Source organism: Podarcis muralis, chromosome 7 (genome assembly GCF_964188315.1).
Source record: "Podarcis muralis chromosome 7, rPodMur119.hap1.1, whole genome shotgun sequence".
Taxonomy (NCBI): domain Eukaryota; kingdom Metazoa; phylum Chordata; class Lepidosauria; order Squamata; family Lacertidae; genus Podarcis; species Podarcis muralis.
In genome coordinates, this window is record NC_135661.1 from 20,903,549 (window position 1) to 21,046,889 (window position 143,341).

At 47.9% G+C, this 143,341-nt stretch overlaps 2 protein-coding genes and 1 non-coding gene across 5 annotated transcripts; all 3 read left to right on the plus strand.

Annotated features, from left to right (window-relative positions):
• The first annotated feature begins 17,325 nt into the window (after positions 1-17,325).
• UBE2J2 (ubiquitin conjugating enzyme E2 J2) lies at positions 17,326-32,878 on the plus strand. Its single transcript, XM_077931357.1, has 7 exons — positions 17,326-17,502; positions 23,210-23,340; positions 24,301-24,341; positions 25,448-25,550; positions 27,336-27,474; positions 27,630-27,710; positions 29,373-32,878. Exons 2-7 carry the CDS (start codon positions 23,210-23,212, stop codon positions 29,658-29,660), a joined length of 783 nt encoding a protein of 260 aa, XP_077787483.1. The 5' UTR covers positions 17,326-17,502; the 3' UTR covers positions 29,661-32,878.
• A 563-nt stretch (positions 32,879-33,441) lies between these two features.
• Positions 33,442-84,550, plus strand: C1QTNF12 (C1q and TNF related 12). 3 transcript variants are annotated; one of them, XM_077931356.1, is made up of 8 exons: positions 33,442-33,721; positions 63,741-63,860; positions 66,540-66,651; positions 68,101-68,282; positions 72,802-72,910; positions 73,212-73,302; positions 79,297-79,375; positions 80,972-84,550. In XM_077931356.1, exons 1-8 carry the CDS (start codon positions 33,647-33,649, stop codon positions 81,068-81,070), a joined length of 867 nt encoding a protein of 288 aa, XP_077787482.1. In that variant the 5' UTR covers positions 33,442-33,646; the 3' UTR covers positions 81,071-84,550. The 3 variants fall into 3 exon arrangements, with proteins under 3 accessions (XP_077787482.1, XP_028596661.2, XP_028596660.2); XM_028740827.2 differs by lacking the exon at positions 33,442-33,721 and adding an exon at positions 46,927-48,145; XM_028740828.2 differs by lacking the exons at positions 33,442-33,721; positions 63,741-63,860 and adding an exon at positions 46,923-48,145.
• Positions 79,886-79,960, plus strand: TRNAA-UGC (transfer RNA alanine (anticodon UGC)). The gene has a single exon. It is a non-coding gene; the product is annotated as a tRNA-Ala (tRNA).
• Positions 84,551-143,341: the final 58,791 nt, after the last annotated feature.

The following is a 143,341-nucleotide window of genomic DNA, read 5'->3' on the forward strand; positions in this document are numbered from 1 at the left end:
AGAGTCTGGCAAGACTGGCCCATACGGGCAGGGGTACCTTTACCTTTACCTTTAACAAAGAAGAAAGCAGTATTTTATTTTAATTAAACCTTATAGGTTTCTGGAGGTTCAAGAGCCTCAAGCTTTTCATGAGAAGACATAAGAACATAAGAAATCCCTTGCTGGATCCGGCCATTACCCATCTAGGCCAGCATCCTGTTCTCACAGTGGCCACAAACCAGATACCTGTGGGAAGCACACAAGCAGGATTCAAGCACAAGGACGCTACATCCCAGGGGTCAGCAAACCTTTTCAGCAGGGGACTGGTTCACTGTCCCTCAGACCTTGTGGGGGGGGGCAGACTATATTTTGAAAAAATAATAATGAACGAATTCCTATGCCCCACAAATAACCCAGAGACGCATTTTAAATAAAAGAACACATTCCACTCATGTAAAAACACGTTGATTCCCAGACCATCCGTGGGCCGGATTTCGAAGGCAATTGGGCCGGATCCAGCCCCCGGGCCTTAGTTTGCCTACCCATGTTATATCGTTTAATGATATTTTTATGGGAATATAAGGGAAGTTCTTTAATCTCAGTCACTGAGAGGTCATATTTGCCCATCAGTTGGGCAGCATGATGTACCCAGTTTTTAAGGGGTAATCCATTTGAGAGCTCAATCAGGCATTGTTTTGGTAGCCTAGTGTTGTCCATCTGTTGAACTCTAAACCAGTAACAGAGAATTCTTTTATCTATTTGGCTCTCTATGCTCAACATGCAAATTTCCAACCTGACCATGGAGATTGCACGTCTTTGGGTAACCATGCTATATCCCCTCTTGGAATTTCCGACAACTGGATTTCAGATGGTTCCTTTCTTCAGGAAAGGAAACATTTCAGATAGTTCAGGATGGTGTGTGCGTGTGTTTTATGTGTGCCAAATTACCACAAGACTTCTGCCTATCAAGCCTTGGTTCTCTGCTCTCATAAACATCTTTATTTCCTCATTGGCCAAAGAAGGTATTCTCCCCTGTGTGGGAATGGAAAAAGAGGTGGGCAGAAAGTTCAGGCTCAAAAAGGGGGAAATCAGAAATGACTCATGACAGGCAGTCAATTGGATGATGGCTTTGACCCAGATAAATAGCCGGGAACCTAAAAACTGATGCTCTTTGGAAGAGTTTGAAGATTTGAGCAGCAGCAGCAGCAGCCTCAAACATCAACATTTGTGGACAAAGGGCCCCCAAGGGGAAACACGTGGCCGAAATCTAGAGCGGTCTTCCATGCCTTGCGGCAACTTTCTGCCTTCCAGTAACAGCACAATTCCAAAGGCCGTCTCAGGTGCTGTCTTGCACCTTTCAGGTACTGCATTGCCCAACTGAGCCACCTCGCCTTTTCCTCCTTCTGCAACTGTCCTTGGAGAACCTTGGAGAGAGCCGGCCCCGGATGATGAAACGGCAGGTTCTCTAATGCACGCACATGAAAAAGCGGCAGCCAGGGATTGCGCAAGCGCACGAGACTGGAAGTGACACATGGCCTCTGCATCTCAAGTTGGCAGAGAACACAGGCAAGGCAGCAGGGAATTGTTCTGCCCTGGCAGCTGGCCAGATCGCTTGGATTGGTGAATCCCAGCAGTATAGTAAGGCATGAGCTGAAAGTGGTGTCAAAATGGCCCATTGGGAGGAAAATATTCTCCTTGTTTACTCTAGCATGGAGGCAAGGCCCAGAGGACACTGCTGCCAGAAGTCAAACTCATTGGTCCATCTAGGTCAGTATTTACCCCCACCCCCTCGGTGCATTCTCAAAATCTGTTCAAGAGATTGTTAGGGGACCCCTCCAGAGCAAATTTTGGGGGTGCACAGGGAGAGGGGAGTAAGGAGACGTCTGCTTGCTCTGTGCTGGAAGCAACCTGGTGCACGTAACAGAAACGAATGAAATAAAATGGAACTTTCAGCAAAATGATGTGCTATTTTCTTCTGTTTCTTTCCTCTTTGTCAGATGGCTGTTGCGGTTGCTCGAGAGTAACCAGGCAGGACTCCAAACCTGTGTTTTACACATAGCTGTCAACTTACAGATTTGAAAATAAGGGACCAGCAGCCAAAATAAGGGACCTGCATCCTCACCTGTTCCAGGCACTCCACTCTTTCTGTCCTCCTGCAGTCTGGTCAAACTCATGCTGGTAGCTTCGAGAACACTGTCCAACCAACTTTGTAACCAGAGGTTCAACTGAATAGAATCTGAATCACATGCACCACAAGGCCTATGCAGCCACAACTTAAGATGGCTCCCTGGCCTGGCTTTGCACTGCAAAGTTTGCAGCAGCACGTGCAACAAAATGGCGTCCAGCATTCAAAACCCCCCTCAGCTTGCATTAACTAGCCACACACGAGGCATGCAAGCTCCACTCCCCAGTTGTTCTTAGACTTCTTATTGGGTGAGCAACACAGCCAAGCAACACAGTTGGAGCCTCCCTCCTCCCTGGCCAGCAGGGAGGGTGGGAGAGGAGCTGTTTGCTTTGAAATTTAAGGGACATCATTTAAGGGACATCCATCAATAAGGAACAGCAGTGGAACATGGCGCTGGAATAAGGAACTGTCCCTTCAAATAAGGGACACTTGACAGCTATGGTTTTACAGGTTTTATTTTGGTGCAAACTATTTACAGTGAAGAGCTCCAAAGCTCATGTCTGGCTCAATCGCGAGCAGAATCCAGGAGTGGTCCTTTTTTGGACCTCCCCCAGCATAAGATTTTCGTTACCCCCAACCTTCTCCTTCCCTCTTTGCACCTTAGGCTACTGCGCAGGATGGGCGATGGCAAGGGCATGTTTCCTTCCTGTCCAGCTTGCCCAGGAGCGGTGTTAAGGTTCCCACCAGCATCCTCTGGTCCTTGCACCTCTTCCCCTCCAGAGGTGGGGCTTTCCTCCTCCCTGGAAGAGGAACTGCTTCACAAGATTTTCAGAGGCTCCCTGTAACACAACTGCCCTTCTACTCCTTGCCTCTGAGCCGATGGCAGTTCCATGACACTCCTGTTTACACTTGAGGTGGCAGACAGTTTTGTCTACCTGGGTTCCATCATAACCAACAGCCTCTCCATCAATGCTGAGCTGTGAGAGCATATTGGCAAGGCAGCTAGGGCAATGGCTCATCTCTCCAAAAGCTGAAGAGAATACCAAAACCAAGACGAAGGTCTACCAGGCTCACGTGCTTTGTTGCAAGTGAGTCATGGGCAACTTCCAACCATCAGGAGCGATGCTGCAACACCTTCCACACACACTGTGTCACGAAGATTTTTGGTATCACATGGCAGGGCAGAATTTCAAACCAAGGTGTGCTCTCCTAGGCCCACATTCCCAGCGTGGTCACACTTCTGTCTCAGCAATGTCTACGTTGGCTTTGTCATGTCCAATGGAAGATGGCAGGGTCCCCAAAGACATGCTCTACAGTGTTGTAAACAAAAAAATTGCCCTTTTCCCTTATGGGGTATCTAAGAGCCCATATAGAGTCCATACATAGGTTCCCTATTGGTAAGAGTAAATAACAGAGGCCAACCAGAGAATACTGAGAAGCAAAGCAGCTAGTAAGCTTGATCTTTATTGAACTGTTGCAACAGGGTGCTCCCCTCACCCGCAGGAGAGAGGAGGGACCCAGAAAAATGGCCGCAAGGCCTTATAAAGACTTTTGAAATTGCCACCCTGTAGATCAAGACCACCCCCAGAAACATCATACATACATCACAGAAGGGGTGTAACCTAAGACCACCCCTCAGATACATCATACCTACATCACAAAAAAGGCGGTCTTAAAACAGAAATGTGAATGTTGTTTTTCTCCTGTCCTTGTTTATCTCCTGTCTGGAAGGTTACTTGATTGGATTGCCTGCGGAGCCTGGCCAGTCTTTTATAGTGATAAATACTTAGTTCCTGGGCCATGTCACAGGCTCACACCCTATTCAAACACAGACATACCCTCTTCTTCTTTTTTCTTTTTTATGCCTCCTTTCTTGGTCTTTCTCTCTTTGATTTGTTAAGAAAGAGATAAAAGTGTAATATGGAAACTTCACTAAGTTAAAAGTGATGTGTAATTTTGCTATTTATATATTGTTAAAATTGGTTAATTGTAATGAATTGATGTAGCAATTACTGTGGTTTTTTCCTTTGTTATTGTTGAACTCTAAATAAAGTATTATTGTTTAAAAGAGAGAGAGAGAGGCACATAAAACCAATTCTTCTGAAAGCATTCAAGAAGTGCCCTCTTCCCCTTCCCCACCACTGCCACCCTGTCATCCTTGCTTGCGGGCAATGGATGGGTGGGGTTGAGTTTTGGCACTCAGCACATAGCCAGCGAAGGAGGAGAATGCCAGCAATGACACTCAGAATGAGGCACCCGGAAGGTCGGCAGGATGGCAAAGCCTTTCCTGAATGTCTCCACTGACTTCACGAGGAAGATAAATAAGCTTGATCAAGTCAAGAGGTTGAGTGCAGGATGTGCAAGATTTGCCTTTGTTTGTTTTGGCTCTTGGATACTTGCTCTGCAACCTGCTTGTGGGCTTCCCAGAGGCATCTCCTTGGCCACTGCTGAGTTTGGACTATACGGGCCTTTGGTCCGACCCCACAGGGCAATTGCTATGTTCCCATGAGAACTGTTCGCCAACCACGCCTGGAAGGCCATTCTTGAGGTTCCACATCCCTGACACGTAGTATTGTGGAAGGAATGCGGATGGTACTATATCTTCCTATATGCATAGAAATGGAAGGCAGTCATCAAGCAGTCCCCATTGGAGGATTAGTAGTGTCTCATCACAAACCAGGATTTGCATGAGGTCAAAGCACAGCTCCCATTGGAGGATACGTAGGGTCGCATCAGAATCTTGGATTTGCATGAAAAAATGGCGTTCGGAAAGTGAAAAGCGAGCTTAGCAGTTGCATGGGGTGGGAAGGGAGTGGTGTGGGGTGCTGGTGAGCAGAGCAAACAGGAGCCCAGACCCTAGTGTGTGTGTGTATTTGTGTAGTACTTAGAATCATAGAAACATAAAGTTGGAAGGGACCCCAAGCGTCATCCAGTCCAACATGCTGCAATGCAAGAACCTCAACTAAATCATACATGACAGGTGCTCATTCAACCTCTGCTTTGAAACCTCAAAGGAAGGAGAGTCCGCCAGCTCTTGTGAGAGTCTGTCCCACTGTTGAAGAGCTCTTACTGTCAGAAAGTTCTTCCTGATGGGAATCTCCTTTCTTTCAACTCGAAGCCATGGGTTCGAGTCCTACCCTCCAAAGCAGATGGAAAGGAGCTTATTCTCTCTTCCATGTGACAGCCCTTGAGATACAATGGTACCTTGGGTTAAGTACTTAATTCATTCCGGAGGTCCGTACTTAACCTGAAACTGTTCTTAACCTGAAGCACCACTTTAGCTAATGGGGCCTCCTGCTGCTGCCGCACCGCCGGAGCACGATTTCTGTCCTCATCCTGAAGCAAAGTTCTTAACCTGAAGCACTATTTCTGGGTTAGCGGAGTCTGTAACCTGAAGCGTATGTAACCTGAAGCATATGTAACCCGAGGTACCACTGTATTTGAAGATGGCTATCATATCTCCTCAGCCTCCTCTTTAACATACCCAATTCCCTCAACCGTTTCTGATATGGTGGAGTTTCCAAACCCTCAATCATCTTGGTCACCCTCCTCTGCACATGTTCCAGCTTGTTAATATCCTCCTTAAATTGCAGTGCTCAGAACTGAACACAGTACTCCAAGGCAGAATGAAGTGGTACTCTTACTTCTTCACACAACACACAAACTATGGACCAGTTGCATAGGAGGCAGTGACAGCCACCAACGAAAAGATGGCTACTAGCCATAATGACTACGCCCAGGGGTTGGAGGCATTAAATGCTTCTGAATACCTGTTGCTGGAAACCAAGGGAGTGAGAAGAGTGCTCTTGTGTTTGAGTCCCGCTCACAGGTTTCCCACGGTCACCTGGTTGGCCTGAGAACAGGATGCTGGAGGTGGTAGACCTTTTGACCTGATGCAGCAGCCAGGCTGTTATTTCATTCCCATGCATAATCCAAATCTATGCAAACTATTAGTGAGAGCTGTAGTTAAGCCATCTATTAGCAATCCCCACACTCATCCTTGTAATTCCAAACACTGTTATCACCTGCGTGTTTATATCTCCCGGAGACAACTATCTTCAAAAGTGGCAGGATGGTTAGAACATACGACATCAAATGGAACATCCCCTGAAGGCTCTGCAAGGTGATCTATATCACTGAGGGCAAAAAACCAAAACAAAAACCAGCCCCAGGGATGTCGCATCGAATATGTAGGTAAAACAACAACCAACCTACGCACACATTTTAGAAACCATAAATCTGCAATCTTGATTGAAGGAGTGGAGCAACCAGTTGCTGGACGTTCCAGTTCTCAGAACCACAGCCTGTCAGTAATTGCTAAAGAGATGCTCAGAGATTCATCAATGTTTGCAAAGAGGGAGAACTGCTGGATGGACGCACTGGAGACATTTGCACCACATGGCCTCAAGGAGAGCATCTGGAGAATACCAACAGCATTGCTTATCTTCAGTGAATGATGATGATGATGATGATGATGATATATTATTTATACCCCGCCCATCTGGCTGGGTTTCCCCTGCCACTCTGGGCGGCTCCCAACAGAATATTAAAAACACGATTAAACATCAAACATTAAAAACTTCCCTAAACACTGGGCTGCCTTCAGATGTCTTCTAAAAGTCAGATACAGTGGTACCTCGCAAGACGAATGCCTCGCAAGACAAAAAACTTGCTAGACAAAAGGGTTTTTTGTTTTTTGAGCTGCTTCGCAAGACGATTTTCCCTATGGGCTTGCTTCGCAAGACGGAAACGTCTTGCAAGTTTGTTTCCTTTTTCTTAACACCGTTAATACAGTTGCGACTTGACTTCGAGGAGCAACTCATAGAACGCGGTGTAGTAGCCTTTTTTGAGGTTTTTAAAGACTTTGGTGGTTTTTGAAGCTTTTCCAAAACTTTCCCAACACCGTGCTTCGCAAGACGAAAAAAATCGCAAGACGACAAAACTCGCGGAACGAATTAATTTCGTCTTGCGAGGCACTGTACAGTGGTACCTCGGGTTACAGACGCTTCAGGTTACATACGCTTCAGGTTACAGACTCTGCTAACCCAGAAATAGTACCTCAGGTTAAGAACTTTGCTTCAGGATGAGAACAGAAATCGTGTTCCAGCGGCGCATTGGCAGCAGGAGGCCCCATTAGCTAAAGTGGTGCTTCAGGTTAAGAACAGTTTCAGGTTAAGAACGGACCTCCGGAACGAATTAAGTACGTAACCAGAGGTACCACTGTAGTTGTTTATTTCCTTGACATCTGAAGGGAGGGCATTGCACAGGGCAGGCGCCACTACCGAAAAGGCCCTCTGCCAGGTTCCCTGTAACCTCACTTCTCGCAGTGAGGGAACCGCCAGAAGGCCCTCAGCGCTAGACCTCAGTGTCCGGGTAGAACAATGGGGTGGAGATGCCCCTTCAGCTCTTGTGAGTGGTCCATTCTCAATGCTTTTTACAGGCAATCCTTGTTTTGCAAAGGGGTTACGTTCCGGACCACCATGTGCATCGGCCTGGCCCATGGGATGTGTTCTGCCCCGGCCCCGTTCTGCCCTTTTAGTGATATTTTAGTGACGTTTTCAGGCCACTTCCAAGTTCGGCGCCTTGCGCATGTGTGCGATTGCACACCAATAGGGCACGGGTGAATTGGGAGCTGCCTGTAACTGCCGCCTTGGTAACAGCATAGTTTCTGAAATATACTCGGAGTTGAGAGTGGATTTCATGCTCTTTATTCAGCTCATAGTGGTGAGGAGGAATGGAAGTTCCCCCAGAATGTCTGCTTTATATACATTATTTACACAATGGGCCCCACGTGATTGGCTAATTCCGGGATTCTCCTGTAGGCCAATCAGGTTATGGATTCACTTCCACCTGGAGCTGGATTGGGTGGCTCCTGTGGACCAATCAGACTGCTGCATTCTGAATTCTATTGTTCTAGGACCAATCAGACTGCTGCGTTTTGGTTCCTATTCAGCTCAGTACCTAACAGTTTCCGTTTTGTCAGAGCACTTCACGGCGCTGAAAGCCAAAATGCTGATGCCAAAAGCCACATAAATCATAGAACTGTAGAGTCGGAAAGGATCCCAAGGGTCATCGTGTCCGACCCCCTGCTGCAATGCAGGAATCACAGCTAAAGAATCCCTGAAAGACAGCCATCCAAACTCTGTTTAGAAACCTCCAATGATGGAGAGTCCATCACCGTCCCAGGTCATCCGCTCCACTGTTGAGGGGCTCTTACCGCCAAGAAGTTCTTCCCAATGTTCACTCTGAATTTCCTTTATTGCAATTTGAACCGCCTGTCCTCTGGAACTGCAGTATACAAGCTTGCTCCATCTTCCATGTGACAGTCCTTCAGATCCAGGAAAATGGCGATCGTGCATGATGCTTTAAAAACTATCTATGAAAAACAATTCAGCAAGGATGTTGTTGTTGTTTAGTCGTTTAGTCGTGTCCAACTCTTCGTGACCCCATGGGCCAGAGCACGCCAGGCACTCCTGTCTTCCACTGCCTCCCGCAGTTTGGTCAAACTCATGCTGGTAGCTTCGAGAACACTATCCAACCATCTCGTCCTCTGTCGTCCCCTTCTCCTTGTGCCCTCCATCTTTCCCAACATCAGGGTCTTTTCCAGGGAGTCTTCTCTTCTCATGAGGTGGCCAAAGTATTAGAGCCTCAGCTTCAGGATCTGTCCTTCCAGTGAGCACTCAGGGCTGATTTCCTTCAGAATGGATAGGTTTGATCTTCTTGCAGTCCATGGGACTCTCAAGAGTCTCCTCCAGCACAATAATTCAAAAGCATCAGTTCTTCAGTGATTAGCCTTCTTTATGGTCCAGCTCTCACTTCCATACATCACTACTGGGAAAACCATAGCTTTTACTATGTGGACCTTTGTTGGCAAGGTGATGTCTCTGCTTTTTAAGATGCTGTCTAGGTTTGACATTGCTTTTCTTCCAAGAAGCAGGCGTCTTTTAATTTCGTGGCTGCTGTCACCATCTGCAGTGATCATGGAGCCCAAGAAAGTAAAATCTCTCACTGCCTCCATTTCTTCCCCTTCTATTTGCCAGGAGGCGATGGGACCAGGGGCCATGATCCTAGTTTTTTTGATGTTGAGCTTCAGACCATATTTTGCGCTCTCCTCTTTCACCCTCAATAAAAGGTCCTGGGTTACCTAGCTGTGCCAGGGATGATGGGAGTTGGAGTCTAACAATATCTGGATGACACCACTTTGGTTTTCCCCTGCTGTAGGCTGAGAATTCTTAGGAAGCTTACATGGCTCCAGAGACTCGCCGTTGATCAAAAGGGTGAAGACATGCGAAAGGGAAAGTGGGGCTTCTAGCATTACCCTGGAAAGCTGATTCAAAAAAGCTGGAAAGCCATTTATTGCAAAATCAAAGATCTGAGATTATGAAACTGTATATTGAAACTCTACACTTTCAAGGGTTCCTCGCCCCTTTTCCTTCTCCCTTTTTCTTACTTCGCTTTTGTGCCCTGCCTTATTTTAAAGACTCGGGGAGTACAGCTCCCTTGCTAGCTAGGACTGATGGCTGCTCTAGACCTAAGTGCACACCACACTTAAAAAACACATGGCCCCCGCAAAGATTCCCAGGAACTAGGGTTTGTGAAGTGCACTGGGAATTGTAGCTCTCTAATTACAGCCCCCAGGATTCTTTGGAGGGAGGAATCATGTGTTTAAAATGTATTGTGTGTACATCTCCAAAACATCAGGAGGCCACCAAAGAGGCAAATGGTTGCACTAAACCATGGTTTAGCATCACATCCAAATACAGGCAGGCAGTTAAACTGTGGTTGGGAGCATGTGTCCCTCTGGACATTGCTGAACTACAACTCCCATCAGCCCCAGCCAGCCTGACCAATGGCCAGGGAAGGTGGGATTTGTAGTTCTGCAAGTTCTGGAGAGCCACAGCTTAGCAAATATACTGCAAGCCACTTTGAAAACTTTGGTTAGTAGACAGGGTATCCATATTCTTAAATTTATTGGTTGCTAATTCACCGAGGTGCCTCAAAGCGACTTAACAATATGTAAGCAAACACGTGTACTAAAACAGATATAAAAGGAAAAAACAAACAAATAAAAACCAAAAAGACAATCTTATTTTTAAAAGGCAGAAAATTATGCGTGGGAGAAGTGCAAAGAACTGTATGCTAGTCAACACTGCAGGCAGAAAAAGTGTTAGGATAAGTTCATATTAATGGCTGTAGAATTTTTAGGAGGATTTAGAGAGAGAGAGAAAAACAAACACACATTGGTGCAGACCTGAATTTAAGGTTAGGAAAATGAGAAATAGAGGGAAGCGAAATCGACAGACCCTTCCATCCCTATCTGGATGTAACTTCTATTTGTTGACAAAAGGATGTTTCAACTCCAGCTTTCCAATGGTGAGAATAGGGACTTCTGCTCTTGTAACCTATCTGGGGTACCTCCAGGTGACCAGAAAATGTCCCCATTTGCTTGAGCAAAGGCTTACGCAGTAGTTAGACTGTGCCTGGTCTTTGCTGAGCATCCGTTCTGATTTCTTTACAGGGTGGATATGTAACAGTGAGCATTCAACTTGCATTCATCCTGATTTGCTTGCGGGGCCGTTACGCCTTAATCGTATCTTCATCCCACACTTCTCATTATGTCTCCCCAACACTTTCCCAGCAGCAAAAAGTCAAGGCTTTTAGTATTTGTTTCGTAAAATCTGGATTGGTTGTACGTAGGCGAATTAGCGCTTTAATCCCCTTTAATTGGGCAACCAAAATTTCCGGGATGGGCCCGAATCCTTCCTGAAAAATGGCGAAATTCTGGAGACACTCCCGTTCTCAATCTTGACTGGCAGATCGTTCCTGCAGTATGTCAGGGAGCGGCCGTAGCTCAGTGGTTAGAGCACCTGCCTTGCACACAAAAGGTCGCAGGGTCAATCCCTGGCATCTCCAGGTAAGGCTGCCCGAAACCCTGGGGACCTGCTGCCAGTCCGTGTAGACAATACTTAGCTAGATGGACCTAGGGGCTGACTCGGTATCAAACAGCTTCTTGTGCCAACAAATGTTTTCCAGCTCCTGTCATCGCCCCTGACCATTGGCCAGGCCCTTATTACCACAGTTTTAAAACTACTGCAATTCAAGGCCCAATTCAAGGTGCTCACATTGTTGTTTAACACCCTACATGACTTAGGCTCCAAATATCTGAGCGACTTCCTCTTTCCTGACAGGCGCTCTGGGTGTTAAGAACAGAAGAGGGGGCCCTCTTGTTGTTCTACCTCTCTCAGAAATCTGGGTGCTGGTTGCTAAGTTGTGGGTGAACATATCAGACGACACAGTGATTCTTCAAACAGCTCTTGTTCATTCACAGGCTAGAACAGAACTGAACTGAAGGGTTCAGCCAGCCTGCTTATATAGAGCTCCACTACAATGCAACAGTAACAACTTTCTGTAACTATCCAATCACCGAACGTCACTTTCAATTCCTTATTTGCATATGTGGACCTGAGTAAAAACTATCTACAGTATCCCCCTGCTGGCCCAGGGTGAGAACTTCAGTACATAACACTGGTGGTCTAGAAGAGGGCCTTCTCTGCGCCAGCCCCTACGTCGTGGAATTCCTTCCCTGTCTGGCATCTTCTCTGTACAGCTTTCAGCCAATGCTAAAGACAACCTCTTTACCCTGGCTTTTGACACCTGAGAGGTGTGTCTTCAGGGCCCACCCGGTTTTTAATTGTTGGAGCTTGCTCTGGGAGTTGCTGGTGAAGGGCAGGAAATAAATTTAATGATAATAATGCTGGCTGGGGATGATGGGAGTAGGAGTCTAACAACCTCTGCAGGGCCTCATATTGGCCATTTCTAAAAGAAGGCACCCCCCCTCAAACGCTCCCAAAGGGGAAATGGGCAGCCTGTATTATATCACGCACGGATATTAGGGTTGCCATATTTCAAAAAGTAAAAACCAAGACACCTTGAAAGTTTTTGTTGAGCTTTTTTTTAAAGGAAGGCCCCAAAATCCTTGAGCCTTTTAAAGGAAAACTCGAAAATTGTTCAGCTTTTTAAAGAGAAACCCCCAAGCTGCTGAGCTAATTTTTAAAGCCCTCCCAACAATATCAGAGCAGCCTCAGCATATTTGGTAGCTTCAGGCATTTTTCTGCATCTTACTGTCTTGGGGGGTACGGGATATTAGGGGAGGGGACGCACTGTGCTCCTTCTGGGATAGTTGTCTGTCTTTGGTCCCCATCCTGCAGTCAGCTCTCACCTGTGGCTCCCACAAGTTGTCAGCATGCAACAGTGGCCACATCCTGGGAATGGCTTCAGCTGGTCAGCTAAACCAAGTGAAGGTAGCTGGTGACTTTGGGATTCCCCTTGCATGAGAAGACAGGCTCTGGCGGACTGAGCCGGCGAGACCAATAGTGGGTCCAATGGTCAAGAAGGTGGTTTCTGTACGTGCTGTAGAGGGAAGTGAGGGGCAGATGGAGCTCATCAACCTGGGAAGGTAGCCCATCTAGGAGAAGGAAAACTCTCATCCTAAAGCTCTGCTGCCTTGCAGGATATCTTTGGGAGAAGAACCCCTACACAAATCTGGAAGATGGTTGGATGGTGCCTTATATGCCTCCTTCTGGCAACTCCTGGAGCCCAGCTGGTGCCAAATGTATTGCTCTGCTTTCCTTTGGACCACATCAGTGAGGTTGAGAGGGTGGTCTTGTCATCTGGGCAGCCCAGGACCTCCACACACATTGCCCAGGCTTGCACCCTGGGAAGGTCACTTTGGTGCTGCTGATACAGTGGTTTGACTTCACCCCTGGAGGCACACTCCATTGTCTCTCGAGACAGACGAATGCCAACGATTCTCCTTGGGAAGGAAATTGCCTTTCTTCTCCCAAGGGAGCAGCACTGAAATTGAATCATTAACCCCCACCCCCATTTTGACCTTGTTCCATACAAGCAAACAAAGCAAAAGGTATCCATTCACTTGGATGGAATGAAGAAGAATAGGCCCACAATGGGACAGTTGGGAGACTGTGTCCACACCTACACACTTTTAAAAAGCAAACAAACCAATAAAGCTGGAGCACCTGTACTTAGCCACCCATTCACTTGGATGGAATGAGAACTTGGAAGCAACGAGAAGGAAGGAGCTTGCAATGGGGAACCTGGGACATGGTTTCCACACATGCACTCTTTTTTAAAAAGAGAAAAACACAACACTAGAGCCCCTGGATATCAGCCACCCATTCACATGGATGGAATTAGCACATGGATGGAATGAGAAGAAAAGGGCTTGCAACTGGACACTTGGAGGGCTGTGGCCCCTCATACATTTAAAACAACTTAGGGATGCCCTCTGGACTACAGACGCCCTAGGCAAGAGGCTTGTACTGCCTGAGTTTGTCTGGCTTCGTATTATTATTATTATTATTATTATTATTATTATTATTATTATTATTATTATTATTATTCAACCTTTATTATGGTCCAGAGACCCAACAAATCGTTACCAAGCAATACACAATTCACACAGCCTACCTCCAGGTTAAACAAGCATTTTGTTCAGAATATAGGGATCATTGGTTCTTGCAACCACCGATAAAAACTTTGCCACTGCTAATGTTCTAGCGTTTGTCCTGTCTTCCAATAAAAACCTGACATAGTGAGCCTCTGATTTTCCCGGGAAAGGTACCAGCAAGGGTAATATCAGTTCAGCCCTTGCTTGCTCATATTTTGCACAGTGCAACAAAATATGTTTTATGGAATATATGTTTTATTATTATTATTATTTCTCTGAAATATGAAAAAATGCTCACTTACCTTCAACTCTGATTCCTTCCTGAGATTCCAGAAAGCCCTCCACACACAGAAGAGTTTCCTGCAGAAGAAAATGTCAAAATCCCAGCTTCTTCTCTGCTTTGGCGAATTGCATCCATCCCGAGACACATACCAACCGCACGACTTGGATCCTTTCTTCGGGATGAGGAGCGAATGCCGTTCCTGTAATGTACTGTGATTTATTTGCATGCGGGAGAAAACAAGTCAGCAGAGGTGTTGAAACCATTTTTTTGCAAGACGGGTTTGCCTAATAACACACTGTCATTATTGGTGAGATTAAAATACCAGGTTGGTGACTGGGACCAGAGGAGCAGAGCTGGATAGACAAAGGGCTGAGTGGAGAAAGAAGCTGCCCTGGGTAGGAAGCTGGCAGCATGATGGACGCCAGGACGTGACGGCGGGTGACTGCCCTGCTGATCTGGTCCAGCAGTCGGAAGGATGCCACAAGCTTCACCGACTTGGGTGGATTTAAAAGAGGACCAGTCAAATTGATGGAGGATGCGACTCAGTGGCCACTGTGAGAACTGGATGCTGGACTAGATGGGCCCTTGGCTTAATCCAGCAGGGTTCTTTTGACACCTGTATTGCAGGAGGTTGGGCTAGAAGACCCTTGGTGTCTCTTCCAACTCTATGGTATTATCTGTAAAGGTAAAGGGACTCCTGACCATTTGGTCCAGTTGTGGCCGACTCTGGGGTTGTGGCGCTCATCTTGCTTTATTGGCCGAGGGAGCCGGCGTACAGCTTCCAGGTCATGTGGCCAGCATGACTAAGCCGCTTCTGGCGAACCAGAGCAGTGCACGGAAACGCCGTTTACCTTCCCGCCGGAGCGGTACCTATTTATCTACTTGCACTTTGACGTGCTTTTGAACTGCTAGGTTGGCAGGAGCTGGGACGGAGCAATGGGAGCTCACCCTGTTGCGGGGATTCGAACCGCTGACCTTCTGATCAGCAAGCCCTAGGCTCTGTGGTTTAACCCACAGTGCCACCCGCATCCTGGTATTATCTGTAGTTGAAACAAAAACACACACAGAGAGAAGAGAACCAAGCGCTATAAACTGACTGAAGAGTCCAGGGCAGTTGCAACGCTTCGGTGTTTGTAAAACCGGGTGTATATTTTATATACAGTACCGTCAACGTTGCAAGAATAGTAATCCAGTTTCTCTTTCTCTCTCCGGAACAAAAAAATGATAAAACTCCTTAATTATATGTTATGATTTAGACAGGGCTTTTAATCCTCAATTTCATCTTCCTAATTGCTTGCCATTTGGGAGTTCCTTTCATCTCACAGAAACCTAACAAAGCACCTTTTAAAATTGTCTGTGGTCATTTTTTCTTAGCCCTCTTCTATAAGTATTGTTATAGGCCACCCAAATCTCTGCTGAGGGTTGCAAGATTCCAGAGGTCTTGGCACTTAACCATGGTTTGTGTTTCCTTTGGAAAAACGAGGCATGGCAGAGACTGTAGTGTCTTTAAGATATATGGTTTTATTTACACACATCTACACCCGTGACTGGGACACGGGTGGCGCTGTGGGTTAAACTACAGAGCCTAGGACTTGCCAATCAGAAGGTCGGTGGTTCGAATCCCCGCAACGGGGTAAGCTCCTGTTGCTCGGTCCCTGCTCCTGCCAACCTAGCAGTTCAAATGCACTTCAAAGTGCAAGTACAGTGGTACCTCGGGTTAAGTACTTAATTCGTTTCCAGAGGTCCGTTCTTAACCTGAAACTTTTCTTAACCTGAAGCACCACTTTAGCTAATGGTGCCTCCCGCTTCTGCCTCGCCGCACAATTTCTGTTCTCATCCTGAAGCAAAGTTCTTAACCTGAAGCACTATTTCTGGGTTAGCGGAGTCTGTAACCTGAAGCGTATGCAACTTGAAGTGTATGTAACCTGAGGTACCACTGTATAGCCCTTTTGCAAAGTAGGCGCTATCTAAACATGCTCAGGGGATGCTCAGATCCATTTGCCACACTGTTCACCAAAGACTGTTTACCAAAGACCTGAGAAACCAAGGTAAATTATGTATTTAAGAAGTCACACTTACACATAACATGATTCACTGTACTCTTTTCGGCGCCTGCTAAAAACATTTTTCTTTAGGCAACTCTATCCAGCCATGTGGAATGTTGGAATGTGTTTTAATTTGCTTTTCAGCTGATCGTTGGTTTTAATTATTTCTAAAGGTTTGAATTCTTGGGCTTGTTTTTAAATGAGAATTTCATTGTTTTATTCTTTTTGCAAACTGCTTTGCATTTTTTTTTGTTATTTTTAGAATAATGTGGTTTGTAAAACAAAAAGAAATTTAAAAAAAGAATGCACCCTTCTTTATTCTTGTTATTGGGTGAATACCTTTACAGATGCTCGTTTCTATAGCATTTGATTTTTACACAGTCAACAAGTTGTTTGGTGTTTTTAAATATTTTGTAAGTCACTTTGAGATCCTTTTAAAGAAAAAAATGTAATGAATAAATGTTGTTGTTGTAGTAGTAGTAATCGTTGCTTTGTTTGCTTTTGAGAGGCTAGAAAGCGCATCGCTCTCCCCTTGGCAGCAGTCAAGGTGAGCAGCCACCAAGGACCAAAGCGGGCAGAAGCTCTATCGCGCAGGCGCACATCAAGCCACGTAGCCGCGCTCGACCCATTCGATATGGAACGAGGAGGATGTCTTGCCAATGACCATAGACTTAATATCGTGTAGAGTGACAATGCCTTTGCACGCATATGTATCTTGTGAACCGCCCTGTGATCTTCGGATGAAGGGTGGTATAAAAATAATGAAATGAAATGAAATAGCAGGCTATGCTTACTGATTATGCTGCAGATGACTTACTTTCGCTACAGCTCCCAGGATTATTTGGGGAAAGCCATTACTCTTTTTTAAAAAATGTAAATCGCTGCGTGATCCTCGGATGAATTTAACAAGTAAGTAATAATAAAAAATAAATAAGTGGCATAAGAGTGCTTTAAATGTACGGTTTGGTCATGTTGGTACGATCAGATTACCATATTGATTTTTTAAAAAAAGAATCTATTGTTTTTATCGTTGTGAGCCTCTTTTCCCCTTTGCTTCTGTTGCTAGAAAAAACACCATACAAATCTCAAATCAAATGGAGAATCCTAAATTTAAAAAAAGGATGTAAGGAGTCGTAGGTCACTCTACACTTTACTATCTCTATTGCCCATAGGCCTTCTGTAAACTCTCTTGGCAAACCCACTCCTATACAATCTTGCGAGGGGTTACAATGGTGATGACATCGGTTCCGTTCTGCACAGGAAGTGACGTAAAGAAAAAACCCACACCTTTCTCTATGGTACATTTCCCTTCCAAATCCCCCGTATCCAGCCGCGGCCCAGAGCGTCGTTTCCGGGATGTGCTCCTCTCCTTTTCATCCTCCGCAGGAACCGGAAGTGGGTGGGGGGAAAACGGGAAGCCGTTCTTTACTCGGCGCCTGCCTTGGGCAGCCATCTTGGAGGGTCGCGGCGGCGGCGGGAAGAGCGCTTGAGGGACCCAGCGAGACGCCCAGACTGAGAGGCCGACTCCGGCTCCGGCTCCCCTCCTTCCCCCTTTCCCCCGCCCCGAGGCCGCGCAGGGGGGCCCTGAGCCCAGCAGGGAGAGGTGAGTGGAGGAAAGGAGGAGTGGAGGGAGGAGGAAAGAAGGAGCCAGGCAGGCCGAGGAAGGAAGAGCGGGTTTGTGGGGGGAGAATGTTATTTTGTTATTATGGGGTGCAGCTTCTGGCCTGGGAAGCCGAATGGCCGTGTCCGAACAAAAGGCCCGCATCCCTCCTAGGCCGGCGCTTATGGGGAGCCTCCGAACCCCCTCTCCCTTTGGGGTGACTCCGTTGGAAACCACTGTCGCCTGCACTGGCTGGCAGCAGCTCTCCAAGGGTTCGGAGGACCTTACCTGGAGACGCCGCCGGGGATTGAACCTAGGGCTTTCGGAGCGCGGGGCAGGAGCTCGGCCCCCGAGATAGGGATACGGGAAGCTCTGTTTACACCGAGTCCGACCCTTGGCCCATGTAGCTCAGTATTGCCTGCACTGACTGGCAGCAGTATACCGGTCAGGGGTCTGTGGGGAGCCCACAACCTCACTCTTCTACAGGGCTTGGGGACAAGGTGCGCTGCAGTTAAGTTTCTGTTTATATTACAGATTGTCGCCGGCGTTTGTCCTTCTCAGAGTAGGTCCATAAAAACCAATGGACACCAATGACCAGAGATTCATTGATTTCGACGCGTCTTAAGTAGAACTTAGTTGGTTGCTGTAACCCATTGGGCTATGTATATAACTTAGGTTTACTTGGAGTAGGTCCATTTGGTTAACCAACCCATGTTTATCAAGCCTATTAATTTCAGTGAGTCTGCTCAGAGCAGGACCAACACTGAATACTACCTGTTGCATTTTTTGATTCTGGGCTTGGACTTTTAAAATGTGCTCGCTAACTCCTAATCTTTGGTAATACTTTTAAAAACTTTTAAACACTTGTATTGTTAGCTGTATGTTAAGCTTGCTGCTCTGTGAGGAGATTTGCTTAAAAAGTGGGTTAAAACCTAATAAACAAACAGGGCATGTTTGCAACAGCCCTCCCCTGTGGAATGAGCTCTAGAAGCTACGGCTTCTGTCCAGTGTTAATCCTAGTTGGAGTTGACCCATTGAAATTAATGGGCATGCCAAACTGAGGTCCATTGATTTTAATGGGCCTGCTCTTGGATACAACTCAATGTTTAGAGATCTTCTATCTCTGTACACAGATGTTCTGCTCTGTTCCTGTGTATCATGGCCAAGAAGAGACACCAAAAGTTCTGCCCGGCTCAGTTTTCTGTTTCTGGCAGTGTTCAGCTAGATGCCCCTGGATAGCCAATAAGCAAGGCATGAGAGCAATGTTTTCTTTATGTTGTTTACTCCTCAGGAACTGGTAATTGAGAGCTTCTGTAGACTGCTTCTGGTTCCTTGAGAGCCGTTGCTACTCAGAGTACTTGTTGTTGTTGTTTAGTCGTTTAATTGTGTCCGACTCTTCGTGACCCCATGGACCAGAGCACGCCAGGCACCTCTGTCTTCCATTGCCTCCCGCAGTTTGGTCAAACTCATGCTGGTAACCTCGAAAACACTATCCAACCATCTCGTCCTCTGTCACCCCCTTCTCCTTGTGCCCTCCATCTTTCCCAGCATCAGTGTCTTCTCCAGGGAGTCTTCTCTTCTCATGAGGTGGCCAAAGTACTGGAGCCTCAGCTTCACGATCTGTCCTTCCAGTGAGCACTCAGGGCTGATTTCCTTAAGAATGGATGCGTTTGATCTTCTTGCAGTCCATGGGACTCTCAAGAGTCTTCTCCAGCACCATAATTCAAAAGCATCAATTCTTCGGCGATCAGCCTTCTTTATGGTCCAGCTCTCACTTCCATACATCACTACTGGGAAAACCATGGCTTTAACTATACGGACCTTTGTTGGCAAGGTGACGTCTCTATTTCTCAAGATGCTGTCTAGGCCTGTCATTGCCCTTCTCCCAAGAAGAAGGCGTCTTTTAATTTCGTGGCTGCTGTCACAATCTGCAGTGATCCTCAGAGTACTTACCCTAGGCCATTGTGCCATTTAGCTAAGGCAGCTTTCTCTGACTAAATGGAAGGGCCATGCAGAGCTCAGTAGTAGAGCTAATGAGTTACATACAGAAGATCCCCTGTTCAGCCTCTAGAGCCTTCAAGTAGTTCTGGCAAAGGCCTTATTTGGAACCCTGAGGAGCTACTGCCAGTGTAGACTGTACTGAGCTAGACAGATCAGTGAGCTGATCTGGCATAACGTAGCTTCCTATGTTTTTGGGGGGTTCTGTATAGCAATCATGATTGGTAGCCATTGACAAATCTAGGTGATTTTGTCTATCGTTTAAAAAACCCCATCAAAACTACTGTATCTCTCTACACCTCCACTTCCATCAGAACTTTTGTATTACTTCTTCAGAAGATCTAATTTCCATCCAGTCCAGCACCCAATTTCTCACAGTGGCCAACCAGCTGCCTCTGAGAATCAGCATCCGAAGCCCTTTTCTCCATGTTGTTCACCACAGACAGCTGTTCAGATGTATTCTTCTGCCTCTGACCCTGGAGGTGACATATAGTAACCACAGCTAGTTGCCATTGAAAGCCTTATCCTCCTGAATTTGTCTCATCCCCTTTTAAAGCAATCCAAGCCAGTGGTTGTTGCCACATCTTGCAGCAGTGAGTCCCATAAGTTAAACATGCGACTGGGTGCACTTCTCAGTGTATGATGCATTAATGTTACATTTTTCAGTTGAGAATTGGGCACGGTGTAGGTCATCCAGCTTTAAAGAGCTGGTAACCTGCAGCTCTGGTCGTGTAGTGAGATGTACCACTCTCTCGCAGCTACTTCGATAGATACCTAGCCAATTTCCAGTGAGATCTCACCGAAATCTTGCAATAGCTTGTCATAAATTGGCGTCGGTGCCAGCGGTGCTTCTGTGCCGGTGGCAGAGGTGGCATGGCGAGCAGTCTGGGGGCGGTGCAGCAGAGCAGGGTGGCACTTCCCATTTGACCTCAAGCGGTGAAATGGGACATGCCGTCCCTGAGGTAAACTGCCTCTGACCATGGAGGTTCTGGCCTCGGCTCTCATGGATGATTGCTGGTGTTTGGCACTAGTTCCAAACAAATTTATTAGATCCTTTCATAATAACATCCTTGGTGCATCTGACCAGCCTGTCTAGTCATCACATTCCAGAGTGGCCATTCAAATGACTGAATCTTAAAAGAGGCAGCCTTCTGTGTTGTTTGTCACTCTGCCACTTGGTCTCACTTCCTTTGCACCTGAAGTTTTTAATCCCAGCAAATCAGCTGCCCGACTCGATCAAACCAAAGGCCCATAAAGTCCAGCAGCCTGTACAGCCCACATGACTCTGGGATGCACGCACAGCAAGATACGAAGGCCAAAATGTTCTCTCACTCCTTGACCCCAATGTGTGGTCTTCAGAGGTGCACTGCCGTTGAACAAAGAGCTGTCCTGCCAAATGTCTGGGATCTTTGGCACGGATGAAGGTTAAGAGGTTGCCTTTGAAGAGTTTCTGGATGTGGAAGGGCAGCCATCAATTGGAATAGCTGACTCTTAGGCCATGTACATGCCATATGTTAAAGCATGCCCCCTGGAAAAATCCTGGGAACTGTAGTTTAAGGGTGATAGGAATTGCAGCTGTGTGATGGGTTAAACTACGATTCCCAAGTTCCTTTTTTGTGGTGATGGGGAGAAATGGCAGGTATGCAGCCTTATTAACAACAGTTAAGTTGTCTAGTAACTGCTAGCCAGTTTAGGGTTTTTTGTTTTCAGTTTATTATGGACCCACACGGACAGGTAAACAGTAACAAAAATTCAGTAATACAGTGGTACCTCAGGTTACATATGCTTCAGGTTACAGACTCTGCTAACCCAGAAATAGTGCTTCAGGTTAAGAACGTTGCTTCAGGATGAGAACAGACATTGTTCTTCGGCGGTGCAGCGGCAGCAGGAGGCCCCATTAGCTAAAGTGGTGCTTCAAGTTAAGAACAGTTTCAGGTTAAAAACGGACCCCCGGAACGAATTAAGTACTTAACCCGAGGTACCACTGTATATCCAACTAAATGCAGGGCGTATAAAGCCTAAACATATTAAATAATAACACCCAATTTGGAACCATGAAATCCATATTCATCTAGACGGCATGGTGGGGGGAGGTACCTGTAAATCTGAAACTAAACTATTTGAAATAAAATCCCACCATATTGAGCAGAAGTGATCTTTCTGTCCCTTTGGGACCCATAACATATGTGTGTGTTTGTCTGCAGTAACTAGGTTCCAGAGATTTTTACACCATAAGGATATACTCAGATTTTAAAACGATTTCCACTGTTGTTCTATACAGATGCTGCTGCCCACATCCATGCCAGAATTTCCTTTTGGCTGCATCTTTTCATCATGCCTGTCTGTGCGTTTAGTAAGGGAATAACTGAGGAGAAATTTGAATGTACGTTTTAATAATCTTTAATCTCCTGATAAATTTAATTCCAGAATAAAGCAGGTTTTGACTCTGCTCTACAGAGACGTTTCTCCTCCCCACCCCCCAAACTTTGGTCGGTGGTTTCTCACAAAGTTCAGAAAGCTTATTGTGCTCCCATTCACCCCTCCTTTTCCTAAAAAAATAGTCCTTGAACTTCTGTGGGACAAGCCAGGCTGTTCCTAAACCCCCCCCCCCCACCTTCCTCGTGCTGCTGGATCAAGCAGTCAAAGCCCTGAGAGTTTTCTTAGAATATATTGTTTGAGTGTGGTGTGCTTAAAGGGAACTTTTATCAGTTTGACCTTCGATAACCAATATTGCACAAGAAAACGTTGAGCTTCTTCTCCCCATCCCTCCACTCCTTTCTCTGAGTCCAGAAGCTGCTCCCCTACCCAGAGTATAAAGTGAAGGCAAATGAACAGAAAAAATGAGAAAACAACTTAAGAAACTTCCTGCATTTGGAAAGTCTAACTACTGCCCAGCTGCCAATCTCTTCTTCTTGGGCAAAGTTCTTTAGTGGGTTTACATGGACCAGATTGAGGTGCTACTGCAGGAAAATGATTTTCTACATCCATTTCAATTGGGGTTTAGGCCTGGTTTTGACACAGAAACTGCTCTGGTCACCCTGTATGTATGGTGACCTTTGTTGAGAGACAGACAGGGGAAATGTGTCCTTGTTAATCCTTTGAGGGCTTTTGCAAAGGCTCTTGTAGGCAGCTGGGACTTGTTAGTGAAGGTTGATGTTCTGCAGGTGCCAGAAAGGTGGGCAAAATTGAGGGACACCAGTCAAAGTTCTGATTAGCTTGGCACTGCCCTTCCGCTTTCTGCTCTCCTGCAGTTGCAGGGTTCCGGACCATTAGATTGGCAGCTGTTGCTCCTGGTTTGGCAGTGGGTAATAGAAGCATTGCATGTGGTAGAAAGCCTTCTTGCTGGCGCTGTTGATCTTCTTGCCATTGGCTGCTGTCTGCCCTGGCAACACAAACAAACTTGGGTGTGTGTATATATAAGTTTGGTGAGACAGGAACTGTGTTGTCCTTCCTGGTCTCGACATTGGCACCAGCTCTACTACTGCAGTTTGAAGAACTTGCGCTTGAGCGTTGCCTTTTCCTCCTCCCTCCCCCCCATTTTCCTCGTGTGCTGTGTCTTTTTACATTGTGAGTCCTGAGAGCAGGGAAACTGTCTTTAGTAATGATTTTTGTAAGCTGCTCTGAAAGCCTCTTTGGCTGAAAGGGAAGTTTAAAATGTTGGAAATAAATAAATAAGTGTATTTTCCCTCTCCCCCCCCCTCTTTATCGGCAGATGAGCAGCAATAGTAATAAGCGAGCACCCACGACAGCTACCCAGAGACTCAAACAGGACTACCTGCGAATTAAAAAAGACCCAGTGCCTTATATATGTGCTGAACCTCTACCGTCAAATATCCTTGAATGGTAAGGAACGGGAGCCAACTGGGCAGGGGTCACAGCCTTTTGGGTTGTCATCAATGTTGGTCCTACGTGGAGTAGACCCATTGAAATGGATGGGCCCAGATAACTTGGGTAGACTCTGCGTAGGATTTCATTGGATACGGCCCTCTTCTTTATTTATGGTGAAAGCGTGCTTGATGGAATCATCCGACAAACACAGAAGCCTATTGACCTTTAAGGAGACATTCCATGTATATCTACAGGCAATGACCGTCTTGCACAGGGATTGTATTCCTGACCCCCACACATGGCAGTGGAGCGCATGCAACCCTGCTCCACCCCCTATTCTGGCCATTTCCAGGGTTGCACACATGCATAGTTGCATGTCAGTTGGGCGCACCTAAAACAGTTGTTGCCTGCACTCAGAACTTACTTACTGCATTTATATCTCACCTTTCTTCCACATTTCTCAGTGTGGCACAACTGGTCTTCCCCATTAATCCCCACAACAACCTGTAGGGTAGGTGCTGCTATGAGGCAGTCACTGGCTGAAGGTCACTTCCTGGCCAAGTGGGGGTTTGAAGCCTGGTCTCCCAGGCCTCAACCTAGCACTCTTGACCACTAAACCACACTGGTGTGGTGTGTGTGTAAATGCACATAACATGATGAGAGGTGTCACCCGGAGAAAACTAATCGCAAGCCTAGGATCTGTTCTCTTTATCAAATGAATCATTGCCAACATTGCTCTGTGATGCCCCAAATGTAACTGAAATCGCATCCACTTGTAAGTGTTTCTGGACATGCGATGATTCTTCTACCTCACATCATGAAACCATACAGCGTTCCTGCAGGGCTTCCTATAGCAAACCTGCTTTTTGAAGTGGGGATGTAATACGTAACTTACTTCTTTCCCTTTCTCTCTCCCACTTCCCTATCCCCCTTCCTTGGAAACTGTGCAATAAAAGCTCTCCCTTTCTCCCTTAGGCACTATGTTGTACGGGGACCGGAGTTGACGCCGTACGAAGGTAAATCGCAGCTACCGTTTGAAGCGCCAGATAAAAATAAAGCTAGACTATGAAGTAAACAAGCCTTCCTCAAAATGCTCTAACAACACCAACAATATGTGCTTTAGATCTGTGTTGTTGCTGGTGGTACTTGGTGACTTCCCCCTTCTATATCTAAACCACTTAAAGTGGTACCTCGGGTTACATACGCTTCAGGTTACATACTCTTCAGGTTACAGACTCCGCTAACCCAGAAATAGTAGCTCAGGTTAAGAACTTTGCTTCAGGATGAGAACAGAAATAGTTCTCCGGTGGTGTGGCGGCAGCAGGAGGCCCCATTAGCTAAAGTGGTGCTTCAGGTTAAGAACAGTTTCAGGTTAAGAACGGACCTCTGGAACGAATTAAGTACTTAACCCGAGGTACCACTGTATATAAATGGTTTAGATATAGAATGGTTTAGATATAGAATGGGGAAGTCACCAAGTACCACCAGCAATGACAGATCTAAAGCACATATTGTTGGTGTTGTCAGAGCATTTTGAGGAAGGCTTGTTTACTTCAACCCCCCCCCCCCCCCCAGCCTCCCAGAGTGGCTTACAAATACCAGTAAGACATTCCCTGTCCTCTGACCCGCAGTCCTAAAAAATACGACACGAAAGGACAAGAGAGGGGTAAAGCAAACGTGGGCACCCGTCCTTAGTTCTTGCAGTGAGCTAACTTGGCTGGAATGGAAAGATTTGGGGAGGAAGAGGCCAAAGGTGCTCGTCTTTTCATCAGAGCTGGTAGGGAGCCCGATCCCTCCCTTTTCCTACAGACGCTTCTTACTACCCTGGCTAGATAAGTTTTTTAGAGGCTCCCACAGCCCATAAAGCTGTATCTCTCTTTTTGGTGGCCTCAGGCCTGCTTCGTATTTGACGTGACCAGTTTGATTGCCGTTGACAGCCATTTGTAGTTTTTTTTGTGGGGTGGGTGTATGTGGTAGCAGTGGTTTTAAATAGGATGTGTGTGTTTGAATTGCCATCGGGTGTTCAGTGCATCTGCCAGGCTGATTTTGAGCAAACCTGAACCTCCCCACCTTCGCTGCTAATTGAATAAGGGTTGTTTTTATTTCCTTTCCGACACTTTAGGTGGCTATTATCACGGGAAACTGATCTTCCCCAGAGAATTTCCTTTCAAACCTCCTAGTATTTATATGATAACACCGAATGGAAGATTTAAATGCAATACAAGGTAAGTAGCTGCCTTTAATGTCTGCCCATCCCTACTGTTAGAGCCAATGACTTCAAAGCCGAGCAGTGCCTTCTAGAAAACTGGATTCTAAAATCCAATGCTGGGTGAGGGGTGGGAGGGGGCAAAGTCAGCCCTCAATACTGTTCCCCCCACCTCACCTCACTCTGATATGTTGGATCTAAGCTGGTCCACAGATCTCTTTGCCAAGGGGTTCCCCTCCCCCTTTTGTCTCATCAGCACAGGAAGCTAGCTTTTGCAGAGACAGCCTCTAGGCCTATCTGCACCTAGACATTGTCTGCTCTGGCTGACCAAACTCCTCTAGTCTAGGCGATTCTCAGCTTTGTTAACCTGGGATCCATTTATGTGGCAAATGAGCCCTCCTGCGTAGAAAGCACATGCTCTGCTGTTAAACAAGATGCAAGGAATATTTTTCAGCCCAAGGGCCTTAGTATATTTAATTTAATTTAATTTCCTTCCTTCCACTCTTTAAGTTCCCAGAGTGTGGGTTGCAAACAATTTTAAATATGACTTTAAGAACAGTTTAAAGCAAATCACAAGCATCTCAGGTGTCAGAGGCCAGGCTGAAGCTTTGCATCTTCAAGAATTATATGCAATCTAAATGGAACCACAGCCAGGAAGCTGGCTACTACATTTTAGCCCAGTTGGAGCTTCAGCACCATCTTCAAGGGCAGCCCCACATAGAGCACATTGCAGTAATCCAGTTGGGGGGGGGCGAGTTATAGCTTTCCCTTCTAGGCAACTTCTGGGTGTGAGTGTGTGCATTTGCCAATGATGGGCAGGGCCAGAGGCAAGAGTAGATTGAAACAGATAAGATGGCAATGGGACCACATGTGAGCTCTCTTTTCTAGTACATTTTAAGCTGTCTCAATGAGACAAAGTAACCTTTATCAAGTCCTTCTAAAACCGACTGGGAGCGGCCAGCTTCCACACTCTCAAGCCCGTTTTAAGACTCTTCACCTCCTAGAAAGCTCACGCTGTATAAAGAGCTTGGGAATTTGCTCAACCCTGTGGGAAGATTTTGGCTTAATATACAGCAGAGGCCAGCAAACTTGTTTCTTTGGAGTGATAAACAAAGCATTTATAAAGAACTCGTCAGCGCTAGCTGACGTTATTGGTGCTCAAGGACACCATCATAAACAGGGAAAAGGAGAGAGAGAGAGAGATAAAGATGCAAGAGAATGGATAGAATTTTCTCTCACGTGTAGGGAGGTCTTTGCCAAATCTGGAATAAGTGTAAATAGATATTTTGTTAATATCCTAATCCAACCTTGAAAGTACTTTTTGGAGGATCTGCTGTATTTGAAAGAGGCAAAATAGCCAGTGAATTGATAGCGCTGCACTGGGGTGCTGATGACTGAGCTACAGTTTCACGCTTGCTTCCTAATCAGGACTGTTCTTATTGTCTCAGATACCTATCTTGAGGTATATATACCTTGTTGTCTCATTACCAATATACATACCTTGTGCCATACATTTAAACCATGTCCCGCCCCCAATAATCCTGGGAACTGTAGTTTACTGCTACAATTCCCAGCAACTTTAACAACCTATAGTTCACATGATTCTTTGGTTGTGGGGACGCAGAACATGATTTCTTTCTCTTATGGGGTTTTTGAATGGGGTTTTTGTGGTGGGAGGGAGGCGGTTTGGTAAAAATGTAGTCCTGATGCTCTTTGGTATATATTATTATTATTATTATTATTATTATTATTATTATTATTAGTGGAGTTTTATCTAATTTTGTACTGACCTTTTCCCTTGCAGGTTATGTCTTTCAATTACCGACTTCCACCCAGACACGTGGAACCCAGCGTGGTCGGTCTCGACTATCTTAACAGGCCTTCTTAGTTTTATGGTTGAAAAAGGTCCCACTCTGGGCAGTATAGAAACGTCAGAGTTCACAGTAAGTAACCTCCCAGGGCAGGATCTGCTAGCTGCCTATGAAAAATAAATAACTGAATGCTGCAGAGGTCCTCCAAGGTTCAGTTGTTTCATTTGCAAAAATGCAGGCTCCAAACTGATGCCCACCTTTTCTTTTTGTTCCCCGTCTCTCAACAGAAAAGGCAGCTTGCGTCGCAGAGTTTAGCATTTAACGTCAAAGACAAAGTCTTCTGTGAATTATTCCCTGACGTGGTGGAGGTAAGCTCGAACATTTGGAAACTGGTATTAGCAAAACGGGATCAATGTGCACGGTGCAATAGTCACGGTTGGCTGTGGGTTACCTCTAGTATCACAGGAACACAGGAAGTTGCCTTATACCAAGTCAGACCCATTCAGCTCAGTATTGTCTATACTGGGATTTTAGGCTGGAGTCTATCCCCCCCCCCCCAGCCCTACCTGGAAATGCCATTGGGGATTGAACCCGGGACCTTCTGTATGCATTGCAGATGCTCTGCCACTGAGCTCCTGGTTCATCTTAGTTTGGCGTGTCTGCACTGACTGACCTGTTGCCCAAGGTGCCATTCAGTGTCAGACAAGCTAAATTGACCAATGCATCTAAACCAGTATAAGACGGCCTTTCTGGGCAACCTTGATGGCATCAATTTTATTGCACGTAGAGGCGGGGAGGAGGGACCTAGGAAGCTGCCTTACACTGGCTCAGTACCTGCGTCCATCTAGCCCGGTATAGTCTACACTGACTGGCGCCTTGTACGCCTCCTTCCGGTAACTCAGGACCACCGTACTTCTTTCCATATGAACCTACCTGGACCCTGAGATCATCTTCTTAGGCCCTTCTCCTGGTGCCTCCTCCTCGAGAGAACGGGCCTTCTCTGCAGTAGCTCACCATCTGTGGAATGCTCCCCCCAGGGAAGTTCTCCTGGCACCTTCATTGTACACGCTTAGGTGCCAGGCAAAAACTTTCCTTTTTAACCTGGCCTTTGGTTGATCTGATTTACATCCTATGCCCTTTTTAAAAAAAAGTTTTTGGGTTTTTTTTGAGGGGGGCTGGCTCTTGGGTTTTTGTTTTTAATTATTTTGTGGTTTTATGTCTTGATTTTATTTTGTGAACAATCCTACACCAGTGTGGTGGTGTAGTGGTTAAGAGCGGTAGTCTCGTAATCTGGGGAACCGGGTTCGCGTCTCCGCTCCTCCACATGCAGCTGCTGGGTGACCTTGGGCTAGTCACACTTCTCTGAAGTCTCTCAGCCCCACTCACCTCACAGAGTGTTTGTTGTGGGGGAGGAAGGGAAAGGAGAATGTTAGCCGCTTTGAGACTCCTTAAAGGGACTCTTCTTCTTCTTCCTGAGACCCCCAAGTATAGGACAGTATATAAATTCAATTAACAATAACAACAACAACAATTCCTGCAGCCAAGCTGGTGCCAGATGTATTTGCTCTGCTTTCCTTTGAACTGCATCAGTGAGGCCAAGAGGCGGGTCTTGTCGTCTGGGCAGCCCAGGACCTCCATACAATGCATACTGCCCAGGCTTGAACCCTGAGGAGGTTACTGCAGCGCTGCTAACACAGCAGTTTGACTTCACCCCAGAGGCGCACTCCATTGTCTCTCGAGACAGACTGGTGCCAACATTACAGATGTTGTTTGCTACAGTTTACAGGGCTAATGTGGTTCTTTTGTTTTTATGTAAGTTGTTACACTAAATATTAACGTATAATACGGTCCCTCCCTCTCCCCCGCCCCCGGTGATATTATGTACCTGCACATGTTTCTCTTTAACGCAAGTTGCTTGTAGACCTTTGGGCGGCAAGTGTCTGGTATCTGCAATAAACAAATCGGTTTGTCAGCGCCAGCCCAGACGTTGCCCCTCGCTGATCTCCCTTCCCTGTTTTTCCCTGTACCAGGAAATCAAGCAGAAACAAAAGGCGCGAGAAGATCTCCACAGCCGGCCCCTGACCCTCCCGCTCCCGGACGTCGTCCCCGACGGGGAAGCCCACCACGTCCAGAACGGGCTGCCCCTCCTCAACGGTCACATCCCATTGGCCGCTGCCAACAACCACCCCGGCCTGCAGCAGGCCAATCGGAACCATGGACTCCTGGGCGGAGCTTTGGCGAACTTGTTTGTTATAGTCGGCTTTGCGGCCTTCGCCTACACGGTGAAGTACGTCCTGAGGAGCATAGCGCAGGAGTGAAGGCGCTGTTTTTCCTCCCTCCAACCCATCCACCTACACCCCTCCCGGTTCCAAGACCAAAATTAGTGGTAGCGGCAGGAAAACAAAACAAAAGCGTATGGGACTCCCTAGGTATCTTATTCCCGACTCTGGGATAAATACCGCGATGTACAGGTAAAAACAAAAGTTTGGCTCATGGGTTTAGTTTTGGGGATGGGGGAAGGGGGGAAAACAACTCACCTTTAAAAATTTGTAGCAAATGCAACTTGGGGCAGAGGAGGAGAAGAAATGAGTCGTGTCTCGGGACAGGTGAGGTAGGATTCCTGTTTTTAAAAAATAGACTAGCTAGCCAAGAGGAAAAATGGTTTCTGCCTACCTCTTCCTCCCTCCCCGCAAAATGGCATTGTTGTGTTGTTTTTACTTACCTCAGAATCAGTTCTGGAATCCTTCAGCTCTTTTTCAGTATTCACTTGGATTTGCACATTTTGGAGACACCAGGGGGTTCCCCATGTCACGCCAGGGTGGGAAGGGGAAGGCTGCATAACCCTCCAAATCTGCCAGTTGACCTCTGCATTCTCTCCTTCCACCTTTTGGTCTTTTTTGACTCATTAGACTGCCAGTCACACCTTAAGAACTTCCTGTCGTGTGAAGTGGTTTGTAGAGGAAACATAGAGGGGGTGGAGGAGGGTAAAGGAATAGTTGAGCTGCTTCCCCGTCTCTCCCAAATGCCCAGCCCCAAATACCATCGCTTCACGTGCTGGTGCTCATCTGTTGAGCATGTCAGTCTGCTCTTAGGCCAAGACGTTCATCGTTTTTTTAAAAAGGGACACGTTTGGCTGTTTTTCTTTAAAAAAGTAAAGATTACGATAGTGAAGCGAGGGGGAGCAAGGCACTGCTTGCGCTGCCGTCCCCATGAGAGCCTCGTTGTGCCAAGAGAGGTAGCTGGTTTGCTTTTTGCCTCCTGCCATCCCACACAATCATGGCTAGTCCAGGCCCCTCATGGAAGTGGGATGTGCATTTTACGTGCACGTACATTTTTTTCTTCTTGTCACAATAATGCAAGGTTTCTGTTATTTACTCCTGACCTGCACAAGCTCTCACTATTGCCAGTCACAGCTGAAAAAAATTGTTGATTGAGCAGTCTGAACAGTCCGCCTCCAGGTGTCGTTTGCTGTCCTTATTTCATTTTTAATGGAGGCTTAATTGTTACTTTTTTAAAAAAAATCCTCCCTGAAACAGCTGTGTTAAAAAAGTACAGTTTAAGTCTGTGATCATGTTAGGGTTGCTTTGCGGTTGCTTTTTCTCCCCCCCCCCTCGCAATTGGCCACCAGGTGTAGCTGTTCAGTTAGAATTCATCTCTCCAAAATGCAGAGCCCATAGATTTCGGAAGACTTTCTGCTGACCTCAAGCATGTTGGGAGCAAAGCCCCCTCAAGCTACGTCACGGGGATTTGCCTCCGGCATTGGCCCTACTCAAAGAGTCGACGCAGTTGAAATGAACGGGCATAACTGATTTTTGGTCCATTCATTTCAGTGGGTCTGCTCAGAGTAGGACTTTGTTGGGATCCCTCAGGCGACAGGTGGGTTTCCTGAAGGGCCTGGTTTTTGCTTTGCTTTGGGTTGAGGCACAGTGGTGACTCACTTGCCCTGTAAACGCAGATCGAGGGGTGCTCCTTCTCTGCTCAGATTTTTGGAATTTCGTCTTGCTTGAACCCCAAATCTTGTGGGGAGGATGAGCCGACTTCAGCCGCTGGGTTAGGAGATGACCCTATCTTGGCTTCAAATCTCACAGAGGCCTCTGGGTTTTGCCAGAGACGCTGTTTCTTAACCAACTTGGAAGAACCTTCTCGTGGTTTGGGCTTTTTCAGGCTACAGGTTGAGATGGTGTTGGCTTTTGGTGGATGCTCTCCCACGGGGGGATGTTGAGGATACCCTGCATGTAGAAAAACCTAGCATGGGACGGATGTCAACCTGGCAGAGGGTTTCTATTTGTGTGCGAGAGAGAGAATTCAGACGTGTGCATCTTCCACCTCTAATAAGACAGCTAGGAGCAGCACTGACCTCCAGATTTTGTAGGTGGTTGTGACGCTAATTGCTCGTTGCATTTTAGCACTGCCCGCTCGGTGCGATTGGCTCCCAAGGCCTTGGCACATGTGGTCGGAGCCCTGGTGTTTGCAGCCGCCGGCCTGATTGCCTTGGGGAGCCAATGGTTAAGCGACCAAAGTTGCTGGGCCCTCCTCTGTGACAGACATGTGGGAGACCTGTGGCCCGCCAGGTGTTGCTGAAGTACAACCCCAATCACCCCATGCTGGTTGGGGCTGATGGGAGTTGTAGTTCAGCAATATCTGGAGGGCCAAAGGTTCCCCTAGCTCTGGCACTGCAGAATCTTTTCCCGTGTCAAAGAAAAAGAGCGTGTCACATAATAGCTGAGATGTGGTTTATGGCTGGGTTTGAGAGGCCCCCGCTCAAATCTTTCCCAAATCCTTTTGCCTCAGCCCAGAGGCAAATGCTAGTGCCTTTTCCAAATCGGCCGTGGCTCACTTCATAAAGTCACAGGCTTCTCGATTTCCAACTTAACAAAGGAATATTGGTGAGGTTGAAAGGCTCTTAGACTTCTAAAACCCACTTCGTTCCTTTTTTAAAAAAACCTTTGCCACAGGCTCAGAATAAAGGGGGACTTCCTGAGTATTAAGAATGTGATATTTCCCCTTTCTCTCCCCCTCTTAAAAAAAATCAAATCAAATCTAGGCTGCTGCTTTTATTCCCCTTTTGTAGGTTTTAAAACCACCCACCCACCAAATAACTTGATTCCTGGTTCTGCTGGATGATTTAAAGTAGTTGCCGAGGGTGGGGTAGCAAAAGCGGAGAGCATTAAACCCATGAGCCATGTAGCTTAGATAATCAGTAAATATGTGCTTTGATCAATTTTATCTGCAAATAGGTATGGAATAGTTGAAGCTAACTGGATAGATCCATATCTTTGGAAAGGAGATCTTGTAGTGGGGAGGCGGGGGCAGGGGGGGCGGTGCAGATGACACGCGGTAAGGAATGACAATATCTGTATTTATAAAAACACTTTGGAGATTTTGTGTTTATTTTCCTTCTCTCCCCCCCCCCTTTTTCCCTTCCTTTTTTTGATTGAATTTTATTTATAATCGTTCTTCAAGTCGGGCTCCTGTACATGCTTTTCATCTGCTCTCTCAGCACGAGAAGATCTTAAATGTATCTGTTTCTACAAAGGCTTCTGTCTTCTCTGTTAGGAACTGTGTGGTGTGCTTTTTATCTTTATCTTTTTTTTTTTAAAAAAAAGAAAGCCCTGGGGGCTGAGGATCGAACCTGGTCTCACCTGCATGCAAGGCTGGTTATCTGCAACAGAGCAAAGCTCACCCTTCTCCAGAGCTCTCCCCTAGGCTGAACATCCTTCCCTTTCCTCCATATACTCTGTATTCCAGCAGCAAGTTCCGCCCTAAGAAAAACCAGCAGCAGGTTAACAGCAGCTGAATTCCAAGGCTTTTATAGAGTGTCAAAATTCAAGCAGATGTGCATAGCTAAACTAAACAGCACCTGTTGCGTTGTGATCATGAGCTGTGAAGGGTCTGAAGTCCTGATGGGTAGGGGCAGCTCAGTATTATTTTTTTATCTTACAGCAAATCCTCTCCACTCATGTCTAGCTGAAGCTTGCAACAACAAGATCTAGAAACTTGAGTTTTTGGGCGGGGGGGGGGCGGATTGGGAACCAGCCACAAACTCACTTTTGTAGTAGTAGTTTGTGTGTTTTTTAGATTGCATGTGGTTTATGTAGGGCAGTGCAAGTAGAGCACTTCAGAACGTCAAAACAACCTACCCTGAAGATTTATAGCCAGCCTTTCTGTTCAAATGGATCTCTGAGGCACCCCAGCAAATCAAAACAGGGAAAGTAAAATAACAGGCAAATTAAGTTGTCGGCAGAAGAGCGTCCCTGTTGGAAATCAGGACAATTATCTCCCATTAAAAGCCTGAGCAAACAAAATGGCTTTTCCCCCCCAGGTGCCCGAGAGGAAACATCGGTTGCTAGGAGAGCAAATTTGGAGGAAGCCTTCAGAGGTAAGCTTGTGATTACATGAGCTCTGCATTTACCAAACGGCCCTAGCTCACTGGTGGGGCATCTGCTTTGCATGCAGAAGATCCAGGGTTCAGTCTCCAGGTACGGCTGGGAATGTCCCCTGCCCAAAGCCCTGGAGAGCTGCTGCCAGTCAGTGTAGGCCGTACTGAGCTAGATGGAGCAGTAGTCTGTTCCCAGTTTAAGGCTGCTTTCCGCTTTTCGAATGCCCACGAGTTTTGTCACATGATAGTGGGGGAGTTTGATTCAGTTCATTTTCAAGGCAGAATCCTTCCTTTCCAAAACCATCAGTGAACCAGAACGCAGCCGTCCTTTGAACTGAAGATTGGAAAAGTGAGTCACTGAAACGAGAGATTCTCCCTCCCCAATCCTGCAGCATTTAACACCAGCCCTTTAAAGTGAGGTCGTGGTTCGCACACTTGCATTGCAGAGAAGGTACTGAGGTCTGGAGATGGCTTTTTGGACCAGGCCATTTAGCTAAGCACAATTGGAACCAAGGGGATTCCTGTTTGCCTCTTGCTCTGTTAACTGCTAGGCTGTGCTGCCTCTGTCGGTCTCACGAAGCTGAAGTCTGGGCAGAGTTCCACATTGTGTGCAGGGAATCGGAGGCACCGCCCTCTTCATACCCCTCCTTGCGACTCTGTCCCAAATTCCATGAATTCATGCGGTTGATACAAATTTAGAAAGGTCTCGCATACTTCCACGGTACAGTGATGTGGTGCAAACCCTGGGTTTCTGTCCTCTTCTCACCCCTTCCCTGGCGTGCATACGTCTTAAGGTTAGGAATGCGAAAACTTCCCTCCTGGATCCGATCGAGAGGCCTCCCTGGCCCAGCATCCTCCTCCCAGCAACATCCAACCTGATGGGACTTGGGGAAAGCTCTCAGGCAATAAAATTCCCTTCCGAGCCTGTGGGATTTAAAACATAAGAAAGTGCTGGATCAGGCCAGTGGCTCATGCAGGCCAGCATCCTGTTCTTACAGTTGCTGACCAGATGCCCGTAGGGAAACAGGCAAACAGGACCTGAGGACAAGGGTACTCTCCCCATCTTGCAGTTTCTGGAAAGAGAGATACTGAATCTCAACCATCATGGCTGCTCACCATGGATAGAAATAGTTAATATATACCGTATTTTAGAAGACATCTGAAGGCAGCCCTGTTTAGGGAAGCTTTTAATGTTTGATGTGTTACTGTATTTTAATATTTTGTTGAAAGCTGCCCAGAGTGGCTGGGGAAGCCCAGCCAGATGGGCGGGGTATAAATAATAACAATAATAGCCCGAAAATAAGCCGCACCTTTAAAATTCAAGGGGGGGGGTAAGGACAATACAGTGGTACCTCGGGTTACATACGCTTCAGGTTACAGACTCCGCTAACCCAGAAATAGTACCTCGGGTTAAGAACTTTGCTTCAGGATAAGAACAGAAATCGTGCTACGGTGGCAGCAGGAGGCCCCATTAGCTAAAGTGGTACCTCAGGTTAAGAACAGTTTCAGGTTAAGAACGGACCTCCGGAACGAATTAAGTACTTAACCCGAGGTACTACTGTACCCGAATATAAGCCGCTCCCTTAAAATTCCACAGGCGCTCACACCTGTTCCGTTTTACCGTATGCCTGTTTCAGCAGCGATATCGCAAAAGCCAATTATTGTAAGGTCGCTTAAATAAGTGAGGCTTATATTCAGGCCAATACGATATATGATGCTATTAACAGGCTCGTTCACTGAGCATGGAGCCTTACACAGCTAAAATGGCATCACCCATGTGGAGGGAGAGGGTGTCAGCAGGCTTGGGGTACCCCTAAGGTTTGTTGAAGTACACAAAAAAGTATGGTTGTGGGGGTAGAACCAAACCTAGAAGAGGCTAATAAAGAGCTGAGCATGCTCAGTGGCCACAGACTGCTGAGCAGGGAGGGGTGGGAAGGAAAATAGTTGGGGGGGAGGAGGAGGGAATGGAATGGAATAGCTTTGAAGAGGGCATGGCTGGCGGGAGTATTCCATGCCGCCACATTCTGCTCCCTCTTGCCATTCCTACCCAGGAAGGATGTTGAGATTTCGTGTTTTTGGGTTTTGAGGCATCGCCGTCAAAAGGACAGGATTCTTCAGCATGTGTGTATTTTGTGAAGCTGAAACTTACGGCTCACAAGTTCCAGGCCAGATGGTAAGCCTCTCATTTGAAACCGTTCCCGTTTGTTTTTAAATCGAGGAAATATATTCTCAACCAATGGCAGCAGCAGAGTCCCTCTGAGCCTGGAATCCGCCCGGCAGTTGGACCACAGCACTTGGGCCCTGTTCCGGGTGGAGTAAATATTTATTTAGGCAAGGATTCCAGAGTCGGGGGGGGGGGGGGCGAGAGAATGAAACGAAGGGTGCAGAGTTCAGAGCCTGGCTCTAGGTCTTTTAATCCTGGACCGCAGATGTCTTGGATAAGAGCCTAGAACCTTTTCACCAGAAAGGGATGGAGCTCAGAGGTTGCAGCATGTGTGGGAATCCTTTGACATTCTGGATGTTGCTGCTGCTGCTGATTCCTCACCCTTTAGCAACATGAAAACACAATATTAAAAACAGTTTAGTTTTGTTTTGAAAACGTACAGTCACGCTGATCGTGCAGAGAACCTCTGGCGTTCCAGATGTCTCTGAACTACCACTCCCATCATCCCCAGCAAGCATAGCCAATGGCCAGATGGGTGATGGGAGTTGCAGTCTGGTGACGCCTGGAGTCTCTGAGGGCCACAATCCTGACATCTAGACTACTGGGCTACGTGGAACTAAGGGTCTGACACCTCCTGTGTCTTAAGGGAAGGGCCTATAATGGTACAGCCCCTGCTTTGAATGCAGAAGGTCCCAATTTCAAATCCCCAGCATCTCAGGGTAGGGCCGCGAATGCCCCCTGCCCAAAGGCCTGCAACAGCCTTCCATTGCTATTCTTTCCCTTGCATCTGAGATTTACAGGTAGACTGCCTCTGTACAAGGAGTGTCTCTTCCCAATTATCATGGAATAGTAAGAGTTGAAAGGGTCCCTGAGGATCATCTAATCCAGCGATGGCCAAACTTGGCCCTCCAGCTGTTTTGGGACTACAACTCCCATCATCCTTAGCTAACAGGACCAGTGGTCAGGGATGATGGGAATTGTGGTCCCGAAACAGCTGGAGGGCCAAGTTTGGCCATCACTGATCTAATCCAACCCCCTGCAATGTAGGGATATGCAGCTGTACCGTAAAGGGATCGAACCTACACAAGAGTGAGGGCCATCTGCCATGGTTGCTTTAGTTGAGATTCCTGCATTTCAGGGGGTTGGACTAGATGACCCTTGGGGTCCCTTGCAACTTTTATAATTCTGTGACCTTGGCATTAGGAACACCACTCTATTAACCAGAACGGATGTGCTGCCTTGCAGGATCAAACCTCAGGGCTGCATCCAATCCTATTCCTACTTGGGAGAAGACCCATTGAAAACAGTGGGCATGGCTAACCTAGGCCCATTCACTTCAATGGGTCTACTCTGAGTAGGACTTAGCTGGACAAGATCCAAGGCCCATAAAGTCCCGAGTACGGTTGACTAGGCTGCGAGCTGTTATTTTCAACAGATCTACCATTAATTTTAGTAGACCTACTCAAGAAGTATAGCTTACTTGGATGTGCCCTATTGTAAATAATTTGAGAGCTGGGAACTTCCTGATCTACTGTAAATCACCCAGCAGATCCTGCTCTGCCTTCTGTCCAACCCTGAGATAGCAGGACAAGTCCCATATGTGTGTGTTTAATTAGTCGTGATAGTTTTTTGAATGGAGCCTCCTTGCTCAGGAGCAGTTTACCTCTTGATACCAGAAGGTGGAGTTGGGGCAAACAGGTAGGCCGTCCCCTTCACATCCTACTAGTGAGCTTCCTACACATCTGGCCGGACACTGTTGACTTCTCAATGAGCGTGTGTGTATGTGTGCTTTCTTTTTAATCCACGAGGTGGCGCCGCGATACTACCCAAGTTTAAATGAGCGTGATGGATCCCTCAAGCCATTTACCTAGACCTTGCATCCGATTGCTAGGGATTCTCAATTCAGAAGTGTTCTCCATTTCTCTTGTCTCACCTGGCCAGCGGAGAAAGTAGAGAGGGAGGAGAAATAATATTGGTGATAATGCTTCTTGCATGCACTGTTTGATCTTGTCCCACTAGTCCAGGGGTCAGCAACCTTTTTCAGCCGTGGGTCGGCCTGCCGTCCCTCAGACCATGTGGTGGGCCGGACTATATTTTTTGGGGGGAAATGAATGAATTCCTATGCCCCACAAATAACCCAGAGATGCATTTTAAATAAAAGCACACATTCCACTCATGTGAAAACACCAGGCAGGCCCCACAAAAAACCCAGAGATGCATTTTAAATAAAAGCACACATTCTACTCATGTAAAAACATGTTGCTTCCCAGACAGTCTGCAGGCCAGATTGAGAAGGCGATTGGGCCTCATCCGGCCCACGGGCCTTAGGTTGCCTACCCCTGCACTAGTCCCACACCCTTTGGGGACCGTGGGGAGGCATAACTCGGTGGCAGAATACTTGCTCCAGGTTCATGGCATCTGCAGGTGAGAAGAATGAGGTGATGGGAAAGACCTCTGCTGGAGCCCCTGGAGAGTTGCTGCCTGTCTGGGAGCCAGTGTGGTGTAGTGGTTAAGAGCAGTGGACTCGTAATCTGGGGAACCGGGTTCGCTTCCCCGCTCCTCCACATGCAGCTGCTGGGTGACCTTGGGCTAGTCACACTTCTCTGAAGTCTCTCAGCTTCACCTCACAGAGAACAGAATTTCCCAATTCTTTCAGCTTATCTGAAAGCAGTTTCACATATCAATAGATCTTTTGTGTCTAAAATAACTTCAAAACGGGAAGGAGCTATAGACCAGTGTTTTCCAAACGTGGGTCTCCAGTTGTTGGACTACCACTCCCATCATCCATAGCTGGGAAGACCAGTGGTCAGGGATGATGGGAGTTGTAGTCCAACAGCAGCTGGAGACCCAAGTTTGGGAAGCCCTGCGCTGATTCTTTCTCCTCTCCCTCCCAGTTCCATGTTACTGCTTAGCCACTGCATTGCTTTGAAAAAAATGTTGGCATCCGTCTGTCTCCAGAAACAATGGAGTGCGCTTCCAGGGGTGAAGTCAAACCACTGCAAAAGTGACGTTTCGCAGGGCGCAAGTCTGGGCAGGGTGTATGGACAGTTGGATCGCAACTACCTACAAAATAAATCCTGCTCATGGCACTCCTCCTTGCATTGCTTTTAAAGTCTTGATTGAAAAGTACAGTGCTTAACTCTTTCTTTGAAAGGGGGTCCCTTTAGCAAACATCTTTTATGATGAGAGATTCTCCTCCTGCAAGCCGGCATTGCAGAAAATGAAACACAACCGAGACGATTCTCAGCTTGTGTTCTTCAACAGTGAAGAACTGCATTCCTATTAATGGATGCAGCTAACGTACTCCCGTTCCTTTTAATGGGTGCTCTCTGAATCAAACTTTATTGGATACAACCCAAAGACAATGTTGTGTTGACCTTTTAAAACTGCAGAAGAAGGTGGCCCTTCATACTTCTTTGTATGGCCCTCAAAACTCTTCCCCAAGCCACACCCCTGCTTCACCCCCCCCCCTTTGAGTGCTTTTGTCTGGTTGGAAACATTTCCTCGGACTCTGATTGTGCCTCTTGCTTCTTTTTATGGAGGGCAAAGACATGTGTGTAGAAACCAGCCTACTGTACACAGGCAAAATTTGCATCCGTTGCTCCGCCCAGGTTTGCCTCTGGCCCCGCCCACCACTCATTTGGAAAGTTGTCCAGAAGGGAATGTGGCCCCTGCAATAGATTCCTTATCTCTGCTGTAGGGGCTTCGGATGAGATTTGGTGAGAGCGAATGCCATTCTCGTAGTAATTTTTCAATATGCAAGAGAGGATGGCAACAAATTGTTGTAGCGCGGAGTGGCACATTTTAGAATTCCATCTGCTCCATTCTTCCTCCCCAGTTTTCTCACGCCCCAATAGCTGATCAGTGGTAGGTGTGCAGGAGAAACTTGAGTTTTGTTTCCATTTTAGCAAGAAACAACCCAATTCTCATCTTTCCAGTCGGTGCGCAAACTGAAACATCACTATCCCTTGAAGTTCACACGTCCTCAAATTTTGCAATGCAGCCATCCAACCCCGGAGAAAATAACCTATGAAAATGCATTGCATGAGTGGAAATGCCTTGCAAAAATGTGCAGATGAGCCCAAACTAAAAAACCGACAAATTTTCATGGGCATTTTATTTCATAAAATTCATAAACCATGATTCTTTTTTTAAAAACTACAACAACCCAAAGTGGTTTACAAAAACATAGCATAAAATAATTGGTAAAACCAATCATATGTTCAAAAAATCAAAACCAGCAATAAACTAAAAATTCACCAGCATTCTAGAGATCTGGTGCCAAAAAGAGAACAGTGAGGGTATCAATAGGCAGTAAATGTAGGTGCAGTTGCACTAAAAGATGGATTTCTTACAGATGCAGAACCGGAATCACGTGGCACTTGTAACAACAGATTGAAGCGGTTGAAAGGCGCCCTCGAAAATAAACTGCTCCCAAGTTGTTAAGGGCTTTGTACACCAATAGCAACACCTCGAACCTTGACCCCCTGGCAAACCAGCAACCATAGAATCATAGAATCATAGAGTTGGAAGAGACCACAAGGGCCATCGAGTCCAACCCCCTGCCAAGCAGGAAACACCATCAGAGCACTCCTGACATATGGTTGTCAAGCCTCTGCTTAAAGACCTCCAAAGAAGGAGACTCCACCACACTCCTTGGCAGCAAATTCCACTGTCAAACAGCTCTTACTGTCAGGAAGTTCTTCCTAATGTTTAGGTGGAATCTTCTTTCTTGTAGTTTGGATCCATTGCTCCGTGTCCGCTTCTCTGGAGCAGCAGAAAACATCCTTTCTCCCTCCTCTATGTGACATCCTTTTATATATTTGAACATGGCTATCATATCACCCCTTAACCTCCTCTTGTCCAGGCTAAACATGCCCAGCTCCCTTAGCCGTTCCTCATAAGGCATTGTTTCCAGGCCTTTGACCATTTTGGTTGCCCTCCTCTGGACACGTTCAAGTTTGTCAGTGTCCTTCTTGAACTGTGGTGCCCAGAACTGGACACAGTACTCCAGGTGAGGTCTGACCAGAGCAGAATACAGTGGCACTATTACTTCCCTTAATGGGACGCAGGTGGCGCTGTGGGTTAAAGCCTCAGCACCTAGGACTTGCCGATCGAAAGGTCGGCGGTTCGAATCCCTGCGGCGGGGTGCGCTCCTGTCGTTCGGTCCCAGCGCCTGCCAACCTAGCAGTTCAAAAGCACCTTCGGGTGCAAGTAGATAAATAGGGACCGCTTACTAGCGGGAAGGTAAACGGTGTTCCGTGTGCTGCGCTGGCTTGCCAGAACAGCGATGTCACGCTGGCCACGTGACCCGGAAGTGTCTGCGGACAGCACTGGCTCCCGGCCTATAGAGTGAGATGAGCGCACAACCCTAGAGTCTGGCAAGACTGGCCCGTACAGGCAGGGGTACCTTTACCTTTACCTTTTTATTACTTCCCTTGATCTAGGTTTAGAACCGGTTTAGATCAGGTGTTAGATGAGACCTCATTCCTGTCAGCATTCTGCACTTCCCGTGAAGGAAAGGGGGAAAGTTTCGAAATGCTGAATGTTGTGGTCAGTCCAGAACCTGTGAGGCCAGGGCTTCAAATCCCCGCTCGGCCACGAAGCTCGCTGGGCGACCTGGGGTCAGTCACTGCCTCTCAGCTGGACCTACCTCACAGGGTCGTTGTGGGGAATAAAATGGGGGGGGGCGGGATAAACCACATGAACCGCCTTGAGCTCCTGGGGGTGGGGGAAGGTGGGATATACTGTAAATGCAATAAATAAATACAGTGGTACCTCGGGTTAAGTACCGTATTTTTCGCTCTATAAGACGCACCAGACCACAAGACGCACCTAGTTTTTGGAGGAGGAAAACAAGAAAAAAAATATTCTGAATCTCAGAAGCCAGAACAGCAAGAGAGATCGCTGCGCAGTGAAAGCAGCAATCCCTCTTGCTGTTCTGGCTTCTGGGATAGCTGCGCAGCCTGCTTTCCCTCCATAAGACGCACACACATTTCCCCTTACTGTTTAGGAGGGAAAAAGTGAGTCTTATAGAGCAAAAAATACGGTACTTAATTTGTTCCGGAGGTCCGTACTTTTTTGTTGTTTGTTTTTTGTTTAATTCTCAAAGCTTTATTTGTTGTTGCATATCTTGGCCAGTAGGAATAACGTAGCATTGATTAAAATCACATTTTGCTTAAGGTCATTTATGCCGTTGACGGCAAAGCCTAATCTTCCAAGTACTGCTTTTCCAAGTAGATATAGCCTCTGCGTATGTGTGTCTTCTTCTTAAGGGAAGATGGCAGCCAGCAGTGCTCCACCAGCTGTCACTGCAGCTGTGGTAGCAGCGGACAGCCCAGCAGCACCGACTGACTGAAGCGCGGCAACAGCGCTCCCAGCTGCTACTCCTCCACCATTGGCGATGGCTGCTGCCGACATCATTTTTGCAGCCAGAGAGCCAGCTGCAATTCCAGCTCCAGTGAAGCCTACTGCTCCCAGTGCTACTGGGACACCAATTGTGGCCACTGCCAAGCCGGCTGCACCTCCCAAAACTGCAGTTACTGGCTCAACCATGCTGGCTTCCTCAAGACCTCAACGAAGACGACCCTGTTGACTCGAAGAAAATGTGTGTGCCCCCCGGAGGTCCGTACTTAACCTGAAACTGTTCTTAACCTGAAGCACCACTTTAGCTAATGGGGCCTCCTGCTGCTGCACAATTTCTGTTCTCATCCTGAAGCAAAGTTCTGAACCTGAAGCACTATTTCTGGGTTAGCAGAGTCTGTAACCTGAAGCGTATGTAACCTAAAGCATATGTAACCCGAGGTACCACTGTAAAGATAAATAATGAAAAGGCAGACCATCCCTAGGACACCCTGGTTAGAAACCCAGCCCAGAACCAGGCATAGGCAAACTCGGCCCTCCAAATGTTTTGGGACTACAACTCCCATCATCCCTGACCACCGGTCCTGTTAGCTAGGGATGATGGGAGTTGTAGTCCCAAAACCTCTGGAGGGCTGAGTTTGCCTATGCCTGCCCAGAACCTTCCTGGACTGGATAGCTCAGTTGGTTAGAGCGTGCTGCTGATAACGCCAAGGTTGCAAGTTCGATCCCCGTATGGGACGGCTGCATGTTTCTACATTGCCGGGGGTCAGACTAGATGACCCTCAGAGCCCCTTCCGACTCTATGATTCTATGAATGGATAAATATTTAACAGGCTCCCCCCCCCTCCACCTCCCGGCTGCTTCCAGCTCACATCATCTTTTCTCCTGCCCTTCCCCTTGCATAAATAGCTATCTTGCATTCCTCGAGAACTATGTAGCAAGCCATTCTCCGCTAATAATATTTAACTTTCCTTGGCGTCTCCTGGCAGTTTTTGTTCAGGTTAGTTGTAGACGGCCCCGCGACTTTGTAAGTGTACTTGATGACACATTAATAGGACGATCTGTCATATTGCAGCTAAACAGCCCAGACGGTTCCGCAGACCGTGGCAAGGATGGGCGTTCTTTGCGACGGCTCTTTCCTCCCCCCCCTCCCCGCCTAGAACACACCTAACATTTCCGCACCCCTCAAAAAGGCCCGGAGTCTGCATGCAACTTTTCCTTAAGCATGTCTAGAGTCGAACCTTTTAAGTATTCGGCACCAAAAGGTAAACAAACCCCATGCCAAGTTGACCCGGCAGCTGCAATTGGGATAAATTATGGGGATGTCAGTATTTTTATTTTATTTTAAATACTTTTAAAATGCTTATTACAATGTGTTGCAAACCTTATTGCTGCAGGGAACTCCCCCCTTCCTCATCCCAGATCTGTCTGCCAAAGAACCCCAAGTTTGTTAAAAAATGAAATGAATGATTATCAGCTTGTGAAGGATGTCCTAACTTAGCCCAGGCTCATATAAATGTAGATAGGATCATGGAGCTGTATTTATTGTTGTTGTTAATAATAATAATAATGTATTTATTAAATTTGTATACCATCCTATACCTGCAGGTCTCAAGACAGTTTGCAACATAAAATCACAATTTAAAAAAATCACAGAATACATAATAAAAACAAGAACAAGAACAACTCAGTAATACCCTCTCCCCAACACATTTTAAAAGAGTATTGGATGTCAATCAGCTTAAGAGTTGGAAGGAACTCTAAGGGTCATCTAGTCCATGCACCCCCAAACTCGGCCCTCCAGATGTTTTGGGACTACAACTCCCATCATCCCTAGCTAACAGGACCAGTGGCCAGGGATGATGGGAATTGTAGTCCCAAAACATCTGGAGGGCCGAGTTTGGGGGTGCCTGATCTAGTCCAACCCCCTGCAATGCAGATGCTCCCCCACCCCCCGAAGATTCAAAAGGAAAAATGGGAGAAAAATGTAGATGGAAATAAACCAAAATTGTTGTTTAGTCGGTTAGTCGTGTCCGACTCTTCGTGACCCCATGGACCAGAGCACGCCAGGCACTCCTGTCTTCCACTGCCTCCCGCAGTTTGGTCAAACTCATGCTGGTAGCTTCGAGAACACTGTCCAACCATCTCGTCCTCTGTCGTCCCCTTCTCCTTGTGCCCTCCAAATAAACCAAAATTAAATCCAGCAAGCAAATGTGAAGTTCAGCATTTGGGCAAAGCGACAACCGAATGCACAGAAAGTACAGAAGAGGGGGCGCTGTCTGGCTTGGCAGTGGCCAATAGGAAAAGGCTGTCGGGATCGCAGTCATTCGCAAGGTGTGCGGCTTAGGGGGCATAGCTGAGTAGTGGAGCACCTGTTTTGCATGCAGAAGGTCCTAGGTTGATTCCCTGGCACCTCCAGGTAGGGCTGAGAGAGATCCGTGTCTGAATCCATGGAGAGTCATTGCCAGTCAGTAAAGACCTGACTCGAAATGGCAGCTTCCTAGATTGCTCATCTGACCGTGAGTTGGCAGCGTGACGCCGCTGCAAAAAGGGCGAACGCGATTTTAGGCTCTACGAGTTTCTGACTGTGATTAGTCCCACTTTTATTCTGCGCTGACCAAACCTCCTCCTTTGAGGCACCACACTTTAAGGAAGGTTGCAGATGGATTGGAATGGGCTGCTGGAGGGCCACAGAGGCCATCTGGGGGGTAGAGAAAATCAAGAAACGTTACTGAACCTGCATGAGCCTGGAGAGGAGAAGACAAGGGGAGGCACGATCGCCCTCTTCTCTGTTGCCCCTTGTAGAACTCAGTAGGAGGGTGACTTGGCTCTGCCTGCCATTGGCTCTGGCGCCACCTACTGTCAGGCTCCCTGCTTTCTACCCTACCAGTCCCAATAGGCACTGGCCCTCACTGATTAAAATAGGTAGGTAGAATAGATTAAACCGTTCACTGTCTGGAGAAGCAATCTGACCCGGGAGAACACGACATTGCCATTCCCAACTAAAGTTGTGCCCTGTTATTTCAGAGCGTTGGCAAACGTCCATTCAAGCCGATGTTGTTCTAGTCTAACACTGTGGGGGTACTGTTTTTGTTTGCCTATTTGTGTTTATATTATATAGTTATGTTTGTGTTTTTATATAGTACACCACCCTGTGATCCTTGGATGATGGGCAGTATAGAACTTTAATAAATAATACTAATAAAAATCTCCAGGTAGGGCTGTTGTTAAAGTCATGGTTTTCCCAGTAGTGATGTATGGAAGTGAGAGCCGGACCATCAAGAAGGCTGATCGCCGAAGAATTGATGCTTTTGAATTATGGTGCTGGAGGAGTCTCTTGAGAGTCCCATGGACTGCAAGAAGATCAAACCTCTCCATTCTTAAGGAAATCAGCCCTGAGTGCTCACTGGAAGGACAGATTGTGAAGCTGAGGCTCTATTACTTTGGCCACCTCATGAGAAGAGAAGACTCCCTGGAAAAGACCCTGATGTTGGGAAAGATGGAGGGCACAAGGAGAAGAGGACGACAGAGGACGAGATGGTTGGACAGTGTTCTCGAAGCTACAAACATGAGTCTGACCAAATTGCAGGAGGCAGTGGAAGACAGAAGTGCCTGGCGTGCTCTGGTCCATGGGGTCACGAAGAGTCGGACACAACTAAACGACTAAACAACAACAACAAGGGCTGTCCTGCAGGCCCTGCGGAAAGATGTCAAGTCCCGCAGGGCCCTAGTCTCTTGTGACAGAGAGTTCCACCAAGTCAGGGCCAGTACTGAAAAGGCCCTGGCCCTAGTTGCGTCCAATCTAACCACCTTGCGACCTGGGACCTCCAAAATGTTGTCATTTGTGGACCTTAAGGTCCTCTGCGGGGCATACTAGGAGAGGCGGTCCTGTAGGTACGAGGGTCCTAGGCCGTGAAGGGCTTTAAACCTGACCCTGTACACCACCAGGAGCCAGCACAGTTGGTAAAGCAGTGGATGAATGTGATCCCATGGCAAGGACCCCGTAAGGAGCCTCGCCGTGGCATTCTGCACCCGCTGGAGTTTCTGGGTCAGCTTCAAGGGCAGCCCTTCTAAAGCAAGTTACAATAATCAAGCCTCTTGAATAATAGAGGACAAGCCTGTTGATGGCAGAGGCAGTAAGCCAGCCCTGCTGCATTTGGGTGCCTGGGCGCCTTCCATAAAGTCCTGCCCTTCTGGTGCCACTGCATGAAACCTCATCGATCGCACCTTCTCCTGTGCTCCCAGTTCAGACCTGGATCGCCAACATGCCAAGATCTGCCCTTGACCTCAGTGAACCCACATCCCTCACTTTGTTAAGTCCGACAAAGTGCTATACCTGGGATAGCTCCGTTGGCAGAGCACGAGACTCTCAATCTCAGGGTTGTGGATTCGAGTCCTGCAGAAGATGCCTGCATTGCAGGGGGTTGGACTAGATGACCCTTGTGGTCCCTTCCATCTCTTCCCAAATTCTATGAAAGCTAACAGTGCTCCATTGATACAGCGTTCTCTGCTGAGAAGCGGCGATCCCAGTCTGAGATAATGGGGAAGAGAGTTTTTGGAAGGGGCTGGGTGGGAGGGAACGCGCAGAGAGACATTTCTGATTTAAATGTTCTTTGGCACAGAGAAAGATTCCACTTATCCACCAGTCTCCCCTTAATAGGAGTCTGAAAGACCAGCCCCAACAACTCATTAGAATGCGATCCCTCCCTCTCTGGCTGGGTCTCACCTCCCTCCCTCCTTCAAGTTGATGGGAAACTCTCCCACAAAACTAGTATTTATTTGCCGAGCTACAACCAAGGAGGCTTTTGCCGGTCTGCCGCTGGCGGGAAAGGAACGGAGAGCAGACGGGCATTTGGAAAGCAAAAAAAGAGAGAGGCCCAATTAGAGAGAGAACGAAGATTTGGACCCCGGTGTTTGGAGTTAACGGGATCAAGGCTGGGAAGTTTGTTTTCTTCCCTACGGAGGTGATTGCCAAATCGTTCATCTACAAATTTCTGCGCCCAGAAAAAGTGAGATAGCTGACTTTGAGCACTTTTGATGCCTTTGAGAGCTTCCCAGTTCAATCGGTTTCAACATCTGCAAACAGGATGGTTTCCCACTGGTAAGGATCGGACCTTTTTTTCTTGCTGAGTTCAAGGTGGACAGAGAGCGAAGGCTGAGTGGATGTTTTCCGTGTCAGGAGGCGAACTTTCCCAGCAAGCGGCAAAGATCGAAAATTCGTGAGGGTGCTCACCGCCCCCACCCTCAATCTGCTTTCAATTCCTTGTGTGCGTGGTTTTATTTTGCTATTTCTTCCCTTCACCTGCTGCTGATTTGAATCTAGAGGTCTGAAGACGTTTGGGTGAGGAAGGAGACTTAAATGTGAAATACTGGACAGGTGTCCGCTGAACTCCGCCAGTCAGTCAGATTCTGGGTTTGCGGCTTCCCAAGCTGATGTTATCAAGGAGTAACTTCAAACCGTGAGTCGTTTTGGCTGTTCAAAACCTGATCAACCATCTGTTCCAAAGGGGCATCGAATTTGCTCACCGTGATCGTTCTCTGCCCACGAACAGACTCAGTTGGCAAGGCCAGGACTACACTGCATTGCACATTTGGTTTTTTAAGAGGCGAAAGGAAGCGAACCACGTTTCTCTCCGAAGACTCACAGGCATTTTGATTTTCCTCTCTGGAGGGTGTTCTCTCTCTCTCTCTCTCTCTCCATTTGAAAGATGTCCGGCAAAGCCAAGATAAAATGTTGGACTTGGATAGTTTTGGCAGCCTTGGTGTGCCAAGAGTTTTCCCACATCCGAGTCGCGGTGGCCAAGAAAGAGAGAAAGAAGCCAAAGGAGCCTAATCAGTACACAGAGCCTTTCAACGGGACTCTTTCCAACAGCGAAGAACTCAACACGCACTCCAAGGTAGATATCCAAATATACATGCCTGTTCTCAGCTCCTCTTTGCAGTCAATCCTCAAGCGTCAGGTGGAGGGGGTGGGGTGGAATCTCTTTTTAAAAATATCTTTTTCATCCACGTGACAACACAGTTGGATTCCCATTTCACAGATGGGGAAAACTGAGGATGACGTAAAGTTAGGTGGCCAAGGCACAGAACCTAAACACAGGCAGGGTTAAGAAGAGATCATTTCATTTCCATGCCACTCAAGTTTGACAATAGCTCTGTTTGCTGAAGGTTGTTCTTTAAATGCATGAAAAATTCTCACTTTTTTTTTTTTGGTGTGCACTTTCTGAAAAATTATGCATTTTCTATGCCTTCACTACTTAAGGATAACACCGCTTTGTAGGTCTTTTCCCACCACAAAATGCCATTTTTTAAAAAAATTGGAATTGGAAGAAGCATGCAACCCATTTTGTTAACTCTGTTCTGATCAGTGTGCAAATTAGGTCAGAGGTCAGTTTCTTTAAAATGCAAAACAAATAAAATTTCCCTCCATTCCAATCCAGGGGGCTGCTCTGTGGGCTCAGTGAGGATGCATTTAGTAGACCCTGGGAGCATCTGCATCATAGGTTGTCTGAACTGATGGAAGGAATTGCCGCAGGAGGCAGCGATGGCTGCTCATTGAATTGCATGGCTTTAAAATAAGGCTGCCGGCTGTTGCTGTGACTCCAATGCCCATCATCCCCAACCAACATTGCCAATGTTCAGGGACGATGGGAACTGTAGTCTCAATGACAATCAGAGGCCAACAGTTTCCCCTGTCAGTGTTGAGGTCAGAGATATGGGTCCCTAACAGCTATAGGCCGTGTCCAGCTAAGTTCTACTCAGAACAGGCCCATTGAAATGAATGGACCTGGGTTAGTCATGTCCATTAACTTCAGTGCGTCTATTTTGAGTAGATCTAGCTTTGGAGCCAACTCTACAGGAGCAAAGAGCACAGCCTCATTTTCCGAGGTGATTTTTGGATGTCAGGAGATGGTGCCCCCATCATACCTGGCTCATGGGCTTCCCAGAGATAATCCAATTTATAGGGATGGGTGAGCTTGTCGATTTTGATTTTGCCCATTTTTGTTTCTCTTGGGTTCTCATTTTTCCAATCTTTAGTTCAGTTCTTCACATTTTTCACATCCGTTCGGGATTATTACTTTTTAGTAAATGCTCTGCATCTTAGCGTACATTTCTCCCTAGTGCACACTCTTTTTTTGCATGTAATTTACACATTTCTGCAAGCAGTTTTCTGCAATAAAATACATTTATAAACAAACCATACTTTCTACTAACTTTTGTGTTTTTCATGCACATTCCCTCCCCCCCCCCCCCCGACACCTGCATTTTCAAACACACTTCTTGGCTGAAGAACCGCATTGCAGAATTTGGAAAAGCCCAACTTCCAAAGGGTGGCTGCGTTCTTTGTTTGTGGGTTGTTTCAGAAAATGCAAACTGAAAGCGCCTTCATATAGCTCAGTTGGTTAGAGCATGGTGCTGGCAGTGCCAAGGTTGCAGGTTCAATCCCCCGTTAGGGCTGCAAATTCCTGCTTTGCAGACCCTGGCCTGATCCAGATGATACTCAGGGTCCCTTCTAACTCTATGAGAAAATGCAAACCGAACTAAACTTATCCCCTTAATCCGAATGGTTCTCTGCAATCAGGCAACTTGGCCTGATCCTACAAAACTGTGATCGTACCCACCTTCTAATTCTGTAGCAGAAAGCACCATGAGTTGCATCTGATGTTAGCCTTTCTTAGGTCTAACTCCGAGTACAGTTTAGTTAGCTCCAAAGCTTAAGTGATTCTCATCCAGCGCACCTTGTTTTCAAGATGCATGCTCCTCGTCCAGGGATCCGAGTGGCTAGGCTGCCTTTGTGGCCTTTTCTCTCTCTCTTTTTTTAAGTGCAGAGATGAAGCGAAATGTGGTTAAGGATTGGCGGGGAGAGAGGATCCGATGGAGGTTTAGAAAAGTGTGCAAAGACCAGATAAATGAGAAACTTTCTCCCTTCTCCCCTCGGAGAAGCAGGTTCAGGACAGGCAAAAAGCCTTTCGTGTGATTGCCGCAACACATAGTTAACCTGCGGAACTCACTGCCACAGGAGGCAGTGATTGCCACCAACTTGAATGGCTTTGAAAGAGAATTAGGGCAAATTCCTGGATGATAAGGCGATCAGTGGCTACTAGCCATGAAGGCTACGGTTTACCTCCTCTGTCAGAAACAGTATACCTCTGAATTGTGGTTGGTGGGAATCACAAGAGGGGAGAGTTGCTCTTGCGCTCAGGTCCTGCTTGCATGCTTCCCATTGGGGCATCTGGTTGGCCTCTGTGAGAACAGGATGCTGGGCTAGGTGGGCGCCACTGGCCTGATCCAGCACTGCTCTTCTTCATTAAGCTTGTGCAAGAAGGGCCTCTTGTTTCTACCATGCCTCGGTCCAGTATACCTGAAGGAGCGTCTCCACCCCCATCATTCTGCCTGGATGCTGAGGTCCAGTGCCAAGGGCCTTCTGGCGGTTCCCTCACAGCTAGAAGCCAAGTTACAGGGAACCAGGCAGAGGGCCTCCTCGGTAGTGGCACCCACCCTGTGGAACGCCCTCCCACCAGATGTCAAGGAAGTAAACAACTATCTGACTTTTAAAGACATCTGAAGGCAGCTCTGTTCAGGGAAGTTTTTAATGTGAGACATTTTAATGTACTTTTAATCTTTGTTGGAAGCCGCCCAGATGGGCAGGGTACAAATTATTATTATTATTATTATTATTATTATTATTATTATTATTATTATTTTCCCAAAAGCATCTGTTGCAAAACAGGGATGTTGGGTTTGATGGCTCTCTTGCAGTCTGTCATGTTTTCCCCCTTGTACTCCTACACAAGGTTTGCCTTTGCAGTGTTTCAACCTCACAACAACCCTGCGAGGTAGGCTAGGCTGAGAGGGAGAGAGGCATGCCGCAGGTCACCCAGTGAGCCTCATGGCTGGATTTGAACCTGGTCCGCATCTGACACTCTGACCCTGCCATGTTTCCTGTTTACTGCTCTATTTGAGCAAAGGCAGTTTTTATATTGGGGATGTAGGAAGCTTCCTTATAACGCCTTGGAATATTCGCCCTGTTTCGCTCAGTATTCCCTGCTTGGATCAGTGATGGTTGGTGCCCTTTGGGGCTGATGGGACAGAAGCCAGGGAGCCCAACAGTAGGTGGCGCCAGAGCCAATGGCAGGCAGCGTCAGGTCATTCTAGATTCATCCCAATCCTCCTCCTTCCTGCGGAGTTCTACTAAGGAGGAGGAAGCTGGCAGCCTGAGCCTCCCCGTGCACTGGATGGCTGTGAAAAGGCAGGCAGGTGGCGGCAGGCCGAGGGCAGACTGAAGTTGGTGGGGCAGTGCCCCATCTGCACCAAGGAACCAGCTTCCACTACAACTCCCATCCTCCCGGCTGTCAGTTTAGCAACAGCTGGAGGGCCAAAATCTGCCCACATCTGGTCTACGTAGCCTGCCACCATCAGCTCCGACAGACTCTCCAGAGTAGGGCTGGGCGATACAGCACTATATCACTGAAAACCGGTTTGAAGTCCATATCGTGATATTGGTTTCATAATTTCTGACCTGGCAATATATCGCGAATCGTGATGTGTGTGTACTATGCAGAAATCACAATGCAGGGGAAACTGTGAAGCCACCCAACACCTCTGCGTAGCTCCATCCTTGTTTCAGACATCATGATATATATTGATGCATCGCGACGTTTAGCTGGTGATATATCGCGATTTTGAAAACCTGATATCGCCCAGCCCTACTCCAGGGTATCGACCAAGGAAGGGTCTGTCTCCCTTCACTTGTTACTGGAGATGCCAAGGATTGAACCCGGGACTGTCTGCTTAACTCAGTAGCTCGAGCACCTGCAGGTTCAATCCCCAACTGGCATCTTCAGGTAGGGCTGGGAGAGACTCCTTCCTGAAACCCTGGGGATTTGCTGCCGGTCAGTGTAGGCACCAATGAGCTGGATGGACCAATGGCCTCATTCAATATAAAGCAGCTCCCTCTGTTCCTATATCTTAAGAGAAGGCCTGCACTGGCATCTCCAGGGAGGGCTGCCTGAAACCCTGGGGAGCTGCTACCTGTTCATGTAGACAACTGAGATGACAATGGAGTAGGGAATTGAGCGAGATGGACCAATACCCTGTCTCTGTATAAGGCGCCAAAAACAGTTCTCTAACCACCGGGCAGGGACACGGGTGGCGCTGTGGGTTAAACCACAGAGCCTAGGACTTGCCAATCAGAAGGTCGGCGGTTCGAATCCCTGCGACGGGGTGAGCTCCCATTGCTCGGTCCCAGCTCCTGCCAACCTAGCAGTTCGAAAGCACGTCAAAGTGCAAGTAGATAAATAGGTACCACTCCGGCGGGAAGGTAAACGGTGTTTCTGTGCGCTGCTCTGGTTCACCAGAAGCGGCTTAGTCATGCTGGCCACATGACCCGGAAGCTGTACGCCGGCTCCCTCGGCCAATAAAGCGAGATGAGCGCCGCAACCCCAGAGTCGGTCACGACTGGACCCAATGGTCAGGGGTCCCTTTACCTTTTTAACCGCTGGGCAACATTGCTGCAGGAGGAGCCTCTGCACCTTCTGTTGCCACTATTGCAATGGAAGCCGCAGCATGACTTCACAGCACCCTGGAGCCGGCCACGCAGAGGCGTCTGCCACTCAACAGTGAGGGCTGCGGCCCCGGGAACCATCTGGGGCTTGCCTTGCCTGCAGGCGGCGGGCGGCGCAATGGGTAATCTGTGGCGCCGAGGGGCGTGACCGCCAAGATGCAACACTTAATACCCCTTATAGACGCTTTGTTCCTCTTCAGGCTTAAGAAATATACACACACACACGCTCATACGCACACACTGGGAAGTGTCATTCCCGTAATCTGTGGATGTCTGTGCAGGGGCTTAGCAGCCGGCAATTTAGCCCATTGTGGTTAATTAGCTAATAGGAGCTAATTACCCTCTTGCGGGTGGGGAAAAGGAGAGAGATTTACCCTCCAGACAAGAGCTCAGAGACAATTGCTTCTCCTATATCTGGGCAATTAGGAGTGCGCGCCAATTAGTTGGGAAAGACTGTTGCTTGATGGCACGGCGAACGCGGCCCTTTATTTAGTCTGAATCCGCCGGTTCGTTTTTCTGGTTTTTGTCTGAGCTGTTGGGTTTCCTGGAAGGGAGCTTGTTTGTCAAGGAAGAGGCTCTGTGGTCGTGGGTGGGGGAGATGTGCTGGCTGGCTGCTCCGCAGGCCCAGGCACAATCTCTTTTTGGAAAGGTGGCCTGCCTTGTATCGAGCGCAGGGTTTTGGCTGAGATCTATGGGTGGGGACCCTAGAACTCTCAAGATCTTCTTGGTCTCCATCAGCCCAAGCCAGCATGGCCAATGGAGCAGTAGTTGAACCGTATTTTTGTACTCCAGCTCTCCTCAGCCTCAGTCCACCTGGCTACCGGCCCAAAGGATGATGGGAGTTGGAGTCCCACCACATCTGCAGAGCATCGGGTTCCCTGGTGCCTGATGTAGGCAGGGAAGCGTTCCATTGCCTTGTCTCTGTGGGATCTGACCTGTGGTGGACCTTTTAACTCGCACATGGTCTAATGCTGCTGTTGAGTGATTATTGATCAGAAAGTGGTGGCCTCACCTTCATTTGAGGTTTTTAAGCAGAGGCTAGATGGCCTCCTACCGGCGATTATTCAACAGCGATTCCTGCATTGCCGTGGGTTGCCCTAGATGACCCTCCCAGTCCCTTCCAACTCTACAATTCCATGATTTTATGATTCTACGTGAGTGGGAGTTTGTGTGTGTGTGATCCCAGAACGTATTGGCCCGAGAAAGTGCCCAAATGACCTAGATCCATTATATTCAGTGGTCCAGGAGATCTTTCCAACATTGTAGGGCCTTAGCTTAATAGCTGAGCACATGCTTTGCATGCAGAAGGTCCCAGTTTGACCCCTGACATCTCCAAGTAGGGCTGGGAAGACCCGCCGCCTAGTACCCAGGGGTGCTGCTGCCAGTTTACACAATACTGAACTAGCTGGACTAAAGACTCTTCAGTAGACACCACTCCTCAAGATGGAACAATGGGCTGACTCTGCCTAAAGCAGATCCCTATGGTCCCATGTCCCAAGGGAAGGCCAATATCTCCATGGTAGATCTCCTGCTCCTGGGGAACTGCTGCTGGTCAGATGGTGAACCTGTGGTCCTCCACATGTTGCTGGACTCAGCCACTGGCCAACTGTCTGGAATGATGGGAAGTTGTAGTTTAACCATGTTGTAAGACTCTAGCTCCCTTCAGCCTCAGCCAATGATGATGGGAGTTGTAGTCCAACAACATCTGAAGGGTCAATCATTTCCTACACCTGGATTAGTTGACCAGCTGTGCTGGTGGCCATGTAGCCTACTTTACAGTGGAGACTCCTCTATTTGAAGGGTTGCCTGGCAGAAGTCTAGTTCAAAGATAAAGGATACTAATAAGAGAGAGCCACCCAGATCCTGGATGGCCAAACTGAGCAGTCACACCCTTCACCTGCTCACAGCCTCCCCCACGACGGCTGCATTTTCTGTTCAAAACTATAGCAGCGATTTCTAAATTTGCACCTATGTATATAAAAGAGTGTATGCTGCGGACACAAATCTGCGTTCCTTTTCGTTGCTGCGTTCCCTCTTTCTCTGGCAATGAAACAGAGGTCGTCCAACTTGCACACCCAATTTTGCGATTCTCTGCACTTGGCCTCTCTCAGCCTCACTTTTCCTGGCCTGTAGAATGGGAGTAAAAATGGATGGATTTCAGAAGGTTCTTGTGTGGATCAGAGAGAGCTGGAAGAGAGAGTGGGCTGTCAGCTCATCTCCTTGTGGTAGTTGATGTGCTATATGGAATTATATATATTTTTGAAAAGTCTTAACAAATGTGTGGAAGGGTATGTTTGTATGCTAAGCTTCAGAAGAGTCCTGTTAGATGAGATCTGTTAGATGTTAACTGCCAATGGGCCCGGAGGCTTGAATCCTATCTACAAACAGCAAAATCATTCCCCAAGTGTCAGCATTCTTATAGAGCCCAAGCCCTGCAGAATTCGCACACAGGACGGAAGCAGCAACAGATTAGTGGTTCGTGGAAGTTTATGTAAATTAAGTGGGGGAACAGACCCTAAACAACCCAGTGAGGACTGAGCATGCCCAGAGGCCATGACTAATTGCCTAGTTGCTTGGAACCCTTAACAGGAGCATTCTACGCTGCAAGACTTTGTTGCAGACTCCATTTTTAATTATCATGGCCAATAGTCTGCAACAGATCTATCCTTCATCTTTGAGCCATTGCTATTATCCCATGGCAAGGAATCACATTGTCAGTGCATTATAATTTGCACATTATGAACAGGATGCAACCTAAGACCTATCAGTCTAAACATCAAAGAGAGAGGTCTGTGTAGAGATCAAGGTAGAAGGAGCAGGGAGCAGTGTCCCATTATTATTATTATTATTATTATTATTATTATTATTATTATTATTATTACTTTCCCCCAGACTGGGACTCAAGGCGGCTTACAAAAATTAAGGCAACACTGATAAAATACAGAAAACTAAAATCCAATAGCTAAGAAGTAATTAAACCATGATAAAATTAAAACAATATAAAAACCAATCTATTAAAATGCAGATGGCAAAAACAGCGCAGCACTCTTAAAAGCCCTTTCCTTTAAAGCAGTCAGCTCCCCAAGGCCTGCTGGAATACAACAGCCTTCACCTTCACTGGTGGAAGGACAACAAGGAGGAAGCCAGTCTAGCTTCTCTAGGGAGGGGGTTCCAGAGTCTGGGAGCCACCACTAAGAAGGCCCTCTCCTGCATCCCCATCGTACCTTGGAAGGTGGCAGGACCAAGAGAAGGCTCTGTCCCAAGGATCTCTGAGCTTGGGCAGGTTTGCAGGGGAGAATAAAGGTAAAGGTAAAGGGATCCCTAACCATTAGGCCGAGTCTGGGGTTGCGGCGCTCATCTCACTTTATTGGCCGAGGGAGCCGGCGTACAGCTTCTGAGTCATGTGGCCAGCATGACTGAGCCGCTTCAGAGCGGTACCTATTTATCTACTTGCACTTTGTGCTTTCGAACTGCTAGGTTGGCAGGAGCAGGGACCGAGCAAAGGGAGCTCACCCCGTCACGGGGATTCAAACTGCCAAACTTCTGATCGGCAAGTCCTAGGCTCTGTGGTTTAACCCACAGCGCCACCCGCGTCCCATAGCCAGTTGTAACCAGGGAGTCGTGGGCTTCCTATGACTAACCCTGATCAACCATCTGGCTGCAACTCTTTGGACCTTCTGAAGTTTCTGAGCACGTCTCCAAGGCAGCCCCTCTGTGTGCGGCAATCTGTTCAGTCTACTGGACCAGCCTCTGCTGCGGCCGTGGGTCCACCCCCCTGCTTTGGCTTCTTGTTCGCCGCGGTGGCTCAGCCACCCCATCTCGGCTGCAGGCATCTCCCTTCAGCTGCCGGAGCCTGCCTTTGCCAAGACGAACAGAGCGCAGCTTACACGCTCATTCTCGGGATTGCTCATGCATGCCATAGTAATTAAATAATAATACCACAAGGACAGAACATTCATTTTAGCTGTCAGTCACGCCGGCTGGCGGTGGGGAAAGCAGGGAGCGCCCGGCCTGCCTCTCTCTGAGAGGGATTTGTAACTCAAGGAAGCCAGCAGCAGTGGCCAGGCCTGCGTGGCTTCTCTTTGCGGCTGGTGCAAGGCGGCTGCAGAAGAGAGCCGTCGGGACTGCTCTCTGGCACGAGGCTCTGTTTGCAGCCTTTCCCACGCTCCTGCGATCGCAGAGCGCAGCCCGAAAGCTCACCAGCAAGAGATATATTATTATTACAGTGGTACCTCAGGTTACATACGCTTCAGGTTACATACGCTTCAGGTTACAGACTCCACTAACCCAGATATAGTACCTCGGGTTAAGAACTTTGCTTCAGCAGGATGAGAACAGAAATCGGGCTCCGGCAGTGCAGCGGCCGCAGGAGGCCCCATTAGCTAAAGTGGTGCTTCAGGTTAAGAACATTTTCAGGTTAAGAACAGACCTCCGGAACGAATTAAGTTCTTAACCCGAGGTACCACTGTACTATTATTTTGGTGGTGCTCTTTGTACAAACTTGCAGATAAAAAGGTAAAGGTACCCCTGACCATTAGGTTCAGTCGCGGATGACTCTGGGGTTGCGGCGCTCATCTCGCTTTATTGGTCAAGGGAGCAGGTGTACAGCTTCTGGGTCATGTGGCCAGCATGACTAAGCCGCTTCGGGCGAACCAGAGCAGCGCGCGGAAACACCGTTTACTTTCCCGCCGGAGTGGTACCTATTTATCTACTTGCACTTTGACATTCTTTTGAACTGCTAGGTTGGCAGGAGCAGGGACCGAGCAACAGGAGCTCACCCCGTCATAGGGTTTCGAACCGCTGACCTTCTGATCAGTAAGCCCTAGGCTCAGTGGCATAAGAAGCTGTCTTGTGCATTGCAGGGGCCAGAGCAAGTCAATATGCGGGGAGGTTGGGACATTTTGCATTACAGAGGATTGGACCAGATGACCAGATGATTGAGGCGTGTAATTTACAGTGCATTTACAGTGTGGAGAAAGTGAACAGGGGAATCTTTTTTCCTCCCTCTCTCATAATGCCAGAACTCGTGGACATCCAGTGAAGCTAAATATTGAATGATTCAGGATAGATAAAACGTGATCCAGCCGCAGGGCTCCTCTTTATGTCCTGATGAGAGAGATGGACTTCACAGCCATGCTGCAATCTGCTGTCAAACATCTCCCGATTCAAAGATAGTCTATCATGGAAGGTGGGGAGGAGTATACTGTTGTTCGATGAACACAAGCCCAAAGTCCTCCAGTAGAAAAGCAGAGTTCCAGCCAGGAGTGCCAACTTGAATAAAATATTGGGGGGGGAGGGGGAGGTAAGCCCCCACACTGCATAATCAATCCCATGATGCAGTTCACGCACACCGTTTTAATGGCAGTGCCCATCAACTTTGGGGGGATGGCCCCTTCGGCCCCTATGAGTTGGCTCCTATGGTTCAGGCTGAAAAAAAGTCCTGCCTTTGAGTGATGGTGGGGAACCTCAGGTTTGCGGGGTCAGATGTAGCCCTCTGGGGTTCTTATCTGGCTCCTGGATCTCTCCCCGGACCATACCCCTCACCAGTCCTTGAGTGTTTTTGCCTGACTGGATCATGTCCTTGAGCTCCGGATCACGCCTTTTTGCTTGCCTGGATGGAGGAGAGACTGGGCTGTGTTACTGTGTGTGGAAACTCTCCTACTGAATGAAGGTAAAATTTGCATTCTGGGCCCCACCCACATTCGTCTCTTGGCCCCACCCACCCTTGGCATGGGTCCCTGGGTAGGTCACCCAGAAGGGAATGTGGCATTCGGGCTGAAAAACCCCTGGTTTTGAGGCTAGGCCTTTGGTGGGAGAGCAAATGGCGAACTTCAAATCTGAGAGTTCACGCGAGGCTCAGAGAAACCCAAGGATTTGCGGAAGAAGGGGGGGGGGAGCTCTGAGGAGGGAGACTCCCTCCCCTTTTAAAAAAGCAGCCCAGTATTGGATCAAGCATGTTCAAGTGGGCACAGAATGCTGACTATCAGAGGGGTTAAAACAAAAAAACTAGGGCAGGAACAGAACGGGGTGTCCAGGGAAACGATGCAGAGCTGGCCGTCAGGAAGCCTGAAGAAGGCAGCATTTTACCTGGACCCTCTACCTGTGCCCTCTTGAATTTTTGTGGGTGCGTTCGAGGCAGGAGAAGTTGCTCAAGAAGCATTCCTCCCGCGCGCACCCCCTCCCAAGAAGTTTGTTTCATCGGCAGCAATTTGGGATCCCGTAAAACACTTGATTCCTGATCCCGTTCTTGGGATGTCTGCTTGACCCGAGGGTGTGCTTGACAGATCTAACATTGACACTAATTACTCAATTACCATGGAATGCGTCAAGGCTCTGCTGGAAATGACTCAGGCAGCCCCTTCCTTTGGCTCGCAAGGCAGACAGCTGCTACTCCACAAGCCCCCACCTGGGGCAAGAGAGGAGGGTGCTGAGTGAGCCAGGGCTCTCCAATGGCTAGCTCTTGGGCCTGATCTGGCCCCAGGAGTTGCTAGGACATATGTTATGTAGCTGTAAAAAAAGGGCGGGGGGACCTGAGACTTTCAACCAGTGGCGGCTGGTGCCTGCTGGGATTTTTAGGGTTCCCTCCTCCTCCTCCGTGCTGAGTTCTACAAGGGCAACACCGAGGGTAAGGAGGAGGAACCTGGCAGCCAGGGCTACCTTCCTGCCTGCTCTTCTCTTGGCCATTAGGAGACCATACAAACTGCAGCATGACGACAACCTTACCTTTTTATGTATATAGGAAGATAATAATAATAATAATAATAATAATAATAATAATAATAATAATAATAGGTGGTATCCAACTGAGTCTTATACAGAGTAAGCCAGTCTAAATTAATGTACATAACTTACTCATGCCCATTACATTTATTTCAATGGATCTACTCTGAGTAGGACTAACACTGGATCAAACATAATAATAAGTAAAGAAGACAAGGGACAGGCAGCTGATAGAAAACTCTTAGAAAGGGATTTTCTGATTCAGCTTCTAAATAGTAAGCTGATACTGAACTGAGCCCTTTGCTGAGTGGAGGGGACCCTCAGAGGAACTCTCTAAGTTTTCCCAACCATCCGGTAATTCTGGTTTGGGTGTCTTTGATTTCCTGATTTCTTTTTTTCCCTTTCTTTTTGCCAACGCCCTAATCTGAGAGGGATCCACCCCCCCCATCCAAGCCCCCTCCCTTAGATAAATCCCGACGTGTGCCAATATGCATTCTTGTTTTCAAATTTTGATACATTCTTTCCAGCATCCTCTCCCCGCCCCCCTTGCTTTCATTAACAAGCCCCGGATTCCAAGAGGTGATTCATTAAAGCTCCTGAGCTGACAGTTCATTCATTGGAGGGGCTCGTGACTCCCGGGCTTGTCGTCTTCTTCTCCCTGTTGATGATGGAACTTTGGCAAGGAAAGGGCCTGTGAATTGACTGGGGAGGCAGTCACTCCCAGATTCCATTTTTGACAGGCGATTGGTGGCAGTGGGCAGATGCTCTGCCACCAAGCTAGGGACCTTTTCTTACTAGGAACAGAGGAAGCTGACTTACGCCATGACAGCTTTGCTCTTCTTCCACAATTGGAGGCAGGAATGCTTCTGAAAACCAGTTGCTGGAAGACTCAGGAGGGCAGAGTTCTTTTGTGCTCAGGTCCTCCCTGAGGGTTTCCATACACACACACACACACACACACACACACACACACACACACACATATACAGTGGTACCTCGGGTTACATATGCTTCAGGTTACATACGCTTCAGGTTACACACTCCGCTAACCCAGAAAAATAGTGCTTCAGGTTAAGAACTTTGCTTCAGGATAAGAACAGAAATCGGGCTCCAGCGGCACGGCGGCAGCAAGAGGCCCCATTAGCTAAAGTGGTGCTTCAGGTTAAGAACAGTTTCAGGTTAAGAACGGACCTCCGGAACGAATTAAATACTTAACCCGAGGTACCACTGTACACACACACACACACACACACACACACACACACACACACACACCATTTTCTACATTATAAAACATACTTTTTTGTGTGGTGGAGTCTCCTTCTTTGGAGGTCTTTAAGCAGAGGCTTGACAACCATATGTCAGGAGTGCTCTGATGGTGTTTCCTGCTTGGCAGGGGGTTGGACTCGATGGCCCTTGTGGTCTCTTCCAACTCTATGATTCTATGATTCTATGATTCTATATCTTATACAGTTTTTTGACTTCCATCAATCACATCTGAAAATTTTCTAATCTTTTCCACTTAATTTACATTTCTTACTTTCACCATTACTTTTAAATATCACAACTAATGTCTCTCTTCTTTATCTTCTTTGCAATATTTCATATATTCCTCCTTACAAAACTTCTTGTAGTCCTACTAGCATAATTTGTTGATTACAGTTGCTCTTCAAATAGTTCGCATATTTATTCCAATCTTCCGTGAATCTCTGGTCCTGCAGGTTTCGAATCCTTCCTGCCATCTTATCCAATTCTGCGTAGTCCATTAACTTTGTCTGCCATTCTTCTTTCGTCGGTATTTCTTCTTGCTTCCATTTCTGGGCCAACAATACTCTTGCCGCTGTTGTTGCATATAAAAACGGTTTAATGTCCTGTCTATTAATGTCCTCACTTACCTGCCTGACGGTTTCCTAGAGGCATCTGGTTGGCCACTGTGAGAACAGGATGCTGGAGTAGATGGGTGTTGGGCCTGATCCAGCAGGGCTCCTCTTATGTTCCTACATAAGTCACGTCATTGATCCTCCCAGCTTAATGTCATCTACACCAGCTGGTCTTCAGCTGACCCAGACCCAAGGCCTGCCTCTGACACATGACCTATAATAACATGGGATCTGTTTTCACATTTCCACTTTTGATTTATACTTAACTAGCGGGGGTGATTTGATTTATACTTAACTAGGGACGCGGGTGGCACTGTGGGTTAAACCACAGAGCCTAGGACTTGCCGATCAAAAGGTCGGTGGATCAAATCCCCGCAACGGGCTGAATTCCCGTTGCTCGGTCCCTGCTCCTGCCAACCTAGCAGTTCGAAAGCACGCCAAAGTGCAAGTAGATAAATAGGTACCGCTCCGGCGGGAAGGTAAACGGCATTTCTGTGTGCTACTCTGGTTTGCCAGAAACGGCTTAGTCATGCTGGCCACATGACCCGGAAGCTGTACGCCGGCTTCCTCGGCCAATAAAGCAAGATGAGCGCCGCAACCCCAGAGTCGGCCACGACTGGACCTAATGGTCAGGGGTCCCTTTACCTTTACCTAGCGGGGAATGCCCAGGAATTTGTAGTTTGTGGTCGCACCGGAAACTTGGTAAAGTCACGGCAAAGTCATATTTCAGTCCACCATCTCTATTCAGAATGGCACTTGGCACCCAAATGTTGATGAAGAGCACTCTCCCCATCTCAGGAATCCTTGTGCCAAGCTTGGTGACACTATCTTGAGATAGTCAGCCACGACTGGACCTAATGGTCCCTTTACCTTTAATGGATGCTGTAAGTTACAGCCTGCACTGCAGATCTTGCAGTGAATGGTTGGGCTAGGTGACCAGAAAGTTCTCTTTATGATCACGCACTCGTAAGGGAACCAACAGAATTACCTGCCTTCATTGTTAGGCGCCCATTGCTTCCTTGCAGGGCTTAGGTGCTCTGGGCTTGTTGTTATCTTCCAATCAGAATGCCTGGCCTCAGTGCCCTCTAGCTGTGAAATGGGATTTTTTTAATGCTTTAAAACACAAGTAAAGCGTTTGAAAGCAGGAGGAAATGCTTCCCTGTGCATACCTTCTATGGGCAAAAATAAAATCTGCTTCTAATTCTAGTTAAAGTGGAAAAGAAGTCTGGACAATAGCGCCTTGGTGTTAATAGCAGGGGTGGACAGAAAGTAGATCTACTGGATCTCAGTGGTATGATTTCTGACTCCCTATTATTTAGCAATATTAGCTACAATGAAGGACTTCAGTTCTATGCACAAGTACTTGCCTAATCTAGGAGCAAGGTGTATGTAACGTTGAGCCTCGGTGTTCCCCAGCTGTAAAATGGGCCTTAATGTTGAAGTGTGCAGGCATAGCTTGCTGTTTCTTAAAATTGTGAGGTCTTTAAAATAATATATCTCCCATGGCTAAGGCTTCTGCTTTTGTTTTTTCTCAGTCTTAGCATTTATCTCCACCCCCAATTTTAAAAATATTTTTCCTCCTCAAGCATAGATGTGGCAGTTAATTTAGGTTTATGGAAAATGCAAGACAGCCATTCTGAGATCTGAATTTCTGAACTGCAAAATTTGATTTTCAACTTTGGAAATCCTCACGGGGAAACTGAAGTATTTTCAGCCCAAAAGTCAACCCTCAATGCCAAATTGAGAGGGGGGGGGGGGGGAGGTTCCAGGTATCAATAAAAATGGCTTTCTTTTCTGTTCCACTGAAGGAACCATTACTGACAGCTGAGCAACACTGTTTGATTATGTATCTATACATCTATATATGGGGTAATGTCAATTGAACAGTTAATGTGCAGAACAACAGGCCGTTGTGAACATTCACAAGACGTTGTGGAGAATGTGCACATAATCTGTCCATGAATTCTGCAGATTATGCAGTCTTCCAACAGGTCTTGGGGAATGAGCGTATCTCAACTACATTTTTGTATTTTCTCCAGCCAATATGCACAATCTCCAACAGGTTTGGGGGAATGTGCACATTTCCCAAGACTCTGTGGGAAATTATGAGTATACTGCCAAGTAAATGTGCACAGTTTGCCCGTAGGGGACATATTATGTGCACGTTTTCCGTGAGGCCTGGTGAATGTGCACAATGGCCGGTTATTATGCACATGAACCACTTAACTCACATTACCTCCAACATATTCACACGTAAACACACACATATATAATTGGCTGTGGATAAAAGACTCACAGTGCCCTCAATCCTTCTTCTTCTTTCCTTAGATGCTAGAGTCCCCAGACCCTCGCATCACTGACCCGCGTCGGACGTGGATTTCATTTGTACATCGTCCTGATGACGGCAGCAACTCCAAAAAGAAATGCAAAGGCAGAGATAAGAAATTAGTAGGTTATTCTCGGAAGCACTTTTAGCTGTCCATTACATCCATCGTGATAATAAACCCTTCCCTCTGGTTCTGAAGTTCAGGGTGGGAGTGCCGTTAATCTGTACAGTCAAAATGGCACCATCCATCTATGAGAGGGTGGGGTCAGTTTGGGGAAACTCCAAGGTTTGCAGAAGTAGAGAAGCATTTGGGGGGTGGGGTGGGAGGATTGCAGTTTTATGCATGTCTATTCAGAAGTAGTCCAATGAGGAATACTCCTCCTGGGATAAATGCAGGGCCGGATTTAGGTTTGATGAGGCCCTAAGCTACTGAAGGTAATGGGGCCCTTTATATGTCCAGCTGTCCTTTGTTAACAACAAATTGTCGCTTTTTGTTGTTGTTGCATATATGCTATATGGTAATTTATAGACCTAAGAGGTACCTAAAGCCATTTGCACATAACAAAATATGTATTTTATCAAAGTAATTGTTGAACTGAAATACAATTAAGTAGAAGTATATTAATAGTGAAATACAATTAAGAAGTATATTAATAGTAAAATAATTATTAAGCTCTAACTTAAAATGATTGGGGGCCCATTACTTACATCATAGGAGCCTACACAACACAAAACACTGTTGCTGTACGTAGGTTTTATTTTATTTGTTTTTATCTTAATGTTTTGGAAATGTACATCCAGTTTTTTCCCCTTTAAATTTTTTTGGGGGCCCCAAGAGAGTGGGGCCCTAAGCTATTGCTTTGTTTAGCTTATACGTAAATCCAGCACTGGTTAAATGTGTATAGGATTGCAACCTAGGTGTGTGGGTGTGTGGGTGTGTGTGTGTTTGGGGTGGGGGGCAGGAAACATTTTGCCACTCACATTCGTTTTGTGAGTCACCGACCCCCAGTTCCGTCTTCTGCCTGCCCAGTTAAAAGTTCTTGAGCCGCAGGGCTGCAAAGAACAGAAGAGGAGCCCTGTAGCTTATATCGGGCCCATGGGTGTAGCCAGGATTTATGTTCTGTGGTTTTTTGGGGGGGAGGGGGAGAGAAGGACACCCACCTGTCACCATCCTCTTTCTGGCTCTGTGTAGCTGATTCGGAACGAAACATCTCGACAACAGTTTTTTAAAATTTCTTTCTTTTGACTCCATGTGCTCAGAAAAACCTGTCATTTCGATTTCAGATATTCTGATTATTTCTACTTTCAGTTAAGTATTTTTATTTATTTACTGGATTGGGGGTGGGCAGCTGCTCCTCTGCCTCCCTGGCTACACCCATGATCAGGCCTAAGGATTACTGACTTCAGCATCGTGTTCTCACAATGGCCAGCCTTATGCCTCTGGGAAGCTTGTGAGCAAGACCTGAGTGCAACAGCAACTCTCCTCTCTTGCAGTTCCCAGAAAGTGGTATGCAAAGGTTTATTGCCTCCAATAGTGGAGGCAGAACAGAGCCACCATAGCTAGCAGCCTCCTCCTCCTCTAGCAGAAAACCGTGTGATTTGCTTTCGGATTATTCTCAGCTTCAATCCCTGGTGTCTGCAGTTGGGGGGGGGCTTTATCCTAGGAACAGAAGAAGAGCCTTCTGGATCAGGGCCCATGTTGTCCAGCGTCCTGTTCTCACAGTGGCCAACCAGGTGCCTTTGGGAAACCAGCAAGCTGGACCTGAGCACATGAGCATTACTCTGACCAAGTGTAGCCATCATGGCTAGTAGATGTTGATAGCCTTGTCCTCCAGGTCTACCAAATCATCTGCCAAAGACCCTGAAGAGCAAATGCCAACGATTTGATGTTGGGCTAAGTCACCTGGGGTAAACCTTTGCCTGCTGAACTACAACTGCTGTCATCCACCCTGACCATTGGCTACCCTTGCTAGGGCTGATGGGAGTTGTAGTCCAGCAACATCTTTTTTTTAAAAAAAAAATAAAAAATTCTATTGAATGATTTTATGTTACAAGAAACATTACAACCATACTACCACTAAATATAATTGAGAAATAAAAAACACATACCGGTACATCAATATTTAGTTAGTTATTTGTTATTTACTGTCTTATTTCCTCCCAAACATTCCATACGAAACACACGTATGTACAGACACACACAAAAAATTTAAAAATGATAATAAAGTAAATATTTTCCCCCTTTTATCTTTCAAAATCTTTTCTTCAATTTTGACTTCCTGTCAAGTCCCTTCGCATGTGTTTTATCTTACAATCGAATGCACACAAAACAATAAACCTTTCTATAGAAATTCTATGTAGAAATTCTATATAAATTTTCTGATACATTCTGAAAACATAATAAATCCTTAATTGTTATCCAGCAACATCTGTTGAGCAGAAAGTTCCCTAGCCCAGGATGGCCTGACCCAGCATCTGACAGCTTTGCTTGTGGACTTGTCAAAAAAGGCAGCACCACAGATCAAGTCTAACTGTGTCGCTTCGTTCCTTAAAACTGGCTTTCAGGGCAAATTGTATTTTAATTGTCGGGTTGTATTTTCTACCCACCCCACCCCCCAGTTTGTATTATTCTGTATTTTGTAAACGTGGTGAGTTTTGCCTTGAAACCCAACTTGGGAGAAAGGTGGGATATAGAATCTATGAAATGAAGGAGTCAAATAAAATAAACCAGGCTAGCGTATTTATCACGAACGAGGTTTCTGAATCCCCTCCCTCTCCCCAAACTCTCTTCTTTCTTTCAGCGTGGGCTTGTTGGACCTCCAGGACCCCCAGGCCCTCCAGGACCCCCAGGGGCTCCAGGGGCAGAAGTCACCCAGGAAGTCTTGCTGCAGGAGTTCAAGAAGATGTTAAAAGGTACGCGGGTTCAAGAGAGGCCGGCCTCCTTCCAAGCTCAGGCGGCAGCATCTTCCTCTCTCCTTCTTTTTCTCAAGCCCTCTTTTTTTTTTTACTATGTCTCTGTTGTTGTTGTTTAGTCGTTTAGTCGTGTCCGACTCTTTGTGACCCCATGGACCAGAGCACGTCAGGCCCGCCTGTCTTCCACTGCCTCTCGCAGTTTGGTCAAACTCATGCTGGTAGCTTCGAGGACACTGTCCAACCATCTCGTCCTCTGTCGTCCCCTTCTCCTTGTACCCTCCATCTTTCCCAGCATCAGGGTCTTTTCCAGGGAGTCTTCTCTTCTCATGAGGTGGCCAAAGTACTGGAGCCTCAGCTTCAGGATCTGTCCTTCCAGTGAGCACTCAGGGCTGATTTCCTTCAGAATGGATACGTTTGATCTTCTTGCAGTCCATGGGACTCTCAAGAGTCTCCTCCAGCACCATAATTCAAAAGCACCAATTCTTCGGCGATCAGCCTTCTTTATGGTCCAGCTCTCACTTCCATACATCACTACTGGGAAAACCATAGCTTTTACTATACGGACCTTTGTTGGCAAGGTGATGTCTCTGCTTTTTAAGATGCTGTCTAGGTTTGTCATTGCTTTCCTCCCAAGAAGCAGGGATCTTTTAATTTTGTGGCTGCTGTCAACATCTGCAGTGATCACGGAGCCCAAGAAAGTAAAATCTCTCACTGCCTCCATTTCTTCCCCTTCTATTTTCTGGGAGGTGATGGGACCAGTGGCCATGATCCTAGTTTTTTTGATGCTGAGCTTCAGACCATAATTTGCGCTCTCCTCTTTCGCCTTCATTAGCACCACACATTTAAGCCTCATCTGAAGCATGTTCAGAACATCAGAAGAGGCTCCCTGCTAGGATCAGGCCAATGGGTCCATCTGGATCACTGCTTCTCAAACGCCAGCTGTTTTGGGACTACAACTCCCATCATCCCTAGCTAGCAGGACCAGTGGTCAGGGATGATGGGAACTGAAATCCCGAAACAGCCGGAGACCCAAGTTTGGGAAACCCTGCTCTAGATAGACCAGCAAACTGATCTCACAGTGGCCAGCCAAATACCCCAATGGGACATTTGCAAACAGGCATTCAGCACAAGAGCACTTTAAATGTATGGTGCTGCTATGGCCTAAGGCTGTACAACACCAATGATTCCGCCCCCCTCCTGGGAACTTTATTTTTTTATATATAATTTTTATTAAGACCTCCTGGGAACTTTAGTTTGTATAGGGGGCTGGGAATTGTAGTTCTGTGGGGAAGGGGCAAACTACAGTTCCCAGAATTCTTTGGAAGGCAAGGCAAAGTGCTGTAAACAGATGGTGTTCACTCAGCCAAACTCACTCTTCCAGTTGGACAGAGAAGCCGGATTCTCAGGGCCAACAAGATGGCCTCCTATTTTCCCCCCTTTTTCTTACAGAAGCCACTGAGCGGCGGACCCCTCCGGCTTTGCCAACCCCTCTGAGCGAGGCGCCCCCTTTGCTGCTCTCCTTGGAGGAGGCATCCCCCTACCGGCGAGTGGAGGAGGCTTTTCACTGCAAACTCAAGGGCCAGATCGTTGTGGACAAGAAGACCTTGATGGAACTCCAGAACTTCCAGATGGTGAGGAGACCACATTTCTTTCACTAGCGGGCGTTATCGGACGGTGTGAGGCACATATTGGGTTGTAGCCAAGGCTAGTCCTGGTTAGAGTAGACCCACTGATGTTAAGGACTGACTTAGGCCATGGCTACTTCCCCCAAAGGATTCTGGGAGCTGTCATTTGTTAAGGGTGCTGAGAGCTGTGAGGAGACCCCTGTTCTCCCGCAAAGAGCTACCTTTCCCAGAGTTTGTAGTTTATTTCCTTTAAGGATTTCATAACCCTCTCAGCCTTGGAATGGCAAGTTTGAGTCCCAGAGCCATTCTTCAAGCTCAGTGAATTGCAAAGAGCCTCTAAAAGTAAAATTTCTGCATATGGAGGTTGGAAGTGGGGGGAGGCAAAGTTCTCTGGAAGGATAATCCTAGTGCCATGCTAATTGGCGTGGAGAGAGGGAGACTTAAGACATCTTAATAGCCATCAGGGGCTGTAATGGAGGGAGTCAGTCCTTTCTTAATTATGTTTGGCGGATTCCTGGGGCCTGCCCGTGCCAAGGGGTACGTTGGTGCCAGCACTTGTGGGCCTGAGCAGGGCGTGTTTGGGGCACGAACGTAGCCATGAGTCTGCAGCACAGTTGCTGTGGGCGCCGACAGCAGGATGAGAGGCCATCCTGGCGACGAAAGGGAAAATAGGGCCCTGTCAAGGCGGCATTTCATCACCTCTGTCTTCGGGTGTATCTGCAGACTGAACGCAAAGTCCTTGGGAATCAGAAGTGGAGAGAGAGACCTGTTGCGCTCCAGCCCTGCTTGTGGGGTTCCCAGAGGGCCGTCTGGTTGGCCACTGTGGGAACACGGTGCTGGGCTGTGTTATGTGTTGGGCCCAGAGGTGCCAACTTCTCTGGACAATTGAGGGGGACACAAAGTCTTGATGTCACGTGTGGGTCCCTCTGAATATTGAGGGGGCCCAGCCCCTTAAAAAAAAAAGATTGGGGGTCCGTAGTGCCTCAGGCTCCAGGAGCCTGTGCCCTAGTTTGGGTCTAATCTGCCAGGGCTCTCATTCATCATTCTCCTCCTGGATAACTTTACTAGAAGATTCGACAAGTTCATGAAGGACATGGGTATGTTTAGCATAGGGAAAGAGAAGACTGAGAGGAGATACGATAGCCCTCTTTGAACATCTCAAGGGCTGTCACATGGAAGATGGAGCAAGCTTGTTTTCTCCTGCCCTGGAGGGTAGGACTCGAACCCATGGCTTCGAGTTACAAGAAAGGAGATTCCGACTAAAGTCAGACGGTATGAGCTGTTTGACAGTGGAATGGTCTCCCTTGGGAGGTGGTGGACTCTCCTTCCTGATGCGCAGCGTAAATTAATAATGCAGAGTTTTTAAGTGAAAGAATAAGAGCTTTGCTGAGTTAAAATAAACTTCTTCATAAACAACATGGTTCTGAACCGTTAGACTGAGATTACATACTGACTCTGCTCACAACTGAGGCAGACTGACTCTAACTGAAGTCTTACAGAGAACACACAGAGAAAATGGCTGCTACTTATAAGGAGAATGAGACACATGTCAGAGTGACTCAACAGTTAGCAGCTGGCCTGAATAACTTTAGTAGGCCCAAATGATTGTGCAGTCCCAGCACTTCCCAGCCTGCTTTGCTGCTTCTGCTTTCATGTGTCTTTGTCACATGACACTTCCTTGGAGGTTTTTAAGCAGAGATTGGGCGGCCACCTGCCATGGATGCTTTAGCTGAGATACCTGCATTGCAGGGGGTTGGACTAGATTACCCTTGGTGTCCCTTCCAACTCTCTGATTCTCTGATTCAATGGCTACCAATGGCTAATAGCCACAATGGCTATGTTCCCTCGCTACTGATGGAGGCAGGATGCTGCAGGACACCAGTGGCTGGGAATCACAATTGGGGAGAGCTCTGAGTTTCTGCTTGAGGGCTTCCCATAATGAGCCTGTGGTTGGCCAACCTGAGAGCAGGATATTGGACTCGATGGACCTTTGGCCTGATCCAGCAGGGCTCTGCTTAGGCTCTTATTATATCTCCATGGTTCTGGTGAAGCAGATGCTCTACTGCCGAGCTCAAGTCCTCATAAGGAATGGAAGCACTATGTCGACTTCCTTTCATTCTGCAAGAGACAGAGAGGGAGAGAACGGAGAAGCCGGAGAGAGAGAGAGAGAGAGAGAGAGAGAGAGAGAGAGAGAGAGAGAGAGACGTGAAGAAACAGGAATGTTTTATCAAGCGGTAATTTACTGGTGCCGGAAAATTGCCTTCCATTTCAAGTCCGCGGTTTGGGAGGAATTAAGTCGCTGCCTCCGTTTTAGTTTAATTGCTTTTAACAAAAGGGGGGGAAGGAACAGAGCTGCCAAAAATGGGTTGGCAGCTTGTGCCTAACAGATTGGAGGGGGACACACACACACAAATTTGAAAAGGGGAGTGGAAGGCCCCATACCATATACTAGGGGTGTCGAATGAGCAACTGAGAAGAATCAAAGCTGTCTTATGCACGGCCTTTGGCTTGACATTACTCTCTACCATCCTACTCTCCAAAGTGGTACAGCCTTCCAACAGACGCATCATAGTGCTGATAATGCCAAGGCTGCAGGTTCGATCCCTGTATGGGACAGCTGCATAGTTTTGCATTGCGTGGGGTTGGACTGGGTGATCCTCAATTCTACAATTCTATGATTCTATGTAGGTTTGCTGTAGCTCTGTAGCTGTTGAGCTAACTCAAGCAACCCACTCATTTTATCTGATTTTTATTGATAAACATATTATGTGTATCTGCCCGTTTTGTGGATTTTAGCTGTGTTTTATCCATCCTTTTACGATGGATACTAAGTCCTTCTAAGAGATAGAGCCATCGAAATTAATGGACCTACATCTGTCATGTTCATCCATAAGAACATAAGAAATGCCCTGCAGCTGAATCAGGACAATGGTCCATCCAGTTCAACATCCTCTTCTCACAGTGGCCGACGACATGCCCATTAGGATTGCAGTCTTATCTGATGGATGGTTTGATGGAGGATCTGTTGTATATTTTTTTTACTCTTAATGTTGTTGTATTAATATGCTGAGACCTTTGGGCCGAACACTATATAATCGTTATCATCATAAATATTATTATTAATAATAACAGTAGTAGTAACAACAATTACAATAATATTATTATTATTAATAACAGTAGTAGTAACAACAATTACAATAATATTATTATTATTAATATTAGTAGTAACAACAATTAAAATATTATTAATATTAATAGTAGTAGTAAGAATAAATATTATTAACAGTAACAATAATTACTAATGGTAATGGAGTTACCTAGGCAAAACCAGATTTCTCTCTCTCCTGAAAAAAACCCACCCAAATTCTGATGTTGCAGCAACAGCAGAACCTCCAATTAATGGGCTTTTTCTTTCCTTGGCACATTAAAGCTAATTTTCTCCTCCTCCCTGACTTGAGCCAAACCCACACCGCAGGAGCCAAAGATAACAATAAACACCCGCACTGAGTTTATTTTAGGCTAAGTCCGATAATCTTTCCTGCCAGCTTTGCAACTGGAGACCTCTCCCTTGCATGGCAGCAGCTAAACCCGGGGTGGGAGGTGGGGAGTGCTCTTTAGGCCTCCTCGGTCGGTCCCCCCAAAAAAACTGTAGAGATGAAGGCAAAGAAAAACAAAGGCCGCTAAGCCCTCCCCAATGGCACAGAAGAAAGTGATTCGGTAGGGCTAGGGGTGCATGTATAGAGGGAGGTTGGAGAATTTTGCCAAAACAGAAACGGGAACAGAAATGGCCAATGTATACTTGCTCGTCCTACATCTGGAACGGAAGTCAATTGGGCGAACATGATCAGCAAATGATACATAATTGATTATGGTTCCCTGCCTCAACTCCTCATTTGCATTGTTTTTTCTTTGCAATGAAATGAACCGGGTGGAATAACGTCACAACCATGTTCCTGGGATAGAGCTCAGTTGGTAAAGCGTGAGACTATGAGTTCGAGACCCACTTTGGGCAAAAAAGATTCTTGCAATGCGTGGGGTTGGACTAGATGTCTCTCACTGCCCCATCCGACTCTACAGCCTTATGATTCTTATGTAATCAAGCACTTGGCATTACGGATGTTACGATTTTGTTACAGTGGACAAACGAGACGAATGGTGCCATTTTTAGTGAAAGGCTTAACTGGGGGAAAAGATTGAATGTTAAACCACTCTGGGAATTGCAGCTCTGTGAGTAGAATTGGGGGGGGGGGCTCCTATCAACTCTCAGCACCCTTAACAAAAGACATTTCCCAGGATTCTTTGGAGGAAGCCATGACTGTTCAAAATGGCATCACAGAGCTTTTAAAATGTGGCCTAAGGTGGATGCAACTAAGAGATTCTTGAATGTCAAGCGGTCCAGTGATGTTTCAAGTCAAGGACACAACTCAAGAAAGCTTCTGTGTGTTATGAAATAGAGAGAAGGGGAGCAATGGAGGCGGGGACCAGGGTCTTGTTGGATTTGTGACGGTGTTCTTTTTCTCCCTAGCCTTCGGCCAAAGGAGCGTTCCTCCGGGGATCTGGTTTGAACTTAACCACCGGGAGATTTACAGCATCTATATCTGGGATTTATCAGTTTTCGGCCAACGTCCACATTGGTGAGTGGGAACTCTCGCTGCTGGCAGATAACATGTCCTTTTGCCTTCGTTTCCCAGCCGGTCTGGTCTTGAAAAAAGAAGGTCAAATCTAACCTTACGGAAGCTGGTTCCTCTAACATAGGGACCTTATTTATGCCCGAGGGGCCACATTTGCTTCTGGGCAACCTTCCAAGGGCCACATGCCAGAGGCAAAAGTGAGTGGGGCGATAAATGTTGCTGTTAAATTTGCATCGTAGGCTAATTTCTGTGCACACATCTCTATATTCATTATATACCCTCCTTCCTTTTCTTTTTCTCCAAGACCACAGTGAGCTGAAAAGTAAACTACAGCTTCGAGCAAGAGACAACGTCCGGGTGTTGATCTGCATCGAATCCCTCTGTCATCGCAACACGTAAGTCACTGGGATGCTGCTGCAATACCATCTCAGGACATGGGTGGGGAACCTTTGGACCATTGTCCAAATGTGGCCTTTGTGTCCAGCTCTCAGGACTCTCCCCAGGCCACACACCCTCCCCAGCTAGGTCTCTCCCCAGCCCTGCTTTGTACCTTCCTTGAGCACCTTTGCCTGGCTGGAACATGTCCTTGAACTCTGAACTCATGCCTGCAAGAGAGGGGTGGGTGTTGAAACCAGCCTACTGCGCAAAGGCCATTTTAAAATCCATTGCTCCACCCACTTTTACCTCTGGCTCCGCCTACCACTGGCATGTGGCCCCCAGAATGCTGCCCAGAAGGGAATGTGGCCCTTGGAATGAAAAAGGGTCCCCCATCCTTGTTCTAGCATCTTTACGGCAGGTCTAATCTAAGGTTTCTTTCTCAATGGATAATTGAAGTAACAATAAGAACAACAACAGCATTATCCCAGCCATTCTTTCCTCCCCGAAATACACTTGAATCTCAACTTATGCTGGTCAGAATAACACCAGCACATTATGAATAATAGGATTCAATAATAGGAATCAAAAGGGAACTTGGAGGTCATTTTGCTCCACCCTCTGCTGGGCGCAAGATCTTCAATGCTGGAGGCAACTAAGATAATGAGAAAAGCTCTGCTGGATGAGGCCAATGGCCCATTGGGGTCAGGCATCCTGTTCTCTCAGTGTTCATCTAGATACCTACAGGAAGCCCCACCAAAACAGGGCCCATGGAAATTAAGAACATAACTAAAGCCTGCTGGATCAGAGCAAAAGCCCATCTAGTCTAACACCCTGCCAACCAAATGCTTCTTCTGGAAATCCTGCAAGCAGGACCTGAGTGCAACAGCAACTCTCCCTACTTTTGAATGCCAGCAAGTAGACATCTTGCTTCCAACACTGAAGGCAGAACATAGATGTCAGGCTTAATAGCCTTCTTCTCCATGCTGCTTCCCTGACTAACCAGTTTCTGCATAAAAACCTTCAGTGAAGCTGAGCAAGGCACCCTGTTTCACCGCTCTTATCAGTGAGGCTCTGCTCCTATCTTTTAGCCGAAATTGACTTTCCTGCCCTTTCCACCCCCCTCGCTCCTTCGTGCTGGAGCGACAGAAAACGCACCTGCTGGATTTTCCTCAGGACAGCCCTTCGATCCTCTCGTGGTCTCCCCTTCATTTTCTCTTCTCCAGGGTTCATGGCTTACCCTGGCCCACGGCCGCCATCTTTGTTTTGAGTGGGTCTTTGGAAGTTGACTCATTCTGGAGCATTCGGGGGTCAAAATGGCTGCCGTGCACAAAAATATGGCAGCCTCGTGCATTCAGACCTGTCTCCCATGGCAACCACCTGCAGCTCTTCCGAAGGCCTGCAGCTCCTCAATAGACCTCGTTGAAAGGGCTGTGTCTCCTCAGTAGGCCTCGTTGGAAAAGCTTAGAGATCTGCAGTTCATTCGGCAGAGGGCAGTGATGTTCCCCCAGCCCTTTCTAAAACACCCCCCATGCTTTCCTTGCCCCCAAACAGCCATCTTGGGCCTTTTCTCTTTCCTGATTTGTTCTTTGTCTGCCACACTCGCCACAACTCTGTCAAAACAAAAGTGGGGAAAATGTCCTCAGAACGGGTCTCTGCTGGCAGCTCTTGAAACCCCACGGAAGCCAAAAAGTGGAGCTGGAAGAAAGGTTTGGGAGCGCGGCTGTGCCAAAGACCCCCCCCCCTTCCTCTTCGTGACTCAGATGGAACTGATCTCGCTGTTAAAGTTCTAATTTAAACACTTTTATTGGAGGAACAGAGAAGAAGGTGTGGAATGCTGAAGAATTAAAAAAAAAAACCCAGTCCAGGCCTTGTTCATAGACTTCGTTGGCTCCCCCAAAAGACGCCATGGAGCTTGCAAGGAGTTGTTGCTATTAGTAGCAGTGGGTGCTGGGAGATGGCAGAAACCCCTTGAACCTGATAGTTTGGCAGATACCACAGCAGGGAAGAACATAGAGTCAGCAATAAATGGCATTCATAACACGAACACAAAATCCACCACAAATCAGGAGCTTAATACACCAATGCAGCCAGTTGATGTTTTCCATGGGGAAAATCTGGGTGAACAGATATGTTTTAAGCAAGGGCCAAAATGCCTAATTAGGGAAGTGAGGATGTGTCCCATTTCATTTTTTCATTTTTCCAGCCTTACAGTCAGTTCTCCACATTTCCTCTTGCCTTTTTCAAAGAAGCCCCGCGTGAAAATTCATCTGCTGTTTCGTGAGAATTTCTCCCAATGTATCCATTTTCATATGCGGCTTTGCCGAATACACAGATGTTTGTTTTGCAAGCCATTTCCCCTGATATAATGCATATTTGTATACCATTTTTCCTTATATGCACTTTAACCCACAGTTCCACCAAGCTTATTTTCATTTTTCGCATTTCTATCCCACAAGGAACTTGAGGTGGTGTGTACATGGTTCCCTTCTTCCTCCCCATTTTGTCCTCACATCAACCCTGTGAGGTAGGTTAGGCTGAGAGGCTGCACCAGGCCCAAGGCCACTGTTATGTACTGAAGTTCTCACCCTGGGCCAGCAGGGGGATACTGTAGATAGTTATGCAAATAAGGGATCGAAAGTGACGTTCAGTGATTGGATAGTTTTAGAAAGTTGCTACAGTTACGTTGTACTGGAGCTCTATATAAGCAGGCTGACTGAACCCTTCAGTTCAGTTCTGTTTTGGCCTGTGAATAAACAAGAGCTGTTTGAAGAATCGCTGTGTCGTCTGATATGTTCACCCACAACTTAACAGCCACCCAGTGAGTTTCATGGCTCCTTGGGGATTTGAGCCCTGGTCTCCCAGGTCCTAGTCCAACACTCCAGTCACTGCACCACACTGGTGTGAAGATAAACACTAGCTTAGTTTTTTAAAAAATAAATTTTATTGTTTATAGCCCAGTGGCCCATCACAATACAGTATGAGCAGAAATCGCACAGCTACAAAACTAAAGACATTGCATGCCACCAGACCAGGACAAATCTACAATGTCCAAAATTTAGAAACGTTCCTTCTAGTCAGCATCCCTGGGCTTTGGCACTTGCACGAACCAGAAAAGTTGTTCTTACCTTTCTTGTGCTAGTACAAATAGTGTCACCCTATAGCTGATGCACATTTTGACATCTGCCAGAACCATTTAATTTTCGAATCATCCGGTTGACTTTCTAAGACGATCTGAAAAGGGGAGACCTGGAGTACTGTGTCCAGTTCTGGGCACCACAGTTCAAGAAGGACAGTGACAAACTGGAACGTGTCCAGAAGAGGGCAACCAAAATGGTCAAAGGTCTGGAAACGATGCCTTATGAGGAACGGCTAAGGGAGCTGGGCATGTTTAGCCTGGAAAAGAGGAGGTTAAGGGGTGATATGATAGCCATGTTCAAATATATAAAAGGATGTCATATAGAGGAGGGAGAAAGGTTGTTCTCTGCTGCTCCAGAGAAGCGGACACAGAGCAATGGATCCAAACTTCAAGAAAGAAGATTCCACCTAAACATTAGGAAGAACTTCCTGACAGTAAGAGCTGTTCAACAGTGGAATTTGCTGCCAAGGAGTGTGGTGGAGTCTCCTTCTTTGGAGGTCTTTAAGCAGAGGCTTGACAACCATATGTCAGGAGTGCTCTGATGGTGTTTCCTGCTTGGCAGGGGGTTGGACTCAATGGCCCTTGTGGTCTATTCCAACTCTATGATTCTATGATTCTATGAGACTAATTTAGCTCTGGGTGAATCATACAATGGGCGATATGAAACATAATGTAAAAGATGCTCAGTAGACCTTCTGGGGTTCAGATGTGAATATTTCCCGGCCCTATCAGGAGATGTTGGACAGGTGGTCTACCCACCAAGCCGGGGTCTCTTCTTCAGCTTTGGAGCAATTGGCCATGCTTGTAAAGGCTACTCCAGTTGCTGAAACAGAGGCGGAAGAGAGCCTCCGGCAAGTCAGGGGGCTGTTGCTCTTGGACCGTCTCTGGATAGGGGTGGATTCAGGTGAACGTTGGAGTTGGTTTTTGGCATGGCGGCTGTGGAAACTGGGAGCAGTGGAGTGAGGCGATGGTTTCCGTTCCCTCGGGTTGCCTCACCTCTTATGAAACATGACGAGGCCAGGGCATCGGCTGGCTCGGGGCATGCCTCTACCACCTGCCCAACCTGGCAGTGCCCCTTTATTAGGGCTTCGCTTGCACCTGCAGGGTGGGGCAACCTGCCTCCGGAGGGCATGAGACCTGTTGCAATGTCGGTAGGAGAGCAAGCCCAAACGAGCCATCAGCTGGCAAAACTGGTGAGAGCGAAGAGCATGTCGTAAACATGGGGGGTTGTAGCCAACGTCGGCCCTACTCAGAGTAGATCCATTGAAATGAACCGGCGCGGCTAATTTAAGGGTTGCAGCCAACTTTAATCCTCCTCAGACTAGACCTTTTGTTGTACCCAACTACACCCTCCTCAAAGTAGACCCTAAGTTGGCTGTGGTCATTAATTTCAATGGACGCGTGTCTGACATTATTAATGGTCACGTCTAATTTAGGTTAACATTAAGGGTCACGTTTAACTTAGGTTTGTTCATTTCAACAGGTATGCTCTGAGCAGAACTTATTTGGCTACAACCCATCATTTTTTTACTTGGTTAGTCATCTGCCTTAGAACCCAGGGATGGATGGAAGAGATTTAAATTAATGTGTTTGTTGCTGAAACATCTCCATTTTGTTTTGCTCCATTTCCTCCAAATTATCTTCAAAAATTGACTGTGTGGGGAACCTCTGGCCCTCCAGATGTTGCTGAACTACAACTTCCGGCAGGCGTGGCCAATGGCCAGAGGGATAAGGAGAGTTGCAGTTCAACAAAGGTACAGGGCCAGAGGTTCCCCACACAGTCATTTCCCTCCAAGACAATTTGGAGGAAGTTGAACAAAACTTTCAAATAGCCCATTCCTATGCATATACAGTGGTACCTCGGGTTAAGTACTTAATTTGTTCTGGAGGTTCACTTTAGCTAATTGGGCCTCCCGCTGCCGCCGCACCGCCGGAGGACGATTTCTGTTCTCATCCTGAAGCAAAGTTCTTAACCCGAGGTAATATTTCTGGGTTAGCAGAGTCTGTAACCTGAAGCGTATGTAACCTGAAGCGTATGTAACCCGAGGTACCACTGTACAACCGGAAGCAAACTGGTACTCTGTTCAGTGGGTAAAGGTGCAGAGTAAAGTTAGGGCCAGCTTACTAATACATCTGGCTTTGCAAGCCGGCAGAAATCACAGAGGAAACAATGAGAGCATACTGCAATTGGAGGGGCAACCCAAATGATCAAGGGGATGGAACAGCTCCCCTATGAGGAAACGTTGACACATTTGGGTTTGTTTTCTTTTAAGTTTAGAGGAAAGGCAACTAAAAGGTGACATGGCAGAAGTTTATAAAATTATGCTTGGCATGCAGAAAGGGGACAGGGGAAAGTGTTTCCTCCTTCTCTCATAACGCTGGAACTCGTGGACATCCCAACAGAAGCTGAATGTTGGAAGCTTTGGGACAGAGGAAAGGAAGAGCTTCTTCAGGCAGCACATAGATAACCTGCGGAACTCACTTCCACAGGAGGAAGTGGGGACCGCTAACTTGGGTGGCTTGAAAAGAGGACTGGACAAATTCTAGGAGGTTGAGGCTACGAATGGCTATCGGCCTTGATGACTATGCTCTGCCTCTGTGGTCAAAGGCAAAAAATGCCAATTTCTGGAAATGGCAGAAGGGGAGAGAGCTCTTCTGCTCAGGGCCTACTTGCAGGCATCTGGTTGGCCACTGTGAGAATAAATGGAATATATGGGCCATTGGCCTGATCCTGCAGGCTCTTCTTATGTCCTTATAAACGATGGAGAGCTTGTGGAATTTGAGCTTGAGATACCCCACTTCTCAGCCACTGTGCTATGGCAAGCTATGACTCTGGTCCGTGAACATCTGTCTCCCTTTCTTTTGCACCTCGTAGGTCTTTGGAAGTTATTGCTGGTCTGGAAAGCAACAGCAAGATCTTCACCGTTTATGTCCACGGATTGCTGCAGCTGCAGGTATAAGGGGGTTGTAGAGCTGGCGGTAATGTAGCCTATAAAGAGCACCGGTGAATTGACGTGGGTGGCGCTGTGGGTTAAACCACAGAGCCTAGGACTTGCCGATCAGAAGGTTGGCGGTTCGAATCCCCGCGACGGGGTGAGCTCCCGTTGCTTGGTCCCAGCTCCTGCCAACCTAGCAGTTCGAAAGCACGTCAAAGTGCAAGTAGATAAATAGGTACCGCACAGGCGGGAAGGTAAATGGCGTTTCTGTGCGCTGCTCTGGTTCACCAGAAGCGGCATAGTCATGCTGGCCACATGACCCGGAAGCTGTACGCTGGCTCCCTCGGCCAATAAAGCGAGATGAGCGCCACAACCCCAGAGTTGGCCACGACTGGACCTAATAGTCAGGGGTCCTTTTACCTTTACCTTTTAGAGCTGGCGGTAATGTAGCCTATAAAGAGCACCAGTGAGTTGAGACGAACTCCCGCCCCTGGGGCCACCATTTTTATGCAACAGGTTTGGCAGGTGGGAAGAACTGTAGCTCAGTGGTAGGGCATCTGCTCTGCATGCAGAAGGTCCTGGGTTCAATCCCCAGCATCTCCATTATTAGGTTTTATTTTGAGCATTTCAGGTCTCAGGGCAGATTACAATTAAAATTCTGAAAATGCTGTAAAGCAGCTTCAAATTATAGAAATAAGATGGGTCCTAAAAATATGCACCTCAAGTGTCAAAAGCCAAGGCATGCTTTGTCATGGAGGGCAGGGAGCCCCACAGCCTTCCACAGAGAAGGTCCTTTCCCGGTCTGCCACCCCCACCAACTCCTGAGGGCAGCGGAACAAGCAAGAAGGCCTCCTCTGCTGATCTCAGCACCCAAGAAGGTCTGTAGGGAAGGAGCAGGTATTGTGGGTATTTCAGCCCTGAATGGTTCAGGGCAGTGCTTCCCAAACTTGGGTCTCCAGCTGGTTTTGGACTAGAATCATTCCCCCTGCCAGCTAGGTAGGGATGATGGGAGTTGTAGTCCAAAAAAGAGCTGGGGACCCAAGTTTGGGAAACACTGGCTTTGAACACTAATGGGAGCACCTTCAATCAGACCTGGAAAGAAACTGGCAACTCCTGGGCTTGTGGTTCTCTTGTAGCTTTGTACATTGGCTCCCAGTATGTTTCCAAGCACATACATTCAAAGTGTTGGTGCTGACTTTAAAGCCCTAAACGGCCTCGGTCCAGTATACCTGAAGGATCGTCTCCACCTCCATCGTTCTGCCCGGATACTGAGGTCTAGCGCCGAGGGCCTTCTGGTGGTTTCCTCACTGCAAGAAGCCAAGTTACAGGGAACCAGGCAGAGGTCCTTCTCGGCAGTGGCGCCCACCCTGTGGCCCGCCCTGTGGAATGCCCTCCAACCAGATGTCAAAGAGAAAAACAACTACCAGACTTTTAGAAGACATCTGAAGGCAGCCCTCTTTTAATCTTTAACAGGCTACTGTATTTTAATACTTTGTTGGTAGCCACCCAGAGTGGCTGGGGAAACCCAGCCAGATGGGCAGGGTATAGATAATAAATTCTTATTCTTATTCTTATTCTTATTCTTATTTCTTCTTCTCTTCCCTTGTGGCGCAGCCTGGACAATACACTTCCATCTTTGTCGACAACAGCGCCGGTGCCCCTGTCACCATTCAGAATGGATCCGATTTCATGGGGATGCTGGTGGGAGTCTAATCCGGGATGACCCTTGACGCAGGGGGGCAGGGGGATGAAGACGCAACCGAGGACCTGCCCGTCCGTACTTTGCCACCTCTGTCCCAGGGGATCGCCTTCTCTTTGTCGTTAGGCTTCTCCAGCTGATTGACGCAAACAATACTTTCCCTTCTCCCCACGGCATAGCAATAATTCAAGACAAAAATCACGGGAGGTGAACAGTTCTTGCCACTGAACCTAAAAGACCAGATCTATTTCGTTCCCAGTACAATATATTCACAGGACACCTTCACTTCCTCAACCTCGGCTCTGAGATCCAAAACTTTGCTTTTGCTTCGGGATACAGCGTTTTGTTTTTGAAAAGACCAACCTTCCAAGGACATCTAACTCTCATCTAAACTGGGGGGGCGGGCTTGGTGCACTGTGGGTAAGTGGGTCACTGAAGGCATAAGAAAAACAAAGGTGGTTCCAAAGCAGAGCACCTGCTTTGCGTGTAGAAGGTCCTTAGTCCAGCCCCCAGCATGATTTGAGAAACAGCAGACTCCCTTCTGAAAGGATTCCTGTTTTCTGATTCCACCCTACCTAATTGGTTTCCTTAAAAAGGGGGGGGGGGCTAAAAATCTCCTTGCAATTTAATGCCGAACCGTTTTTTAATCAGCCTTCCCACTGCAGATGCAAAAGCGTGTCCCACAAAAAAATGGATGGAGAGCAACTAAGTCCCTTGGACCAGTTACTCTCTCTGGACATCAATTGGTGGTGGGGTTTTTTTTAATCTGTTCCTGGCAGGGAACCTATGCAGGCCCCTCTTGTGAACCGCTTAGACCTTCCCAAAGGAAGCAAAGGATCCAACTATATGGTTGTAGCCTATGATGTCCCACTCAGAACAGACCCATTGAAATGAATGGACCGAAGCATCCCCCTACTGTCAGTGAGTCTCCTCTGAGTCCAACTAGCATTGGATACAACCCAAAACGAATGGAATAGCTGCAAAGTTATTCTAACAGATGGGTTGCGAGTCGCAGGAAAAGCTGATGAAGGAGAGGGGAGTCCCCACTTTCAGAAGGGGGTTTCATCCATTCATCCTTCAAATTCTCCATCTTCACCACATCCCTGAATTTTGTTGACATTCCAGCCCTGCTTTCAAGTGATCGTTGTCGGCTTGCGTGTTTGTGTGTATGTGTGTTTGTGTGCTGGCTCTGGCTGAGTTGAAAAACAGTTTAATAATTATTATAATTGAGAAGAGAACTGTATATTATTTAAATTATCTGTGCTTGACCGCAAGTGCCCAGCCTCACTATATACAAAGGCCGAGGAAGGCAAGTCTGGAGCTATTTGTAATTGGTGTGACGTCGCCAGAGTGATTTCTGACGGGATTTTGCTGCTCCAGGGGGAAAGAGAAGGGGGACACACTCCCACCAAGCACAGACTCCCGAAGAGACAGAAAGGATGTGTTTGGGCTCAAGCATCATCACGACAGCTGGCAGATTTCCACTAATTTCTTTCCAGAGACTTTGACATGCAACTGTGGACATCAACACCCAGCCTGCACCTTCAAAGGCTCCCCACCCCGACTGCTTAAGAATCACCTCCCCAGGCCTTTTGTTGCGTTTCAGAGTAACCCCATTAGGGCAGGACAAAGTGTTACAAATCCATTTTCCCCACTTCCACATCCGTATGATGAGCTCTCATTCATCTCCTAACCTCATCAATACATTTCTCTGCCCTCCCTGTGTGGGAAGCAGGTAGTGATTTAAACAGTCCACACCTGCCCATTTTGAGCAGGGCAGGATCCTGCTGGATAGCTCACTTGGTTAGAGCGTGGTGCTGTTAACACCAAGTTCATGGGTTCAATCCCCATAAGGGGCAGCTCAGGGTCCCTTCCAACTCTATGATTCTATGAGATGTCAGCAGTGGGCAGGGATGGATTTAGCAGCCTGGTACTGGGAAGAGAGATGTCCAGCAGGGGAGCTGTCCAGCAAGGACCTGGTGCTGGTTCAGGAAAGCTTTTACATTAGCCAACAGACTGGGCGAGACGGGGTGTGTGTGTGTTATAGCAGGCCAGCTTTTCCTGCCTCTTCCTGGCTTCTCAGCAGGGCCCTGTTCCCGGAACGTAAACTTGTGTTTGCCTCCTCTGAAGTAGGGAGAGAGAAATTTGGTTCGTTTTACATTTTGATGTGCACCTCCCTGGTTTGCACTTCCCAAAACAACATGTAAAATCACGGCTATCCTTTAAAAATCTCTGAATTTTGTGGTGCAGTTCTCGAAGCAAAAAGAAAGAAAAAATGCATGTATTGGGGAAAATAGCATCGCAAAACGCATCCTATTAAGGAAAACAGCTTGCGAAAACATCTGCGTTCAGCAAAATAGCGTACCAAAAATATATAAAGGTAAAGGGACCCCTGACCATTAGGTCCAGTCGCAGACGACTCTGGGGTTGTGGCGCTCATCTTGCTTTATTGGCCGAGGGAGCCGGCATACAGCTTCTGGGTCATGTGGCCAGCATGACTAAGCCGCTTCTGGAGAACCAGAGCAGCGCACGGAAACGCCATTTACCTTCCCGCCTGCGCGGTACCTATTTATCTACTTGCACTTTGACGTGCTTTCGCACTGCTAGGTTGGCAGGAGCTGGGACCAAGCAACGGGAGCTCACCCCGTCGTGGGGATTCGAACCACCGACCATCAGATCGGCAAGTCCTAGGCTCTGTGGTTTAACCCACAGTGCCACCCACATCCCACCAAAAATATATATGGGTGGATTAGAGGACTTGCCCGCTACAACACAAACGAGTCTTTGAGAAGACTTTTAAAAAATGCAGAAATTGGACCACTTGAGAATGGGGAAATAAGAAACCAAAATGGAAGGATTTGTCCACCCCAGTTCCCAAGGAGGGATGAAGGCAAGGAGGCCTGCAAAACACACACTCCATCTCCAATAATGGGGTTGGGCACAACTTGTTGCTTCTGCTTGTTCTGTCTCAGGAGGTTTAGGAAAAGGATCTGCAGCTAGGTGGGGAGTCCCATCAGAAAGAACATTGGGTTCCTTCGTGTTTCAGCCCGCTAGGTGAAGGCATCACCTGAGGTGGTGGCCTCAGAATGGGGTCATGGGAAATGTAATTCGCTCTGATCCCAGTCTGTGCTGGGAGCCATGGTAAGGACTGGATTTCCCTCTTCTTTGCAGGAGGACCTATCATGTTCAGGGGCCAGGAAATGACCACAGAGCATCGTGACCAATGACCATGGGGACATGGAGCTGCCAATTTGGGCATTGGCTTCTTTTATCTTGCAACATTTAGTCCTGCCCTAGATCTTTTACAAAGCGAAACATTTCCTGCAAGCTGGGTGATTTATTTCAATTTTAATTTTGAATAAGAATGGGGGTGCGTGTGTGTCAAGAAACGGGGAGAGGGAGATTATTTCAAGCAAGCGCAACCCTTCTAGTAGCGCCTCTTGCCTTTATCGTCTTATGTTTTAATAAGATATATTAATAAATCTGTATATTTAGTCACCTTGTATACACAGCAGCCCTCGGGGCACGCATTTAAAGCTGTAAACATATCATTGCACACTGGAGGGGCTGCCAAGCAGCCTGGCATGGGATCGGCAGGCTGGCGGGGAGAGTGTTGACTTATTTATGGAGCTGGCTTGGCATTGACTGCGATGAAAGCTTGTGAAGGATAATGTGGTGCAAACAGTCTCTCTACTGCACTGTTTTCAGTCTGGCTTAAAAGCTCTAGGTTGCATCCGGTGCTAGTTCTGCTCAGAGTAAACCCATTGGAGTTAATAGACATGGCTGCATTGAGTCAATTGCATTCAATGGCTTTACTCTGTTCAGAAGAGAGAATTCAGCTCTTCACTTTTCTCATACAATCCTAATGGATCGTCTTCTATGTTAGTCCATCTCAAAGTAGACTCACTGGGCCTTATCCAATGCAGCAGCTCGGCTGGTGCACAGGATTTCTATGTGCAAAATGGATCTTCCTCTTTCTTCCCTCCCCCGTACCCTCTAAATTAGCTCTGAAAGTTTGGGGGACCCTCCAGAGCAGATTTATTTGGGGGTGCTTAACTAGGTGGAGAGGAAACAGAAATATTGTTGCACCAGCAGAACCCCACTGGGTTCATCAGTTTCATTGGGTGGTATTCAATGCTAGTCCTCCTCAGAGTAGGCCCATTGAAGTTAATGGGCATGACTAACTTAGATTAGTTCATTTCAATGAAGGACTTAGTTGAATATAACCCTGTGGGTGGTAATTAACCAAATGTAACAGTTGGCCTGTTGAAACTAATGTAGCTAACTGGTTAAATAATTTTAGTAGGTCTATTCTGAGTAAAACTTCATTGAATGCCACCTAGTGGGTCAACTCAGAGTAGGATTCTGTTGGATACAAACCAAAAGGATTAAAATATTTAAAATTGGGAATTTCTTATCCAGGATTGCACAAGAATTCTAAGAAACCCAAGGCAGTTTAGAAAAGTTCAGTCCACCATCTTGATTCAAAATGGCGCCCACTTGTACCCAAGCACAAACCTGCTCCTTGATCTCAGGAACCATCATGCAAAATTTGGTTACGATGACTTTAGAGGTGTCCAAATGCGTCATGAACAGGCAAACAACTTTCCCAAATGTGTAACAAGACTAGTAACCTATTACCCAGCTTTGCTTGGGAATTCTAAGAAACCCAAATGTCAGTACAGTTTTGAAATCACTTGTTAAAATGCAGTGCAACTTCCAAAGCTTGGCTCTGCCATTTTGATTCAAAGTGGCTTCCAATCCTAAGCGGAAACCAAAACCTGCTCCTCAAACTCAGGAACTGTTATGGGAAATTTAGTGATGACATCAGTGCATCCACATCAGTGCCGTTTTGAGACGTCTGGCCCGCCATCTTGATTCAAGATGCCACCTAATTCTATCCAAACATAGATGAAAGCCGCTTTCTTGAATTCAGCAACCGTGATGCCAAATTTGGTGACGACATCTTAAGAGAAAACGGGCAGACCTACAAACAACTTTCCCAAATATCCAAGATAACAGAAGAATAAGACAGTGGTTAGGATAAGGAGTCTGGTGCCTTCCAAGTGTTGTTGGACTCCATCTCCCATCAGCCCCAGCCAGCATGACCAGGGATGATGGGAGCTGTAGGCAGGTGACATCTGGCAGGTTCCTCAGCCCTGGAGAACAAGACTCAGTTGCTTTCTCACTTCCTTTCATCCTGAGCTTCCAGCAAACCATGGTTTGCTTGAATGATGGTGTAGCACAACACTGGTTAACCCTAACCATACCCCTTTCCAATGGTACACACACCTGAAAATAAAGGATGCCCACCACACTAAATAAATGGCACCTTCAAAAAAATGATCCTTGGAATGGAGCCTTTGGGGAAATAAAAAATGGGAACCCAATGGAGCTTCAAGAGCTCTGGTAAGTTCCACCTCTCAACCCATGGGAAGGACTGCAGCTCAGTGGCAGAGCATTCCTGTTTCAACCCCTGACATCTCCATGTAAGGCTGTGTGATACCCCTGTTAGAAAACCCGAGAGTCAGTGCAGACAATACTGAGTTAGGCACACCAATAGCCTGCCTTAATGTGACAGTTTCCTATAAATTTGAGGGAGGGATGTGGCTCAGAGGCAGAATTTCTGCTTTGCATGCAGAAGGTCCCGGGTTCAATCCCAAATGACATCTCCAGGGCTGGGAGAGACTCTGGTTCTGAAATCCTGAAGAACTGCTGCAGGTCAGTGCAGACCAGGTGTGGGGAAACCTGTAGCTCTTCAGATGCTGACAGACTACAACTCCCATCATGCCTGCCCATTGACCACGCTTGCTGGGACTGATGGGAGTTGTAGTTCCACCGCATCTAAAGTTTCCCCACACTTAGTGTAGACAACACTGAGCTCAAAAGCCCAACGTTCCCATGTTTTCCGAAACAAATCTCCCTGAAAACAGCTGAAACACCCTCCTCCGCATATATTGCAAATGGGAGCGTGTGTGAGAGAACTTTTTGACTCAGCCCTAAGGGGAAGTAAACAGCTGTGGATTTTATAGGTGTTGCTGGACGCCTGTCGTCCATAAGCCCCAGCTTTTATTATAATGGTGGTTTATTATGATTTATTCAATTTATATTATGCCCTTTATCAAAAGATCATAGGGCAGTGTACAACATTAAGAACGTATTTTACTGCACATAATGGATTTTTGGATTTTAATATCCTGCTTTAAAGGAGTCTCAAAGCGGCTAGCAATCTCCTTTCCCTTCCTCCCCCACAACAAACACTCTGTGAGGTGAGTGGGGCTTAGCGGCGTAGCGTGGGTTGTCAGCACCCGGGGCAAGGCAAGTAATTCGCGCCCCCTAACCCGTGGATTTGTGCCCCCTAACCTGTGGATTTGCGCCCTCTAACCCGTGGATTTGCCCTAACCCCAGATGTTGCGCCCGGTGCGGCCGGTCCCCCCTGCACCCCCCACGCTACGCCACTGGTGGGGCTGAGAGACCTCAAAGAAGTGTGACTAGCCCAAGGTCACCCAGCAGCTGCATGTGGAGGAGCGGAGATGCGAACCCGGTTCACCAGATTACGAGTCCACTGCTCTTAACTACTACACCACACTGGACATAAAACAAAGCATAGTAATAGACAGAATAATAATAATAATAATAATAATAATAATAATAATAATAATAATAATAGAATCACCACGACAGTCCCCTTCATCACCTTTAACAGGCTATATATTATTTAATGGCCGATGGTTTGGGTAAAGAGAAATGTTTTTGCCTGGCGCCTTAAGGCATGTAATGTTGGCACCAGGCGAGCTGCTCTGGGGAGATCATTCCACAATTAGGGAGCCACCACAGAAAAGGCCCGTTCTCGAGTTGTCACCTTCCAAACCTCTTGGCTGACATACATAGAGGAGGGACTCAGAATACAAGTGTTTGTCAACATTGGTTTGTATGGGGAGAGGCGGTCCTTACGGTATTGAGGTCCTGAGCTGTGTAGTGTCCACGTCTATGCATTGACACTAGAGAAGCATTTGTTTTTCACTGCAATATCTTAACTCCAGGAGATCTCAAGGGAAGGGAGGGTGAGAACAGGGCAGGAGTCTCTGGTGTTTGTGTGTGGCTGCCCCATGTTGCGGTCCATTGGACTGCAAGTGGCAACCTTCTCAGTACAGAACCTTCCGGAACTATTTTCAAGAACATTAGGGCATGGAAAGAGGTCCACTTCTCTTCACGGGGAGTGGGTAACTTCTTTTGACGCAATTGGGTCAAATGTTTCCAGTTTCTTTTTATATTAAGTTGCTAAGGATGGAGACAGGTGCACCTCACTAGGGAAGGCATTCCACAACCAGGGAGCCACCACTGAAAAGGCCCTGTCAGAGGTCGGTGGCAACTGGGCAACTCCCGGTTTTCCTTACAACTCCATGTGCAAAAGGGTTAAAGACTTATTCTAAAATAACTGTGTTTTGCATGCAGAAGGGTCCCAGGTTTAAGCCTCAGTCTCTTCAGTTGGATGGGGGAATAAGTGGCAGTAAATATCCTTGTCTCAAACTGTGGCGAGTTGCTGCCAGTCAGAGTAGACAATACTAGGTTAGATGGATCAGTGGTCTGACTTGGTGTAAGGCAGCCTCCCACATTAAAATCCTAAGTGAACTGATGAGGAAATGCCTCCCAGTGAACTGTAGTTCAGCACTCTTAATAAACTACAGTTCCCAGGATTCCTTTCATGCTTAATTGTAGGGATGGAGGAGAAGTTCATTTCAGTTCACATTTAAACTTTCCAACCAAAACAGCCATCCACTGACACTTATGCTCTTCTGGATTTTGCAGTGCAGTTTTCCAGTCAAGCATTGAGTGCAAAAGAGTCATATGCTAAAGTGTGTACCCCCCCCCCCATATTGTGGGGAAAAACCTACAAAAATGCATCGTATTAGGGGGAAATACTTTGCATGCATGCATGCATGCATGTATATATGTGTGTGTGTATATATATATATATATATATATATATATATATATGCTTTCGTAGATTTTCACGGGTACAGGAATGCAGGTTTTGGTGTCCTCGGGTATCTTCCCGTGTAAAAGTTTGGGTGTCTAGGCGACGTTTCGACGAGGTCTCACTCGTCATCTTCAGGCTGGTGCTTTCGGCTTCTTGTTACTGGAACAGAGCAGGATCTCAGTGTTTGAGTTCCTATAAATACTGTTGAGGAGGTTCTGGGCAGAGAGGAAGTTCCCAGGCTAGTGTGCCTTTTCTTCTTTTGTTCCTTAATTGCTTGAGGGATATCTTGAGTGATTTCTTGAGTGATATCCTGAGTACCACTTAGGTGGGTCATTAGGTGTGGATTAGTTGCTAAAGCCTTTGTGTCTTGACCTCTTGAACTTTGTGAAGAGTTTTTCTGAGAAGATGGGTGTACTACATTTAGTTGTGCTCTGGCTTGGCTTCGTGTATAGGGGCGAGCTGTGGTTTTGTGGCCTGTGCCAGCCAGATCTGTGTAGGGATTGCAGGGGGGTGCAGCATCCGGAGGTGCCACCATGGTTTGGCTACTGGATGGTGTCTGTAATTTATCTGTGGAGAGGGTCTGGGTTTGGGTCTGGTGTGGTTGATTGGTGATGGCGTTCTGTGTGCCTCTGGATCTGGTGTCAGAAATTAATTTTGCAGATTCCAAATTGCTCTCTAACATGGAACATCACCACAAGAGAATAATCATGGAAGCCATCGAGATAGAGAAACACCCTCACAACATGAACAAGCGTGACGACACATCCCGCTTGCCAGACATCTGGAAATTAGCCCTCCCCACAAAAACTGACACCAGATCCAGAGGCACACAGAACGCCATCACCAATCAACCACACCAGACCCAAACCCAGACCCTCTCCACAGATAAATTACAGACACCATCCAGTAGCCAAACCATGGTGGCACCTCCGGATGCTGCACCCCCCTGCAATCCCTACACAGATCTGGCTGGCACAGGCCACAAAACCACAGCTCGCCCCTATACACGAAGCCAAGCCAGAGCACAACTAAATGTAGTACACCCATCTTCTCAGAAAAACTCTTCACAAAGTTCAAGAGGTCAAGACACAAAGGCTTTAGCAACTAATCCACACCTAATGACCCACCTAAGTGGTACTCAGGATATCACTCAAGAAATCACTCAAGATATCCCTCAAGCAATTAAGGAACAAAAGAAGAAAAGGCACACTAGCCTGGGAACTTCCTCTCTGCCCAGAACCTCCTCAACAGTATTTATAGGAACTCAAACACTGAGATCCTGCTCTGTTCCAGTAACAAGAAGCCGAAAGCACCAGCCTGAAGATGACGAGTGAGACCTCGTCGAAACGTCGCCTAGACACCCAAACTTTTACACGGGAAGATACCCGAGGACACCAAAACCTGCATATATATATATATATATATATATATATATATATATATATATATGCTTTCGTAGATTTTCACGGGTACAGGAATGCAGGTTTTGGTGTCCTCGGGTATCTTCCCGTGTAAAAGTTGGGGTTGGCACAGGCCACAAAACCACAGCTCGCCCCTATACACGAAGCCAAGCCAGAGCACAACTAAATGTAGTACACCCATCTTCTCAGAAAAACTCTTCACAAAGTTCAAGAGGTCAAGACACAAAGGCTTTAGCAACTAATCCACACCTAATGACCCACCTAAGTGGTACTCAGGATATCACTCAAGAAATCACTCAAGATATCCCTCAAGCAATTAAGGAACAAAAGAAGAAAAGGCACACTAGCCTGGGAACTTCCTCTCTGCCCAGAACATAGGAGGCCACACCTCCTCAACAGTATTTATAGGAACTCAAACACTGAGATCCTGCTCTGTTCCAGTAACAAGAAGCCGAAAGCACCAGCCTGAAGATGACGAGTGAGACCTCGTCGAAACGTCGCCTAGACACCCCAACTTTTACACGGGAAGATACCCGAGGACACCAAAACCTGCATATATATATATATATATATAGTTGTTGTTCTTGTTTAGTCGTTTAGTCATGTCTGACTCTTCATGACCCCATGGACCAGAGCACGCCAGGCACTCCTGTCTTCCACTGCCTCCCGCAGTTTGGTCAAACTCATGCTGGTAGCTTCAAGAATGCTGTCCAACCATCTCGTCCTCTGTCGTCCCCTTCTCCTTGTGCCCTCAGTCTTTCCCAACATCAGGGTCTTTTCCAGGGAGTCTGCTCTTCTCATGAGGTGGCCAAAGTATTGGAGCCTCAGCTTCAGGATCTGTCCTTCCAGTGAGCACTCAGGGCTGATTTCCTTCAGAATGGAGACGTTTGATCTTCTTGCAGTCCATGGGACTCTTAAGAGTCTCCTCCAGCACCATAATTCAAAAGCATCAATGCTTCGGTGATCAGCCTTCTTTATGGTCCATCTCCATTATATATATATATATATATATATATATATATATATATATATATATATGCAGGTTTTGGTGTCCTCGGGTATCTTCCCGTGTAAAAGTTGGGGTGTCTAGGCGACGTTTCGACGAGGTCTCACTCGTCATCTTCAGGTTGCACCCTGAAGATGACGTGAGAGACCCTGAGAGACCTCGTCGAAACGTCGCCTAGACACCCCAACTTTTACACGGGAAGATACCCGAGGACACCAAAACCTGCATTCCTGTACCCGTGAAAATCTACGAAAGCATATATATATATATATATATATATGGCAAAATTTGCATTAAAATATTAATAAATATTCAGGAGGACTTTAAAAATGCAAACCTCAACACTGATGTGAAAATATGAAGAACTGAGCTTAAGAATGAAAGAATTAGAAACTTTGCCCACCCCTGGGTTGCAGCCCACTGACGTCTTTTAAAAGCATTCTGCTTAGGAATTGGAAGACAACTTTCTTAACGAAAACCAGAGTAACATATAAATTGCAAACCGATCCAGGAATGTGGGGATCTGAATTAACGTTGGGGGAAAATGAGAAACTGAAATGGATGGATTTGCCCAGCCTTAATACTTAAGAGACCTCTTTATCCCTTGTGCTCCCAGTGGGTTGCTGCAGCCTGCGGGAGAGTTCCAAAGATGCCATCAGCCTGCTCTGCAGTGACACAGAACAGGGCCTTCATTGTGGCAGCCCCTGTTCCCTGGAACAGCATCCTTGTCAAGATACGACAGGAGCCCACTTTCTCAGCTTTCTGGAAACAACTGAAGATATTTTTGTCGCCACAGGCTTTCACAGCGGGAGTCTTTGCCACACGTGTCCACTTATTAGGGTTTTGCTCTTGTTTTGAATGTATTTGTTGTTTTATACTCTGTAAATTGCCTCGAGATGCTGGTTTAGAAGGCAATGAATTCATTAACGATAAAGAGACAGCTCCGAATATCACCACTTTGTTCCGCAAAACGTGGGGGAGATGGACCCTCAACCTCTCCAGGAACACGCTTAACAGATGGCGTGTCCAATGTGACCGCATTCCTAGCAGGTTTACTTGTGAGTAAGCCCCCTCCAAGCCAACGCAGCTTCCTCCCAAATAGGTGCCAGCTTGCATCGGGGCACGAGATGCAAGCGGCCTGAGCTGGGAGAGACTGGGTATCTGCCCCCGCCATCTCTCCTCGCTCATATGGCCAATCCCTCTGGCACCCAGACAGCTCTGTGGCTCCGCTCTCCTGCGGCCTTTGAATATTTTCCCTGGCAGGGACTTGACAGGTTATGGGGTTTTTCTTTTCTTTTCTTTCTTTTTTCTAAGCCCTCTTCAGATTTCAGGTTTTCGTAAATGATTCTGATGCCACGCTCCAGACTGACTCCTTGGGTATTTACGTTGGATTAGCGGGAGGCTCACAGCATTCCCTCCACCAAGAGAGATGAAAAAGCTCTGGGGATGTAAATGCGAGTGGCAGAGCGTTTAACCCTTCGTAGGAAATAAGGCAGGCATAGGCAAACCCAACCCTCCAGATGTTTTGGGACTGCAACTCCCATCATCCCTGACCACTGGTCCTGTTAGCTAGGGATGGTGGGAGTTGTAGTCCCAAAACATCTGGAGGGCCGGGTTTGCCTATGCCTGAAATAAGGGAATAAGAAGAGCCCTGCTGGATCAGGCCAGTGGAAATCCTCAAGCCAGACCTGAGCACAAGAGCCCTCTCCCCTCCAGAAACCGGTGTCCAGAAGCAGCTATTGATAGCCTCATCCTCCAGGATAATATTGTTACAAAAGTCGTGTGCCATCTCTGCAAGATTCCTGGGTGTTCCAGGCACTCACTCAGGGTCTGTGTTCCTTTGGAGAACTGAGACACAGCAGAGACTGCTGTAGCTTTAAGAAATATGGATTACCCCCCTATTTACGCCTTCTGCCTGCATGCAGGGAGTCCAGATCTCACAGCACGGTCATTTCAAGAGGGGCTTGTCCCCCGCAGCAATGCAGCCAGCCTTCAGCCAACCTGCCCAAGATGGATCCCGGTCTTTCTTCTTCCCAGAATGCCTGGGCAAAAGCTCTCTTTTCCTGTCACCTCACACCCAGTTACCCTGGCAACCTTCCAAACCCCCAGTCTCTGTTATACCTCAGGGCAATGGAGGGAGGACAGTTCTCTTGCATTGCCAATGGCCCTGTATTGTTTCTTAATGGATCCAGCTTGTCCAGGTCATTTTGCATCGGCTAGCTCAGGAATCCCTCAGGAGCCTGTATTTCTCCCTTCACATCCCAAAGAATCAAAATCCTACCATTTATTAATTTCTAGGGTTTAGGGGGATTCCCCCCCCAAAAAAATCTATAACAATATATACTAGTAGCCATTGATAGACTTCTCCTCCATGTGGTAACAAAGAGCAGCATCTCCTGGCCTTTAAAGACAAGTGGGTTACAAATAAGCACCTTAGAAGATCCCTGGTGGATCAGGCCCAGTGCCCATTAATCTAGCATCCTGTTCTCACAGTGGCCAACCGGATGCCTGTAGGGAACCAGCAATCAGAACCTGGGTGCAACAGTGACTGTCCGCAGTTGTGATTCCCAGGGGCTGGGAATGGAGAGGCACACAGCTTCCAAAGAGTGACGGTGGATCTGGCTGAAGGCATGTCTACTCCAGCATCCGGTTTGCCAATCAGATGCTTCCGGGAAGGCTGCCAGAAGGACCTGAGGGCAAGTGCCCACAGCAAGGGGGCGGGGAGTAGAAGTAGAATGGAGGGTGTTAGGGATGGGCTGAGACTTCAAACAGGAGCCGCCCCTGATAGGACACTGTGCTGAGAAGGAGCCAAATTTGGTGGAGAGGATTCCCATGTCTGGATGTGCCTGGGGCCACACCCCATGAAACCATTCCTCCACTTACACAATAGATATCCTTGGAGAGTTGACACACCTCTCTCGTGTGTTTGTGTGCTTGCATTTCCTTTGACAGTCTATTTGGGGTGTGGCACATGAGCCTGTCTGGGGGGTGTGTGTGTGTGTGTGTGTGTGTGTGTGTGTGTGAGAGAGAGAGAGAGAGAGAGAGAGAGAGAGAGAGAGAGAGAGACTGCCTGTATAAGGGAGGTAAGGTAAGGGTACCCCTGACCGTTAGGTCCAGTCATGGATGACTCTGGGGTTGTGGCGCTCATCTTGTTCTGAGGGAGCCGGCGTTTGTCCGCAGACAGCTTCCAGGTCATGTGGCCAGCATGACTAAGCCGCTTCGGGCGAAACCAGAGCAGCGCTTGGAAACGCTGTTTACCTTCCCGTCGGAGGAGTACCTATTTATTTATTTGCACTTTGACATGTTTTCGAACTGCTAGGTGGGCAGGAGCAGGGATCGAACAACAGGAGCTCACCCCGTCGTGGGGATTCGAACCACCGAAGAGCCCTAGGCTCTATGGTTTAGACCACAGTGCCTCCCGTTTACTGTCTGTATATTTTGTTACACAAGCTTCATCCCTGCCGTTGAGACTGTCCCTTTGCACAAAGGACAGTCCTCTCTTTCAGGAATGGGGAACCTTGCGCCCTCCAAGTGGTGTTGAACTATAATTCCCATCAGCCCTAGATGTTGGCCTATACCAGCGAGGGGCTGATGAGAGTTGTAGTCTGACAACATCTGGAGGCCTACAAGTGCCTCATCCTGGCTCTACTTGAAGGGAAGACCAGTCTAGTTTGAAAACAAGGAACCCTCAGAAGGCAGCGCAGGTGGAACCATGTGTCTATCAGTTGGTAGGGATCACAAGGCCAGGATTCAGGGTCATGCAGTAGTTCTGATTAGCAGAGGATGTGGAAGAAAAGGAAAGAAGAGTTTCCTTATCCAGCACATTATGATGAACACAGGAAACTGCCTTCTGTGGAGTCAGGCCATCTAGCTCCATATTGTCTACACTGACTGGCAGTGGCTCTCCAGGGTTTAAGAACCCGGCACATGGCTCCTGGAATCCTACCTGCAAGGGAATGTGGTCCCTGGGCTGAAGAAAGGACATGCCCTCCTGGTCTACAGCTTCCTAGCAAGACCAGTAAAGTTAGCAGCAATGCCCTCCCCATCTGCAAAAATGTCTTCACTCCCCAAGAAAGCCTGAAACCAGCCTCTGCTTTTGAAGGGATGACTTTGGGGGAACTGTTGTGAAATGGGATGAACAGACAGACAGACAGACAGACAGACAGACAGAAGGGTAGATAGACAGATATTTCAACCCAGCCTTAGCTAAGAGCAATGCAAATATATGATATATTTATTATTGTTTGGATTAAATGTCTTGGATAGCATCCAAGTAAGTCCTACTCAGATTCGACACTACAGTGGTACCTCAGGTTAAGAACTTAATTCTTTCTAGAGGTCCGTTCTTAACCTGAAACTGTTCTTAGCCTGAGGTACCACTTTAGCTAATGGGGCCTTCTGCTGCCGCCATGCGATTTCTGTTCTTATCCTGAAGCAAAGTTCTTAACCTGAGGTACTATTTCTGGATTAGCAGAATCTGTAACCTGAAGCGTCTGTAACCCAAGGTACTACTGTATACTTCCACATCAACAGAAGTATAGTGTCCAGATCAAGGGAAGTAATAGTTCTGCTCTATTCTGCCTTTGTTAGGGACGCGGGTGGCGCTGTGGGTTAAACCACAGAGCCTAGGACTTGCTGATCAGAAGGTTGGTGGTTCAAATCCCCGCAACGGGGTGAGCTCCTGTTGCTTGGTTCCTGCTCCTGCCAACCTAGCAGTTCGAAAGCACCTCAAAGTGCAGATCAATAGGTACCACTCCGGCGGGAAGGTAAACGGCATTCCCTTGCACTGCTCTGGTTCGCCAGAAGTGGCTTAGTCATGCTGGCCACATGACCCGGAAGCTGTACGCCGGCTCCCTTGGCCAATAAAGCAAGATGAGCACCGCAACCCCAGAATCGGCCACGACTGGACCTAATGGTCAGGGGTCCCTTTACCTTTTATTCTGCCTTTGTTAGACCACACCTGAAGTGCTTTGTCCAGTTTTGGTCACCACAATTTAAGGAGGAGATTGACAAGCTCGGATGTGTGCAGAGGAGGACGACTAAGATGTTCAAGGGTCTGGAAGCCAAGCTTTATGGGGAACGGTTGAAGGAGGTAAGTGTGTTCAGCCTGGAAAAGAGGAGACTGAGAGGAGATATGATAGCCATCTTCAAATATCTCAAGGGCTGTCCCATGGAAGAGGGAACAAGCTTGTTTCCTTCTGCTCTGGAGGGTAGGACTCGAACCCATGGCTTCGAGCTACAAGAAAGGAGATTCCGACTAAACACCAGAAAGAACTTTCTGACAGTAAGCGCTGTTCGACAGTGGGACAGTCTGCCTCGGGAGGCTGTGGACTCTCCTTCCATGGAGGTTTTTAAGCAGAGGTTGGATGGCCATCTGTCATGGATGCTTGAGTCGAGATTCCTGCATTGCGGGGGGTTGGACTAGATGACCCCTGGGGTCCCTTCCAACTCGACAATTCTATATTTCTATGACCCACTGAAATCAATGGATGTCTGTTAGCCGTATTAACTTCAGTGGGTCTAAGAAGGATTGTCACTGAATGCAAGCCCTTGGTTCTGCCGTGCTGAACTTCACCTGGGTATTCTTTTTCTCGGCAAATTCCTGCCCCCCCCCCATTTTGCCATCCATGAATTTTAGTCCCTGCAGAACAATTTCTGGCTGAGCCAGCTGCCCCTGGTCTCCCCGCACCTCTGTTTCGATGCCCTTGGCAGCGAGCCGATCTTCCTTCCCGGCTTACAGAGCTTTGCTATGTGCGAGTTTACAGTGTAGCACAAATCATTTTTGGATGTTCCAAACTGGAGAGAGAGAGAGAGAGAGAGAGAGAGAGAGAGAGGTGGGGAGGTTATGTTTCAGCCTAGCATGAAATGGCAATTTTTACGTTGCCAGTACTGACCACAGTTTTTCTTGCTGATTTTTGTGGGTTGCACGCCAGCCTTCGAAGTTATAAAACACCTGCTTGCTTGAAGTTGTTTCTATTCCCATTTAGGTTTACGGCGTGCAGTCTGGCAAATAAAATGTGCTTTTAAAATGTGTTGGTTTTTTGTTGGTTTTTAAAGAAGCATCTGCTGTTTTCCCTGGCTGGCGTAAGACTTCAAGAAAATCTGAAGGATAACGGTGAACACAGTCCATCTGAATCTAGGCTGGTTTGCCAGCTTTTTTCACAGGTAGAACCTTGCTCTTCCTGGCAACAGTGGTGACACCCAGGTGGAAATCTGAGGAATGGGGGAAGTTTTACCTGTTGGGTATCTAGGGAATTTAAAATGCATTCTGGTTGTCTTAAAATGGCAGGAATGGGGGCTGATGAAACCAATGGACAAAACTGTGAAAAACATAGTACCCTCTTGGTAAAGGTAAAGGGACCCCTGACCATTTGGTCCAGTCATGGCCGACTCTAGGGTTGCGGCGCTCATCTTGCTTTACTGGCCGAGGGAGCCAGCATACAGCTTCCGGGTCATGTGGCCAGCATGACTAAGCCGCTTCTGGCGAACCAGAGCAGCGCACGGAAATGCCATTTACCTTCCCGCCAGAGTGGTACCTATTTATCTACTTGCACTTTGATGTGCTTTTGAACTGCTAGGTTGGCAGGAGCAGGGACCGAGGAATGGGAGCTCACCCCGTTGCGGGGATTTGAACCGCTGACCTTCTGATTGGCAAGTCCTAGGCTCTGTGGTTTAACCCACAGCGCCACCCATGTACCATCTTGGGTTAATCAAAAAACCCCCACAAAACCCTGCCCATGTCCTCCTGTCCTTGAAGCTTCCGATTTCTTGTGGGAAAACAAGGGCAGAGAGAGAGAGTAAGCTTGCTGAAGGGGGCAAGGCAGCCACCCCCTTCCTCTTGTTGTGGCTTGCAAGACTCCGGGTTTTGCCCGCCATGGAAACGAGGTGATCATTCTGTCTTCAGGACATAAATCAAAGTGTGCCTGGCTGGGTTGCCTCTGGCAGACTCTCCTTATTGGCTGGGATGAAGGGTTCCCAAAATGGCAGCTCTCTGCTACTGCACCACAGGACCACGGCTACATTGGGTTCTGTTCCCACTCCCCAGGAAATGCATAGACCACCAGAGACTACATGTGTGTGGTGGTGGGGGAACCAGAGGAAGAATATGGTTGAGCAACAGCTGCCCAGAGTGGCTGAGGAAACCCAGCAAGATTGGTGGGTATAAATAATATTTATTTTATTTTATTTTATTTTATTTTAATGATGATGATGTGACTCTGGACCTTGGTTCAGTAGGCTCCATCCTACCAGCATAAAGATCATAAACCTTCAAGTGTTTCTATTTTCCAGAGGCAGTCCCGGAGTTACAAAAGCCACCCCAGCTTCTGATTTGATCCCAGAATGTCCCTATTCCCCCCCCCCCACCAGTGCCACCGCCTCTGAGCTTGGGGCGGAGGATGAGCGGGTCCTTGTCCTGAGCAACAGTGGTGGCAGTGAGGGATCACCCCGTTGCATCTCCCTGGTCGCTGCTGGCTCGTCGCAGCTGCTGCAGATCAGGCAAGGAGGAGAAGAGGCTGTGGCTACTGAAACCCAGCCCCATGTATTGCACTGGCTCCGAAGGGCAGGCGGAGGGCAGGGCCACTCTGGGCAGGAAGGAAAGGGGGAGTGGAGTGGGATGCAAGGGGTCTTGATTTTTAAAAAATGTTTTGTGCATCTGCATCTAATCTTGCCCCTTTCTAAAAATTATTTATTGCTGTGTGACCTAGCCACTGTGATCCACACGACAGTCACCTCCAGACTTGATTATTGTAACTCACTCTACGTGGGGCTGCCCTTGAGACTGACCCAGAAACTCCAGCGGGTGCAGATAGCCGCAGCGAGACTCCTTACGGGGTCCTCGCTGCGAGATCACATTCACTTGGTGCTATACCAGCTGCACTGGCTCCCGGTGGAGTACAGGATCAGGCTTAAGGTGCTGGTTTTAACATTTAAAGCCCTCTACGGACTAGGACCCTCGTACCTATGGGACCGCCTCTCCTGGTATGTCCCACGGAGGACCTTACGGTCTTCAAATAAAAACATCTTGGAGATCCTGGGCCACAGGGAGGTTAGGCTGGCCTCGACCAGAGCCAGGGCTTTTTTGGCCATGGCCCTGATCTGGTGGAACGCTCTTTCACAAGAGACTAGGGCCCTGCGGGACTTGACATCTTTCCGCAGGGCCTGCAAGACAGAGCTGTTTCACCAGGCCTTTGGCCAAGGCACAGCCTGACCCCCTCCTTCTGTAGCCCTCACAGAACTCTAGCCCAATGGTTGCCATTAATTTGACTCTGAATTGATTTTAGAATGAATTGATTTTAGAATGTATTTAAATTAATTGATTGTGATTTTATGTTAACTGTGTTATTTTTACTGTTGTTAGCCGCTCTGAGCCCAGCTTCGGCTGGGGAGGGCAGGATATAAATAAAAAATTATTATTATTATTATTATTATTATTATTATTATTATTATTATTATTAGTACATCTACAAAAGAATCAAATCAAATCAGGATTAAGTGGTTTACTCAAGATAACGGAGGGTGTTTGTGCTGTGTCCCATTGGTGCAGTGGAAATGGTCTGCCGGAAGGGAACAAAAAATGGGAGGTCAAGGAAGGTCAGTTGGGGAGCGGAGGAGTGAGAAATGTCCCTATTTTCATCTGAGGAATGTGGGAGGGTACGAAAGGTGCTGTGGCCCCCATACCCAGCAGTGATCTGAACACAGAGCCGGAGTTTGCAGGGGAGCCCGTCTGGTTTAGGGCTCAGAGATGGCTGTGGAAGACAAAGACACCAGTGCGCTTGAGGCGGTTGGACAGGAACTCTCAGAAGAACCTCCTAGGGTCTTCAAGGCCTACAGAGCCTGGCCCCTCATGGACACCTGAGGCTGAAGGCCCAGAGGCCTCCCACGACACACCACCAATCTGGCAGTACCAGGAGGGAGGCTGTGGAACAGAGGAGGAATGTCCATCTTCAGGCTGGCCCTTTTAAGGCTCTGAAGTTCTCTCAAGCAGTTGGAGAATGGAACAGGTCTGCTTGTCCAAGCAAGTTGCTCACTCGGAGCTGTCCGTGGTCCTCCAGCCTTGTCGCTTCCCTTCCGGCATCAGACCAGAACATGACAAGAAGCCAGGGCTTCCTACACATACATGCTCCCCGTCTGTCCAGACAAGCATTGGAGGACATATTCCAGTCAGGCCAAAGCACTCAGGGAGAGGGCTGTTGACAGGGTGCAGCCTGGGGAGAGTATCAGTAAGTAGCTGTGGAAGCCTGGTGGGCCACATTTGGCCCCTAGACCTCAGGTCCCCCACCCCCCGCACTGAACAAGGGCACCCTATAAGCCACAGCAGACGCCATATTAGAATATGGGTTTTCCCCTGTGCGTAAGAGAAACAGCACACCCCTTTTAAGGTGACGCCTTAAAGCTGTGGATTGTATTAGCCCTTATATTAACAATGAGCCATCTTCAAAGTTAATCCTACACAGAATTAAAGAACATGACAAACTTAGGTTTATTGACGTCAACAGATCTCTGCATAGGGCAGGGATAGGACTGAAAGGTGTGGGGGTTTTTTAATCTTGCCTTGTTATCATATTTAGTAAGGGAAAAGATTTGAAATCAATCAGTCTAATGAATTAACCAATTAATTGTTGCAGTATATATTATATTATATTATATTATATTATATTATATTATATTATATTATATTATATTATATTATATTATTATTATTTTTTATTGTATTGTATTATTATATTATAGTGAGTGGTACTATTTCTTTTATACTTTTATACTTATATAGAGACTTTTATAATCTCTATATTTCTGAACAAATAAATGCCAGCAAGAGAAAGCGACTGACAGATGGGTGGATGGTCTGAGGTGCTAGACATCTTAGCTCCAAATCTACAGCCATGATTGTGACCAACTCAAGCCATCCTCAATGGGCCGCATTCTTCAACTTTTTCCCGCCAATTTTAGCAAATTAAGTCTGAGTCTCAAGCTATATTAAGGAACGATATGGATCTCTGCTGATAACAACCTCCTCTCTCTCTCTCTCTCTCTCTCTCTCTCTCTCTCTCTCTCTCTCTCTCTCTGTTAAACTTGATGATGCTATTAGACTTGTGAGGATGGGGAATCTGATAACAAACAGGAATGAGAGAGAACTGCATGCCTGACAGAAAGGAAGGTGTGATGGCAGACAGTGGAAAAAGCTTCCCAGGAAAGTAGTGCAATATTCCTCACATTTTACCTTAAAGTGCGATGCCACATTGAACTCCAATCTGTAAGCAGGTATTCACTGCTATGTTTTTCATCCTGTACTGGAATTCCTGACAAAAAATTCGCCCTGAGTGAGCATATTCCTTAGGAAGCTGCCTGATACCAAGTCAAGCCATTGGTCTATCTAACTCAGTATTGTCTACCCTGACTGGCAGCAGGTCTCCAAGACTTCAGACAAGGACATTGTATAATAATAAAAGGAGGGGTGTCCCTAGTTCTATAGGAATTCAGGAAGCTGCCTTATAGAGAGTGAAACCAATGATCCAGCAAGCTCAATACAGTGGTACCTTGGGTTAAGTGCTTAATTCGTTCCGGAGGTCCGTACTTAGCCTGAAACTGTTCTTAACCTGAAGCACCACTTTAGCTAATGGGGCCTCCTGCTGCCGCTGTGCCACTGCTGCACAATTTCTGTTCTCATCCTGAAGCAAAGTTCTTAACCTGAAGCACTATTTCTGGGCTAGTAGAGTCTGTAACCTGAAGCGTATGTAACCTGAAGGGTATGTAACCCGAGGTACCACTGTACTTGACTGCACTGACTAGCAGCAGCTCCCTGCCCTACTAGAGGCATTAAGAGACCTTTTCCATGCAAACCAGATGCTCTAACCCTGAGCTATTACCTTTAATGCCAAGGTTGCAGGTTCGATCCCTGTATGGGGCAGCTGCATTGCAGGGGGTTGGACTAGATCAGGGGTCAGCAACCTAAGGCCCATGGGCCAGAAGCAGCCCATGGAGGTCGTTTGACAGGCCCACGAGCAGCCCACGAACCGAGCTGCCCACTCTCGCGCTGCGCTAAACTAGCGTGGCACGGGGACTGACTTCTGTGCTGCAGAAAATCGCGTCTGCGCAGACGCAGATGCCGGAAATTGCCCACGCACAATCTGGCTCATGGAGGAATCTCTGCAGGACTGATCCAGCCCAGGCAAGACAAACCTTGCTGACCCCTGAACTAGATGCTCCTCAGGGTCCCTTCCGATTCTGAGTGTGATTCCCTTAAGGCATAAGAATGTGAGGAGCTTCCTTAAGCCAAGCCATTGAGCCATCTAGCGCCGTTTTGTCTACTTTGACCAGGAGCATCAACCTGGGGTTTCTGCCCCTACATGGAGATGATGGGGAATGAACCCGAAACCTTCTGCAGGTGTGTTCTGGCCCTTTCCCATGCCACCACGCATTCCTCAGCGACAACCCTACCAGCCTCAGGACTGGGCATATGTGCAAAGGTGGATTCTCTTCTTTCAGTCTTTAATGCCACGATAACCCTGACAGGCCGATGTTCTCAGGTATCATCAGCCCTTTTTATTCCAGCAACCAAGCTCAGACGCCCAGGGTGTAATCCGCTTATGACCATGGGAGGAAAGAATCCACCGCTGTAATTTCCTTCGGTTCTCTGATTTCATCTTCTGTTGTATGGAGCCGTGTGACGGCACATTTATAAGTAAGGGGTCCTTTTGTGACAGTCATAGCAGCTATGCGCCGTTCTAAGTTTATGCAACCGTCTAAGATTATACAGTAATCTTATAATGATCATTAGGGATTCACTGCAGCAATCATCATAGATCCCCCATGTGTTGCCTTCCATCGGAACCTACTATTTTCTGCGGGCAAATGATTTGGAGTGTTCCAGTATCTCTTTTTTGGAGTGAGTCAAGTTGCGTTTTCCTTGAGGTGCCATAGTACAGAACAGAACTTGCACCCCACTGCCTTAAAATTGTGTTTTTAGTGACCCTAAATGCTTTGGGGCATCCACAACAACTCTTTCCACATCCTCTTCCCTCAGAGTGACCCTGGGAGCCAATCCTCACTGACTGAGGATGTGGAAAGAGTTGTTGTGGATGCCCCAAAGTATTTAGGGTCACTAAAAACACAATTTTAAGGCAGTGGGGTGCAAGTTCGGTTCTGCTCCAATATCTCTTTTTTGGAGTGAGTCAAGTTTTCCTTGAGGTGCCATAGTACAGAACAGAACTTTCACTCTGATTGGCTCCAATCAGCACAGAGGGCGAGAAGACTCCTTCCTCAGTGGTTAAAAAAGCTCCCCTTTAATGCTGATTGGGTGGACCTGGGGTGCTGGAGGCGGGGACTTTGCTGGGATATGGCTGCAGAAAAAGGAACAGGTTTTCAAGTCCCTGAGACCCTGCACCGATCTGGAAGGGCCATGGGACCATCTTCACACAGAGCCTGTCCTCTAGCACTCCCTTAGGAATTAAACTGAGGGCATTTCAATGTACTTCAGTTTAAATTGGGAAAGCCTTTTGGAGGCCACATGACGCCCTCTCAGGAGCTGGCAGTCGGCGTTATTTTCCATACCTGAGCTGGCGGGATAATTTTGCCTGCTGCCAACGGGAACAAATAACATTTCAACCATTGAGTTTCCCCTCCCCACCACGCAGCCCACCCCCTACCCAAAATTGCATCTTTCACAACGGCCTGGAGAAACGCTGCCTCTCATCACCTGTACTGGCAGGGAGCCACGGCTCATCTCTCCACTGTCGAAGTGCTTTCTGTCAGGGGGCTCTTTAAGCCTTCAAAACACTGTCAGTTGTGGCGCCTAAGCCACAGCGAGAGGATGGCCCAATCCTTCTGGTCCTGCTATCAGTGAGAACACAGGGACTCTGCAGAAAATGAAATGATGAGAGTGAACCATGTTTTTTTTTTAAAAAAAATGAGGCACATGGACATGACTACGTATCCCATGTTTCCCTGCGTGTGCGAGAGAGGAAACCGCCAGAATGAGACAGAAAGTTCCACTTCCTCTTCCCTGTCTGTTTCTTTGTCACATCCTGTGCTTTGGGGTACCAGCATTAGCTTGGAGAAGACTGGTTCGAAGGATGCCTCAGTCTCCCTACTCAAAGGGAGCCTTCAGTACCCTAATGTACACCCCAGTCCATATTGCCCAGGCCTGAGAATGTGGCTCTTTCATCACCCTTGGAGAGTGAGGATGAGTATCCTGTTCTGGCAAGTTTTTTTTTTTTTTTATGTCCTCATTAAGATTTGTCCAGGACGCAGGTGGCGCTGTGGGTCAAACCACAGAGCCTAGGACTTGCCGATCAGAAGGTCGGCGGTTCAAATCCCTGCGACTGGGTGAGCTCCCGTTGCTCGGTCCCTGCTCCTGCCAACCTAGCAGTTCGAAAGCACGCCAAAGTAATTTTCCTGACAGTAAGAGCTGTTCGACAGTGGAATTTGCTGCCAAGGAGTGTGGTGGAGTCTCCTTCTTTGGAGGTCTTTAAGCAGAGGCTTGACAGCCATATGTCAGGAGTGCTCTGATGGTGTTTCCTGCTTGGCAGGGGGTTGGACTCGATGGCCCTTGTGGTCTCTTCCAACTCTATGATTCTATGATTCTATGAAAGTGCAAGTAGATAAATAGGTACCGCTCCGGCAGGAAGGTAAACGGCATTTCCGTGCGCTACTCTGGTTTGCCAGAAGTGGCTTAGTCATGCTGGCCACACGACCCGGAAACTGTATGCTGGTTCCCTTAGCCAATAAAGCGAGATGAGCGCCGCAACCCCAGAGTCGGCCACAACTGGACCTAATGGTCAGGGGTCCCTTTACCTTTACCTAAGATTTGTCTAATATAATATAACACATTTTTGCAAAGCAATTTCCCCCAGTGCAATGCAATCTTGCACACCATTCTTGCTTATTTTACCCTGGTACATGCAGCCGGTTACTTGGCTGGAGAATCGCACTGCAAAATTTTGAAGGATGACCATGTTTCAGTTTCTTTACATCATTTGAGAAAGTGCAGTTCACCTCCAAAGGGAGCCAAGCAGAGAAAACTTTCTTGAGGTCATATCCAAAACAAGCAAGGGAGTGGAGCAATTCCCCTATGAGGAACAGCTTGGGACTTTCTAGTTTAGAGAAAAGGCGAGCAAGAGGCAACATGACAGAAATTTATAATATTGTACATTTCGTGGAGAGAGTGGACAGGGAAAAGTTTTCTCCTTCTCCCATAGCACTGGAACTCGTGGACGTCCATTTTGGAAGATTTGAGGGAAGATAAAGGAAAGCAGTTCTTTCCACAGTGCAATAGTCAAACTCTGAAAATTGCTCCCACGAGAGGCCACCAACTTGGATGGCTTTAAAAGAGGATTTGACAGGTGTGTGGAAGATACGGTAAGTCTTTCAGTGGCTGGTAGCCATGATGGCTGCGCTTTGCCTCCATGGTCAGAGGCAGTAATGCTTCTGAACACCAGTTGCTGGAAACTGCAGGAGGGGAGAAGGCTCTTGTGTTGGAGTCCTGATTTCGAGCTTCTCAAAGGCATCTGGTTGGTCACTGTGAGAGCGGGATGCTGGAATAGATGGACCATTGGCTTGATCCAGCAGGCTCTTCTTACATATATTCTTATGCCCTGCTCAAACCTGAATTCAGCCCCAGGTTCCATCAATAAGCAGATAAGAATCTGGATCAACTCTCCACCCTTTGGCTGATTTCGTTTTTTGGCTGCCCATGTGTATCAGAGAACCCAAGCAAGTGTCTGAATTCGCTTCCTCCCCTGAGCTGCTCTTGTCAGGAACTCCCAACACACTTATTTTTTTATGCTACTTTCTGAAACACTCCCAAACAGAACATTTAATCTGCCTGGAAGGAGATCGGAGAAGAGGGAAGGCAACTCAGGGGGGATAAGTTATTTATTTTTAAAATTATTATTAATTTTTTTGCAAAAAGAAGGAAAATGCCTAGAGTGAGTTATTTGCCTTCTAAATTAGTAACAATACTGGCATGTTGTTAAAAGGTTCTGTCTTCACCTCCCAACATCACGTTTATGACATATAACTATAGCTCGGAGGCGTTTGGTGTGGGCCTCCTTATTCTTACACACACACACACACACACACACACACACACTTATGTTTTGTTCCTCCTGGAACTGGTAACAAGACATCCTTCCCTTCCCAGCACTGCATGCCAAGACACAACATCGTTCATGACTCAGTTTGTAAACCAAAGGCCGATACACACAACCAAATCAAGAACCGGTTTGCAAAACCGCTTAGAGTTTGGCTGGAACTGCCAGGATAGGAATGTGCTCCTGAACTTTTATAAGGCAGGGAGAGCCTGTTGTGAGTCGAGGACTCGCCACCTGCTATGAGATAAATAAGACACAAGGACACATGTATTTAAGGTTAATGGGCTAAATAAGGCCACAACTTTATTGGTTACAGCATATGAGTGGTATTGGCTTAGGCATTGGATCAAACAATCTATACATGACTCCACCCTGCTCAATGGGAAGTCATTTTGAAGGTTAACAACCAGTGGGAGGAGCTTGTCGATGCAAATACAACTGAAAGCTTCCCCTGATGTCACCGGGGATCGTGCCATGGCCCTAGCCACCAGCAGGGCATCCGACAGGATACACAACCGCCAGGTCCCTTTAACAGAATACCCAAAAGGTGAGGGGTGGGTGATGGCCAAACCTGCCCTCCAACACACCACACATATTCCATTGCCTAACCACCAATACCCAAAAGTTGTGATGGTTTGCTACAAGGTAGGCGGGTGGCGCTGTGGGTTAAACCATAGAGCCTAGGGCTTGCCGATCAGAAGGTCGGCAGTTTGAATCCCCGCGACGGGGTGACCTCCCGTTGCTCGGTCCCTGCTCCTGCCAACCTAGCAGTCCAAAAACATGTCAAAGTGCAAGTAGATAAATAGGTACCACTCTGGCGGGAAGGTAAACGGCATTTCCGTGTGCTGCTCTGGTTTGCCAGAAGTGGCTTTGTCATGCTGGCCACATGACCCAGAAGCTGTACGCCAGCTCCCTCGGCCAATAAAGCGAGATGAGCGCTGCAACCCCAGAGTCGGTCACGACTGGACTAATGGCCAGGGGTCCCCTTTACCTTACTTAGGCAAAAAACCAAGAAGCTGGAGCCAATTAGCCAAATGGATAAAAATTCCTACCAGGCTCCTTGGGCAACCAAGGCAACCAACCAAGCTCCACACTTGTGATTCCCAGGAACAGGTATTCAGGGGCAAAAATGCCTCCAATGGAGGAGTGAGAACACAGCTAATGGTAGCTAGGAGCCCTTCAGATCCTCCATGAATTTGTCCGATCCTCTTTTTAAAGCCATCCAAGTCGGTGGCCATTGCTGACTCTTGGGGAAGCGAATTCCATCGTTTGACTTTGGAAGAAAGACTTCATTTTGTCTGTCCCAATTTTTCTCCCAACATTCTGTTCCATCCAACGTCCCTGAGTTCTATAGGTAACGACAGAGGGAGAAAAACATTATCTACCCCATGTATAATTTTATAAGCTTCTATCGTGCCACCTTTTCCCTAAACGAAAACGCTGCAGACGTTGAACCTGTTCCTCATAGGGGAGCTGCCCCATCTTCTGGATCATTTGCTTCTTTGCAGCAGATATCCTACACTGTGCACCTCAAGAGGGGACGTGGCTCTTTATAAGATCCAGCACATCTCCCCCATTTCTGATTGATGAGCATCAAAGTGCCGAGGAAACCTTTAAGGGGGAAAACTATTCAACCCTTCTCCCCCCTGTCCTGAGAAGTTGCTCCTTTTTTGTGAGACCCTATAAATCCCTCTTACAAAAAAAACCCAAAAAGCTTTAATACACCCAAGGCGCCAAGACACTTGACCTGGGTTTGCCTGCAAACGGGGACACTTTCTGCTCTGCTGAGTTGGCTGGAGCCAAGCCTTTGCCTCCCATCCGCAGGCTGTCAATCCAGGTAATGGCTCCGAAAAGCCCTTATCTGTGACACATTAGATTTTCACCAAATTGCCTGGGTTCCAAGACCAGGCTGTTGCATCTGGTTGTGTGTGTAATACTGCAAAGAAGGAAGGCAGCAGCAACAACAACCAAGACACTCTCTCTCTCTCTCTCTCTCTCACACACACACACACACACACACACATTTCTTCTTGGCTAGGGATGAAGGGACGTGGAATTGGATTCAGTTCGCAATTAAAGGTAGACTCATCCAATTCACACTTTGCAAAAGAAAAGAAAAGAAAAAGAAAATTCAAACGGGAACACAGCTGCCCTTTGAAAATTCGCACTTTTCCAACTTTTGCAATGTAGTTATCCAACCGAATCATCTGTACAGCAGTGCATATGCTAAAATGTACATAAATGCATTGGTTACTGAAAATAACATGCAAAATGCATCATATTAGGAGAAACGGCTTTGCAAAAATGTGTGTATTAGGGGATATTGCATATAAAAATGTATATAGTGGGAGAAAAGCAGTCTAAAATGCCGGGTGTTGCTGGAACTTCCACCCCCCCCCCAATTGCAGACTAGAAATGAGGAGGGCTGAATTTAAGACTGGAAGAGTGAGAAACTCAGAGGAACTAATTATTGGCTAATGTTCAGCAACATTTCCTATACACACCTGTTATGACAAAACATGCAGATACAATTCAGAAAAAGCTTCTTCCACGTTCTTCCTTTCCTTTCCTTTCCTTTCCTTTCCTTTCCTTTTCCCTTTTCCCTTTTCCTTTTTTAAAAAAACTCACTCCTGTCTTTGCTTTGCTTTGCTTTTTTAAAACACTTACTCCTGTGGGAGTGAGTTCCGCAGTTTAGCTTTATGCTGCATAAAGAAGTACTTGGTCTGTTCTGAATTTTACGGCATTCATCTTCAGGTTCAGGGCGATGTTCTGATTATTGTCAAAGCCTGCTTATAGACTTCCAAAGCAACTACTCTATACCCAACTTAGGAATGGAAAGCAAAATACTGGTGGACAACAAAAGAGGTTTAAAGACGCTCTCAAGGCAAACCTAAAAAATAAAAAAGTAACATAAGCACGGATAATTGGTCTGTGTCTGCTCCATTTGGAGAATACTAAAGGCATCATGGATTTCAAAGAAGGACGAAAGGGAAGAAACAAGCTAAAAGGAAGGCCCGTTTGGCAAATCCTTGCCGTGATCAACTCCCGCTTGGAAACCTATGTCCCCACTGTGGAAGAATGTGCAGATCCAGAATTGGCCTCCACAGTCATTTACGGACACACAGCTAAGACTGTGTTCACGGAAGACAATCTTAGTCATGAGTGATTGCTGAGAGAGAGAGAGATGTTCTCAGCTTATAGAAAGCCTTTCTTAGAGGCAGCACTTGGCAGAGGTTCTGGGGCAGCAAAACCCACGGGAACAGCTTAACTATGGCTTGGATGGGGACGGCATGACCCAGAACAGTAACTTCACCCTTGTTTTTAGCTAACAATGAATACAGATGGTCTTTTACTCACACCTATCCTGGAAGTCGGAGACTGTTCGGCAATGGAGACTCCCCCCAAAAAAACCCCAGAATGGAATTAGACTGCTGCTGGGAAAGAATGAGGTTCTTTCCCCTTGTTTTTCTTCTCTATCCCCTCCCTTAAAACTTTATTATTTATTTATTAAATTTATACCCTGCCCTTCCTCACAAAGGAGCCCAGGGCAGCAAACACAGATGAGCCAGTGTGTTGTAGAGATTAAAGAGTCAGGCCCTATAGGATCTGGGAAACCAGGGCTCATATCTCCCACTTGGCTAGGAAGCTTCGCAGACCCTCCAAGTGTCCCTGTTTTCCAGGGACAGTCCCGGATTTACGTCCTGGTTTCTGATTTGCTCCTGGAATACCCCCACTTTTCCTTAGGACGTCCCTATTTCCGTTGGAGAGATATGGAGTTATCTGACCCCTGAGCAATTATGAAGGCAGTCTGGTATAGCGAATTTCTTTTAATGTTTTATTATGCTTTTTATATATGTTGGAAGCCACTCAGAGTGGCTGTGGCAACCCAGTCACACGGCTGGGTTATAAATAGTATAATAGTAATAATAACAATGGAATAGGCCTATTTTCCTTGGAGAAATGTTGGAGCATATGCACTTGTTGGGTATGTCCTTGGGCTTCTCTCAGCAATGTTTCCCAGTTACCTGGGGAAGATAAATTCAGGGTTATTTTTTATTTATTTTTTAATATAATTTTTATTAACTTTCCATTTAACAATATATAATCACATCATTATTATCCACTTTACCTCTCTGGCTCTTTAGAGTCTATCAACTTCCTTCCCTCCCACCTCATGGCTTTCAAAATAAACCTTTATATCATAGCATTTTATACGTTTTCCAATTCTGATTAAACTCATTACAAACTTCCTCAAAATTTAAATGAATATAAAAAGGAAGAAAGTTTCTCATTACAAGTCTTCAGACAACCCAACTAGGGTTGTCAATTGCTTACAATGGTCTTTCAAATTTGGTATGAATTTAGTCCAGTCTTTTTGGAATACTTGATCGTGCTGGTTTCGGATTTTCCCCGTCAGCTTTGCCAGTTCCGCAAAGTCCGTCATTTTCATCTGTCACTCTTCTGTCATTGGTCTTGTTGTGAGAATTAGACCACTCCGGGAATTGTAGCTCTGTGAGGGCATCAGGGATCTCCTGACAACTTTCACAACCCTAAAGAAGCAACAGCTCCCAGAATCCACTGGGGGAAGCCACAATTGTTTACTTTATTTATTTGTTCTGTTGAATTTGGTTAGTCCCTTTATCTTGCCCACGGTAACCCAAAGTGACTTACACAAGTGTTCCAAGCGGTATTCTCAATTGAAAAGCAGTCTGGCGCTGTCTGAAGTAGGAACACAGGTAAACAAAGCCTCTGCCTCTTACAGAATGAAGAATATTTAGAAAACTATGGAATAAAAGGAAACATCTTGGCAGAATTAGACTGATCCTGTATTGTATAAATATAAGTTTGTAGGGAGGTAAAAAGAAATTATATAAGAAATATGTAACTGTGCTGTATGAAGTAATGGATAGACAAAGTACAGTGAGATTAGTTGGAAGTCAGTTTTAAATTTCTTTTCTATAAATTTTATAATTGTATTCAATACCAGGAGTATATAAGATGATAATTGTTATGTAGTGTAGTTTCACCCTGGGCCAACAGGGGGATACTGTATATAGTTTTCACTCAGGTCTGTAGATAGTTTTCACTCAGGTCCACGGCAGTTATTTTAGGCGGGAACTCTGGGCTGTTGTGGTTACAATGTGACAGCCGGCTGCCTATAAATACAGGCCGGCTGAGCTGTTCACAGTCAGTTCTATTCCAGCTTACCAGAATAAAGAGCTACTTGAAGAAATCGCTGTGCCGGCTGCTATGTCAACCCACGACTTAACACTGGCGACGAGGATGGGATTGGATGGACATCAGAGCACAGCCAGATGCGGCCAGCCTCTGAACTGAGCTGAATCACTGAGCTGAATCACAGAGCGAAATCACTGAGCGAAATCACTGGGCAGAACCAATTCAGAGCTGACTGTTCTGGCTAGAGCACTGTGTTCCATCCATCGCCCTTCACGCCGGCATCGGAATCATGGCTTCACTTGTGCCTCTACCGCCGTTTGCGCCAGCCTCTGAATCATGGGACTCCTACCTCGCTCGGTTCGACTGCTACCTCCAAGCCAACGAACTGACAGCAGTATCACAGGATCGGAAGCGGGGCCTATTCCTCAGCCTCTGTGGGCCTGAGGTGTTTGCGACGGCCCGAGCGTTGGTTGCGCCTGAAGCAGTCCAGGCATCACCATGGGACACGATCCAAGAGAAGCTCCGCAACCACTACGCACCAAAGCCGTCCAAGATTGCTGCCCGCCATGCGTTCTACCACAGGAACCAGGCAGAGGGGGAGTCAATCAACAACTACACCACCGCCCTGCGACAGGCTGCAATGCACTGTGAGTTCCGAGACTTAGACGATGCCCTGATGGATCGAATCGTCTGCGGGGTCCGGGACATCCATCTGCAACGGCTTCTCCTAGCCAAGCCAGATCTCACGCTACAGAAAGCCATTGAGGAGGCTGTGGCCTCAGAAGCTGCTGAACGCTCCGCTCAGGAGATCCGCAAGTCCAGCAGCCTGCGTCTTGCTAGGGAGCCCGTTCCGGTGCATCATGAAGAGGCCAGCAGTGAGGAGGCATCTTCCAGTGAAGACGATGATGTGCACCAGACAAAGCGGGAGCGCAGGAAGTTCCAACAGAAGTCCAAGGGCCAACCGGAATGTGCTGGCTGCGGAGGCAACCATTCCCGTGCCAAGTGTCGATTCAGAGACGCCATCTGTAGGAGGTGTTCCAGAAGGGGCCACATCGCTAAGGTCTGCCGATCGGCTCCGTCTGACACCCCCCCTTCATCGACTCGCAAGTCCAAGTCTTCACTCCAGTCTGCCAAGGAAAGTTGTTTCGCTCTCACCAACTGCCGCTGCCCGTCTGGAACCACGATTGGCCAAACCGACTCGCCTACGCGACGCAAGCTGAACGTCACGGTGCTCATTGAAGGAGCTCCATGTGACATGGAGATCGACACCGGGTCTGCCCTGTCCATTGTGTCATGGAGCACCATCAAAAGACTGGTACCCAGAGTGTCCAAAAGGCAACTCGACTCTCACCGCGTACACCTGAGAGACTACCAGGGAAACGACATTCCCGTGGTAGGCGTTGGCCGGTTCCGGATCGCCTTCAAGGATTTTTCGGGCCTGCTCCGGTTGGTGGTGGTCGAAGGTCAGCGGCCAAGCCTCCTAGGGCTAGACTGGTTTGATGCCCTCGGCCTGGAAGTCACCGGCATCAACTGCATCTCTAACGCAGAGACTGAGGGTCTGGTCAAAGACTTTGCCGAGGTTTTTGACGGCACCTTGGGCCAATATACAGGTACGCCCATCTCCTTTAGCCTTGATCCACAAGTCGCCCCCATCAAGCTAAAGCCACGCCGGGTTCCCTTTGCTCTCAAGGCTAAGGTGGACGAACAACTGGACAAACTGATCGCCCAAGGAGTTTTGGAGCCGGTTGACCACGCAAAGTGGGAAACCCCCATCGTCACGCCTGTCAAGCCAGATGGGTCGGTGAGAATCTGCGCTGACTACAAGTGCACGATCAACAAGGCACTTCAGCAGCACGCTTACCCGGTTCCTGTTGTCCAACACCTGCTGCATTCCCTGGGTGAGGGTAAGGTCTTCGCTAAGCTGGACCTTGCCCAAGCCTATCAACAACTGCCAGTCGATGATGCCACTGCTGAAGCCCAGACGATCGTCACCCACCGGGGGGTTTTCCGTTGCCGCCGGTTGCAGTTCGGGGTGAGTGTGGTTCCTGGCATCTTCCAAAGCCTTATGGAGCGTCTCCTGCAAGGGCTTCCGGGCGTGGTACCATATTTTGATGACGTCTTGGTGTCTGCAGACTCACACCAGCAGCTGTTCGAGCGCCTCCGTGCCGTGCTGACCAGGTTCCAGGAGGCCGGGCTCAAGGTAAAAAGGGAGAAGTGCCAGATCGCCGTTCCACAGGTAGAGTTCCTGGGCTATCTTATCGATGCCTCCGGTCTTCATCCAACCACATCCAAGATCCGCGCTATCCAGCAGGCCCCCACTCCAAAGAACAAAACGGAGTTGCAGGCGTTCCTGGGGCTGCTGAACTTTTATAACATGTTCCTGCCCCACAAAGCCACAGTGGCTGAGCCTCTTCACCGACTCCTTAGCACTAAGACGCCTTGGGCCTGGGGTCATCGGGAGACGGCGGCCTTCAACGCGGTCAAGGCTCTCCTTTCTTCGGACAGTGTGCTGGTACAGTACAGTGAATCCAGGCCGCTGGTCCTTGCCTGCGACGCCTCACCTTTTGGCATCGGGGCTGTCCTTAGTCACCGTTTTCCAGATGGAAGAGAAGCACCGCTCGCCTACTTTTCCAGGACACTATCTCCGACGGAACGGAATTACAGCCAGCTCGACAAGGAGGCACTGGCACTTGTGGCTGGAGTGAAGAGGTTTCATGAATACCTCTATGGCAGGACTTTTGACCTCATCACTGACCACAAGCCACTCCTGGGCCTCCTCGCCAGTGATCGTCCAACTCCACCGGTCCTCTCACCACGCATGCTGCGATGGACTGTTTTCCTGGCTGCCTACCACTACCGGCTCATCCATCGCCCGGGGAAATCGATGGGCCATGCCGACGCCCTCAGCCGTTGCCCTCTTCCAGCATTTGTGGAAGACCCGGCTCCAGCTTCATCGCTCCTTCTGATTGAGGATCTTCCGGCAGCGCCTGTGTCGGCTGCCACTGTGGCCTCCGCATCTGCCCAGGATCGCACCATCAGCCGGGTGCTCAACTGGGTGTGGAGGGGGTGGCCACAAGGGCCCTTTGCATCGGAGTTCCAGCCCTTCGCAACCAGACAACATGAACTCTCAGCTCATCGCGGCTGTCTGCTGTGGGGAGACCGCGTCGTGATTCCCCAGGGACTCCGTCAGCGCGTCCTGGAGGCTCTGCACGTTGGCCACCCGGGAATTGTCAAAATGAAGGCGTTGGCTCGGTGTTACGTCTGGTGGCCTAATATGGACGATGCCATCACTGCCTGGGTGTCCGCCTGTCAAGCGTGCCAGGAGTCGAGGCCTGCACCACCGGCAGCTAAGGGATACACCTGGGAGACGCCAAAGACACCCTGGTCGAGGGTGCACATCGATCTGGCTGGCCCCTTTCACGGCCGGACCTTTATGGTAGTGGTGGACGCCTATTCCAAATGGCTGGAGGTCGCCCTGATGCCCTCCACCACTACCGAAGCTGTCATCCGGGTGCTGCGAGGCCTGTTTGCAACGCATGGGTGTCCTGATGTCCTTGTCTCTGACAACGGACCGCAGTTCACGTCAGGCACGTTTGAGCGGTATCTTTTGGGACTGGGCATCCGCCATGCCCTAACGGCACCCTTTCATCCATCCAGCAACGGGCAAGCGGAAAGAATGGTGCGCTCGACAAAAGAGGCACTGGCGCGCCTTGACCGGGGAGACTGGCATGAGCGGGTCGCCGAATACTTGTTCGCGCAACACATCACCCCTCATGCGGCCACAGGGAGGAGTCCTGCGGAACTGCTTATGGGCCGCCGCCTCAGGTCACCGCTCGACCGGCTACACCCAGACTTTGCCGTGGCTGAACCCCCAGGCTGTGCCAACGCACCACGGTCATTTGTCCCAGGAAACCAGGTCTTTGCCCGGAACTATGTGGGGGACATCCCTTGGGTGCCAGCCACAGTAGTGGGAGTCACTGGACCTCGCTCGTACCAGGTGGCACTCGAAGACGGGCGCTTGTGGCGACGGCACATAGACCAACTTAGGCGCAGGGTTGGGGACTTGGACACTACCGAGGTGCCCCCAACTGCGCTTGCGGCTCCAGAAGAGACACGTACAGATGGCGAGGCCCCACCTACACCTCCCTCGCAAACTGCCAGCGTGGAGCCGAACCAAGCCGTCTCAGAACAGACTCAGACCACTCCACTTGCGGAGGCTCCACTCACAGCAGCGGATCCAGGGGAGTTGGTTCCAACGCCACCTAGGGTCGCACCACAGCCTCAGCGAGAACTGTGTGGCCCTCCGGACTTGGCTACCAGTCCCCGGCGGTCTGGCAGAGTTTCCAAGCGCCCAACTCATTTAAAGGACTATGTTGTTGGACAGGTATCACTGTTGGTCTAAGTATGGGAAATGTAACCGATATGCTTTTGTGCCTAATTGAACCATTACGCGTAGTGCTGTATATAAGGAAACCATTACGATTGTAACTAACGCCTTATCTCGGTGGGAAGGGGTGTTATGTAGTGTAGTTTCACCCTGGGCCAACAGGGGGATACTGTATATAGTTTTCACTCAGGTCTGTAGATAGTTTTCACTCAGGTCCGCGGCAGTTATTTTAGGCGGGAACTCTGGGCTGTTGTGGTTACAATGTGACAGCCGGCTGCCTATAAATACAGGCCGGCTGAGCTGTTCACTGTCAGTTCTATTCCAGCTTACCAGAATAAAGAGCTACTTGAAGAAATCGCTGTGCCGGCTGCTATGTCAACCCACGACTTAACAATAATTATATTAATCTTCTTATAGTGTGGTGGCTTGTTTGATTTTTTCTGTTATTTGTTTGTTTGATTGTATGTTTGTTTACTTGTATGTACATCTGTTTTTCATAAATGTATTTATTTTAAATTAATAAAGATATATTTTTTTAAAAAAAGAATGACGAGCAGCAGCGACGTTGGGGATTGGCTCGCGAGAATGTTCCTTTAAAGTGGTACGAGACTGCTTTGAATGCATAGCGCAGGCGGACCCTCTGTCTAATTCTCTGTGTCATAAGCACCACGGGGTAGTAGCAGAGGCAGCAGATCTGCTCTCGGGAGGAGAATCGAAACAAAGGGGTCTGTCAGCCAGAACGTGTACTTTTAAGGTTGAAGAGAGATGAGGAAAACAGAAGGAGAGGGGAGGAAGGGAAGGCCAACCACCCGATTCACTTTTGCAATATCTATGCTGGTGTGGGAGGGCAGGAATTGACAAAGGCCAGAGGGATCCAAAAACCATGCCTGGAAACCCAGGAGCCAAATGGATTTATGGGTTTGGTGGGCGAAGTTTACAAGATTCCAAGCGAGCAGCTTCTAAGCTTGTTCTGTGGGATGTTTGGCTTTTGTGCAAGCAGGCATACAAAGGAGCCAAGCGTCTCTTGGCTCTCGAGACAATCCGGCTTGGCAAAGGTAGGCTGGATCCGGCCGCAGCTCCTTGGGGAGAAATCGACATTGCGGGCAGAAACCGAAGAAGAGCCTGGCTGCTGGATCCGGCCCCTGCCCCCACAAAAGCACGGCATCCTGCTTTCGGGCTGACCAATCAGACGCTCCCCACTTGAGATTCCCGGCAGATGGTATTCTGGGAAATAGAATTGGCAGCTACACCCAGAGCCAGAGCATCGTTTCTCAGTTAAAGGCTTTAAAATAGGGAATGGGCCCAAGGCAGACATCTTCCGTAGGGTTGCCAGGTCAGACCCTGAGTTTTCAGGGCCCAAACAATTTGCGGAGACGGAGGTTAATTGGGAGATGGGAGAAGGGAGGGGTGAAGAGCATCCCCGGCCCCTGACTCTATGTAATAATTTGTAGCTGGATCCTGCTGGGCTGAAGCTTGCAGGCTGCATGCTAAAATAATAATAATAATAATAAATTAAGGCTCTCTCACCCACCTGGAGATTTAAGCACCTCCCCTGCCATCTTGGGGTGGGGCAGGCCTAAGAAGGTAAGAAGAGCCTGCTGGTTCAGCCCCATGGCTCCTCTGGTCCAGCATCCTGTTCGCACAGTGGCCGACCAGATGAGCTCCCTTCCTGTGGTTTCCAGCAATGCATACTCAGAAGCATTGGCGAAGTCAGAGCATAGCCATCATGTCTAATAGCCATTGATAGCCCCCTCCCGCGGGAATTGGTCTGTTCCTCTTTTAAAGACATCCAGGTTGTCAGCCGTTACTGCCTCCAGTAGCAGTGAGTTCCGCAGGTCAGCCCTAGTCATCGGTGGGCTCTGCATGGTGCTGGGACCCTATCACCTGCTCAACAATGTTGCCCCCTCGGACACAGGTTTTCAGCAGCCCAATTCTTCCTAGTGACGCACCTCGGTCGAGGGGTGCGTCCCCCCCACTTGCCTTTCCTCAATGTCCTCCCCTTCCCCATCTCAAAGCCCAGGCCCGCCTCTGCTTTTCCAGGCGCAGCAAGAACGCATCTCGTGCAGCGTCAGTGCCGTTGGTGGTGGTGGTGAGCGACTCTCGCAGCTCAGACTGCAAATCTTTCAGAGGATTAGGGTTTAACTTCAAATAGAAGAATGTAAATGTGTCTGGCTCCGCAGTGGCTGGAAACTTCGCGCTGGAGCCAAAGTTGGTCCGTACTTGGCGATGACGAGCCGTTTGTCTGCCCACCCCGGTCACATTCCAGCTCTCGGGATGGAAAACATTTCGGAGAGAGCATGGGCCACGCTCGCTCGTGGGTGTCGTGCGGCAGGACCGCAGGCCCGAAAGCAGGGAGGGTTCTCGGTGCGTGTCAGCGTTTGCGATGGGGACTCAGGGCAGTAAGAAGAGCCATATACCTTCTAGTCCATCTTGTTCTCACAGAGGCCAATCAGATGTCTCAATGGGAAGCCCAGAAGCAGGACCTGAATACAGTGGTACCTCGGTTTATGAACTTAATCCATTCCGGAAGTCCGTTCTTAAACCAAAACCGTTCTTAAACAGCGCGCTTTCCCTAATGAGGCCTCCCGCTGCCGGTGCCCTTCCGCCGTTCGGATTCCGCTCTTAGACTGAGGTAAAGTTCTCAAACCAAGACACTATTTCCAGTTTTGCGGAGTTTGTAAACCAAATCGTTCCACTGTACAGCAGTGTTTCTCTCTGCTTGCAGAAGCTGGTACAGTGGTACCTTGGGTTAAGTACTTAATTCGTTCCGGAGGTCTGTACTTAACCTGAAACTGTTCTTAACCTGAAGCACCACTTTAGCTAATGGGGCCTCCTGCTGCTGCCGCGCCGCCAGAGCACGATTTCTGTTCTCATCCTGATCAAAGTTCTTAACCTGAAGCACTATTTCTGGGTTAGCGGAGTCTGTAACCTGAAGTGTATGTAACCTGAAGCGTATGTAACCCGAGGTACCACTGTATTCAGAAGCACTACTGCCTCAGATAGTGGGGGCAGAGAGCATGGCCATCGGGACTAGCAGCCATTGCTGTCCTCCAGGAATTTGTCCAATCCTCTTTCAAAGCCATCCAAGTTCGCCGGCATCACTGCCTCCTGTGGGAGCGAGTTCAGCAGTTTAACTATGTGCTGTGGTACCTTCACCCCGGTATGGCTCCCCTTTATCACATACACAGCCCAACAAGACAACGAGAAAAATCCACCAACAGCATACAAATCAATATGGCTAACCTGATTCAAAACACACACACACCCCACTCACACATGAAAACAAAGACCACCACAGCCAACCACAAATGAATAGCCACACCCTAGGCCAACCCCAACCTCTCTCACCACCAAAGGAACACAAGTGAACAGCAAAGAACCTGCACAAGCAACGCTGACACTAAACCCTACATATAGTAAGTAAAATAGAAACATCGCCACCCAACCCCAATCCCACCCATCTACCCCCTCCCCCACCTCTTTCCCCCTTTTATTCCTAATGTCTCAACAAATGAAACTGATTTGTAAAAATGTTACATGGGGGGGGGGGAATACGAGAGACATTGCACACACTTTTGTAAATCAAGAAAATCTTTAATATTGATATTAACAACAACAACAATAATTATAATTATGCGCTGTGGTAATCACACTAAAGGCTGCTTGCCTGCCCTGAACCTATGGCCAATTTGCTTCCCTGAGGTGAAGAGACTTTCTCATTTCTCTGGTCTTTGCACACTTGCTTTTCTAAACCTCCATCAGGTCCTCTCTCGCCGCCAGTCCTTAACCACACTTCACTCCATCTCTACACTTAGAAAAGAGAGAAAAGGCCGCAAAAGGCTGTCTAGCCATTTGGCTTTCCTCAAAAGTCGCTCAGATCCTCGGGTGAGATGAATGCATCTTGAGAACAAGGTGTGAGGAACGGGGATCACACAGGGTACCCAAGAGTTAGCCCCGTTGAAACTAAGAATATAAAAAGAGCCCTGGTGGATTGGGCCAAAAGCTCATCTCATCCAGCATCTTTCTCTCACAGTGGCCAAGTAGATGATGCTTCCAGGAAGCTGCAAGCATGATATGATATGTACGACATAAATGTGATCAAGGTTTGTTTTTTAGTTATTTTCTCTGTTCTGTTTTCCTTTCCTTTTCCCTATACAGTTGTAGGCACCCAGGTGAGAGCTGGGTGAATGTGCCTATCTCTTCTTCCAGTCTCCCACCTTGTTATTCTGTTTTCAGCTGTGAAACACTGGAGGGGAATCCAGCTAACCAGCCCGCAAGGCTGAGTGGAGCTTTTTGGGCCCAAACAGTGAGTGATCTGGGAAACAGCATCTGCCCATGAGAGGCTTCCAGGCTGTACTAGACCCAGCAAGTATTTCGGGGGTAAACCAAGACCAGCCGTCTGATTGCCAAGCGGTTTCTGCGGCTAGCCTGTCAGGACTGCAAGCGGAGAAATCCCCACCAAGCCTTTATTGCAAAGATTTGCGGTAAGCCGACTCCAAGCCCCGGACGTCTGCCTCTGTTTAAGGTCGCAGCTGAGCGGCTTTATGCAAGAGCCTCCTGCAAGCAATTGATTGCAAATATCATACCCTCCAACATTTCTCCGATAAAAATAGGGGCGTCGTAATAATAATAATAATAATAATAATAATAATAATAATAATATACTCCACCTATCTGACTGGGTTGCCCCAGTGGCAGCTATCAACATATATAAAAACATATAAACATTTTTTAAAAAAACCTTCCCTAAACAGGGCTGCCTTCAGATGTCTTCTAAAAGTCAGATAGTTGTTTATTTCCTTGACATCTGATGGGAGGGCATTCCACAGGGTGGGCGCCTCCACCGAGAAGGCCCTCTGCCTGGTTTCCTGTAGCTTTGCTTCTCGCAGTGAGGGAATCGCCAGAAGGCCCTCGGAGTTGGACCTCAGTGTCCAAGCTGAATGATGGGGGTGGAGATGCTCCTTCAGGTATACTGGGCCGAGGCCGTTTAGGACTTTAAAGGTCAGCACCAACACTTTGAATTGTGCTTGGAAATGTATCAGGAGCCAATGTAGGTCTTTCAGGACCGGTGTTATGATCTCGATGGCCGCTCCCAGTCACCAGTCTAGCTGCCACATTCTGGATTAGTTGTGGTTTTCGAGTCACCTTCAAAGGTAGCCCCACATAGAGTGCATTGCAATAGTCCCAGAGGGAGATAACCAGAGCATGCACCACTGTTGGGAGACAGTTTATACCCAACCTGTCTGACTGGGTTGCCCCAGCCACTCTGGGTAGCTTCCAATATACAGTGGTACCTTGGGTTACAGACGTTTCAGGTTAAAGATGCTTCAGGTTACAGACTCTGCTAACCCAGAAATAGTACCTTGGGTTAAGAACTTTGATTCAGGATGAGAACAGAAATTGTGCAGCAGCGGGATCCCCATTAGCTAAAGTGGTACCTCAGGTTAAGAACAGTTTCAGGTTAAGAACAGACCTCCAGAATGAATTAAGTTCTTAACCCGAGGTACCACTGTATATAAAAACATAATAAAACATTAAAAATTGGAAAAACCCTTCCCTATACCGTGCTGCCTTCTGATGTCTTCTGAAGGTTGTAGAGTGACTTATCTCCTTTGCTTGGGGATTGCCTAATGTCTCAAGGAAAAGCGGGACATTCTGGGATCAAATCTGAAACCCTGACAACTTCTGTAAATCCGGGACTGTCCCTGGAAAATAGGGACTCTTCGAGGGTCTGTGTTATGGGGTAGGCCCTAGAGATGGAGGCTAATTGGGAGAGGTGTAGATCTGTGTCGGTGCAGAGGTGTAGAGAGGTGTAGAGCTGCTGGGCTCAAGCTTGCAAGCTGCATGCACACCCACCCATCCATAAATGGCACTCGAACCCACCAGGAGATCCAAACCCTTCACCTGCTACATGGAGTGGGGCAGGAAACCCTAGAGAGTTCAGGTCAAACCTGGAGGTCTGGCAACTCTACTGGGTTCTCCCCACACACACACCTTTGCTCTAACTACTACACCGCACCGCAGTGGCTGTGCACATCCCTCTCCGTCTTCAAGTGGCTGTGTTGTGGTACCTCCTGCTTCCTTAAAGTGCTTAAACAGCAAGACTCCTCCACTCCCTGCTAAGGACTTTGGCCCTATGCATCTGGAAGAGACCCAGGAGGAGCAACTTCAGTAGCCATCTGCCAAGGCCTCTCTGCCATGCCATGATACCAAGCAGATAACACTGGGAAACCTCAAAGAGAACAGTGTGGGCATTGCAGAGTTCCCAGGCCTTGGCAGCCAGCCTCCCCCAGCCTCGTTAACGCAATCGCTCGGCCTTCTCGTTAACGCCGGCAGCATCGTCGAAGCCACCTGTTCCTCTCAAGGCCAACTTTTGATAAGCCAGCTGGGTTCCCACAGATATTGAGAAAGGGGAATGTGTGGGTCAGGCCACTGTTTTGGCTCTGAATCATTCCAATACCTCTGTCCCTCTCAGATCCTTTCTTTAAAACAATTCTCTCTCCCCTCTCCATTAGAAAGGGGATTTTCCATTAAAACTGGGCTTGGGGAACCTGTGCTCCATTGAAGGGTAGGACTCGAACCTATGGCTTAAAGTTGGAGGTTTTAAAGCAGAGGTTGGGTGGCCACCTGTCATGGGTGTTTCAGCTGAGATGCCTGCATTGCAGAGGGTTGGACTAGATGACCCTTGGGTTTCCTTCCAACTCTACAATTCAGGCCCTACCCTCCAAGAACCATCATCTCTCTAGATACTTTGCGCCAGGGCACCACATCTGGCTGGGGCTGGTGGGCATTGTGGTCCAAAATATTGTGCCAAGTCTCTCCGTCGACTGCCTGATCTGGCAAGGCACATTCCCCGGCTCTTATAGCGAGGTCTTGCCCTCTGTTGACAGAATTCCACTCTCTTGGCTAGCAAAGGGAGAAGAGCAGTCATAAAAGGGAAGAGTTATCATTCGTTCCTCTGCCGAGTTATAAATAGGAAGACAAAGCCAGGCCACACACTGCTACTCGGCAGGTTTATATTACAGATGGAGAGAGAGAGAGAGAGAGAGAGAGAGAGAGAGAGAATGAGAGAGAGAGGTGCAGGCGACCGCACATCTATATCTATCTAAATATATATGGAGACAGCTTTTGGGGTTGCAGTGCATTAAATAGAGGCAGTGTGTGGTCCAAAGGAAGGGATTTTGCAGCAAGCTTCTCCTCCGTCGCTTGAAACCAGGGGTAGGGAGACTCAGGCCTGGCAGTCAAATATGGCACTCCTAAGCCTTTCTGCCTATACCTCCGAGCTCTCCACAGGCCACAGCGCTCACCGGGCCTGCTTCTCACTGTTTGCTCGAGCGGATCGTGTCCTTGAACTCTGGCCCTTCCTTGCCTAGATTGAAGATGGAGAGGGAGGTGCACAGAAACTGCCCAACTGTACAGAGTTAAAATTGGCATCCATTGCTCCATCCAGTTTTGTCTCTGGCCCTGCCCACCAGCAGCATGCGGCCCCCAAAAAGTTGCCCAGAAGGAAATGTGGCCCTTGGGTGGGAAGAGGTCCCCATACCCATGCTTTAATTTCTTGGTAATGCTTGGAGGTAGAACAGTATCTGCCATGGCCAGGAAAGAGTTCTCATCAAAGCTCCAGGCATTTTAAGTGATACTTAGATGTAATAATAATAATAATAATAATAATAATAATAATAATAATAATATTTTTATTCCTCCCATCTGGCTGAGTTTCCCCAGCCACTCTGGGCGGCTCCCAATCAAGTGTTAAAAACAATACAGCATTAAATATTAAAAACTTCCCTAAACAGGGCTGCCTTCAGATGTCTTTTAAAAATAGGATAGCTGCTTATTTCCTTGACATCTGATGGGAGGGTTATTTGTGGCGCATAGGAATCCGTTCATTCCCCCCCCCCCCCCAAAAAAAATATAGTCCGGCCCACCACAAGGTCTGAGGGACAGTGGACTGGCCCCCTGCTGAAAAAGTTTGCTGACCCCTTCTCTAAACACCCACTGTCATGGTCTGAATATAGGGGAGAGAACGGGCTGCTTTAGGCCAGTGGAGGGATTGTGTTGCAGCCTAGATGGCACTCTTGAGCCACGGATGCTAGTCTGCAAATCTGGCTGAGGAAAGAGAGGACAGGTGAGGTTGGAGATGAGGCGATGGAGACCCTCCCCCACACACCCCTGGAGCCTTAACACTGGATTCAGTTTCTGAAAGCACTTTGGGCTTGGGTCAACAATTGCACCGTTTGTGGAAGGGCTGTGGCTCTGGGGGTAGAGCAACTGCCTTGCAAGCAGAAGGCCCCAGGCTGAACCCAGAGCATCTCCAGAGTCCCTGCCTGAAACCTGGAGAGCTGCTGCCAGCCAGTGTTCCTGGAATGTTGAGAGATACAGCAACACCAGCCTGCAGTAGGGGACGGCATCGGGTGGACCAAACGACTAATTTTGTTTGTTTTTTTTTATAAATTTTTTATTAGGATTTTTACAATATTACAAAATAGACAAAGAAAAAAGAAAAAATACAAACAAAAACAGTTAAAAACAGTCAATCTTTTCATCACTTATTTTTCATTTACTTGTTCCCTGGACCTCCTCATACCTCCCTTTTTTGTATTCCAGTTCTATTTATTAGTTCAGCAGTTTCTTTCCCTCTTTATTTTACCCTGATCTTTAATCTTAAATTATTATAACATTAAATTTTACTTATAAAAACCATTGTTTCCTATTCTTTTGTACCATTACAGCTAGAAACCACTTAATTTCAGTCCAACATCATTCTAGCATTTATTAATTTTGCAATATCTCTGTAAATAGTCTTTAACCAAATGACTAATTTTGAACAAAACAACATTGTGATTATTATTTTATTATAGCGTGTGTGCTTTACAGGCGATCAGCCTTCTTTATGGTCCAGCTCTCACTTCCATACATCACTACTGGGAAAACCATAGCTTTTACTATACGGACCTTTGTTGGCAAGATGATGTCTCTACTTTTTAAGATGCTGTCTAGGCCTGTCATTGCTTTTCTCCCAAGAAGCAGGCGTCTTTTAATTTCGTGACTGCTGTCACCATCTGCAGTGATCATGGAGACCAAGAAAGTAAAATCTGTCACTGCCTCCATTTCTTCCCCTTCTATTTGCCAGGAGGTGATGGGACCAGTGGCCATGATCTTCGTTTTTTTGATGTTGAGCTTCAAACCATATTTTGCGCTCTCCTCTTTCACCCTCAATAAAAGGTTCTTTAATTCCTCCTCACTTTCTGCCATCAAGGTTGTGTCATCTGCATATCTGAGGTTGTTGATATTTCTTCCGGCAATCTTAATTCCGGCTAGGGATTCATCCAGCCCAGCCTTTTGCATGATGAATTCTGCATATAAGTTAAATAAGCAGGGAGACAATACAGAGGACGAGATGGGTGGATAGTGTTCTCGAAGCTACCAGCATGAGTTTGACCAAACTGCGGGAGGCAGTGGAAGACAGGAGTGCCTGGCATGCTCTGGTCCATGGGGTCACGAAGAGTCGGACACGACTAAACAACAACATCATATAAGCCCTACTTTGAATTCATCATGAATCGTATTCATTTTCTGGGGAAGGGGCTGTAGCTCAGTGGTAGGGCGCCTGCTTGGCATGCAGAAGGTTCAACCCCTGCCCTTTGCATGTATTTAAACGAGCCCTTAATTCGTTAACCATGAGGACTAGGATCTGGCTTTATTTATTTTTTTTAGAAGGGCTGCAGCTCAGAGGAAGAGCACCACGCCTGGGACCCAGGTTCAGTCCTCAGCATTTTAGCCCAGTTGGTAGAGCACAGGGCTCTTAATCTCAGGGTTGGGGGTTCAAGTCCCACACTTGCAAAAGATTCCTACGTCGCACGGGGCTGGAATAGATGACCCTCATGGTCCCTTCCAATTTGAAGATTCTATATCTTCAGCTCAGGGTGGACAATGCAAGATGGACCGATGCAACGGCACCATATAAGGCAGCTGCCTGTGTTCCCTTTTCTCTGCCATTCGTCTCAAGTCAAGGGCGGCAGAAGAACCATCTCTCTAGAAAGACCCCCAAGGGCAGCCGCAAATCCACATTAAGCAGGATTAAGAGTGTGTTGGGGTGGTGTCATGCTTGGCTCCCTCCCAAGAATCTCAGCTTCGAGTGTGCCGGAGTCAAGCTGCCAGTTTAAACGATCGCCTGGAATTTTGCTGTTCTTTCCCTTTTAAAATAAAATAAACATTTCATCTGGGGGACGGCCCTTTCATCTCAAAATATCTCGTCAGGGTGTGTGTGTGGAGGGGGGACTGAAGAGTGTTCCAGGGGCAGGGAAATGCCATAAGGGTGGATTTCGGAGGAGCAGGAACTGACACGGGTTTTGCCTAAAGACAGTGTGGTCTAGTGGTTAGAGTGCTGGGCACTAGGAGACCGGGGTTCGAATTCCCCACTCGGCCATGAAGTCATGTGACCTTGTCTCTCAGCCTAACCTATCTCACAGGGTTGGTGTGAGGACAAAATGGTGAGAGGGAGAATCATGTATGCCATCTTGAGTTCTGTTGTGGAGGAAAGGAGGGGTATAAACAGAATAATAATAAATAAACAAAATGTTACTTTGGGTTAATAAGGGCAGAGAGTGGTGGAAGAGCATAGCCATTACAACTAGTAGCCATTGATAGCCTCAACTTGGTCTGACTAGTTCAGTTGGTTAGAGGGTGGCGCTGGAAAAACCAGGGTTGCAAGTTTGAACCCTGTTTTTGGTAGCTGCATATTTTTGCGTTGCATGGGGTTGGACTAGATGATCCCCAGGGTCTCTTCCGATTCTACAATTCTATGATTCGGTGAATTTATCTAATATGTCGAATCCTCTTTTGAAGCCCTCAGAGTTAGCAGCCATCAGTGTGTCCTGTGGGAGCAAGTTCCTCCGAAGAAGAATTTGAAAACGGATCACCCTGTGGTTTGCAGCCAAGGAAGTTTCGCTCAGAGTGGACCCATTGAAATGAAGAGACTAACTTTTCAAGGAGCCTATCCCATAAGAGCCTGCTGGATCAGGTCAGTCTAGCCCACCTGTTCTCACGGTACCCAACGAGATCCCTCTGGGAATCCCTCAAGCCCAACTACACTCTCCAGTGTTTTCCAGCAACTGGTATTCAGTTATGGCTATGGAGGCAGAACATAGTTATCATGGCTATTATTATTTATTAAATTTGCATAATAATAAAAGCAAAAACCACCCAATAACACTGCCCCCTTCGCCTCCATGAGTCTGCTTTGAGACTGCACACACCGCACATTGAAAGCACATTGAAAACACATTTCCCCCCAGCAATAAGAATTCTGGGAATTGCTAAGGGTGCTGGGGGGTTATAGCTCTATGGGGGATAAACTACAGTTCCCAGGATTCTTTGGGAGGCGATAATGTGCTTATGGTGTGCTTTGAATATGTGCTTTGAGTGTGCTTTGAGACTAGCAGTGGACACGATCCCATGTCCTAAAGTGATGCTCCTCTCCTCTCTGACTACCTTGCTCTGTTACACCTAAGGTGTAAGCCATGGGTAGGCAAACTAAGGCCCAGGGGCCGGATCTGGCCCAATCGCCTTCTAAATCCAGCCTGCAGACGGCCTGGGTATCAGTGTGTTTTTACATGAGTAGAATGTGTCCTTTTATTTAAAATGCATCTCTGGGTTATTTGTGGGGCACAGGAATTCGTTGATTTCCCCCCCCCCCCTTCAGAATATAGTCTGGCCTCCAACAAGGTCTGAGAGGAGTAGACTGGCCCCCTGCTGAAAAAGTTTGCTGACCCCTGGTATAAGCCTTCAAGGGTACTCAACAGGGAGGGGGCTGACCTTGAAGAGGCAGCTCCCAAGTTCTCCAGGACCTGGGACAGCTCCTACAAGAAACTGATGTTGAGCCAATGGGACCTTTATCATTCTGGGCAAGGACTGATGATGGCCAGGACCTGATCTTCTGAGCATCGTTGCAGTGAATTGAAAGGAGCAACATAAGACTCATTCTGATGGATCAATGGCAGTCAAACTCCCCCATCCTGTTCTCATGGTCACCAAACCCAATGACCGTAGGAAGGATCAGAGCTCAACCGTTTCTATCTCCTCCTTTGGTTTCCCAAAACTAGTATCTAGGAGCATGAGCACATCCAACCATGGAAGCAGAGAACAGCCATCGTGGCTGGTAGCCATCAATAGACTTACCCTCCAGGAATTCTGGCTTGGAAAAGCCAAGCATTCCAGCTTTGAATTTCACGTGGTGTCAAGAGAACCAAGCATTAGAGCATGAGACTTAATCTCAGGGTTCTGAGTTTGAGCCCCATGTTGGGCAAAAGACTCCTGTGCTGCAGGGGGTTGGATGAGATGAACTTCATGACCCATTCCAGCTCTACAATTCTAGGATTCTATGACCAACCTGTGCCCAGATCCTAAACCTAAACAAGATGTTATTTTGCCTGTTGGGGCCAAATTGATCCTCAGGGTCAGCTGAGTGGAGTGCTAAGCCAGGGGTAAACAAACTCAGTGTTGTTTTATCTTGCAGCCTTCTTCATCTGGCCCCCGATACACCCCTATCTGGCCCTCAGGAATCTCTCCAAGCTACACCCTTGCTCTGCGCCCTCCTTGGTTGTTTTGTGTCCTTGATCTCTGATTATGCCTCTTGCTTGCCCAGATGGGGAGGGTGTGGAGAAACTAGCCTACAGTACAAAGGCAGCATTAACATCCTGCCATTGAGCTGCCTGAATAGCTCAGTTGGTTAGAGCACGGTGCTGAGAATGCCAAGGTTGCAGGTTCGATCCCCGTATACGGCAGCTGCAAATTCCGGCATCGCAGAGGGTTGGACAAGATGATCATCAAAGTTCTTTCCCAACTCTGCAATTCTATAATTCTATGGAGCTTTAGTTCAGATTCCTGCATTCCAAGGGGGTTGGACTAGATGACCTTTGGTGTCCTTTCCATCGCTACAATTCTGTGATTCTATGAACCATTGCTCTGCCCACCTAAACATTGCTCAGAAGGGAATGCAGCCAGTGGGCTGAAAAATGTTCCTTACTCCTCTGCAAGGAGCACAATGACCCCTCAAGGTCTCTCTCTCTCTCTCTCTCTCTCTCTCTCTCTCTCTCTCTCTCTCCATGCAATCTTTAAAAAGCTACATAAACTCGCAGCATTATCTTATATATACTGTGGAGTCAACTTGATGTAAACTGTGCAAAAGCTGCCAGCACAGCCCAGGCTGCTTTGAGGTTGTATAAACTGGTCCCTTCTGTGGAATTCAAGTCCTCATAAATAAGAGCTGCTGAAAGCCATAGAGCCAGCACCGTATGGCAGCTCCAGCTGGGAAGAAGCGCCCGCTCACCAGGCACCGTGTTCTGGTCTGCTTTGCTATGACTTGGCCAGGATTTTGGGTTTTTTAAAGTGCTAATTAAGAAGCAGAGCAGGAATCCTTTGCCCAATGTTTCACCACCCCCTCTTAGAATCCCACCTCCCAATCCCTTTTCATGGCTTGCAATGGTTCCTGGTGAAAATGGGACTTTGGGGGAACAACCCACCATTGATAATGACTTTACCTCCAGTTCTCTGATTTATGTAGAATGTCCCGGGTTCAGAGTCATAGCCAATGTTTGCCCTACCCAGAGGAGAATCATTGAAATGAATAGCCATAACTAATTTAAGTCCATTCTGAAGGAAATCAGCCCTGAGTGCTCACTGGAAGGACAGATCCTGAAGCTGAGGCTCCAATACTTTAGCCACCTCATGAGAAGAGAAGACTCCCTGGAAAAGACCCTGATGCTGGGAAAGATGGAGGGCACAAGGAGAAGGGGATGACAGAGGACGAGATGGTTGGACAGTGTTCTCGAAGCTACCAGCATGAGTTTGACCAAACTGCGGGAGGCAGTGGAAGACAGGAGTGCCTGGCGTGCTCTGGTCCATGGGGTCACGAAGAGTCGGACACGACTAAACGACTAAACAACAACAACAACAAATTTAAGTCCATTAATTTAAATGGGTGCTGCTCTGAGTAGGGCAAAGGACACATTCACACTATACAGTCGTACCTTGGCTCTCAAACGGAATCCGTTCCAGACGTCTGTTTGATTTCCGAAAAGGTTCAAAAACCAAGGCGCAGCTTCCGATTGGCTGCAGGAGCTTTCTGCACTCAGTCGGAAGTTGTGGAAGCCACATTGGACATTCGGGTTCCAAAGAACGTTCGCAAACCAGAACACTCATATCTGGGTTTGTGGCATTCGGCAGCCAAAACGTTTGATAACTAAGGTGTTTGAAAACCAAGGTACGACTGTACATTTAAAGCAGGGTCGTATCCCTTTAAACTTTCATGGCTTACCCCAATGAATCCTGGGGGCTGTAGTTTGTTTAGGGTGCTAAAGAGTTGTTAGGAGCCCCCCATTCCCTTCCCAGAGTTCCCTGGGAAGGGGTGGTGTTGTTAGGCCACTCTAAGAACTGTAGCTCTGGAATCGTAGGACTTGTAGGATGAGGATAATTCTGTACTGAGGACTTCTGCATGCAAAGCAGGTGCTCTTCCACGGAGCTGAACCCTTCAGAGAGCCAGTGTGGTGTAGTGGTTAAGAATGGTAGACTCGTAATCTGGGGAACCGGGTTCGTGTTTCCGCTCCTCCACATGCAGCTGCTGGGTGACCTTGGGCTACTCACACTTCTCTGAAGTCTCTCAGCCCCACTCACCTCACAGAGTGTCTGTTGTGGGGGAGGAAGGGAAAGGAGAATGTTAGCCGCTTTGAGACTCCTTTGGGTAGTGATAAAGCGGGATATCAAATCCAAACTCCTCCTCCTCCTCCTCCTCCTCTTCTTCTTCCTCTTCTCCTCCTCCTCCTCCTCCTCCTCCTCCTCCTCCTCGTAAGATGCAGGAACCTGGAAGCTGCCTTATACCAAGTCAGACCCTTGGTCCATCTAGCTCAGTATTGTCTGCGCTGACTGGCAGCAGCTCTCCAGGGTTTCAGGCAAGGACCCTCTCCCAGACTTAACTGGAGATGCTGAGGATTGAACCTGGGACCTTCTGCATGCAAGGCAGATGCTCTACCACTAAGCTATGGCCCTTTCCAACTGAATGGCTCTGTTTCGCCTACACAAGGGCCCACGAGGACTTCATATCTGGGATCCTTTTCACCACGCCCTCTGCCAAAACATGTCCCGTCTTTGCTTCTCCCGGCCAATTCGGGCACGCAGTGCAATTAAAGCAGTTAAGTAGTTACCATTTAAGCCATTTCGTTTTTCTCTCTCGCGAGCTGCACCTTACAAATAAACACGGCGTTGGCTGCCCGTTCCTCGGCGGCCGCAGAGCCGGCTCCCAAAAGCAACACAGAGGACCTGCTTGTTCCAGGCTTCGTGAGCGACAGGAGGAGAAACATGGCTCATTCGCGGCTACTTAATTGGGCTTCCCGACGGACCCCCTCAGCTGCAATTATGGCAGCCGCCACAGAACCACACAGCTGGCTCTGTCCAAGGAGGGAGGCAGGCAGGCAGGACGAGGCCGGGTGATCTGTGCCACAGATTGACTGTGGCCTCGTTTGACTTTGCCCCTGTTCCAGGAGGGCACCAAAGAAATCATACTTCTAGGACAGCGGTTCCTAAAAAAATTGGGGGCCACCATCTTCTTGTTTCCATAAACTCATCCCCACTGCCCCCTACGCTATAAAAAGCATTATTCAGACTAGCGGTTTGCACAAGCTACTAAGGAAGATAATAATAACATGATCTAAAATTCAAAATGGTTACAGTCAATTGCCCGGTTATTCAAAACCCAGTGAAAACTGTTTAGCTTAATTAAGTCAACAAAATTAATTCAACGAGTCCATCAGTTAATTCGACGAATTCATCACCAACTTCGTTGAACTTGACGGCCGATAATTTTTTACGCAAGGAAAACGTAAGGGTGAAGGAAATGTAGAGCATAGGACATTTCTATATAACTACTTACCAAGCATGCAGATTTCTTCACCTACCGCAGACGTTATAAAACAATCAACAGTGATGACCAAGAATTGGCTCGTGACAACTCAGAATCACGAACACAAACAAATGTGACCAAAGTAAAATGGCACTGAAAGCAGCAAAGCTTTAAACAAGAAGCGAGGAAGATGTTTTGCTCTGGGCTCTAGCCTGGTCTATCGTAAATAAGCAACCAGTGCCCTCCGATGGGCCCACCTCCAGTGCCCCCCTGCTTAAAGGTAAAGGTACCCCTGCCCGTACGGGCCAGTCTTGCCAGACTCTGGGGTTGTGCGCCCATCTCATTCAAGAGGCCGGGGGCCAGTGCTGTCCGGAGACACTTCCGGGTCACGTGGCCAGCGTGACATTGCTGCTCTGGCGAGCCAGCGCAGCACATGGAAACGCCGTTTACCTTCCCGCCAGTAAGCGGTACCTATTTATCTACTTGCACCCGGGGGTGCTTTCAAACTGCTAGGTTGGCAGGCGCTGGGACCGAGCAGCGGGAGCGCACCCCGCCATGGGGATTCGAACCGCCGACCTTTCGATCAGCAAGCCCTAGGCGCTGAGGCTTTTACCCACAGCGCCACCCGTGTCCCTATGCCCCCCTGTAGAATTGGAAGGGATTCCAAGCGCCATCAAGTCCAACCCCCTGCAATGCAGCTGTCCCACACAGGGATCGAACCTGCAACTTTGGCATTCAATGCCATAACTCAGGGTTACGACTCATCTGGTTTGCATGGAAAAGGTCTCGGGCTCAATTCTTGGTGCCTCTAGTGGGGCAGGGAATGTCCCTGTCTGGACATTGTTGCTCCCCTCCCACCAGATGTCAAAGAGAAAAACAACTACCAGACTTTTAGAAGACAGCTGAAGGCAGCCCTGTTTAGGGAAACTTTTAATGTTTAATAGACTATTGTATTTTAATATTCTGTTGGAAGCCGCCTAGAGTGGCTGGGGAAACCCAGCCAGATGGGACGCAGGTGGCGCAAAGGAGGGATCAGGGAGAGAGACAGAGAGAAAGCCCTTCGAAGTACGGAGCCCGACGATCCGTCAAAAACCTAAGCTGAGGAATTCAGTTTCTGTTTTTGTCTACTCTCTGGTGCCCCGCCTGCTCCCATAACATACAACCTCTCCACTTTAAAGCATCATGGCTTCCCCCAGAGGATTCTGGGAACTGTTCAGGGTGCCGAGAGTTGTGAGGTGGTCCCCATTCCCCTCAGAGAGCTGTTTCTTAGTCAATTCCTCTTCACAGGGAACTCTGGGAATTGTAGCTCTGCAAGGGCGAAATAAAGGTCTCCTAACAACTCTTAGGGATGCAGGTGGCGCTGTGGGTTAAACCACAGAGCCTAGGACTTGCCGATCAGAAGGTCAGTAGTTCGAATCCCTGCGACAGGGTGAGCTTCCTTTGCTCAGTCCCTGCTCCTGCCAACCTAGCAGTTCGAAAGCACGTCAAAGTGCAAGTAGATAAATAGGTACCACTCTGGCAGGAAGGTAAATGGCATTTCTGTGCGCTGCTCTGGTTCGCCAGAAGCGGCTTAGTCATGCTGGTCACATGACCCAGAAGCTGTACGCCGGCTCCCTTGGCAAGTAAAGTGAGATGAGCGCCGCAACCCCAGAGTCGGCCACGACTGGACCTAATGGTCAGGGGTCCCTTTACCTTTACCTTTTATTCCTTAATAGAGCAGCGTTGCTGGATCAGGCCAAAGGCCTGCAATGGCCTCTGGGAAGCCGGGAAGCAAAGCACAATGGCAAACTTTCCCCATTGGTGATTCCCATCAGGTGGTATTCAGAAGCCTACTGCCTTCAGCAGTGGGGGGAGAAGATAACCATCTAAGTCATCTAAGGAGAATACAAGAAGAACATAAGAACCTGCTGGGTTAGAACAATGGCCCATCCAGTCCAGAATCCTGTTCTCAGAGTGGCCACCCAACCCCCTGGGGGAAACCCCCAAGCAACAGCTGAGCACAGGAGCACCCTCTCTTCCTGTGGTTTCCAGCAGAGCTACAAGGAATAAGGAATTCCCTGCTGGATCAAGTCAAAAAACCATCTCTGGTCCAACATCCCTGGTCTCACAGTGGCCAACCAGAGGCCCCAATGGGAAGCTCATAAGAAGAGCCAGAGTGCAAGAGCTTGCGATTCCCAACACCTGGAATTCCACAATCCTGCCTTTGACAATGGAAGCAGAACCCTTCCACTTCTATGGCTGAGGCAGCCCAGGGACAGAGGGGCTCCCTTGTAGCAGCTTCTGTTGGGTGGGCAGGGGGAAGCAGACAGGAATTTTGACAGTGTCTTCCCCATTTTTTTCTCCAAGTCTGTGCTTTGAAATGCAGCAAAGAGAGATGAGGGGCTGGGAGGAAACGGGACAAGCTGGAGACTCGGGAGCTGACACTTGGTGTCATCGCAGCCGCCCCCTCCTCGCCGGGGCTGGTAGGTAGGTGCCTTCGTGCGCTGCTCTTTCAGCCGGCTTGGCTCCAATCGGCAAAGGTGTCCCGTCTCTCTGTCTGCCCCGGGATGAGTAATGTTTACACAAATTAATTTAATCCCTGCTACTTTGGAGATGTCATCGGGCTGACTGGAATGCCAGATGGAGCGATGAGTTGTGGGGGTCCCGAGGTTTACGAAAACAGGGCGAGAAGAATGACGGGCCTTTCTCTCGCTCCCCGTCTCACTCTCTGTCTCATCCCCGTCTGAAGGAATGGCATTTTGCTGCGTCGGAAAGAGGTGCTCTCTCCTAGCCCTCCCTTCCACCAGGGACGGGTGGAATCTGCCCCACTGAGTTTCTCTCCATCCCTCATCTTCCCTCTCCAAAGTCCACTTCTCCACATTTCCACATCAGTTTGCAGTTTTAAAAAACAGAAACGGTAAGCAACAATACTAGTCCTCATGAAAATTCAGTAGCAACGCTGCCCACCGCACCCCCGCGCACCTCTCAGTAATTCTGTGAGCATTGCATTTGTTACAAATCATGAAGTGTCACAACAGACGTACCATAGAATCTATTGGTAAAATCACTGAGAACATGAATGTGCTTTAAATGTATGGTGTGTACGCAGGCCTTTGTTAGAGGGCTCATTTATTTATTTAGGTACCTGCTGCAATTTATTTTATTTTATTTTATTGAAAAAAATCATGGTGGTTTGCTCTTAAGGTTGTGGATTTGGTAACTTAGGGCATCGCGAATCCTAGGCGCAGATACCCGGGAGGAGATGGAAGGATCTGTCAATTTCACTTTCCCCAGTTTGTCATTTCTCTACTCTTAAATCTTAAATTCAGTTCTCCGCATATTGCAACAATTTGAGAATAATTTAATAAGAATAAAAATCCTCATGAAAATTCAGAAGAGTTTAAGTGTGAATGTATCCTAACATGCACACCTTTGTATGCAGTTTTTGCCTGATTTGCACATTTTGGCAAAGTGGTTTGCCCCAATAGAACACATGTCTGCACACTGTTTTTGCAAATATGTGCACTAAATCCTATTATGTGCAAATTTGTGCACATTGTGTGACTGCAGATTTGCATTGCAAAATTCAGATAAGTGCTAGAAGCTCTTCCACTGGTTTCAGGCTCCCTACTAGGAGAACAGGATGCTTGACTTAATGGACCAATTGGCCTGATATAGCTCTTCTTATAAGGTTAAGCTGCTTAGTCCATCGAGCCCAATAGTATAGACTCTGACCAGCAGCACCTCTCCAGGCTTTCAAGAAGAAAGAAGACTTTAACATGTCAGGTGTCAAACCAAGATTTTCTGCATGCAAAACAGATGCTCTAACACTGACCTGGGACCCCCTCCTCAAAGCTATGGCCATTTCCATGGAATTGCCATTTTTCTTCCTTAAAAAGCAATCTCTAGCCCTTAAAGGCTGTGAACAGCACAGGTTCAGTGTTCTGATGTGGTACCATATGAATTAACTTCCTGTGTCTTAAGGGAAGGGTAATACGCATACCCCATAACATTTTGCGAATCTAAGTTTGGCCTCATTGAGGGGCAGTATTTCAATATGAGTAGGAAAATGAGAGTACCCCTAAATGTTTTATTTAGAAAAAAGCAATGGTAATAGCAGTAGAGCATCTCAGATTCAGTCCCTGACATCTTTAAGTCAGGCTGGGAATGCCCCTACCTGAATAATAATAATAATAATAATAATAATAATAATAATAATAATAATGCCACCCATCTGACTGCATTGCCCCAGTCACTCTGGGTGGCTTCCAGCAAATTATAAAACCACAGTAAACCACTGAAATTGTGCAGAGTTGCAGCCAATCAGTGTAGACAACGCTGGCCTAGTTGGACCAATGGTCTGACTCAATATAAGGCAGCTTCCTATGTTTCTTCCTACAGCGGATTCTCCACTGACCAATTTTCCCCCTTTCCCAAGTGGACTCTGGCCCAGGACCCCCTCACAACTGCGCTTTCAAAAAAACCCACCCGGAGCGGTGCAACAGCTTGTTTGCTTGCCTACAGCGTGAAGACCCACACGTACGTTGAGAGGGGCTCTTGTCTGAGCGATCACCGCGATGGGATCCGCCTCACCTGACGGCTGTGAAATGTCGGATCCCACAGAGCCGGTGGCCATAGACCCCCCAGCGAGCCAGCGTGTGGGAGGGCTGTGTTTGGGGCTGAGGAACCCACAGGAGTCCCCCTGGGGAGAGTGACAGAGGAGGCAATTGAGCGCTCCCAAACAAGGGAGCTTTTGGGAGCCCCAATGCATCTCTTGTTGCTGTCTCTGGACCCATCTGTGGGGCAGTGCCTGCCCCTCCACGAACAGACGTACGCCTTCCTGTTATTCCATTTTTCTTGGCAGGGCCACTGTTTCTCCTCGTTAGCCCTCTAAGACAGATCAGCAAAGATCAACACATGCTTGGCCGTTTTCGTCCGCAAAGGAGGGATCAGGGAGAGAGACAGAGAGAAAGCCCTTCGAAGTACGGAGCCCGACGATCCGTCAAAAACCTAAGCTGAGGAATTCAGTTTCTGTTTTTGTCTACTCTCTGGTGCCCCGCCTGCTCCCATAACATACAACCTCTCCACTTTAAAGCATCATGGCTTCCCCCAGAGGATTCTGGGAACTGTTCAGGGTGCCGAGAGTTGTGAGGTGGTCCCCATTCCCCTCAGAGAGCTGTTTCTTAGTCAATTCCTCTTCACAGGGAACTCTGGGAATTGTAGCTCTGCAAGGGCGAAATAAAGGTCTCCTAACAACTCTTAGGGATGCAGGTGGCGCTGTGGGTTAAACCATAGAGCCTAGGACTTGCTGATCAGAAGGTCACTGGTTCGAATCCCCACGACGGGGTGAGCTCCCGTTGCTCGGTGCCTGCTTCTGCCAACCTAGCAGTTCGAAAGCACGCCAAAGTGCAAGTAGATAAATAGGTACCACTCCGGCGGGAAGGTAAATGGTGTTTCCATGTGCTGCTCTGGTTCACCAGAAGCGGCTTAGTCATGCTGGCCACATAACCCAGAATCCCTCAGCCAATAAAGTGAGATGAGCGCCACAACCCCAGAGTCAGTCACGACTGGACCTAATGGTCAGGGGTCCCTTTACCTTTACCTTTAACAACTCTTAGCACCATTAGACTCAGATTTCCAGGGTTCTTTGTGGGGAGCCACGACGGTTTAAAGTGGTGCAACAGGCCCCATTTGTACTTTACATTTCAGGCGTAATCGTACCACTTTAAGCCTTCATGGCTTCCCCCAAAGAATTCTGGGAGCTGTTGTTTGTCAAGAGTGCTGTGAGTTGTGATTCCCTTTCCCAAACTACAGTTCCCACAGTGGTTCGACAATCCATCCCTCTTCACAGGAAACTAAGGGAGGGAAATAAGGTTCAGAATGGGGACATTCCCAGTCCTACCTGAAGATACCAGAGATTGAACCTAGGGTCTTCTGCAAAGCAAGGAAGTTGCACTGCCACAGTGCTCTGGCCTTTCTCCAGAGCAAACTTGGCTCATTGGTCCAACCCAGGAATGGGGAGCCTTGCTTGGTCCAAAGCTTGCATTCCCTCATGGGGGGTTGGTGGTCGCCGGAGGCAACAGTGGGTAGAGCTATGGATACCAGACTCTTTACTTTTGCACAGGAGTAGGTAACGCAAGAAAGGGCGTACAGCATCTGTCTGCACAGAGAAGGTCCCATGTTCCACCCCAATGGCATCTCCAAGTAGGGCTGGGAATTGTCCCCTGCCTTAAAACCTGGAGAGCTGCTGCCAGCCAGTGTAGACAATACTGAGCTAGATAGAGTAAAGGTCCTCTGTTCCTGCATCTTAAGGGACGGGCTGTAGCTCAGCATCAGAGCACCTGCTCTGCATGCAGAAGGTCCCAGATTCAATCCGCAGCATCTCCAGTTACGGCTGGGGGAGAACCCTGCCTGAAGAGTCACTGCCAGCCAGTGCAGGCAATAATGAGCTAGATTATCTAGCTCAGTAACTAGGCCTTATGTTCCAGCCAGGCACAAGTCAGAGGCTTACAAACACACCAACCCCTCCATCCTCCTCCTCCTCCTCCTCAAGCAAGAGGTCACAGTTGAATGGCACATCCCAGTGCAATCACTCGAGGAAAAGGTGGCCTCTGGAGTGTTTGTGGTCTGTGGAACCCCAAGGGCCAGAAAGAGAGGCCTCGAGGGCCACATTTGCCTCCTCCCCCCTCCAGACCGGAGACATCCCACCCCTTGGTCTATCCATAGCCATTGGGGCTAAAGGTGAAGCTGTTCCCTGGGTAGTAAAAGGTTTTCAAAGAAGCATAGAAATGTCAAGCTGGAAAGTATCCAAAGTGTCATCTTGTCCAATGCAGGAATCCCTTTTTGTTGCTTATTATATTTTATAAAATTTCACATATACACGCCAATATTTAAAAAAATCTCCCCCCCCCCAACTTCCCTTCCTCTTTTCCACTGTGTTTTTTATTTCTCCCCCTTTGCTTTTCTCTCTTATACCATCACCACCATACAATAATCTCTAATTCCTTCTGCTGCTCATAGTTCAAATCCCGCTCACGAATTCATCATACTATAATATTTCTTTAAATATTGTTTTGGTGTGACTCTGGGTCGACATATTTTGAAGAGCAAAAAAAGAGGACGCTATGACAACTCTCATTTTAAATACCCCCTACTATACGTAGGCTGTGATATATTGCGGGGGGCAGGAGAAGAGGAGAGGAAAGCAAATCTTCAACCCTCAGTTATGTCTATGTCTCATCCAGAAAGCATAGCCAGAGACATTTTGGAATTTAAAAAAAAAATCCACCCGAAATTTCACCCCTGAAAAAGAGGACATATGGCAACCCTCTGCTCACTTGGTCTTCCCACCAGCTCCTCCTCAATCCTAGGCAAAGGTAAAGGGACCCCTGACCATTAGGTCCAGTCGTGGATGACTCTGGGGTTGTGGCGCTCATCTCGCTTTATTGGCCGAGGGAGCCGGCGTACAGCTTCCGGGTCATGTGGCCAGCATGACTAAGCTGCTTCTGGCGAACCAGAGCAGCGCACAGAAACACCGTTTACCTTCCCACCAGAGTGGTACCTATTTATCTACTTGCGCTTTGACGTGCTTTTGAACTGCTAGGTTGGCAGGAGCAGGGACCGAGCAACGGGAGCTCACCCCGTCGCGGGGATTCGAACTGCCGAATCCTCAATCCTATGCCCTTTTAAAATGTGGGGTGTTCTTTTGTCAGGGGGGGTGTTATTGGGTTGTTTTTATTTTGATTATATATTTTGTGGTTTTGCGTTCTGGTTTTGTTCTGTGAGCCGCCCTGAGACCTCCAGGTATACAGCGGAATATAAATTCAATAAATAAATAATAAAATCAACCAACCAACCAACCACCTGGCATACAGTGGTGCCTCGCAAGACGAAATTAATTCGTTCCGCAAGTTTTTTCTTCTTGCGAGTTTTTCGTCTTGCGAAGCACGGTTTCCCATAGGAATGCATTGAAAATCAATTAATGCGTTCCTAGGGAAACCGCCTTCAGACCAGGTCCGGGGACAGTCTGTCCCCCGACCTCTTCTGAAGGCTGGGGGGGGGAACAAGGGCTTCTGAAGGCTGGGGGGGGCTGGGGGGGAACAAGGGCTTCGCTGCCGACCCCCAGCATTTTAAAATCTCACCGGGACACGGGGAGATTTTAAAATGCTGGGGGTCAGCAGCGAACGCTTCGCTGATCCCGGGACGGCAGGCAGATCTGCACCGCCATCCAGAGCGGGGCGGGACTTAGCCCCGCTCGGGATGGCAGTCCCGGGACGGCAGACAGCTCTGCGCCGGCATCCAGAGCAGGGCGGGACTTAGCGCCCCGCTCGGGATGGCGGCACACATCTGCCTGCAGTCCCGGGATGGCAGACAGCTCTGCGCCGGCATCCAGAGCGGGGCGGGACTTAGCGCCCCGCTCGGGATGGCGGCACAGATCTGCCTGCAGTCCCGGGACGGCAGACAGCTCTGCGCTGGCATCCAGAGCGGGGCGGGACTTAGCGCCCCGCTCGGGATGGCGGCACAGATCTGCCTGCAGTCCCGGGACTGCAGGCAGCTTTGCGCGGCCATCTGTAGCGGGGCGGGCTTCGCCCCCGGCTCCCGATGGCCGTGCAGAGCTGCGCTGATCCCGGGATGGCAGACAGCTCTGCGCCGCCATCCAGAGCGGGGCGGGACTTAGCGCCCCGCTCGGGATGGTGGCGCAGATCTGCCTGCAGTCCCGGGACTGCAGGCAGCTTTGCGCGGCCATCTGGAGCGGGGCGGGCTTCGCCCCCGGCTCCCGATGGCCGCGCAGAGCTGCGCTGATCCCGGCACGGCAGACAGCTCTGCGCCGCCATCCCGAGCAGGGCAGGACTTCTCTGCTGTCCCGGGGAGATTTTAAAATGCTGGGGGTCGGCAGCGAACGCTTCGCTCCCGCCCGCCAGCATTTTAAGATCGCCCGGGGCAGCGGAGAAGTCTCCGCTGTCCCAGGAAGGCAGGCGGGGGGGAGCAAAGACTTTTGCCCCCCGCCGGCCTTCAGAAGAGGTCCAGGACCTCTTCTGAAGGCCGGCTGTGGGCGAAAGTCTTTGCTCCCGACCGCCAGCAATTTAAAACAGGTCCCCGGAGATTTCCCTATGGGCTTTCGTCTTGCGAAGCAAGCCCATAGGGAAATTCGTCTTGCGAAGCGCCTCCGAAACAGAAAACCCTTTCGTCTTGCGGGTTTTCCGTCTTGCGAGGCATTCGTCTTGCGGGGTACCACTGTAGTTCAGAGCACTGGGACTGGGACGGAGGGAAAGAATTCAATGATGGGCCCTACCTTTGCCACTGCTGGGGCCTTATCAGCTGCTTGAGGATACCAGGTGCCAGCAGGGCATCTTTGAGTCTCCTGGCCTTCTGCGTGCCATCCATGCAAGGTGACATCTTCACCTTCAGGGATTTATTAGCTGTGATTTCTGCCTTGCAGGAGGTTGGGTTAGATGAGGTCCCTTCCAGCTCTACAATTCTATGATGCAGAACCACTTTAAAAAAAACCAACACAGAGAGCCCTCTGCAAACAGGGTTGTTGGGTTTTTTAAAAAACTTCTTGGCTTTTTTGCAAGCCGGCCAGCATTCACCTCCAACTCCCCCACTGCTCCCTGTAAGCCGAGACGGCAGCTGACAGCCACCCCACGTCTCAAGGCTGGCGCAGGAGGGGAGAAGGGACGCCGTCAGGAGTCAGCGGGAGTAAGAGGTGACCTCACCCTGAGCAGAGCTGCCGCATTTACGCTTGTTTGCTTAGTAACATGCCAGCCCTTCGGTGAGAAAAATAATCCCAATAAAAAATAAAATTAAAAGGCCCCGGCAGAGCCAATTTGAGTTTATTACGCCGCGGAGGGCAGCAGGATCTGACAGTAAGCCATTGACTCCTCGCGACGCCAGGCGGTGCCAGGGAGTTAGCTAACGCAAATCCTGAGGCGAAGGGTGGCATCGAGGTCGGTTTCACAGGTCCCTGAATGCCGCCGGCTACTTTGCCCAACCTGTTGATGCTACTGCCTTTGGAGCCTGTTGCCATTTATGTCAGAAAGCGTGGCACAGATCCCTTGATCATACTGTACAGTGGTACCTCGGGTTACAGACACTTCAGGTTACACACTCCGCTAACCCAGAAATAGTAACTCTGGTTAAGAACTTTACCTCAGGATGAGAACAGAAATCGTGTGGCGGTGGTGCAAGGCCCCGTTAGCTAAAGTGGTACCTCAGGTTAAGAACAGTTTCAGGTTAAGAACGGACCTCCAGAACGAATTAAGTTCTTAACCTGAGGTACTATGTTAACAGAGAAATCTGAGGGCTCCCTTGGACAAAAAAACAATGACAGCAGCCAGGAATACCCGAGCAAAACAGCAGCCAGTAGGCTTGGTCTTTATTGAAGACTGTCGCGACAGGATTCCCACCTGCCACAAGGTGGAACAAGATGGAAGCCCTGAACGAAAGAAGACCCCAACTTTTATTAGCTACTAATCCCCCATACTACACCCCTAAGACTACATCATAGCTACATCATGACTACATCATTACTCCACAACATCATTGACACATTACAAAGAGGAGGGGTTCAGGGAGGAGTTGTGGTGGTAACCTGAGTGTCTTGTCACCTGTCCGGTTCCTCCTTTCCCCCTCCCCATGATTACATTCCTGAGGACAAAGAGGAGTTCACTGTTTCCTGCCCCCAGAGGGAAGGGCTGGTCACTATCCTTTGTTTCAGTCCGTACTGAATCCACTTCCATATGCAGGTCATTTGTGAGTGTAATGATCTTCTGTCTAGGACCATCAAGGTTGGCATGCCAACTGGGTAGGCCTTGCTGCGGAAGTGTTGGTAGGCTTGGGGGATTATGGCTGCCTTGTGTCAAGTCGCCCCCCCCCCTTTGATAGTCCTTCCTTCATGGTGTAAAATAAAAGTGGAACGGTACAGATCCAATGTACGGCTGATTTTCTATGAATTTAACAGAAGGGACGCGTATGTCATGTGTGAGTGAGTGTGTGTCATGTTTGTACAAACTGAATGATTTGGGGGGGGGGTGTTCCTGCAACACCACTGTACATGGAATGGTACCGTTAGAAGGAACCCAAACGCCATCTAGTCTGACCAGCTGCTGATGCAGGAAACCCAGTCCTGTAATATCCCTGATAGGCGGCCATCCATCTTCTGTTTAACCATCTCTAAGAATCTGGATGGTTCTGGATCAGGCCAATGGCCCCTCTAGTCCAGAATCTTTTTCCTCACAGAGGCCCACCATATGCTTGTGGGAAACTCGCAAGCAAGATCTGGGCACCACAGGCGCACTCTCCCCGCCCCTTCCAGGAGCTGGTATTCAAAAGCATTACTGCCTCTGA

Excerpts from the sequence above, each read along its gene's own strand:
- UBE2J2 (XM_077931357.1), top strand. The coding sequence starts at position 23,210 with ATGAGCAGCAATAGTAATAAGCGAGCACCCACGACAGCTACCCAGAGA. Across the intron at positions 25,551-27,335 it reads AGATTTAAATGCAATACAAG|GTTATGTCTTTCAATTACCG; the intron begins GTAAGTAGCTGC and ends TTTCCCTTGCAG. Across the intron at positions 27,711-29,372 it reads TATTCCCTGACGTGGTGGAG|GAAATCAAGCAGAAACAAAA; the intron begins GTAAGCTCGAAC and ends TCCCTGTACCAG.
- C1QTNF12 (XM_028740827.2), top strand. The coding sequence starts at position 47,957 with ATGTCCGGCAAAGCCAAGATAAAATGTTGGACTTGGATAGTTTTGGCA. Across the intron at positions 63,861-66,539 it reads AAGGCAGAGATAAGAAATTA|CGTGGGCTTGTTGGACCTCC; the intron begins GTAGGTTATTCT and ends TCTTTCTTTCAG. Across the intron at positions 72,911-73,211 it reads TTCGGCCAACGTCCACATTG|ACCACAGTGAGCTGAAAAGT; the intron begins GTGAGTGGGAAC and ends TTTTTCTCCAAG.